Source organism: Pelmatolapia mariae, linkage group LG10_11 (genome assembly GCF_036321145.2).
Source record: "Pelmatolapia mariae isolate MD_Pm_ZW linkage group LG10_11, Pm_UMD_F_2, whole genome shotgun sequence".
In the NCBI taxonomy this organism is placed as follows: domain Eukaryota; kingdom Metazoa; phylum Chordata; class Actinopteri; order Cichliformes; family Cichlidae; genus Pelmatolapia; species Pelmatolapia mariae.
Window position 1 is genome coordinate 15954570 of NC_086236.1, and position 143502 is coordinate 16098071.

The 143502-nt window shown below is 39.5% G+C and overlaps 12 protein-coding genes and 2 non-coding genes across 15 annotated transcripts in view; 11 read left to right on the top strand and 3 right to left on the bottom strand.

Moving 5' to 3' along the window:
- Window positions 1-31900: 31900 nt before the first annotated feature.
- Window positions 31901-35205, top strand: mrps17 (mitochondrial ribosomal protein S17). The gene is made up of 3 exons (XM_063487126.1): window positions 31901-31980; window positions 32279-32421; window positions 34665-35205. Exons 2-3 carry the CDS (start codon window positions 32299-32301, stop codon window positions 34980-34982), a joined length of 441 nt encoding a protein of 146 aa, XP_063343196.1. The 5' UTR covers window positions 31901-31980; window positions 32279-32298; the 3' UTR covers window positions 34983-35205.
- A 1005-nt stretch (window positions 35206-36210) lies between these two features.
- On the top strand, window positions 36211-47525 carry LOC134637460 (protein NipSnap homolog 2-like). The gene is made up of 10 exons (XM_063487891.1): window positions 36211-36382; window positions 37542-37669; window positions 37786-37831; window positions 37954-38048; window positions 39551-39621; window positions 40572-40712; window positions 40855-40886; window positions 41377-41471; window positions 43620-43703; window positions 46158-47525. Exons 1-10 carry the CDS (start codon window positions 36291-36293, stop codon window positions 46220-46222), a joined length of 849 nt encoding a protein of 282 aa, XP_063343961.1. The 5' UTR covers window positions 36211-36290; the 3' UTR covers window positions 46223-47525.
- A 679-nt stretch (window positions 47526-48204) lies between these two features.
- cct6a (chaperonin containing TCP1, subunit 6A (zeta 1)) lies at window positions 48205-53683 on the top strand. Its single transcript, XM_063487816.1, has 13 exons — window positions 48205-48437; window positions 49041-49104; window positions 49782-49916; window positions 50030-50203; window positions 50428-50531; window positions 50618-50888; window positions 51288-51370; window positions 51625-51721; window positions 51829-51976; window positions 52600-52733; window positions 52878-52980; window positions 53147-53219; window positions 53295-53683. The coding sequence occupies exons 1-13, from the start codon at window positions 48301-48303 to the stop codon at window positions 53365-53367; spliced, it is 1596 nt and encodes a 531-aa protein (XP_063343886.1). The 5' UTR covers window positions 48205-48300; the 3' UTR covers window positions 53368-53683.
- LOC134638061 (small nucleolar RNA SNORA22) lies at window positions 51073-51208 on the top strand. The gene has a single exon (XR_010095233.1). It is a non-coding gene; the product is annotated as a small nucleolar RNA SNORA22 (small nucleolar RNA).
- Window positions 52365-52500, top strand: LOC134638062 (small nucleolar RNA SNORA22). Its single transcript, XR_010095234.1, has one exon. It is a non-coding gene; the product is annotated as a small nucleolar RNA SNORA22 (small nucleolar RNA).
- Window positions 53684-54666: 983 nt separating the features above from the next.
- On the top strand, window positions 54667-59077 carry sumf2 (sulfatase modifying factor 2). The gene is made up of 9 exons (XM_063486778.1): window positions 54667-54844; window positions 54933-55080; window positions 55161-55275; window positions 55549-55593; window positions 56368-56518; window positions 56787-56842; window positions 58263-58347; window positions 58537-58678; window positions 58757-59077. Exons 1-9 carry the CDS (start codon window positions 54763-54765, stop codon window positions 58857-58859), a joined length of 927 nt encoding a protein of 308 aa, XP_063342848.1. The 5' UTR covers window positions 54667-54762; the 3' UTR covers window positions 58860-59077.
- A 5981-nt stretch (window positions 59078-65058) lies between these two features.
- bicdl2l (bicaudal-D-related protein 2-like) lies at window positions 65059-71846 on the top strand. The gene is made up of 7 exons (XM_063484672.1): window positions 65059-65066; window positions 65211-65746; window positions 66337-66456; window positions 66550-66714; window positions 67754-67833; window positions 67967-68087; window positions 71493-71846. The coding sequence occupies exons 2-7, from the start codon at window positions 65219-65221 to the stop codon at window positions 71844-71846; spliced, it is 1368 nt and encodes a 455-aa protein (XP_063340742.1). The 5' UTR covers window positions 65059-65066; window positions 65211-65218.
- A 3546-nt stretch (window positions 71847-75392) lies between these two features.
- Window positions 75393-82950, bottom strand: abhd11 (abhydrolase domain containing 11). Its single transcript, XM_063487842.1, has 6 exons — window positions 82696-82950; window positions 81109-81244; window positions 80577-80750; window positions 80193-80363; window positions 79274-79455; window positions 75393-77383 (listed from the first exon to the last, which is right to left on the bottom strand). The coding sequence occupies exons 1-6, from the start codon at window positions 82818-82820 to the stop codon at window positions 77248-77250; spliced, it is 924 nt and encodes a 307-aa protein (XP_063343912.1). The 5' UTR covers window positions 82821-82950; the 3' UTR covers window positions 75393-77247.
- Window positions 82951-84272: 1322 nt separating this feature from the next.
- On the bottom strand, window positions 84273-91088 carry LOC134637078 (claudin-4-like). Of its 2 annotated transcripts, XM_063487413.1 has the most exons (2): window positions 90550-91088; window positions 84273-84306 (listed from the first exon to the last, which is right to left on the bottom strand). In XM_063487413.1, exons 1-2 carry the CDS (start codon window positions 91086-91088, stop codon window positions 84273-84275), a joined length of 573 nt encoding a protein of 190 aa, XP_063343483.1. The 2 variants fall into 2 exon arrangements, with proteins under 2 accessions (XP_063343483.1, XP_063343482.1); XM_063487412.1 differs by lacking the exon at window positions 84273-84306 and having other exon boundaries at window positions 90438-91088.
- A 3491-nt stretch (window positions 91089-94579) lies between these two features.
- Window positions 94580-119152, bottom strand: LOC134637973 (claudin-4-like). The gene is made up of 2 exons (XM_063488573.1): window positions 118672-119152; window positions 94580-95268 (listed from the first exon to the last, which is right to left on the bottom strand). The coding sequence occupies exons 1-2, from the start codon at window positions 119150-119152 to the stop codon at window positions 94580-94582; spliced, it is 1170 nt and encodes a 389-aa protein (XP_063344643.1).
- On the top strand, window positions 113605-116955 carry LOC134637974 (claudin-4-like). Its single transcript, XM_063488575.1, has 2 exons — window positions 113605-114095; window positions 116310-116955. The coding sequence occupies exons 1-2, from the start codon at window positions 113605-113607 to the stop codon at window positions 116953-116955; spliced, it is 1137 nt and encodes a 378-aa protein (XP_063344645.1).
- Window positions 119153-120372: 1220 nt separating the features above from the next.
- LOC134637976 (claudin-like protein ZF-A89) lies at window positions 120373-121005 on the top strand. The gene has a single exon (XM_063488578.1). It carries the CDS (start codon window positions 120373-120375, stop codon window positions 121003-121005), a length of 633 nt encoding a protein of 210 aa, XP_063344648.1.
- A 2095-nt stretch (window positions 121006-123100) lies between these two features.
- On the top strand, window positions 123101-123667 carry LOC134635270 (claudin-4-like). The gene has a single exon (XM_063484673.1). It carries the CDS (start codon window positions 123101-123103, stop codon window positions 123665-123667), a length of 567 nt encoding a protein of 188 aa, XP_063340743.1.
- Window positions 123668-136518: 12851 nt separating this feature from the next.
- LOC134635271 (claudin-4-like) overlaps window positions 136519-143502 on the top strand; it is a 12254-nt gene continuing 5270 nt past the window's right edge. The window contains exons 1-2 of the mRNA XM_063484674.2: window positions 136519-136535; window positions 142256-142819. Coding sequence (XP_063340744.2) covers window positions 136519-136535; window positions 142256-142819 — 581 coding nt within the window. The remainder of the gene's footprint in view (window positions 136536-142255; window positions 142820-143502) is intronic.

The window sequence follows — 143502 nt, forward strand, 5'->3', positions numbered from 1 at the left end:
AAACTGGTCTGTCATTGTTTTGGATGTTCTTCAATGCACTTTGGTGAGCTGGTTGTTTTTGCAAGTTTTATTCCCATCATCGGGTTTCAATTAGTTCAATATCTTGTTTTATAGCACCCAACAACTTGGATTAATTTGCAAGGAGTTATAACTTCACAGAGTCTGAACTTCAGTTTTGTTATTTTAAAACTCAGAAAAAGTCACAGTGGCTCACTTAACATTGCAAATCCAGTGTTCATATTTCACTTAAGGCAGGAAAACCTTTTGTCATGTCATCCTCTTTTCACTTCTCATTTCCTGCCAGCGCAACACTGACTCTTATCTAATTTAGAAAGACAAAAACTTGAGTAACACTTCCTGTATCCAGCAGCTTAATTGTGTGCTCTCTGTATGCTGGCCTTTTTTGTCACTGAAGTCATCACACAATGCAGACTTCAGGAGGTAGGTGGTCCTATCAGATAAAGGCAAAAAAAGTGATCTGGCATTCTTACCTTATTTTTGGCTTCTGCTTCTAAAACTCACACAGTTTAACTTTTGCTGTACCCTGAATAGTCTGTGCTGAGGTTTTCAATTTATTTTTGGCTTGAGGTACCATTTCAAAGAATGCAGATGTTGAGATCCCAAGCAAGACCAAAACAAAGAAGCTAAACAGCAGATACCATCTCCTTGCTTTCCAGTGATTGTGCAGTGGTTCAGCCTGACCTCGAGTGAATGCAAATTACACAACAGTCTGGAACAGCTCTTAAACCAGCGGATGTCTCGTCTAACAAGACGGGAAGAGTTGAGGGGGAACCTCTTCAGATCAGCCGGCTCAAAGCTTAAACAGACAAGACAATGAAAAGGGATCTTGGAGGGATGAGGTCTGGAGCACACGGTTTGAATTAAACCTTTTAATACAGTGCAACACCTCATTAAAAGCTTTAAGTATAACCCTGTTGTCCAGACCTCATGCCTCAGGAGCTGACTGTGAGAAAATAAATACACCTGGGCTTTGAGAAGTTATTTGTCCAAAGTGTGTCATCCTTAATTTACGCGTTCACCTGCTTCAGCACTTTCTTCCAGACAGATGAGGGGGGAGGAAACTAGCATTTGGAAAGTTAAAGCAGCAATATCTTAGAATCACTCAACAAAGCAATGTCTTCTTGATTTATTGTTAAGAAAAAAATGCACTTTTTATGAACATATAAGGCATGTTGACTGCAAGGTCAATGTAGTATTTTCAGAAGGCTGCAAATGAATTTGACCAAGAAAGCCATTTTTAGACTTTAAGTTCTTCAGAATTGAGATGGGAACAGGCTGCAGACATGTTGGTAATGATGCTACACTCATGGTGCTAAGAAATAACTTCTTCAGTCAAGTAAATTTAGCTCTGTAGTAGATTTTTGGACATTGAATACAATGTGCTTTCACTGAGGAAATCGATGGTATAATAATAGAATAATTGTTAGCAGCCAGTTTATATATGCAAAACCTCTCACAGATCTCATAGAACATACAAACAAAGAAAAAAAAGAGCTGTCCATGCATTTCTCTTTTACAAATGCTAAATAAACTTTATGTGACACCTGATCTCCACTGGGTGCCACACACATGCAGTAAAGGGGACCCACCTCCTTGCAGCGAGGGTTTCCACAGAGCCAGGAGAAGGACTCCATGCAGGTATGTGGCCACCGTCCCTCTTGCCATCCTGCTCCAAAATGTCCCGCTCCTCTCCCAACTTGCAGGTTTTATCCCCAGCAAGCCTATCAGGGCTCACTGAGGCCTTCAGAAAGAAGGAGGGAAAATGAGTGTGAGCATAAAAAAGAGGGGGGGGGATGCAAAACAGGACAGTGTGTAATTGGCTAAAGACACACAGAGAGAGATAGACAAGGAAAGAAGGGGATAGGGAGAGAAAACACACTGGATCACCTCATTAAAGCAAATGGGTTGTTCTAACCCCCCAGACTGTTGGGCTGCATTTATTTTGCTCTTTGCTGCCAAGAAAAGAGAGTACGTAGGGTGGGTGGGAGTTTGGGAGAGAGAGCAAGGGAGGTTTGGGATGAATGACTATGAATTTGAAGAAAATGGGGGGTCACTTCTTTGTTTTTCTCCACAAATCATTAAGAAAAGACAGAAGTGTGAGTGTGCCCTGGATTCCACTAGTGTTTCAGGTTAAAATGCAGGAAAACTAGAGTGATTCATTATATATGATAAATCTTTAGTACTCACTAATGAGTACTGTGTTTTTACAAAAAAATAAGTAAACTATAACAATTGCAGTCAGTCTCAGATTGACATCCAGCTATAGATACCAATGATGGACAGAGTTTTTAATATTGTCGTTTGTTGTGTTCATTCAGGTAAATACAAGACCAGGACTGAAGGTTGGCAAGCAGTGATGGATTTGTTAATGTCCTAAGAAATTTTTTTTTACTAATTTACCTGATCATGCAGCCTTCTGCAGGAGAGGAGATGATGCAGAGAGGTGGAGGAGAGACACAAAAAAACAGCAGCCAGGACCACAAAACATTAAAAAAGAGAAGAAAAGCAACATGTAAAAATGCTATGTAGGCATCAAAATGTAAATGTAAACATCATCCTAATCAGAGACGTAACCCTGCCAGTTTGTCATCTTTTGACTTTTCATCCACAAGTCTTTGTCTTTTTTATGTCCCCACTTTGTGTCCAGCGGCCTCAGCTGACACGGAGACACACCAGTCAGGATACCTGGACGTAATCTGTGTTTTTATTTAACCGGGGCTATTACTGGGGTTTTCTCTCCATGTTTGGGCTGGCTGGTCCTGTCTGGCAGGATTGCCGAAACAATTCTTTCTCTGGAGGTAATGGGCCTGGAAACAGATGAAGTAAATGAGCTAATGGCACCTAAAGACTGTAGGACTGAGGATGGGTGAAGCACTTGAGTCTTCTCACATAGACTGTGCTTCTTGTTCTTTGGCAGAAAAATGTGGCTTCATAGTGGATATTAGATCATTTCACTGACCTCTTCTTTACAGCCACAATCAGCTGTAGTCCTATGACCAATGACTCGTGGTCACTCAGGTAAGCAAAGCTGGGTTTCAGGGCTTGAAGAATAACATTTTCATGCAGTGCAAGTTTCCTCTTATGCAGTGGCTGATCTGAAATGTGGCAGATGTTTCTGTCATGTGTTCATATAGACTCATTTGGCTTTGTTATCTTTAAAAACTAGTAAATGGGAGTCTTTTATTTTTATTTCTACATGAGTGTATAGTCTGGCCATTTTTGTCTGTTTCAGAGACAAAGAAGGAGAGAGTCGGTGCTACCTGACCCCCCATAATTGGTCTTAAATTGTAGTTTTATTGCTCCGTTTTCAGACTGGGTATGCTTTGCGTTTAGCTTTGATGGAACTTCATAGTTATGCAGTGAAATAATGTTGGGGTAATAATAATAAAGGTTAATAATGGAGGGAAAATTGAGAATGAAAGCAAAGCGAAAAGTACCTGTGTGTTATGGTCAATGCAGGTGTAAAGCGAAGACTGAGAATAATCATAGAACACACATTTAAAATAAACTATGACTGACTGTTTATTTTTAATCCTACATTACATATATTTTACTCATGTTCATAAATTAGACACTAATACCCCAAATTCTCTGCATCTGCAGTGCAGTGCTCATACATGCAGACTACCTTTTGCTCACCTGCAACCTCGACTATCAGCTTTTTGCTTTAGATCTCTTTGCAAGGAAAGTAAAATTATTCCCTCAGTCAGATGGATCCATCCATCCATCTGGGTTAGTGATATGGAGAAGATGAAACTTTCCTAAGCCAGCTAAACGACATAGTCTCTCCAGTATATGCTGGGTCTACCCCTGGGCCTCCTCTTGGTCAGACGTGCTTGGAACACCTCAGCTGGCTCCTTTTGAAGTGGAAGAGTAGTGTCTGTACTCTCAGCCCCTCCCAAATACCAGAACTTGTCACTCTGTCTGTAAGAAAGAAAACTTTGGAGGAAGCTAATTACTGCCACTCATAACCGGAGCTCATGGCCAAAGGTAAGGGTAAAAACGTTGATCAGCCAGGCAAATGACAGCTTTGGTTTTAAACTCAATGATGAGCGTCCTCATCACTGCTGGTTCTGCACCAATCCATCTGACAATCTCCTGCTCCAGTCTCGCTTTACTTGTGATCTAGACCCTGAGATAAATAAACTCCTCCACTTGGGGCAGAAGCTTGTCTTTGACCCAGAGTGGGCACCACCCTTTTCCAGCTTACAACTATGGCCTCAGACTTTGAGGTGCTAATTCTTCTTCCTGTCCCCTAACACTTCACCACCACCATCCCAGTGCAAGCTGGAGGCCACCACCTGATGAAGTCAATAGAACCACATCATCCACAAAAAGCAGCGATAGAATCCTGAGACTACCAAAGTGGACAGCTTCCTATACCTGGCTACACCTCCAAATTCAATCCATAAAATTTTTTAACAGAATTAGGGCGACCCACTGTGAATGGACTTATTGCTGGCAATAGAGGCCAAGCTCTCACTGTGGATGTACAGGCCTCAAATGGCTTGGAAGAACAGGGCAGATACCCTATATTTCCAAAGTACAGTGCTGTTAACTGCCTGCGACTAACTATAAAATTAAAAGCATTACAAGTTCCTAAAAGTCTCTAAAATAGATGTAGTCAGAGGTATCAGTGTTTTAGACACACATTTTGTTTCACAATGAGGGAAATGAGAGCTAATTATTAATTCTGAGTACAACTTTCCGCTACAGTCAACACAGTCTTCGGGGTGACATAAGCTCGCATCTGCATATGTAAACACAGGGAGAAACATTAGTTCAGCAAGTTCAGTAACACTCAGAGTTACTCCTCGGGGTCTGCATGTTGTCCCAGTGTTTTTTTGGGCTCCTGGCCAAAATCTAAAGCCAAGTCTAGTTTCATTGAGCGTAAAACTGTTAATTCGATCTCATTAGTCCTGTGGTGGATGGGGCAGCACCTAATATCCAGTATGCCTGTACTGACACTGAGCCACGATTTGTAAGAGAAGGACGGAGGAGCACATTTGAAAATTACAGCTGGCTTTCACATCCATAAAGTTAAACAAGTCTTGCACAGAAACAGAGCAATGAACAAAGGAAAACCGTGACACCCATAACAGTATTTCATGTTACAGCACAATGCTGGAAACACTAACAAACCAAAATATAACTCTGCTTTCAGAACGTGTTTCCAAATTTAAGACCTTCTCTTGCTGTTGCAGAGCTCTCCACAAAGTCTCTTATCATAAACGATTAAAAAGGCACGGCTGTATTTCAAGAACAGTCCGACATCCGTAAACATGCACAGACGGTAATGGATAAAAAGTTTTATGCTCTTAGACCAGATCTTTACTTTAGAAGCCAATTGCTCTAATAGATTGTGTAATAGTCTGCCTTTAGTTGTGTGATGCACATGTGGGATAAGGAAACAGTAATGGCCTTGTAAGAGTATGGTAAATGGACCGGTACTTACATAATGCTTTTATACTCTATTTAAGCACTCAAAGCGCTTTCTTACTACAAGCCCATTCATACACACATATCCATCCATCCATCCATCCATCCATTCATTCTCTTCTCATTCACCTTTTTTCTATCCTAATCTTTTTAACCTAACATTCACAGATTTGAGGGTGACTCTGGGTTCAGTATCTTTCCACTTGATACGAAGATGGAACCACCGACCTTCCTATTTATAAGACGATCCGCGCTGCTTCCAGAGCCACAGGCCTTTATTTAGGCAAAATTTAAATAAAGGCGCTCTAAGACATTCTTGGCATATCCTGTGACCTGGATACAGGTCTTCTCTTTTATTAAACTTTAATCGACATCACTGAGCAGAATGAAGCATGCGTCATGCTGCAAGTGGTGCATGAAGGGATGTTAACTTTGTCCTGTTTTATTCTGGAATATTAATTTTAGTCTCTTTTCACCTTTGTCATTTTCACTTATTGTCTTTGTTTGTGTTCCCTCCATCCATCAAGTTTAACTGCTTGTCCAGTTGAAGGTCACCATCCATGCTGTCTTTAACACCTACAGCCAATTTAGAATAGCAGTTAACCGTCAGCAATGTCTTTGGAGCTTTTGAGGAGGCGTAAACATTAAAGTGCCACACAGGCAGATTTGAAGCCTGGGCCTTCTTGATGTGAGGTGACAGTGCTAAATGCTGCACCGCCGTGCAGCCCTGCTTGTGTTACCCCCTTGGTAATTGTCTGTCATGCCCTAATGAGTATCAGTGGTATTCGTAACACATGTTTCCAATTAGTCAATCAGTATACACGCGTGCTGTCTTGCACTCCCCAGTTACCAGATTGTCTTGACCTTGTGTTCATTTTGTCAAACTTTACTGCCTTCCTCGTGTTCTTATTATTTTTCTTGTGTTTATAGTGATTCCCTGTGCATGACCCTTTGCCTTTTTGCCTCCCAATTGTCTGGATTGTTTGACTTTGCCGACTACCTTAAAGTGAACAACTACCACTTGATTTTTTTTGTTGAAAATTCATCCTGCACTTGGTTCCTCTGCCTCTGGATGTTGCATCAATTAACACCCCCCAAGTTACCACAACCTTTGGGATATAACTTGGTTGTGAATCATGTGCATTCTTTTTTGGCATCACAAGGCACGTACCATCTAATTGCATTACACTTAAGAGAATGCTGACATCCCCTCAACAGTTATCTCCAAAGCTGGATAAAAAGCACTAAATAAAATGAATTTTAGGGAGAACTATCCTTTTAACAGTCCTAGGAAAAACATTTAATTGATTATCAGAGTTAGGAGCATTATCTATCAAGTTCTATTGTAGTGTAGTTACAGTGGAAACATGTAGACATGACATCATGTTGTCTGTATTTGGCCAGTCATCCCACAGGAATAAGTAGAAATTACCACTCTCCAAAATTGGCTAAAGAAATACTCGTTCTGCTGCCAACAATCCTTTAAACAAAGTTAAAGTGTTATTCTTCACATGACCGTGGCCATCAGTGGAGTGATGTGTGTACACAGTGTGATTCGTGTAAACCTTGACAGCCATGCTTGCTGCAAACACACTGCAGTCTCTCTCATCCACCTGCTGCCCACTTCCCACATCCATCCACACAACCTGCAGTGCCACGCGTGCTCGACTCTGCCAACTCACAGAAGCATATCAGTGTTACAAATAAAGCAGCTGGCTGAGTCGTGCCTGTTTTGAGTTTACCTAACGTCTACCTAGGGTTTACCTAACGTCTGCTGCCTATATATGGGCGCATGTGGAGTGGAGGAGCGCTAACCCCCCTTCCTTGACCAGACTAGTAATTTACCCCTCTGGGGTGATGGAGGGAAAGAAAGTTGAGTGATGGAGAAGAAAAGGGAGGCAAAGGCAAGCAGAGAAGTTGTAACCCAGATAGAAAGAGCGCGCTCACGTGCATGTGGATTCTTTAGACTTGATAAACTGGCTGCAGAGTTGGTGAATGTCAAGCTGGAGCTTCCCGAGCAGTCCAAGCCAAAGAATTTTACCTGGAAATCTCATATGGCAAGACTGAGCTTTCCAATGAGATTGCAAATGAGCCCAGCCTTACATGCACCCTTCAAAACAAGTGACCGTGGAAGTAATTTATTTTGCTGGTGCTCAAGTGCAGCTAATTGCTTCTGTCTTTGTAAAATGTAACACCGTGAATTGTTAGTCTTAGACAGCAGATGTGTCTTTGTTTGCTTTAGATGTAGCAGCAAAATTTAGCAATTCATCCCAATATTTCCAGATTGGGGTAGTTTAGGCCTTTGTTTGATGTTTAAGCAATAATTCTCAAAACACCTAAAAAATAACTGCAATGTTTAAATTTTGATTCTGAGGCTCTTAAATCTACAAAACTTTTAAGAGGACATTGTTGTCTCAGATTTCTTTTCACAGTAGTAAAAGTGACTCAGTGTAATCTCGCCAAAGATCTTATAGAAAACGAAACTATGCGTTATGCATTCTGGTACCTATGAGTGCACAGGGGCTTGTTTGAATGGTAGTGCTCACTGCTTTCATGGTGTGCTTGCATATTTCTGCTCCATTGAGTAGTTGTATACAGTCATGACAAGCTCTCAGTTCGATCTGGGAAGAGACACAAAACCCTTGGGGTTGTGTCAGGAAAGTCATCTGATATTTTTTTTAAAATCTGGCAAATGAGAAAGCGGCAAAATGTTGCATTATTTTAAAATTTTTGGCAAAAAAATAACATTTTGCAGGGGGGGCATTGGTTACAGTTTTGACACAACTTCAGCAATTCTCTCTGGCATGCTGATATGAACCTCTGTGCCAAATTCAAATTGATGGTGAGGTTTCTTTATGATGCTTTTTGCAGCTTTTGTCTCTTTGTCCTCATGTCTATCTGTTAGCATCTCCATGAGGAAAGTTTAGCCACAGAACAAGCAACATTTGATTAAAGTTTTCATACTCTGGTGATACTGCACGTGATTATCTCCACTTGAACCAACATAGAAAAAGAAACTGGGGCATGCTCTAGTTATTAGTGGTCCCACATGTGTCAGGCCATTTAAACTGATGACCGTAAGCATTTGCTTAAGTGGCTGAATTAAGCCATTGAGACAGAATTACATCATGATAGCATAGGAGCACTTACCATCCCCATAAGAGATTTTTTTCTCCTCCATTTTCACAGACAGACACACAAAGTCGAAAGGAAACGTACGCATAGTTTATTTGTCTGGTTACACAAATAGAGATACCTGAAGTACAAAACAGACGGTGTTTTACATCATAAAATGCAACTGAGGAGTGTCACATCAGATGACTTATGCTGAGCATTGTCGCACATTAACAGCAGGCCCCTTCCCATGACTCACAAAGGACGCCTCGGCACGGAGGGGAGAGGCTTCTCCTCTGGAGGGTTGAAACAACAGCAAATCAAGAGCAGCGCCTTACATAAACAGTGCAGCTCTATAACATATGGAGGGGCTATCCATCAGGAGGCTGAAAGACATGAAGGAAACAGGAATGAGTTTGGAGAAGGAGGCCATGAAAAGAAAACCGTGTGCGTTTGTGTGATCAAGAATCTTTTGATTGTAGCCAAATGTCAAAGTTACACACACTTATAGTGAGGCTGTGAACTCAGCATAAATCAGACGGCAATTTCTCTGTTAAGTCACAGATCAGATTTCAGATACCAGGACGTGAAAATGAGACAGGCTTTTTTTCCTGATAATGTTCTTCTTTTGAGTGGATGGTGTGTATTTGTGTGTGTGTGCTTGTGTGTCACCCTCACTGTCAGATGGTTTGTGTTGAACCTTTGTCAGGCAGACTGATGTAAATGGAATGATGAGGTCAGTGTTTCAGTTCATGCCAGGCGTACTTTGACATGACACATATACACTGATCCGCCACGACATTAAAACCACCTGCCAAATATTGTGCAGGCCCTCCTCGTGCCGCCAAAACAGCTCTGACCTGTCGGGGCGTTGAAATGGGACCTCTGGGGGTTCCTTGAAGTGTTTGGCACTGAGACGTGGGCATTTTCTCTTTTGTGTCCTGTGGATTGCAGCAAGGGGCCTCCATGGATCAGATTTGTTTTACAGCCAGGTCAGCACCTTGGGATCTTTGTCCTGTTCCTTAAGCTGTTGCTTAATAGTTTTGTAATAGTTTACTGGGGGAGGCTGCTGCTAATGTAGTGCAGTACTTTTGCTGTGGGAGAGTGTGCTTAGTCATTCCCCTAAACAGATCAGCTCTTGTGCCAAAGTAACATTCAGATGAATGCCAGGATCCAAAAAAGCTTTCACAGACACTGTTTTTGCTGTTGGTTATCATTGCACATTGACCTTTTTTCCATGTAATAATCCAAGGCCTGTACTGTCATCACGCAAAAGTGACACTTCAGGGATATCAATCTGTCCAGTTGGGAAGCATAAAGCATGCAAGCTTTGATCCAAACTGAAAGCGAGAACATGCATTGTGAAGAGGCAACAACACAAGAGCCCCCAAAAAGAGATTCAATTTAATTCAGTTCAGTTGCACCAGTCACAACAACGGTCACTTGAGGGGGGTTTATACTGTACGATAAAGACCCTACAATCACTCTAACAATCGCTCGACCCTCTATGAGCACTTGGCGAAAGTGAGAAGGAAAAACTCCCTTTTAACAGGAAGAAACCTTCAGCAGAATCAGGCTCAGGAAGGGGCAGCCATCTACCGCAACCAATTGGTCATGAGTGGAAGAAGACAGAAAATCAATGAAGTAGAAATACTTCTGCAGCGACAGCAGCAGGACCCAAATCTGCTCCTTGTTGTAAAGAGGAGCAGGTGGAGCACTGCCAGACCTTAGAGTATGTATTTTTCTGACCACATATCAGAAGCAGACTCTGATAAGGGTAGCATAAGGACCGGGCATCCCTGAGTGGGACACCAGACCTGGCAGTTCTGCCACTGGCGTCCTGTTCTAGTGATAGCAAGTTCACATTGAGCACATGTGACAAACGTGAAGGAGTCTGGAGACACTGCGACAAAAGTGATAATGCCTACAAATCACACAGACCTTTTTTCTTAAGAGACCAGCACAGAAAACAGGAAGAGAGCAAAGCAGGGGATGCTGTTGATGCACTGAACAGCATCTGTTTATTTGATTTACCACAGCCCATTAACACTGCCAGATAGATGAATGGTTCCATTCATCTATGTTATCAGATATAGGGTAAGGGGAGCGAAATGTTAAATAGCAGATTTATTGTTCCTCCATGGAAACATATTGCAGTTAATTTTGTTTCAGCTTCATTACATTTAATCATCTGGACTAAACCTCAACACAAAACGTCTGTTACATGGTGCCAGACTTTTCTCCCTTGCTCCTTAGCTTTAGGTTTTCAGCACAGTCTCCTCATCCTTGTTTCACCTGAAGTTTTGGCAGACGCTCATATAGCAGAGATAGAGCCAATATTAGTACTGTAATTCATGTAGCGTCACCAGGTCCCAGCATGCAATCTGAAGTCATTCAGCTCCCTGAGTTGTTAGAGAAACACCCAATCAGACATCCTGATGATGATGAGTCCATCTCTGTCATCACCACAGTGTCAGGACTGAGGTGACCAGATGGAGGCGATTATAATGGGAAAATCACCTCATTCACATACTGACATCATCAGAGGTCTTTGAATAGACATCAGGCTCATGAACCATCTTAACCAATAAAATAGTGTTTAACACTAGAAAGCAGACGCAAGCCCTCATAGTTCACTTCTGTTATCTTACAGGGTTTTCTTCTCTTGGTCAGAATCTGAGCGATGAGTTTGGTGATGTAACAGTGACGTCTACTTTGGTTTGTTTAGCTCATTCAGTCAGCGACTGTGTCTCTCCTGTGTGTAAGCATGCAAACAGGAGACTGAAGGGGCTTTTTTAATGAAGCATCTGTGGAGTGGTTTGTGTTAGTCTCTCCTTTGGCCCCTTATATTTGCTCAGGTGCTAAAAATGTCCATCAATCTGTAACCACACCACCTGCAAACGTAGCTCTTGGCCCTTTTCCAAGTAAACTGTGGTGCAATGCATAACGACAGTGAGTATAATCGCCCCAGATACAGGAAATTGCTCTCAAATGCACAGGCGTAAGAAGACAAACGTTGACAAGAGGTAGCCAGAAATTACTCATAGGAGAAAGTCTAAGTTGGCACTTTTTCATGATTCTGTATTAATCTTTTTTTGTTTTTACAGGATACGAACAAAAAATATCACGAGAAGGTGAATGGCTCGAACGTGTGAGAGGAAAAACATATGAGTCTAGTTTTGTTTGTAGCCTCTCTGCTCATAATATGCGGTCTGATCTTCATTTAACTCACAGTTATAAAAGAATGCACTTACATTTTCGTGTCTTTTAAGAGCACATCCAGTACTCACTTTAGTGGAAAGGCTTTAAAAATGAACTCTTGAGTCTTGCAATTTAGTGAACCTCTATTAGAAGGAGCATACTTCAAATCAGTGCTTCCTGCAAAACTGTTTCACTTTATCAGGGTTTGTGTTACGTCTTCATAGACCAAACCTCATCTATTCTAATCTGATCATCAGTCCACTGAACATTTCTTCAGATTTGGGAAATGTGTTCTCAACCACTCGTGCAATATAATGCCATTTCACTCCATGCACCACCTGCTGGAGTGTTGATGACCAAGTGATAATATTCATGATACCTACAAAAACAGGGTTGGACAAGGCATCACTGTTCCACCACCTCTGGCACCTTGGTGTTTTGCACTGACCTTTTTTCTTTGCCTTGGTAGGTTTAAAGATTCATGGTTTGGACTAAAATATGCCCACTTTGTCTCTGCAGACTTTGAATGCTCATTTTTATAGAAAGGGGTACCTCAGTACCTCACATGTCTACTTTCACCTCACCACACCACGTAGCCTTTTAAAGGGTCACAAGCACATAGGTTCTCAGTCCATAATTGTAGGTTTACATCACAAGAATTTGTGGATTTGTGTAAATAAAGTCCCATCATGAATATAGCGATCGTGTCATCAGCAGAGGGAGACAAATGGACCCTGAACAGTCTCATGACGAGTCCATTTGTAGCCCCGGTTGTTAAAGTGTGACTAAAACAAAAGAATCTGCTGCTGGAGAAGACAAAAGAAGCAAGACACTCACCGAACCTACAAGGACACAATAACAGACTTAAACATCGACCCAGAAATATTTTTAGTGAGAAGTATTTCTACCTTAAATCCCCTTTTTAATATGAAGCTGTGGCCTAACGGTGAAACCCAGGATACGTAATATGAGACTACACAGATTTCTGTGTTAACATGCTTATTTCAACAAGCTTTTTTTTTTATTATAGCCCGAGGAATACATGTCACCACAACACTCAGGTCATAAGAATAACAGTCATCACATCATAAGTTATTCCTCTCATCATCATCAAGCCATGGTGTGTAACATAGTACTTAAGGTTTGTGGAACAACAGTATTTCATAGTGACCGAAATGTCTGAAAAACAGGATAAAGAGAACCTATCAAACAGTATGATTAGAAAATACAGGTAAACAAACCATCACTAGAATCTGTTTTTATCCTGCATGCATTGAAAATACGCAAAGACTTTTGCAACCAGCTCATGAAGAAAGATCCAGCATATAAGGCAAAACAGAGTTTGAACAGTTCTAACATGTTTGAAAGTCAATATTTGGAACCTTTATTCTTCAACACAGCCTGAACTCTCTGAGGCAAATGTTCCTATAATTTCGTTAAGCAGCCTGCAGGAATCGTTCTCCAGGGTTCTTGAAAGAGATTCAAAGCACTTCTTTGGATGTTGCTGGATTTTGTTTAAAGCTCTGTCAAGATGATCTTCCCACTGGTTAAAAATATTGACTCTGGGGAGGGTAGTAGTCTTCCATTTAATGTTTTTCAATCCAGGATTTCTTTTACTGCATTAGCAGTGTGTTTCAGGTCATTGTCATGATGAAATATTAAGATGCTGACAGTCCAGTGGGTTCTAGATGTTACTACATGATTGATCAAAATGTTGGACACTGTACAATTCATCACTGATATGTGGCATTAGCACTGACTGCAGCTGATAAGCTGTGCATGGCTGTCTGTGTTCACATGCGGTTTTCTATCCTTTTTCACACTTTTTCACGTTTTAATTTATTTACACACACAAACATCATGTAAAGTGCTCCATGTTGAACACATCACATTACTACTTACTGCTTTAAAACTACCTCGTTGTGTTTTTGAGTCGCTTTAACACCATACACACAAGCTACTTTTTTTATAGATAATGGCTTATATGAGGACATCCTGAGAACATTTTTAACTGGGAGCAAAGACTTTTTAAACACACTTTCCACAACCGTTGTGTTTCTTACTGTGCCCTGCATGTGTCAGCTTCTTATCGCTGTGATGAATGCTGCCTAAATACCGCTGCTACAGCGGAGAGGTGGCAGGGCCTGCAGGTCACATGATATTGTACAGCCACACAACATCTTAACATATCACATCTAGTGAACCATGACTGAACACATTCCCTACATGTAGTACAAAAATTATTTACGCACAAGTCATTCACTGTCGTCTTAACTATGGTGAAAATGATATAATCGGACTTTACTCTTGATTAAAACACATTAAAAAAATATGATAAAGAAAAACACTCAAATGTGACTGAAGTGAGAAACTCCTGATGCTGTAGGACTCTCATGGGGGACCACCACAGCTCAAGCCCAGTCTTGGTGGATGGATGTGTTCACACAGGAAGAACGCATGCTACTTCTGTGGTGGCAGTACAGTATGTGTAGCACTGTGCATGCCTACTTTTACAGATAAGTTGAGTGTCGAGGTAACATTTTACTTCTACCTGCAAACTTCAGCGCAGGCCAAGTTATGTTGAACCTGTGTCATTGTTATAGAGCACCTTTGTTAAAGTTCAATGTGCTGCATAGAGAGCAGTGCTACAAAATGACTGTATTTGAATATATTTATGTAAGATAATGTCATATAACTTTTCTGAATTTATTTGACTTTCTACAAAATACCAACTGCCTCAGTATACCAGATATACTTTTTATTGCTTTATGCGTCAGTCAGTAGATTATCTGTCCTTATTTATCCCATCCTTGAAGTCAAGTAGTCTCAAGTATGATTATTCATTTCCTCTGAGAGTATATTTACTGAATCCAAAGGGTCAAAAAAATTATATAAAAAGGCTACTGTTAAAATATGTAGCCTTCATTTAGGTTTAAGGCCAGCACACAAATTCGCCAGAGATTAAAAAAAAGAAAAAGAAAAAAAAGAGTAAAAACAGAGAAACAAAAATAAATAGACAAAGAAAACATCAAAGATTCATGCAGTTAGCTGCATTAGTGCCTGATGTAGCACAAATGTCATCTTAAACACCGAGACCTACATAGAAAATTACCTTGAGACTTCAGTCTGAACCACTCCGGAGGGCCCGGCCCTCACTGTCCCTTAAATGGTTTTAAAAGGGGCCCTTAAATGGTATGTCCTTGAGCCTAACGCTTATAGCTTCCAAAGAGTTCTCTAGTTCAGAATCCAGATCAAGATGAAATCGTAGTGACAATGTCTGAAATCAACTGAAGAAAATACCTTTGCATTAAGCTGCTCCAGTGAAACATGGCTGCAGATCAGTGCTGCTGTTTGGACTCCAAGGATACAAACAATATGTTCAAAGAACAGCTCTTTTTCTGGTTTACTAATTTCTGTACAAACACTGATCCAGAAGTATGAAAAATGAACCTTGGTAGTTTTATACTATAATTAATTAGTAACAGTTGAACAACATTCGTCACAGGTCACTTGAAACCTAACGCACAAAACATAAGCAACTCAGATGCAACTCTCTGGCTTTGCTGGGAAATAAACAACCTGCTGCCTTCATGATCCCAAATTACCTCCCCAAATTCATATAATTATTTGGGAGTATCAAGGCCCAGGTGATAAAAGTCCACCGGCTGTCAGCGTCATCTTGACCCATAGAAGGCGGCGTTTTGTCCACCATGTTGGCTTGGTTGCTCTGGGGTGACTGAAACTCTCTCAACATCGCACATTTCGCACTAAAGTCGAGCTTTCAGTGAGTTTTAGTCATTCTCCAACCACCACACTGCGATAACCACACACACCCGAAACCTTGGCTGATCGTGACCCACACCCGTTTTCACACCTTGGCTCGTGTGATTAGGTGGAGGATTATTAGGGGGTCCATTGTCCCTCTTGGGGGGACACTCCCACAGGTCTTAAATATGGGACTCTCCACCATTTGACCCTAGAACTGAAGAAGCTTCTCGGATGAGAGGTGAAACGTCTTCAAGCAACTTAAAGAAGTCCAGATGCGTTTCTTTCCAGGCTCCTCAGACTACGATGACCTGGATGACTGAGAACCTTCACAGACAACCACACACACACTTTGTCTTAATAACCGCTGTCACATTATTATCTCCACCTAAACACTTCCATCATATTTTTACTGTAGTGGTTTGCACTACACTATGGGTGTCACTGCACTTTCACTGAAATGATACCAAGCTGCAGGAGCACAGACGAAGAGCTATTGCTCCACCATTTGCGTCACCTGACCCAGCCCACTGAAATTGCCTAATTTCTTAGAGGGGTTTATTTCGAAAGTGACGCTGATGCTTTTGGTAGAAGAGTCAAAGGATTTTGCTGTCAGCAAAAGCTGTGCCCGATTTCCATGCCTGCGAAACTCAAAACAACATGTGTTTACTCTGTTCTGTGGCACAACATTTGAAACTGATCCCTGTTTCCACACATGATGAGGTTTTTTTGCATTTGTACGCAGAGTTAAAGCTACAAAATGAATGGATAGATTTGGATATAAGTGAGTGTGATAAGTAGCTTTATAGGATGGTTAAATGAAATACAACACAAATTAAACAAATGTTTTTAAAGGCCTTTGTCCTCATACTGTACGTTTGAGCCACACAGCATCTGACTGTAGAGTGAAAGGATGCTTCTGTGAGCGACCTGTGCGATGACTGCACTCATGCAAACACGGTAATTGCACTGATTCCTGTGAGAGGGGCTGTTTTTGTCTCCTACCATGTTTGGTTTCCCGAAGCATCGGCCAACAAAGTGAGAAAGAAAATGGTATTTTCTCCAAAAATATTAGAGAAACAAATATTGGGTGTCACGATGATGGCATGAATGAGGAAAGATCTGTTAGTCCTGCCAAGACTCAGTGCTGAAGTAAAGATATGGAAATTATACGAATGCGCTGTTAAAACATTTCGTCAGCGCCTGTGTTAATGTTAATTAAACTTGTTTAAGCGTATGTCACTCATACATTGCATCAGCATATAAAATATTTTAATGTTTAACAGTGAACATATTCGTTTAGTAACAGATCTAGCTGGCAGAAGTAGCCAGGCAGTTTTGTCCTTGTACCTGCGATTTGCAAACTTTTTTTTTTTTGCCTTTGGATCAGTCGTGATTAAAGCTGGGTTAAATTGGTGCTCTCCAGTCTAGAGTCATAGCTTGTCCAACGACCGTTATCTCTTCCCACTCTGATACTTGATTGAGAACATAAACATATAAAAACCTTGTCTCCAGTGCAGTGCTGTGTGTACAATGTAAGTTAAATGTGTGCATTGCTGGCGCATGCCAGACCCATGACTGCAAGGCGTCTGATTTTTGAATCGCATCCAAAAGAATTTAACCACTTTGCAGAAAGAGGGAAAGGAGGGGGGAGAAAGGGGGAAAAAGTCAGCGAGTGGAGAGAAAGACATGAGACAACTGGTCTGAGCTGCCACTCAAACCCTGGCAGCAGAATTTATGAGGTCTGCTTGTGGTGCATACCTGCAATATGTCCTCTGCTCCTGACCATACATAGAATCAGGCGCAATCGGACAGCTATGATATAAATATTGAGCTGAGACGTTTTGGCAGCTTGGACTGTGACCTAAATGCTGAAACTATGAACAGTGCTGATGGCTGTTTCTTAGAAGCAAAAAGGGAAAATAAAACTAATGAAGTTAGTGTAATCTTTTTATAGACTATCTGAGCTGTCTGCTCGGCTGGGCCATTAATCATAAACAGTGACAGAATGCCTTCGTTCTTTTAGTTTGACTTTACGCTCGAATTCTGAGATGTTGTTTTGTGGCAGCTCTGATGGGGAGCTGTGGCCATGGACATGCTTTGCTGTTGTTAGTTTTATTGTTTGGTTTCTTCTAGAAGCTTTTGACTTTGTTTCATGGATTAAAAAAAAAAATACTCTGTTGGTTTGGCTAGATTTTATAGATGTATCACATTTACAAACAGCCAATGTTCAGACATATGGGACAAGATCTTGAGCTGTGGCCCAGCTGCCATTTTATTGGGTACACCTTACTAAAACCTACCGTCATTACGGTTAGACGGTCTAGTAAATGAATGCGGGGAACACAGATGGACTGACAAAAACAACAAGGTGACCGGGTGGGTTTTAAACACACAGAGCTAATTCCTTAATTGTACACAGGTGAAACTCTTGTGCACACGCTGAAGCTTGCAAGGGTGGGGAAGAATAATACAAGGGCAGGAAGTAAAAACACAGCATGACACACAGGAAAAGTAATCCTTTAATTAAACTGCATGCAACTGCAAAAAAGAGACAAGAAACAAAAACAGAGGCTACGATCAAACCATCGGTTTTATTTTGTTAGTTTTCTTACTGATTGAATTGAAATGAAAGTAAGCTACATGACCTAAAACTACACTATATAGATGTGTGTGTGTGTGTATATATATATATATATATATACATATATACATATATATATATATATATATATATATATATATATATATATATATATATATAGATATATATATATATATACATATATAAGTGTTGATCCAAACCTCTTTGAATTCAGGTGTTTATAGTGTCATTGGTCCATGTGGAGCCATGCAGTCTGCCTTCACAAACATCACTGAAAGAATGGGTGTTTCTAAAGAGCTCACTTTAATTCAAGTGTGCTTCAGTAATCGCACGCTAACGCTGCAGCCTGAACTTTCTTCTCTCCTAGATTTTCCATGATCAGCTGTAAGTGGTATAAATGCAAAATGGAAGTGTTTAGGAAGCACATGATCTTAGGCACAATGTGACAAATCACATAAAGTTACACAGCATGGTCTCTGAGTGCTGAGATGCATAGTGTGTAAAAGTCACCAAAGCTCTGCTGACTCAATAACTGCATATCTCCAAACCTCCTCTGACATTAGCATCTGGACAAAAACACTTATTAAAAAAGCTTGATGGCCAAACAGCTGACATGGGTGTAATGATTAGGTGCTCCAATACTTTTGTACACATAGTGTATTTGAGTGCCAGCCTTAGTCAGAGCTGTTTGAATCATCCATTGAATACTAAGGAAAGATGCTTCAGTGCTTCCTAAAATAATCTCTTTAACACAGATTGCACTATGCCATCCTTTATGAAAGGAAAAGAAGGATGATACTGTGCCATAATTTAAAGTGAAACACTAACTGAAAATCAGTAAACAGATTAATTATGAACATCCCTCTACTCCTATAAAATCCACTTTTTACTGAGGTGTTATACTTCATGTGAGAAACAAAATAAATAAAGGTTATGAGCTGTAATGCAATCATCAAAAAATTGACCACAACTCAGTTTGCATTTGTTACATGTCTAATAATAATTTGCCTTCAGGCACTTAAAGCCTTGATAAAGGTTATATTACAATTACTGACATGACAACCAATTAATCTCAGTGTTACAATATTTCCAGTTCACTTTACAGGCAAATTCATTCTTATTTATTTAAATTACAAACTTTGTAATAAGGTGCTATTTTTCACTATTGGTTCACTTTTATGTCACTGGCATGAAAGCGATAGATAGACAGGGAAAATATCTAAATGAGCTTTTTGTAGGCCATCTTTGGGACACTGTAGTTACAGCTCAATACCTTTGACAGCAATTACAGCCTCAAGAAATTTTAACATCTAAGATCATCTTAACCTTCCTCAATTTGGATTGCTGCACAGCCATTTTCAGATCTCTCCAGAGATGTTTAATCGGGTTCAAGCCTGTGCTCTAGCTGGGCCACTCAAAGACATTCAGAATGGTCCTGAAGCCACTCCTTTGTTATCTTGTGCTTATTGTTGGCAGATGAACCTTTGCCCCAGTTGAGGCCAGAGCACTCTGGAGCAGGTTATCATCATATCCTAAATATTCTCATAGTTTCTGCTGCCAAAGAACATCCACAAAGCATGACGTTACTGCTGTGCTTCAACTAAAAGGATGGTACTGGCTAGATGATGATCGGTTTCTGGTTTCCTCAAGACATGACGCTTGGCATTCAGGCCAAAGAGTTTAATTGTTGTTCTATAAGTGTCACAATCCTGGGTCTTATGACCCAGTGTTTTGAGTTTTAGTTATTTTGATGTTTATAGTGTATGTTTAAGCTTATTAGGTTTCCTATGTTCATTTGCTTATTAGTTCCCCCTTGTGTTTTCAACCCCTGTGTAGTCTCCCTTGCTCTTCGTGTGTTTCATGTCTGTGTGTCTTATGTTGTCATGTCTGCGTCTCATTATATTTCCTGTTTTATTTTGAAGGGGTCCTGTGTTCCATGTTCAATGTTTTTAGTTTTACTCTCTCCTTGTGACGTCATTATGTTCATGTGTGTCAGCTGGTTTCTCCATGTGTTCCCACTTCCCTCATTATCCTCCTGTGTGTATTTAGTCCGTGTGCTTTCAGTCATTCCTTGTCAGGTAGTCTGCTCATCCATGTCACAACTTCAGGTATCCGTGTCAGTTCACCATGTTTAAGGTTTTTTCATGTTTAGTTTTAGTTCACCCAGTTTAGGTTATGTTAGTTTTACTTCAGTTTGCCTTGCCCTTTCTTTATACCTTTTTTACCAGCCTTATTAAACGGCTCGCTTTTGGTTAACATTCAAGTTCTGTTCCCTGTTCCTTGGAGTCTGCGTTTTGGGTTCTTTTTTCAATTCATACAGTCTGCCCCGCCAGATTGTGACAATAAGAGCAGAGAAATTTATTTCTCATGATATGAGAGTACTTCAGGTGCCTTTTGGTAAACTCCAGATGGGCTGTCATATGAAGCACATGACAGCTCGCCCAGGGTTTGCCACTCTTTTACCTTTTCTTTCAATTTTCCTCTTTAATTCTGGAAACTGTTAGTGTTGAACTGGTAATTAGTACAGCAAATAATAAGTATATATCTACACAGCAGTTTTCACAAGTTTAACCACTGTCCAGCAATATTTATGCAGCTTGATATAACCCAGCTGGTGATACTTGATTAAACACCTAAACTTTTCTGCAGTAATCATTGATCGTGTGGGTCTAATGGTCTGTCTGTGTAAATGTGCTCCATATTTACTCTATGAGTAATTATTTTCACTGTTATTTGTAGAGTAGACAAATCAGCGGAGACTTAAAGCTGTCATTTTTTGTGTGTTCAGAGATAGAGGTTCATTATCTGTGGAGGTCTCCGCAGACATCGAGCCAAAAACATGACCTCACTGTACTGTGGGAAATGTGCTTGGTGTACTACAGCCATCGCTCTTTAATCCACTCATGTTTTTCCTCTGTCAGTGTAAAGATAGAAAATCACGAGGCAGTCAATAGGATTCCTTCGAACTCTTAAAGGCACACTCCCACTAAATTTTAAAAAGTGGCCTGAAACTTTTTAATGTTGGTCTTTTTGCGGAGGAGAAAACTGATCAATTTGGGCAGCTACAGCAGGCGTCTGTTTCCACAGGAACACAAGAGCTCTAAAGCTCTATCTCCATCAAACACACACATTAAATAATTAGATTTTAAAGCATATAGAAGCTGAACTACATATTTCCCTAAAAACAGATATGCAAGAGACTCAAATGGCATATCTGCAGTCCTATGAAAATGCTTTATTATTTGTTTGTTTGTTGGCATATTTGGAGCACTTATGTTTCAGCTCATCAAACAAATTTTGACATTTGACAAAGATAACCTGAATAAATATCAAATGCAGTTTTAAAATGATTATTTCATTTATTAAGGGAAAATCACTATCAAACCTACCTAGCCCTTTGTGAAAAAGTTAAATCATGAATTAACTGTGATTAACCACATTTTTTTGGAAAGCTGACTTCAACTTCACTATCCACACTCAGGCCTGATCACTGACAGACCTGTTGAATCAAGAAATTGCTTAAATAGAACCAGTCTGACAAAGTGAAGTTGTCATGTGTCAATGAGGGGCAGGCAGGAGTAGTAATGAACTAGAAACTAAGAACTCAGAATGGGGGGTCGTAATGGAGCTGCCATTACGACAGGAAACCACACAGCAACATGGGACAGCAGGACAACAGGCAGCGAAAGACAGTGGACTAAATACACAGAGGATAACGAGGCAATGGGAAACAGAAGGGAAACAAGCTGGAGCTAATCGGACATAACAAGACTGGGAGGAAGCAAAACTGAATACACTAAACACAGGACACAAGACTGTCAAAGTAAAACAGGAAACAAGAGACACACACTAAGACACTGACTGACTGAACGCAGGTAGCAGGGGCGTGAGAGACACGACTGGGAAACAGCTGAATAAGTAGGGAGACAGAACTTAATGTACACGAGACACATGACCGACTACACATGAAACATGGACACAGGGGCGGTAAGGAAACAGAACCATGAATAACATTAAATCGAAGAATTATAACTTAAACCAGAAACTACACACACACTGGATCACAGACCCAGTGCCGCGACAGAAGTTAGCTCAAAGATCTCAAAAAACAGCTGAGAAACAAAATGATTGAGCTCTAGCTGTCTGGAAAAGGTTACAAGCCATTTCTGAGGCTTTGGGACTCCAGTGAACCACGGTGAGAGCAATTATCAACAAATGGAGAAAACTTGGAATATTGGTGAACCTTCCCAGGAGTGACCGGCCTACCAAAATTTTTCCAAGAGAGCATCAATGACCCATCTAGAAGGTCACAAAAGAACCCAGAAAAACATCTACAGAACTGGTTTTAAGGGTTCAGAGTTCATTATTCAATAATAAGACAGAGATTGAGCAAAAATGGCATTCATGGGAGTTTTCAAATGAGAAATCCACTGCTGGCCACAAAGAACTCCAAGACCTCTGGGGGAAAACCAGGGCAGATGAGACAAAAGTTTAACTTTTGAAAGGTTGGAGTCACGTTAAATCTGGAATAAAATTAACACAGCATTTCATGAAAAGAACATCAAGCTAATCTTGTTGTTGAGCAACATCCCCAAGTCCTCAAACTTAATTAGAGCTGCTTTCAGCTGCTCTCTTATTTATAAGAGGCCACCACAACAGGCAGCTGCATGTTTGATTTGGCAGATTTTCTTTTCTTTTTTTTTTTAATGATTCCCGTCCTTCCATGCCTCCAAATGGGCCTTTTTGTGTCTTGTCCTAGAATGGAACCACAAGTGTTCGCTTGCAAATGCATAATCCAAAACTGAACTGAACATCTTTACTATCAACTAACATTGGCTTACAGTAATTTGTGGGAAAAGAGTTAGAGCTAGAGTTATGACTTGTAAATACAAACCACATTGCCAGTATGAGATTTTATGGCTGAGGGGTTTACAATAACATACCTGCTTCACATGCTCGGCTATTCTTAGGAGTATGACACAGAGCAGGAACACCTCCTGTGTTTGTGCCACAGGTACTGACATTGCCTACATTAAACCTCAGAGCCCCGTTATCAAATGCAGATAGGTTAGCTTTTTGACGCTCCATTTAAAGAGAGTATCCCCTTACTACAAGCAATGTACAAGGTCAGGGGGCTGGCAGCAGAGACAGGGGGAGGTGATGTCACAAGCCGGAGAATATCTCTAAATCCCCCCTGACTGGAAGTTTAATTTGAAGCACATTAGCCAAACCGATACCATATTGTTACCTATGACCTACTCTAATGTTTAATGTGTGTTTGGAGTACAACATGTGGCACTGAAAATGGCTTGGATGTCCCCAGCGGCAAGGTGACATAGCCCAAGAGCTCAACTCCAACTGTTAAGCATTCAACCACAAAGTCTTTAAAACACGCAATTCACTGATCATAGTTGATTTTTTTAAGCAGTTAATTCATCTTCACAATCACTGTTCCATCCATCCATCCATCCATCCATCCATCCATCCATCCATCCATCCATCCATCCATCCATCCATCCATCAGTTCAGCAGTTGTGCTGGAGCCTATCCCATCAGTCATAGGACAACAGGTGGGTTAATCCCTGTCCGGGCTGCCAGTCTATCACAGGACTAATGCAGAGAAACACCGTCTTTGGACTCTGGGAGGAAGCTGGAGAACCCAGAGAGAATCAATGCAAGCATGGATGGGAGTGATGGGAGCTTTAATCTTAAAAGGCCAAACCGGCCTTTTAAGGCTTTAAAAAAAATCACCAAATATGACAGTCTCAGAACATGACGTAGTGTAAATAAAGCTTCCCCGTAACAGAAAATAGGAACAATTTGCTCCACCTGACTTAAATTCCAAATCAAAGTCATGCATGCACACGTGTCAGCTGCAACAGCTAAAGTTAATAACTCTGATCCTATCGTGACAATTCAACATGTGCGGGGAAAACGTGGATCCTGGAAATCATGTGGATGTTAATTTGACACACGCTGCCCACCTAAACATTGTTGTAAACCAAACACAATGTTTGGTGACACACATGGCAACAAGACTCCTTGATGGCACCACTCTGCCAAACAACAAAAACTTAACAATGGCTCAGGAATATGACAAAAAGCCCAGATTACTGACCCGCCCTACCTACTCCCCTATCTCAGTACAGACAGGCAAGATTCACCTGATGTAGCTGGTGAAGGTCAGATGGACCAAAACTTGCCATTTAATATAGATATGAGATATATAATATAGATATAAGTGAGACTGTGCTGGAGTTGATTTAACTGTTTTGCTAAACAGCCATAAGGTCCGTGGTGTAAATGCAAATCAGTTCTCCTTCACATTTGCTTAAGCAATGTTTGGGAAACCAAGAGGATCTGAAGTCACATTTCTTGTTTTTGGGGCACCAAAACTCTCCTATGAATGCACAATAACAGATAAGAAACTGTGGCATTAGAAACAAATTCTATTAAAATGCTCTTTTTGCCACATGACTGTTTACTGTAGAGATGGAAACAAAGAGCAAAATCCCTTCTCATCATTGGATGTTTTTTTGTTTTTTTGTTACTACTGAATGATTCATGTCTCTCTCCCCGTGGACCCAGAACTTCATGTTGATGTAATAGAATCACGTCTGCCCAGACACAGACGGAGGCCTGTGCACACTAGCATAAACAGAACACAGTCACACATTCGCTTGCATGCAAATTCTGAAATAAACAGACACTTTCAATTATTACTATTAGCCGTGACAACACATGCTGTTAGAGGCAGGGGAGTGAGAACAAACAGTTTGTGCTGCTGTGTATGACAGAAGTTGGGTGTGAAGGAAAAGTGAGCGTGTCATGTGTTGTGACAGTGTCAGCCTGTCACAACACACAACAAAATTCTCACCTCTGACTTAGACGTATCATACATCATCATACATGTGAATCAAGGGGTTGTCACAATTTTTAAGAATCCGTTAATACTAAAATCTTACAACATGGAAACTTTTTACACAAGACGACCTTTTCATTGTAGTATTTCACTCCTAAAACATTGCTACGATCAGCACTAATGTATTTAAAAGTTAGAAAAATCATTGCCGAACAAACAGCAATATCATTTTACCCACAATCCAACAACGTTTTTTCATTTCGGTGCTCAGCAGAATTTAGCAACAGGACCAGCGGATCACAACTTGAAGTATGAAAAGACTGTGGTGCTGTTGGTGTCCCAGGACCATTTTTATCTGATCATTCAGTCAGAGACAAACGCAGCTGAGGGAAATTTGAGATAAATAATTTCTACAGGTCAGAAATATAAATGCTGCATACTGCATGAAGCCTCAGACTGATGGAGCTGTATAATCAAATCTGAAGCATCAAACCAGATCTGAAGAATGTGTTGCTGCTCATCAGTATCTTTGTTTTTTTCCACTGTTCAGTTTGTGATTATTCTTTTCTCTTTGTGAAAACAGGATTTGCCTCAAATTCAGACCTCAGCACCACATGGTAGCATCTAAATCTATCCATTCTCTTCCACTTATCCAATTCAGGGTTGCAGGGGGGCAGCTACTATAGGGTGAAAGGCAGACAACCATTCCTACTCACACCTATGAGCAATTTAGAATCACCAATTGATTTAACCCCGCTAACTGCATGTCTTTGTAATGTGGCAGGAAGCAGGAGTACCTGGAGAGAACATGAAAACTCCAGACAGAAAGACCCCGGCCAGGATATACACTTTTGGCATTTAAGAAAGCTGCACAGCTTCTGTTTTGTTTTGTTTTGTTTAACATTGAATGTAGTCAGGTGCATGAAGAGGACATGATATCGGTGTTTGAGGTTAAACCAACATTGGGATGGTAAAGCAGACTGCCAGAGACAGACCGTCTCTATCTACTCGTCTCCACTTCAGCTCAGATTTTAGCTGCAAACCTGAAGGGGAACACCTTCATGAACGCTACAGTCAGTCCAGCATGAAAACAAACACATTACCCGCCTTTGTGTGACTCACTGCCGCTTTTGCATTGACCACAAATGTTAGCACTGCTAAGCTTTTTCCTGTGTGACATGCCTCACCCTTCCTCATTACTGCACCTTAAACTTTTGACCTGAAACAGAGGTGGAATCAACACATTTAGTTAAAACAAAAAGTGAAAAACCATCCATTTATGTGCTACACTGTAGAGACTACCTGTGTTAGCAGACTTCAAAATATGCCACAAAAAATCACAATTTTGTAGAGATAACTAGCAAGCAGTATGTGGTCTGTGAGACCTTTTCTGTTTAAAGCATTTGGTATTGTAATTTATAGTCATGTTAGTTTCTGACTGGGTAGCCCTTAGTTCTGTGTATGAAATCCTTCCTTTTGGACCACAATATGCTCAAACCGAATGCCCTGGAGTGCTTTAAATGTAAGTGAATGACAGCAGCAAAAGCTCTTTTTAGTTCTTTTAACTCTTCTTGTGTTCCTGTTTGTCTTTACAAGCAAGTTTCACACCATGAATTCCAACAATGAGGAACTGAAGGTGTGCAGAAGGTGTGAGGGTTGGTGAGAGATATAGATGAGGCTCAGGGACAGACTATGGTTTAATGCTTTCCACCTCTTTGGTTATTGCCAGTCAGAAGAGACACATTTATAGGACACTTCATGCAACATTCCTTATTTCAAACTCATCTTCTTAACCCTTTATGTCACTCATATCTCTGACCTTAACCTTAATCATTTAAAATACATCGTATATATAATTAAAAAGTAAACGTAAAGCAGTGTGTCTAGATTTTAGTCTTGGTATGTAAGGATTTTTTTTCCTGTGTGCGGAAAATAATTACTGCTAACTTCAGGGCAGCACTCCCCAGTGACATTATGCAAACTAATGCATCGGGTCATTATGTGCAACTCTAAATGATGCAACTGTTGCCTTCTAGGCCTGGCAGAATAACAATGGCTCCTCATTGTTTCAAATCCAGTTTTATATTTGATTGTTTGTTTGTTTTTTATAACTACATAGTATTGCTCTGATTTCTGTTTTATAACTTTTAACTCAGACCCCTCAGGTGGGCTAAAGCTTCTGTGAACCAGGCTTAAAACAAAGGAGCATTTTTAACTGATTTAAGGCCAAAGCTTTTTTTGTAATAAGTGAATGAGTCTGTCAGCTTTAAAGCCGTTAAAAATTGTTACATCGGTTTTTGTTCTCATTTTTTAAAAATGTTATTAATCTTTTAAAGTAATGTTTTTGAGTTCATAACCTGACTATATGACTATAGCTATAGAAATTAAGCTTCTTCTTCTTTGTCATTACCCAGGCCCTACACTGGGGAAAAGTTCTCTTTCAATTTATGAAAAAGTCCACATATATATCCCACCCTGGGCTTAAAGGATGTTTTGAACTTTTTGTAAACTCAAGAAACAATAAAATACACTACAATACAGATTCTCATTATTTCTGTAGTACACTCACTCAGCTTTAAAACCACCCCATGTCCAGGTCCTAAGGGGTGATCTTAATTCAGTGATAGGCTCAGTCAAAGTCATGAACAAACACCCTGACTAAATGGTCTAATCTATAGAAAAATGTTATATCTAGAGACTAATAACTTACTCAGGAGGATGCTTACATTATTCCAGCATGATAATCTGGAAATATAAAACATGCTGATTAAGAGGGTCACTGTGTTATCACAGAAAACATACATGTGCAATCACACGGTGGGTTTGCTATCGGGCCTCTGTCTTATATCACACCAGCAGAGCTTTCACATGATTCAGAGCTGATAAAGCAACCATGTCAGCTCTCATGTATGAAAACACTGACTGCATTTTAACTTAGTTATGTACGTGATTATCTTTAGGTAAATATTTTAATATGGCCATTGACACCGTGTGATTTTGTCTTGTAGCCTCACCATATGATTCTCACCCAAATATTTAATAGGGGTTTGAACTGTTTTTTTTATAGGTGCACCAAAACACACTTCATGTTCTTTTGATTAATTGTGGTGACACCTTTAATTTGACCTACATGGGTTTAGCCCCATGCAGACAATGAGTTCAGCAGGGAAAAGCATGAAAACAGTTGGTATTATTTGAATTGTCTCAGTGTTCTTGTATGAAGCTGACTAAAGTTGGCTAATGCTGTCATTCTGGCAGAGGTAAACCAATCCTGCACTGCCTTAAATGGGAAACAGAGACCCAGACCTGTGCTTTACTACAACATGGCTCTGATTAAGACCAGATTGGTCTGCCTGCGGTTGGTTCTGAGCTGCAGCCAATGCTCAGGGACGAGGCTGCTAACAATGTGGTATGAATGCATGAATGTTTACCCCCCACCTCCTCGCTCTTTCAGACGCTATATGTGCTTTACCGGTGATGAACAAACACTCACATCAGTGTGGCTGGTTAGTGTGTTGGTCATTTTGCAGACCTTTGACAGTCTATTAAATTACATCTTAATATCAGAAAAAGAAGAGTAGTATGTATTTATAATAAATAAATGCAGCTGTAGTAATGGAAAGGCATCTTTTAGCATGACTCTTCGGGCTTAAATTACAAGAATTAATTACTTTGGTGCTGTATGGTGAAGGTCTTTATCTGTAAGAAAAGCTCTAAAACCTGTGAAAATACAGTTAAATGTCTAAAATTTGTGTCCTCCTTCGCATTTTCCAAAGCAGTCCAGTGGGCCAGATTGGAGTTTTTGCTGGGCTGATTTTGGTCCCCGGGGTCTTATATTTCACACCACTATTTCAGGCTAAAAAAAACTCAATATAAAAAATATAAATGACTATTCATAAGTGATAGTATTCCATTATGAAGATTTTTTGTTATTTCAGGATTTCCAGTTGTTTCAATCAAAAGGTCTTTCTTCCACTGTGTCTTTCTTTACATTACTGTTATAATTTTATTTACTGATTTCTTGCTATCCTGCACTAAGCTGATCCTTGACTAGCAACAACAACAACAACAAAACTATGTGTCTCAAATGTCAAGCTATGATCTGATCACACAAGATGCATTTTAAAACCAAGTGTAAACACACTCGTGAAGGTGGGAAATATTTGATGTTTCATACTGTTGATCGCCTCCTCCCTTTCTCCTTTCACTCTTCCTCTGCAGCCCTGGTTACTCACTGAATCATCAGCACAGCAACACTACCTAACATCTGTCATGTTGTTGCATTAAAACTATCCATCCTTTGCACGACTTCTTATAAAAGTTTCAATTTAGGGGAGGCTGGAGCCTATAAATATAAAAATATTTATTTTGTCTTTTTCCCCATAATTTCAAAGTATATCCTTTTCAGTAAGAATACCCTCTTCTCTTCTCTTCTCTTCGCTTCTCTTCTCGTCTCTTCTCTTCTCTTCTGCTGCCATCTTGTGGTTAAAATTAATATTTTATTTACACTGGAAAAGGGAAACCCACTTCTGTTCAGATGCTTGTATACATTCATTATTAGTAATTTGGGGGGTTTAATTTTTTCTTTGCACTATTATCTAATCCACAGAGTCAGAGTTACATATACAGGATCAACTATATGCATACACCCCCAGTAGTATTTGGTTTTATGTTCCTCAGCAAGTTGAACTTTAACCTGACACTTTTGGTTGACATCAGCAATTATAATTGTGGCTGGATATTTGACCACTCTTCTTGGTTAAATTACTGGAGTTCATTTAAATTACTTGGTTTCCTGACACACATCCACATATTTTCAATATTGTTGAGGTTGGAGCTTTGGGAAGGTCATTTCAGAAGTTTAGTATTAGGCAGCTTTATTTATTCCAAAACCAGTTTTGATGTGTGTTTGAGGTCATTGTCTTGTTGGAACACCTAATTGTATTCAAGTTTCAACTGTTGATTTGAAATAAAGAATTTGGTGCTAGTCCTCCTTCTTCATTATTTCACTCACTTTGTGCAATTTATCAGTACCATTGGCAGCAAAACTACCCCAAAGCATGATGCTATCACCACCATGCTTGACAGCTGCTACAGTGTTCTTTAAAAGCCTCACCTTTACTGCAAACATGCCTCTTGTAATTGTGGCCAAATGTGTCAATGTTTGTCTCATCTGACCAAAAACATTTTTCCAGAGGACATTTGGCTTGTCCATGTGAGCAGCTGCAAATTTCCGCTGAACTCGTGGTGTGGATTTTGGAGCAGGGGCTTCTTTATTGGTCTGCACACTTTCAGTCCATGGTTACTTAAAACTCCCATAACTGTGGACAGTGATGCTGCTGTTCCAGCGGATTCCAGTTCATGGCAGGCTTGAGGCTGTGTGGATCCTGAGTTGTTCCAGAACATTCTAATCAATTTCCTCTGGTCTGATGGTGACAATTTGGATCTTCTTCCAGATCTTGGCAAAGTGGTGGCACATCCAATTAAGTTGCACTTAATGTGAAATTATTTGAATTGATGATCTTGGAATCTGCAGCTATTTGGAAAAAGACACAGGAGACTTCCCCAGATTGTGTAAATCTACAATTCTCCTTATTTCCTATTCACTGGGTCCCTTTGACCTTCCCATTGTTCTGAGTATTGGCCAATCCAATGTGTGCTGTCAAACAAATCCGTTTTATACTGAACGAGAAGCCAATCATAATCACTAATGAGAAGGTAATAGGAATAGGCTTTGTCAAATTAAAAGACACTGTGGAATGTAGAAGATTTAAGTGAGTATGTGTATTATTTGGGCCTCTATGCATACTTTGGACTCTGTGTGGATTAGAGAAAATCCAAAATACATTCAAACTTGTGCACCAAATTCTTTTTTTTTCTTTTAATTTATTAAAGATATATGCTGTGCAATCATTACACTTTGGAAAAAAGAACAGATCAAGGAAATAATTACAAGCCCAGAATTACCATGATGTCCACCCTCATGGTGAGTGGATATAAACTTCTGACCACAATTGCATATCTGTAAACACTTGAATATCACCAAGTTAGACTTGTGGCTCTGCACATAAGAAAAGCAGAAGTGTAGGTAAGAACACATTCAACTGGCTGGCTTGGCTCTAAAATGGTTTAACATTCTTTGATGTTCATAGTTTCCAAGTTTTTAACTCCAGCCACTCTTCTAAACCATGAGCTGCGTAGATTGCATAAAGAAGTAGGTACTGCCCTTCACTAGTGACGTCATATATAGAATATGTCCAATAAATATTTACATCATTATTGTCCAAAAGACAGTGCAGTGTAGTCATCATTTAGCATTCAAGTAAAGGTTATAAATGAATAAAAATTACAACCAACCGAACAGACAAACAGAAGTCAGATTTTAACTTTGATCAAACAGAAAGGAAAGGTAATATAGGCGGTAGCATCCAGTATTTAGCATGTCACTGCAGATTAAGTTGAAAAAAGTGAAAAAAAAACCCACTTCAAGTAAGTAGTATAAATTTAAAATCGATTTTATTCATTAAAAATTGCAAAAATATATGAAAGTAAACACATTCAATCCTAGATGACGTATAATAAAAGTAATTACACATAAATAAAGTAATATGAAATTAAAGCATAAAATTGTGACTAATTGTGAAGGACGTAAATACGGAAGCTTGTTTCCGTAGCTGAAAATAACATTTGTTTGTGTTGAGTTTCTGTCTTGAGCTTAACAACATTTTACGTTAGTTTTTTTTTCCATTTCAAGATATTTGGTCAGAAGTTTGAGTCGATAAATCGAGGTTTTACTTATTAGTGGCAAAGAATATTCGTTTTCCAGTGTCAGAAACAAGCTTCCATACGTACAAGCATACGCTTGTCGTCAGTGTCCCTCGTTACTAGCCGTAGTTTACGTCACGAAACAAGCAGAACTGAACAGCATGGAGGAGCTTGTATGACCTTCTGATGATATTTTCCCGTGGTTATAGTGAGTTAGTTTTGTATTTTCTACTTTCAATGGTATTTCGTATTCTTGCCGAATTACATCAGTTTATTTTAGGACCTTTTTTAAAAAAAATATGAATGTATGTTTAAGTTAATGCTAACATAACAAGGCTAACCGTATAGCGGCTATTTTACGTTGACTCACATTGTTAGTACAGTTGTCGGCTCAGAAGTTTTATCCGGTGAAACTGTAACTGAACGTGTCTTTAGATTGATTACATTTCAGTTGAGGCTCATCAGTATATAATGATGTCAGGGTTGATAATATTTTGTTTCTGCAGGTTGAGTAAAGCTTTGCAGGATGTCAGTCCAGCACGCATCAGTCCATGCCAAATGGATCATCGGCAGAGTCATCGGGACCAAGATGCACAAAACGGCCAAAGTGAGAGTTACCAGGCTGGTGCTGGACCCTTACCTACTCAAGGTGAGCCTTTAGGGGATTAAGCACCTTTTATAAAATAAGAGTCTAAGTGCTTTAAAATAGGCCGGTAAAGCTACAGAGTAAATGAAATACAGAAGGAAACTATTACAGGTTGTTGGAGAAAAGAGTAAAAACAAAAATATTTGAATGGCCTTTTTAAAGATGGTGTCCACAGCTAAAGGTCCTGAAGAGAAAAGAGTCGGATACCTTTAGGGAGAGAATATACCCCAATGCAGGTGTGTAAACGGACAGTTTTAGAATAGAATAGAATAGATAGAATAGAATAGAATAATCCTTTAATTGTCCCACAAGGGGAAATTTGGTTGTATCAGCAGCAAAAACACACATATACAAACAGAGCAGGACACAGAACAGAAGCACAATTTTTACATATTTACATCATGGACAATAGTTACCAGAGCAGAGTACTGTACAGTTAAAGTTTACAGTTTTGCACACCAGATGTGTGTGGGAGTGAGCCAATGCTGTTAATGTTATTTTCATATATAGCGAAGGCTCGTGAATGTCCTAAAAAGGCTTCACATACATGTTCTGGTGACGTTATGCAAGTCAGACTCATTGCATACTATCAGGGGAAATGAGTAGATCACTGGCATTACTCTCGAGTTGGGACTTAGGAGCAATGCTGAGGATCTGAGGCTTTGCTCTATTCACTTCATGGTGTAGTATCTTTTAATTAATTTAAGAAAATGTCAGTGTTTTCAACAAAATTGAGTTTTATATGGCGAAACATTCAATTTTTTTCATTGCTTTAAACATAGAGGTATTTTAGTTTTTAATTATTTATTTTATTTCACAAAGTTCTTTTTTCTCATTTAGCAAAATTTGTTGTACATCTCATTGCACCAGTGTATAATGTTGCTATAATGCAAGCTTCTAAGGAAATTAGAGATTGGATAGATTAGAAGTAATGCTGAAATGCAGTGTAACTTTCTCAGAGATGATTATGTTTCAGATATAAATTCATGTTGTTTTGAGTTGACACAGCGTTTAAAAAAAGATTAAAAGTGGATTAAATAAGATATTAAAATGGTAACACTGATAAAAGTGTGATTTAAGTATACCTCTGTAAAATATCGTTTTGATTAAAATGCTGTGACCATTATGTAAGATTTGTTGTATACAGAGTGTAATTGGTCATGTGACCAGAGTTAAGAGCGTGACAGTGCTAATGTGAGTCAGAACTAGCATGGATGCAGAGGACAGACATAGAGCCCCAAATAACTATTAGTCAGTAACCAAAATTTTACTTGTCATGATATTGTCAGAAATTGCTTCTAATCAAAAGTGCTTGAACGTAAAAACAAGTTTACCAAAAAAGTTTGAAAAGATTATTTTTTTCGGTGCTTTTTAAGAGAGATCACCAAATCCAAAGATTTCAAGCTCAGAGGGAAAGAGCTCTAGAGTGTGCAGGCTAGTTTTGCAAAAGCTCCCTCGTCTTGTTCTCAGCATTACACGATACACAGCCGGCACGTCCTGGTCACATGATCTCAGGGCCCTCCTGGGGACGTACAGATGTAAAAGTTATCTGGTGTACAGTGGTGTTTGTCCATGCAGAGCTCTAAAACTCAAAACCAGAATCTTAAAGTGAACTCCGGAGTTAATGGGGAGCCAGTGCAGCTGGGTTAGCAACAGTGTCACTTAGTCAAAAGCCTCGCAGTGGCACTCTGTACAACCTCTGATCAGTCCCATAAGTCTTTGCTTAGACAAATAAACAATGAATTAAAGTAATCCAAATACAATAAAACAAAGGCATCAATTGACTTTCCTGATTGATGATTTAGCAAAAGTTTCAAGAGAGCTTGAAGTTTTCATGACATTAGACACAATTATGTCCGAGGTACAAACAAGGACTTCTGTTTTTGTTTATTGTCAGCAAGAAAACTGCGAGCCTTGCAATTTATTCTATAGAGACAAGAGGCACACGTGGTGACGGTTATTTGTTTATATTGGGCGTTATTATTATGTTATTTTTATGCCTTTATATGGATGGGAGGTCCACTGTCCCATGTTTCAGTGACTTTTCTGCACATTTCTGCTGAAGGTGACTACCTGATAAACCAAAAAGACCAAATCATCTGCAAAAAGCAGAGACGAGGGCCTCAGGCCACAAAAGTCTTAGCTTTCTGCCACTTGGTTCGAACTAGAAATTCTGGGCATAAAAGTTCAAGCATTTATGAATTTATATTTGAATGACTGTGATATTGTCTCTTCTTCTCCTGTAGTACTACAACAAAAGGAAGACGTACTTTGCCCATGATGCATTGCAACAGTGCACTGTGGGAGATATCGTCCTCCTCAAGGCTCTGCCTGAGCCCAGAAGCAAACACGTGAAGCATGAACTGTCAGAGATCGTGTATAAAGTTGGCCGGGTGGTTGACCCACTAACAGGAAAGAGGGTTGCAGGAACTGAATTTGTGGAGCCTCTAACAGACCTTCCACTTCAAGAGGAGAAAACGCTGTCAGAGAAACTGCAGGAGCTCAACATCTCTGCTGCCCCCAGTGGAGCCGATTCCCCGCCAGCACAAACTCCCACTTCATGACAGAAAACTGTGATTTCATGCAGTAATATCAGCTTACTTGTCACTCTACAATGCTTGTGTTTCAAGTGTTAATGTGGATTTATGTTTATAAACTAAGAATCTTTGCTGTACATGTATGGGTGAAGAGACTAAATATCACTTCCTTGTTACCTGCTCAGGTAGTGGACACCTTTCAGAGGAATTTGCAAAATAAAACAACCGCGCAAAAAACAATGTCATGCAAGGTACTCGTGTCTGTTATCCAGGTTAGGAATATATTATAATCAAAAGGTGAACGCCTGGGCTGGATCATCTAATCGGCCCATCCATGAGGACCCATCCAAGAGAAAAGGAGAGGAGGGATAAAATAAATGCCATTATGGTATTCACTTAAAACTAAGAAAGTAGATATCAGGTGTGTGAATACAAAAAACGTACATTAGACATGTTATTATCAGAGCATGCATGAAGCTTTGACTGCTTCATTTTGCATTTAATATGAGGTACTTTGGAATTTTAAGTGAAGTTGTAATGACGTTTATTGACCCAACAAGGAAAATTATGTTACATCAGCGGGATAAAGAAGAAATAATAGTATAGTTTACAATAAATAATGGTCAGAGTACAATAGGTGCATAGTGAAGGCCTTAAACTGAGATATACATAAAAGTTGTGCACTACCATGGTGATTAAAAAAACCCCAGTAAAAATAAAACTGAGGCTAAAGAAGAATAAAAAGTACAATTGAGATTGTTTAAGAGAATAGTGCAAATTGCATTTATAAATAATATGCACTTTATAATCTGAAAAAAACAAAAACAACAACAACCCAGCAACAACATTTGTATGCAGGGGTGTGTAAAGTGATGATCTGGACATGGTGGGGTGATTCCAGTCAGTGATGGTTCTGTAAGTAGGACTGCTATAATGAATATGCAGTCAGTGAGTCTGGTCTGAGGGGGTTGTATGGGGCTGTCCTTACTGTTTATTGTTACACAAAGGTGCGGTGAATGAAAATGTTAGGGACAAACTGTGTTCACTTTTAAGTAATGGGAATATGCAGGTTATAAATGCAAGCTCAACAAGCTCAGCAGGCGGATTGATCAAAGCCCCCAAAAACTATGAGAACTTCATATAAATCCAACAACAGCGAACTCTGCGTATTTTGTATTGAGCTGTGTTAATATCTGTGCTTTAAATCAGCTCCACAAGTGATTCCGGTACTCTCGGTTCTAACTCGGGGTCACGCTCCCGTGAGTAACGTCAGCTCCTGCGGGAACGGACTGCGGCTGTAGCCTCCAGCAACCTCCACACGGCTTTCGAGGAAAGATGGCGACCAGAGTCCTTCAAACAGTGGGTAGAGGCCTTAAACAGACGAGAAGCGGGCTTCATGCGAGCAGCCCAGTGAACGTCGCCCTCAGGTTAGACTCTTCTATACACAGTTTATCTGTGCAGGTGCATAAATCTTGCTTAAAAGTCATTAAACTTCTGCTCGTGTAACCCAATGACAACGTGCGGGCTGCTAGGCGGCTAAGCTAACGCTAAAGGGAACGTAAGGACGTTCGCTACGTTTACATCTCTGTGCAACGTAGCTAGCATTAGCCATGTAGCTGTAAACCTGCTAACTTTCTGCTAACATTGATTGTTACCCCCACGATTTTTAAAATAAACAGCGAGGCAACTTGTCCTAACAATCGTCAGTGTCTGATTTATAATGCCATGCGTGCTTTTATAGACTTGGGTTGAAGAAATGATTAAAAACTTACCGCCAAGTTACTCTGAGTCTTAAACTGAATTCAACTTCAAGGTCAAAATGCATTGAATTGCTGCACAGCTGTGCTTGTTTTGGTCACTGGACGATTCAGTTTCCTCGCTGCAGCAGCTGAGCGGCCTAAAATAAGCTGTTATTTCCCTTTGAAAGGTAGATATTTGTATAAACCTGACTATAGAGTGACACTAAAATGTGTTTTAATGTCTTTTTTGGTGCATTATGAGGAAAACCGGTGGCCTGTTTCCTGATAAACAAGCTCAGCCGCTACACGTGGTGACTGTTTGCACTTGTAGATCGAGTTCGTTAGCAGAAAATGTGGGAAGGCTGATTAAAGTCAGTGCAGACTAATCTCAGGGTTTTGTGCTCTGTGTAGACCCCTCAGCCTTCTGAGCTGCTGACCTCTGAAATGCATAGGTTGGCTGGGCTAAAAAAAGATTTGCACCTTTTCTTCAGCCGACATTTACTAGTTTACACCTGGGCTCTTGCAGTAAAACTGACCTCATTCACATTAGGAAGCCAGGACACTTTTTACATTGCAGATTTCATAACAATAATAGTAAAGGTATTATAGAATATAGTCCGTCCACATCTGTATTTTTGAGACTTGGACTGATAAAGCAGCAGTTAGAGGTTTAACACGAAACTATATATGTCAGACGTTCACAGAGAAATACAATACAGAATAGAAGGAAACAGGGTTGGATTATTAGGGGAGCTTTGTTGTTGACGGTACTTAAATGCTGCATTGTGTAGCCACAGAAATGTTGATTGTATCCAACTTTTAAAAAAATATTTTAATCCCATCACAGGAGCCTCTCAAATGTTGGTGATGAAAGCTGGTTCAAATCCCTTTTTGTTAGAAAAGTCGTCCCCAGAAAAGATGCTCACTCTCACCTGCTTGCCAAAAAAGAAGACAACAACCTGTATAAAATACAGTGTATGTATTGCTCGCAGTGGGACACAGTTAATGATTACCACAACAGTTAATAAACCCATGAAATCTGTTTGATCATGTTATCTACTCATGCTTTGTTTATTCTTTTTTTGTTGCAGTTCACAATGTCAAACCTGAGTGCCTCGATGCTTACAATGAACTTTGGTATGAGTCTTTGTGTTATCTTAATTCAGATGTCACATCAGAGCACTTTTTTGCAACCAGTATGTCAGATATTTTGCATTTTCACACTTTTTTTTTTTTTTTCTTTTTGTCTGTGTCTTCAGTGAGGATGTCTTGCCTTCCATTCACACTGACCCTGAATACCCCTGTGAGCTTGTAGGCACCTGGAACACATGGTATGGGGAGCAGGATCAGGCAGGTAAGAACATCCACCATACCCGAATTACAATGGACTTTGTATTTGATTGTCAGCGAGGTGAATTATTTGAGCCCATTCAATCTGGTTATTCGTCAAAGCTCAACCTCCTCTTTAGAAGAGGAAACATTAGATTGAAAGCTCGCAGACAACATATTACTACAAGGTAAAAATGAAAACAATGTTGAGGTGAAACATTGAGGTGTGGCAGATTTTTCAAACTATGCCGTTATCTTGGTGTAAAAACAGACATTACTTAAAGGCACTGTGGTTTTTCTCCTCTCTCAGCTTTTCTATTTCAGTTAATTATAGCTGAGACTAAACTGAACTTTTTCCTGGCTGCTCTCCATTTTGTCCAAGTGGTGACATTTGTCGTTCCACAGCTGTGGGCCCTCTCTGGTGTTACAGAGCTGTAATGTTGGCAGTGTTAGGAAAGGTTTTCTGAAAGGTTGCATCAGTACACTTTCAGCATGTGAACACATAGACAGTATATGGTGCTATGTTTCTAGCTTGTCGCTGTCCCTTTTTGGCTCAGTCTTATTGTCATGGTTGTGTTTTGTATTCAGATTTGAACATTTGATCTTTGAATTCAGATTTTTTTTTCCTGCTTTGCAGTTTGATGCTAAATCTTGATCTAGCAGATTAAAGGCATTTAGTTTAATGTGGAAATAAACATTAGAATTGTTTTTTTTATATATTTTCCGAGATACTATATGTATTAAATACACTCAATGGCCACTTTATTAGGTACACCTGTTCAGTTGTTCATTAACTCAAATATTTAATCAGCTAATCATATGTCAACAGCTCGGTGCATTTAGGCATGCAAACATGGTCAAGAAATCCTGCTAAAGTTCAATCTGATGATCTGAAAGGGGAAGAAAGGTGTATTAAATGACTTTGAATGTGGCATACCTGTTGGTGCCACACACGACACACAAAATGTTGATCTACTGGGATTTTCCCACACACCCATCTCTGAGGTTTACAAAGACTGGTCACCAGATTTCAATCCAGTAGAGCACTTTTGGGATGCGGTGGAAAGAGAGTTTCTCATCATAAATGTCTGCAGCAACTATGTGATGCTGTCACTTCAACATGAACCAAAATCCGTGAGGACTGTTCCCAGCACCTTGATGAATTAAAGCAGTTCTGAAGACAAAAAAGGGTCCAACCTGATAATAGCAACATGTATCTAATGAAGTGGCTGGGGAGTGTATGTTAGTGCAATGTTCATTTTTTCACTTCATGAAATTAAGAATTTTTCTTTTTTCTGAGATGTAATTGTAGTGGTAAGATGACATGATGTCCTTTCACATGTATGCACAGAAACTGACTGGAAATTCATGCTGTATAGACTGAATCCCGTCATGCTCCACAATCACAGGTGGTTCATAGGGAGGTCTAACCACAGATGCTATTGTGAAAAACTCTTACCCAAAAAACCCCACAAGATCTATTTAAGAGCTACGTTATCTTTGGCTCTTCTGCTCCTTCTATTCTAGTTCACCTGTGGAGATATCGGGGAGGATACCCGGCTCTCACCGAAGTCATGAACAAACTCAGGCAGAATAAGGTAACGGGTGCTCTGATTAGTTAAGCCTACTGGCCGTTGGTGATCTGTAGGCCAATGTTTCCAGCAGTGCACCCATCTAGCTAGACCCACGTGACATTTTCCTTCCATCTTTATCTTTAATGTTTCCAGTAATCTTTAAAGATTATTTACAGAATAATGCTTTGAAGAAGGAAAGTGTTAATGAACAGATGATTCATGCTGCAGGTTTAATCTTCAGAAATGTGTTTTTTTTTCTTAGTTTTTGGAAAACCCTGCAGATAAAATAAAGTAAGTGGCTTGTAATAATGTGTTCCTCCCACAATGAAGAGCATGAACTGATTGGTCAGATAATTACCAAGAAAATCAACCTGTTTCACATATTTGCGGCTCTGCCCCCTGGTGACAGAATACAGCTACCACATGTAAACAAGAGGCTACAAAACCGTGCATAGGCTTTGTGCACTGGTCCTGCACATCTGTGATGGTCCCTTTATTGCTTTATCAACTGTCCTTTGGCAAACCTCATGACTTTAATTTGCACAATTCCACAAACTTTAATCAGTAAATACACACTACTGTTAATCTGCCCAGACAATTTACTCATCTATTTCTGCATACATTAAGTAGCACATGGCAATTTAGAAGTTTATACACTATATTTAGAACCATAAATGCCATATATATTCTCTGCATATCACTACTCCTCTTATTATACCTTCTCAGAAAAGGTGATTTATATATATATATATATATATATATATATATATATATATATTTTTTTTTTTATGAGTCCAGGTAAAAAGATATTTTCTTTCACTTAAATTGTCTGAATGCACACTAGCTGACTTTCATTGTCTAGATCCTGATCAGACTTAACAGTCGAACAGCATGAATACAAATATATTGGGCAGTTATTTTAGCTGAGTCAGATTTTCTGAGCACTGTGCTTCTTTTATTTGTCATTGCTGTAGAAGTTTATGGAGTACAGGAATGAGAGGGGGAAGATGCTGCTGTCTCGTAGGAACCAGCTGCTGCTGGAGTTCAGTTTCTGGAACGAACCCGTCCCTCGTCCAGGACCCAACATCTATGAGCTCCGATCGTATCAACTCAGGGTAACTCTCTTTTATGAACCACAAAATTAGTCGTCCTCCCTCTGTAAGTCTGGGTTTTTGGGGGAAGCGTTTTTGTTTTTGTTTTTTGTTTTGTATTTTGCGGTACATGTAGTGAACATGATCTTTACCTTCTTTTTCTCAGCCAGGCACAATGATTGAATGGGGAAATTACTGGTAAGCCACAACTTTCCTTTTTCATGTAATATCTGAGCCACCAAATTTGATCAGTTATGGGGGATAACTTTGCGAGCTTTAGTTCCCTTTGTACTAATCTTGTAACTACAATCTAAAAAGTTCCTCACTGCTATTTTGTTGGTTTCACACGTTGCAGGTGAAAATGAGTGGGCGGTACTTTCTGACTACAAAATGTATGCATAACTCCTGAGCTTGACCGCATATAATAATCCATCTTTAACTGCCTGGCCTTCATTTAATATATGTCAATATATTCATCTGTTGAATTGAAGTTGATTTTGAGTGTGAATTTTTTTTGTTAATTTTATAAAACCAAATATGCAGGGATGATTATGACAAGGCTGATGGTTTAAAACTGAAATTTGATGTACTGACTTGAAATGAGGGAGTACTGGTGGATGTTGTGGTGTTTTAATTACTGCTACTCTATTTAGAAGCTGTTTTGTGTAATGTCTTTGGTGCTGTGCAGGGCTCGGGCTATTGAGATTCGCCAGCAGAACCAAGAGGCAGTGGGAGGCTTTTTCTCACAGATTGGAAGTCTGTACACAGTTCACCACTTATGGGGTAAGATGAGTTTCCAGGATCATTCAAGAAAAATGCTGCAGATATTGTCTAGGTCACCTACAAATGCAAATGTATGTACACATTTTTGGTAACCTACTACATAGTGTGGTGTTTAACACATGCCTTTTAGATGTAAAACAGCGGTCCCCAACCCCCGGGCCACAGATCGGTACCGGTCCGTGAGTCGTTTGGTACTGGTCCGCCAGAGTTTAGGCTCGGGTGTGAAATTTATGGTTTTGAGGGTTTTTATCGCTAACTCGGTTTCCCTGGGTCTTTTCCCGTGTTGTAGTTGTGTGTCTTATTTTGAAAGAAATATTTACGCGTTACCATAGCGACCAGAGAGCATTAAGGGGCAGAGAGGAGGATGTTACTCTCAATGTTGTTGGTACATTTCAGGTGGACGCTGCTAATAAAGTTACACAATTACACAGTGAATTCGGGTTTATTATTATATTTACAAATTGCCACAGTTTTTGTCTTGGTCGTATTATTTTATTTTGTTGTATTTAGAGCTGGGCGATAAAACGATAACGATATGTATTGCGAAATAACTTTTTCTCGATAGAAAAAATAAACTATTGCGATAGACCTTGCTCTCTTGAAAAAAAGAAAAGAACAGCCAATCCAAATTAAGTAGCGCAGAGCCGAACCAATCACAGCCGCAGCGTCACGTCAGCTGACTTGTTACGTACAGCACAAGTGCCAAGCCGCACATGTGTAGTTGTTTGGGAAGCAGCCAGCCGGGCTGCCCAGGTAATGGAGGAAATGAGTGTGCCGACTAGAGAAAAATCAACCGAGAGCGTGGGTGACCAGGTTACCGAAGAGAAAACAGATGATGGTTCCAATGCCGGAGAGATTGTCGAACGGAAGGGCCATAGAAGTTCCGTAGTGCGAAGGTATTTCGTAGTGATGTGTCGGTCGCGAACGAAATGGCTCTTAGAGCCGGATTTTTGACGTGAACGACGCGAGCCGGCTCCTTATCGCGAGCCGTGGGGTTTTTTTTTTCTTTCCTTCTCTCACCCTCTCTCTCTCACTTTTTTTCCGCTTCACTCTGCACGTGAGCCTTGTGCTTTGCGCTGGGAAGAGGGGGGAGGGGCGGTAGTTACACTCGCAGTAGCACAGGAACAGAGCGGGAGGGAGATAGAGAGAAAGAGAGCCAGGGACAACAACGTCACATTAAGGTATAGTAATCATCCACAACTATTTTCAGTTGCGGATGATAAAGGATTCAGAAAGTTCAGAAAGCTATACAACAAGGAGAGATTGAAAATTTCCTTTTAGTTCTCAGTTTATTTGATATTGACAAAAGTTAGTCAATTTTGTCTGTTCTTCTGTAAAACAAACTAAGATTTATTTTTAGAATTAATATTTTGTTTCTAAGTGGAATTGGCAATTTAGTAGTCTGTTTTGTTTGTTCTATTTTGAAACTTAAACACTTTAGCGGCTGCCTTTTGTGTAGTTTGCAATATTTGCCTTTATTTATCTGAAAAAGTCTCATGTTCCTTAAGTACATCTACCCTGTTGAACTTATTATGGGAAATAAATATTAAAATCAAGACAAGCTGCTGATTATTTCACATTTTACTTGTGAGCAACGGCACATTTAAATCTTACAAATATAGTTATTTGGCTTATATCGTGATATATATCGTTATCGCCTGAAATGAAAAAAACATATCGTGATATGAAAAAATCTTATATCGCCCAGCTCTAGTTGTATTTATCCGCGACACCTTAAAGGCCAGTCTGTGAAAATATTGTCTGACATTACACCGATCCATTGCGCAACAAAGTTTGGGGACTGCTGATGTAAAAGAGTCCCGGTCCAGGACCAGGAGAGGGGACGAATCCCTTGGAGGGTGCATCCGGCATCAAATCTGTACTAAACCAAATATTTTCCCCTTTGGGAAAATATGGGAGCTGCTGAAAGAAGCTCTCATTTTGCTTGCAGCATTAAGCAGTTTACTTGGTGTTGCTCTTCTTTCTTTCCACTTGACGGTGTGCACCTTTAGGTTCTGGAAGTGAACTTAATGCAAAAGCTGTCAAGTATTTAAATTTTCCTGAACACGATAGTTTGACGTTATGATTCGTCTTTGGTTTAAAAAGCTACAGCTTTTACTCAGTGAGTTTGAATGTGTTTATTTTCAGCTTACAAGGACCTGCAGTCCAGAGAAAATACCAGAAATGCAGCCTGGCAGCGTGACGGCTGGGACGAGGTTGTTTATTACACAGGTTGGTTTCAGTCTGATACTTTTATACTTGAGCAAGTTTTTGTTACTGTAAGTGCTGAGTCTTGTTGTTCTGTTGTGGGCATAAGACATTAAAATCTATTTTATATCTATTATCCATGTTTGTGTCATGTTAACGTTAATAATAATAATGATGATAATAATAATAATAATAATGGATTGCATTTATATAGCGCTTTTCGAGACCCTCAAAGCGCTTTATAATTCCACTATTCATTCACTCTCACATTCACACACTGGTGGAGGTAAGATACAGTTGTAGCCACAGCTGCCCTGGGGCAGACTGACAGAAGTGAGGCTGCTATATCGCGCCATCGGCTCCTCTAGCCATCACCAGTAGGCGGTAGGTGAAGTGTCTTGCCCAAGGACACAACGACCGAGACTGTCCGAGCCGGGGCGCGAACCGGCAACCTTCCGATCACAAGACGAACTGCCAACTCTTGAGCAACGATCGCCCAAAATTAAAATATTGATTTCAAACATTTAAGCTCGGATGAACCCAAGCTGCCAACAGCTTTATTATAAATTGTCGATCAAGAATAGAATAAAACAATGAAGACTAATTACTAATACTGTCAACATATTCTCTTCTCAGGGCTTCAAATACTGGAAGTATTGACTTTTTTTACACACCTTGGTAATAATGAATTTTGAGAACTAAATGGCGTGTTTTAAAAAGATACAATAGTATCTTTCAGAAAAGAAACTGACCTTTTACAAAGTGTCTTTTTTTATAATCGTTTTACTGGGAGAAAAAGCATCATGAGATCAAGGAAAACAGTGAAGGAGACCACATAAGGACATAGGAAAAGAGACTCAGATTGCACTAAAGTGCTTGCAGTGTGTGAGTAGGTGCTGTTGACTTGGCTTTGCAGCGTTGAAACTGCTATAATCTAAAGGTGAATTGCAAAATGCACATCTTTGATACTTCATCCTGTTGTGTCATTGCTGTGGTTGCTGCAGATCATATAAACAAAGACAACTTTGTGATAAATGAGTTTTTTATTTAGCTGCTTTCTGCTCACGTCGTCTCTTCCTGCTGAAGAGATGATCAGTGTGACATCTACCTTTTAATAATGTTTTATGTGAATTAATGTTAACCCTAAATGCTGGCAAAACTGAATTATGTTAAATGTCATTAATGCCAGTGTGTTTCGTAAGCTGCATGAGGTGTAGAAGCATTGTATAATCTTTCTTTAGTGTTTAGAAAATGTAACCTCTTAGCCGGCAATGAAGTCTCCCTGTTAAGAAGCTTCCCAATGAAAAACTGACTATTCACCTACAGCCAAAGTCTACTTGAGGAAGTGGAAACAATAGTGTCAGTGAGTTACTTTTGGTCATTCACTGGACATTTTAGCCACTAAAACTTGTCATGGCTGTAAAAGTTCTTGGGAAAATTAATTGCCCACTTCTGCTCTAAAGTGACCAGCAGGGTCACTGTGTGTTGGTTGTACATAGAGCTTTGCAGACTTTCACCAGTGAGCTGTGTTCCAAATATAGCATAGCATCTTTATTTATAACACACTTTACATCCAACAATGTTGGCCAAAGTGCTACAAAGAGAAAACAAAGAGAAAACAATTTAAATTACATATAAAATATCTTAAAATTAAAAATAATATAATTAATAAGAAAACATATTAAGAGACATCAACAAGTCCTGCTGTGCTGAAAGCCAAGGTAAATAAATATGTTTTAAGACGTGATTTAAAAACAGATAAGGAAGGTGCCTGTCTAACATGTAAAGGCAACTCATTCCACAATTTTGGTGCAAATGCCCGATCCCCTCTGAGCTTACGATTAGTCCTAGGCACACTCAGCAGGAGCTGGTCTGCCGACCTGAGGGGCCGGGAAGGTATGTATGGATGAAAAAGCTCAGAGAGGTACAGAGGGGCAGCATTGGACAAACATTTAAAAACAAATAAAAGCAGCTTAAAATATGTGGAATAAACAGCTGCTCTGAGTTATTCTTGTTTGTGCTTTAGTCCATGCTTTTAGCTTTTAGCTCGTGCTGCAGAGAAGACTGTTCAAGCCTGATTTTCATCACCTTTGGGCTTCGTTCCTTCCTTTTCTTTGGAGAACTGCACACAAGCATGTCTGTAGATTACATATTCATAATTCTTCACTTGTTCATACGTACACAAATAGAAACAAACGTGGCACAATAAATTCTACTTCAGCGTCTCTCTGATGCCTGAATCTATGAAGGATTGATTTAGCAATGGGATTACAAAGACACTCAGCAGTGTTGGTGTAAGGACAACTTACACCAACTCAGGCTTTAATAAAATGAGCTTTTAATGGAATGTTAACATTGAAACTAAACTAAGAACTCTAGCTATAAATTCATGAAACATTAGCAAATTTAAATGAGATAAAGTTGTGTTCCCTGTTGGAAATCTGTTGTTAAGACTGTTGTTTGTTCTTTACCCCACAGTCCCTCTTATTCAGCACATGGAGTCTAGAATAATGATTCCCATGAAGACTTCGCCCTTGAAGTAACTACTAACACCTGAGGAGAATTCTCAGCCGCCACTGCAACTATTACACTGATCTGTCGAGAGTGTAACCAACCATCAAAGTGTGCACTGCCAGGGAAATCGGCTCAACATCAACACAGTCTTGTTTCCTTTCATTTGGTTTCTTTTCTCCCTTTTTTCTGTTTGGATGATGAGGTCAAAATGATTATCACCAAAACTGTACCTGTTACAGCAGCGACTGTGTTACTGACCTATTAATGTGGTGTGCTTTTGATTTGGGGGCACACTCCTCTTCACCTTCTGTCATTTAAAGGGTGTTTGAAATGTCTTGTCTGTCTTTTTGTTTATTTTCTTTTCCTTTCTTTGTTGTTTGTGTGCTGTTCACAGGGCCTGAAAAGTATCTTTTAATGTACAAGAAAATTTCATGATTTCTGAGTCCTGAAACAAAATGATGATTACCAGTGTCTTACAGCAGAAAATAAGAGCTCACAGTAGCTCACTGTCAAAATTACATGGCTTAAAATACATATTGAGTGGTCAGTTTCACAGAGATAAACCTGCAGTTTAAAATTCAGTGTTATAAAATGAGCACTAAAGCTGAAAGGTACAGGTTTTGGTCTTTGTTTCAGAGCCACAGTCTCACTCCAAGTTCATCATGTGTCCACTCCTCTTTTGTTGCATAGCTTTGATACAGCCAACTTGGTGTTTACTCCTTTCAGAATCATTTGACTGGATGAACCAATTCCTGTCAACAATACTGTAATGAGCATGCACACAAGTTGCCAGCTCATTGTTTTTCCTTTTGTCTCACCAGAATCATGAATACTGAATTTGAATTATTTGCCCTGGTGTGTTTTGTTTTTTGTTTTTTTTTTAAACTGACCACAACTCCTGATTCTTCAAATTGTAACATATGACACACGCGGCTCTTCCAGACAGAAGACATGTTTTTGAATCCAGCGGAACTAATCTGTATTTACAGTATATCCTGCTGTACGCTTACTGACAAGTTTGGCCTTTCCCTATATCAAGTAGATAATGTCTGGGTGATTGTATGCTCTGACTAAGATCAATGTTTTCTTTCTTTCTTTCTTTTCTTTTTTTCTTTTTAAATGGGCAGATTGTAGATATACATAGTGGGATTATTGGCCAAACCATAGATACAGACCCTCCTGAATCTGAATGTGCAGGGTCTTCTATTACCTAGCGGGTGTTGATAAACCTGTGAACAGGAGAGGAGTAGTATCTTGTGTGATAAACTGTAAAATGCAGTGCTTTAATAAGATTAGTTGTACATATTTAATTAAACTTCTGATAAAAATTAAGAGCGCTCTTTGTCATGGGTTGTTTGAAATGATAGCACATGAGTTGATTTTTGACTGTCAGACCACAATTTTCTGTTTTCTTCAGCATTAAAAAAAATTTAAATATGCATATTCATTTTGCATGCTGAAGAAAGTGTGATGCTACTATATAAAATGGTAAGGCTTAATAATAACAGTAATCGTTTAAAATAACTCCTGTGTGTGTGTGTGTGTGTGTGCTGTATTTCCAGACATTGGTGTCTAGGGTGTGACTTATGCTGCCTTCATGGTGTGATGGAAATCTTAGTCGTTAATGCTCGGCACTAATGCTGCAAAGTAAGGAGAGGATGGATTCTATCGGAAATTTTAAACATGTTTTTAAATATATATTTTAAATATGTTTCACGCAAAAAGTTATGACTTTTCAGGACATTGTTCACAGTTTCACTGATTTGCTTACCGATATTGCCAGTCGGAAAACAAATGATCTTACTTTGTTGCCTTGAAGGTGTTCTAACCTTTCTTCTGGAGAAGACGAGTCAACCTGACACGATATTTCCATGGGTTTGAAAAATGTAATGACTTTTCTGCACTGATATAAATCATGGTGTGGACCAGTTGTAATAGCTGTAAAAGCGGAATGTCCCAGCGTCGGCTTGTCCCCTAAATGCAGCATGAGAACACGTGTTGGAGCCTTCTGGAAAGCGACTCCCCTTTCGAGAGCTTCCGAGCCCGAGTAGCGTGGACTCCCTACCGGCGAGACTTTTTACTTGTACTTCGCTGGTTGTGCTGCGCTATGGCTGCCGTAAAAGCTCTAAACCCCAAAGCAGAGGTGGCCAGAGCCCAGGCCGCCCTGGCTGTTAACATTAGTGCCGCCCGGGGGCTGCAGGATGTGCTGAGAAGCAACCTGGGACCGAAGGGGACCATGAAAATGTGAGTGCCGCCGGAGCTCTTTGTGCAGCACGCGTGATATGCTAACTCGCTAGCGTTAGCAGCAATTCACCGGTTTAGCATTGCAGCCGATAGCGGTGTGTCGCCACCAAATCTTTGTGCCTGAAAAGTAGAAACCATCCACTCTTTATTACAGAGTATCTGTCCAAAACACACTTAAAATCAATTGAGGCCTGCCATCGCTAAACGGTTAGCGGATTTTCCCGGCACTCGTTGCCCTGCCCAGTCATCGTCATGATCCGCTCTGACAGCCATAAAGCTAACGTTAGCATGCTAGCTTCAGTCGGTTAGCAGATCATGCCAGTTTACGTTAAAGTCGTAGTACTAAGTATAACGTGTCCACAAGTTTAGCCTTAACGCTAACTAAAGATACTGATGAGCGACTGAATAACTCAGCTACAGGTAGAGATTTGTTTGGAGATTTGTAGATGATGTGAGGAAATGGATAAATAAAAGCTAACAGCCATAATCTGCGAGTTCTTCAGCAGGCAAACAATAATAGGGTAAAGTTTGCATTATCATAATATAAGCCGCTAGTAGGTAGGTAACAAATATTAACCCTCTTCTGTCTCTGTGGATCTGCAGGCTGGTGTCTGGTGCAGGAGACATAAAGTTGACCAAAGATGGCAACGTCCTGCTACACGAGATGGTAAGGGACACGATGAGCTGTAAAATGAGGATCTTCTGTCAGTGATCTGTCATATTAGTACTGTACTGCCTATTTCACAGAGAGTGACCACACCCTAAATGTTTGTATATGTCTCTTAAGCCTTTGTTCTCACAATAAAACAAATAGCACAATGAGTTTAACAGCAGCATGTTATCTGACTGAGCTTTAAATATCTGGATAGATGTGTTTTAGGGTTTGGACTTATGATGATGGCACTTTTTCACATTTTTCACACATTAATAATTCTAAATTCTAAAATTTTTTTGGAATTGAGGTACGTTGTAATGGTTTGTTAACCATTACAACGTACCTAAATTCTAAAAAATACATTGAACGCAGAAGTCTTTACCAGCTGATCGGGCCAAACAACCTGCTATCCTCCTAATGCCATCCCAAGTACAGATTAATGGGAGGGTATCTGGTGTAAAATCTGTGCCTATTCAACTTGTAGATCTGTCTGTTGAGGCAACCCCTTTGGGAAACAAGGGAGCAGCTGGAAATACCTTTTTTTTGCCCTTCAAAGCAGACAGTACATTGTAATGCAGTTGAGGATTCATAATAATTAATAATGGATCAGTAGGTTTAGCACTGCTGCCATGAATTACCCATGAATGAGGAATTCCATAATAATTTTTCCCAACCTGTTTCCCTTTCAGCAAATTCAGCACCCTACAGCATCGCTGATTGCCAAGGTTGCCACTGCACAGGATGACATCACAGGAGATGGTACCACCTCCAACGTCCTCATCATTGGTGAACTGCTGAAGCAGGCTGACCTTTACATTTCAGAGGTACAAGATAGTTCACAGTGTGTGTTTGTATTTGGCATGTCAGTCTCTCTAGTGAATGAATTGTTGAGGTATCTTTTTTTTAACCACAACTCCATTTTAATGGCTTGTTGCAGGGTCTTCATCCAAGAATCATTGCCGAGGGCTTTGAGGCAGCAAAAGAGAAATCTTTGGCTGTTCTTGAGGAAGTAAAGGTGACTCGGGAAATGGATAGAGAGACCCTCATTAATGTCGCACGCACCTCCCTCAGGACCAAGGTCCACGCAGAGCTGGCAGACCTGCTCACTGAGGTGAGACATGAGGGAATCGAGCACAAAGCACTGATAGATGTTAGATGTTTTTACCTTATAGCCAATTAGTTAGTTTACTTTGACATTTCAAAGTTGCCACAGACCTAAGGACTTACTTACTCTTGAACCTTTATGGCAGTCTGTAGCTTGTTGTGAGTGCACTTCTCTATTCTCTAATCTTAGCTGTCGCTTATTTAGCTTGTGATCACCTTGTCTGTTTGCAGGCTGTAGTAGATGCTGTGCTCGCCATCGCTAAACCCAATGAGCCCATTGACTTGTATATGGTGGAAATCATGGAGATGAAGCACAAGACCGACTGTGATACACAGTAAGTGTAAATACAGAGGTGGAGAGGGGGATAAGACAAGACTGTGCTTAACTGTGAATTCTAAATGCTGATTTGTTATTTCTTAGGCTGATCAGAGGTCTGGTGTTGGACCATGGCGCCCGGCACCCAGACATGAAGAAGAGGGTGGAGGATGCTTACATACTGACGTGTAACGTCTCTTTGGAGTACGAGAAGACCGAGGTCAACTCTGGCTTCTTCTACAAGAGCGCTGATGAGAGGGAGAAGCTCGTGGCTGCAGAAAGGAAGTTCATCGAGGACCGCGTGCAGAAGATTATCGCCTTGAAAAACAAAGTGTGTCCCAATGGGGACAAGGGCTTTGTCGTCATTAACCAGAAGGTATGCTAGAAAAATGCGGATGTTAACATAGTTCAAAGGCTAAAGTTTAAAAAAGAAAAAGAATTCTGTCAAACTCAGTTCAGTCTGGCTTGTACTACTAAAGATACAGGCTCGTAATTTGACTTTTTGTTTTCATATGAACACTAAGCCTTTTGTCTGAGAATGGCCCAGCCAATCTGGCTACATGCACAGCGAACACCCAAGGATGCTATCATGGCTCCCCCTGGTTTTTGTGTCTGTGCTACAGTAACTCTGATCTGTACCTCTGCATTAGGAGAGTCTCTTCCTCCCCTACATGTATTCAGCGGATCAGGATAATCTTTACATCGCTTACATTTACTGAACTATTTAGTCTAAATTAGAGTCTCAAGCATGTCTTTTTATTTTTTGTGTGTGTAGGGTATTGACCCATTCTCCCTGGACGCCCTAGCCAAAGAGGGCATTGTTGGGTTGCGGAGGGCAAAGAGGAGGAACATGGAGAGGTGAGAAAAATATTTTCAGTGTTATAAATGTTGGTGGTGTTCTACAGTTGAGATGAGCAAAACATTACATTACTTAGATAAAAGTTCATAGAAGATTTTTGAATTGTTTGATTTAACATGCTGAGATGAGCTCATGCTTTATGTTGTGAAATTGGCACAGACACACCTGTACAGGTGCTTTACACTACCAGCTGGTGTCAGTCAGCCATATATTAAGAAGCTGAATTACACTCAGTGTGTCGTTCCTGTGACAGGCTCACCCTCGCTTGCGGTGGCATCGCCATGAACTCAGTTGATGACCTCACACCTGAATGCTTGGGACATGCTGGCCTGGTTTATGAACACACACTGGTGAGACTTTTTTGGGGGGGTCTATTTTTTACCTTTCAGTGCACAAAACTGTGAAATTTAAACTTTTTAAAATTAAAATGATATTAATGCTGCAACCTTGCTTGCAGGGAGAGGAGAAGTACACGTTCATCGAGAAGTGTGGAAACCCTCGCTCAGTTACCCTGCTGGTGAAGGGACCCAACAAACACACCCTCACACAGATCAAAGATGCCGTAAGGGACGGTCTGCGGGCAGTAAAGAACGCTATTGAAGATGGTAAGCGCTGAACATTTCCTCTATGCTTATTTTGCTTTTTAAAATCCTTTTACTAAAAATGTATTATGCAGATGAATTTCTGCAGTTTTGTTCCATCTGAGTTAATTCTGCTGGACGTTCTGCTTGACCATTAGTATGGCTTATAAAATGCTACCTTTTTAAACAAATTAACACTTTTTTAAATGTCTGTGTACAGACAAATCAGCGTTTTTAGAATTCTTTAAGCAGAAATTCATTCTTGAAACAACACTCTGAAGTCCTTTTAGGCTTTTTCCAAATATTGTGTGGACAAACTGTAGGTCAAAATATCCATTTTCTCTTTATGTTGATAACAAGCTGAAATTGAAGGTGGTTAATCTGTCCTTAAGGAAAACAGAACAGGTCTCATTTGCACAGCGAACACCCAGGGATGCTAGTGTGGCTCTCCCTGGTCTCCAGTGTCTGTGCTACAGCGACTCTGATCTTATCCTCTGCATTAGGAGAGTTTAGTCTCTCCTACATGTATTCAGCTGATCAGAACAAACTCCACTAATTGTTTTAAATATTATAGCTGTTCCCTCCCCGAATTTATATGACATATTTGTTTGCTTTCCTAAATAGCTCTTTATTTTCTATGTCTTCAGGTAGTGTAGTCTCCGGTGCAGGTGCCTTTGAGGTTGCTGTGGCAGATGCTCTGGTAAAACACAAGCCCAACGTGAAAGGCAGAGCCCAGCTGGGAGTCCAGGCATTTGCAGATGCTCTCCTAGTCATCCCTAAGGTAAAGAATAATTCATTTTCTCTGTCATTTTCATTAACAGAAACCTTGTTTGTTTCTTGCTGCACTATTATTTGTCACCTTCTTACAATCCATCCTGTATCAAAATTTACTGATGTTTTTAAAATGCCATCTTTCTGTTCTTAGGTTCTGGCCCAGAACTCTGGCTACGACCCACAGGAGACCCTGCTGAAGCTGCAGACAGAGTACAAAGAGTCTGGCCAGCTAGTTGGAGTAGACCTCAGCACAGGTGAGAACCACAGCAGCGATCAGTCAATCCTGAAGTGATTGCGTTTTAAAGTTTAGAGTCAAACTCTATAATTGTTGTATTTAGCTATGTGAAGTTATTAAACGGTAATAATTTGGCAGAATTTAAAACTTTTTTTTTTTTTTACTTTTAACCTTTTGCTTTGCAGGGGAACCAATGGTGGCAGGAGAAGCAGGCGTATGGGACAATTACAGTGTCAAGAAACAGCTTCTTCACTCATGGTGAGACGAAGGAATGTTTTAAATTACCCCGATGTATCGCCCACATGGGTCACTAACACGGGTCTCTGTTCACAGCACGGTGATCGCAAGCAACATCTTGTTGGTGGATGAGATCATGCGAGCTGGAATGTCTTCTCTGAAAGGTTAAGTCACCTAAAGAAGCTGCAGCTGTTATACTCACAGGGATAGTTGTTTACCTAAAGGTTCAGTCAACGTGTTCCCGCTGTAGGCACTTTGAAGCACCCCCAGTCTGATGGACAGCCCGCTGTAAACATCCACGGCATCCATCGCAGCGCCTGTCAGACATCATTGTCATGCTAGTCATGAGGTTCTTTTTGTTTTCCATGGATTTGTCATCGCCTCCCTCTAAAATGATTGGTTTATTTATGAGATTTTGTTAAAAGCACTGACCTCTGCCTCTCAGTTTTGTTTCTACCCATTAAAGGTTTTCCTGGCTCCGTAAAGATGTGGTTGTTTGTCGTTGAAGAATTAATCAAACATAAAAGGGAACATCTGTGTTTTTTCTGCTCTGAGTCCATGAATGCTTTGGAAGCTCATCAGGAAAAATGTGATCTGTAATGCACAACCAGTGTTGTACTGGAGCATAAGAAATTAAGCAGGTCGTCAGCCTCCATCTCCTCTTATCTCTCCCCTTAGCATCCTCTCCTGTCACACTGATCCTCTGCATGTCGTCCTTTGTGTGCTTCCTCTTGCACTTTTCTACTGCTGTAAATAAGCTCTAGTTTCTAAAGAGTTTTCACAACACACCAAATCAAAACACAAACACTTCTGAACTTTCTGTATTCACCTGCCTGCTGACATCAAAATGAAGGCTTCACAATAAATGCATCCCAGCAAAAGACCCCAACGAATAAAATGTCATTGATCCCAAACATTGGGAGATCCCTGAGTTCTTGTAATGTAAAAAAACGTCTATATAATTAAGACATTTTAAATAAAAAGTAAATATGCTTAATAAAGCAGCACTTCTCAAATTCACATTAAAAAATAGCAAATATCAGATATATTAGTGGTTCAGTATAACAGAAGTCAAGTGGACAGTGCAGCGCATTTAAAGTGGCGTAATGTGTACTTGAGGTGCTGGGCTGAAATAGCCTATTAACACCAAAGAGCAGATGTACTCGCGTACTTGAGAATTGAGAAAGGGTTACACAGATGTGCTGCATGGGGAGTAAAAGATAACCTATAACTAATTGAGGAGCTGAATCAGTCAGATAGGGTTGAGTACGATTTATATTACACCAGCGCAGAGCACCGGTGTTTACGTCTTACTCGTAATGTTTTCCAATGTAATACTCTTCCTGTTATTATTATTATTATTAACAATATTAATATTATTCTCAATATTATTAAACTACAACTCTTTGAGTAAGAGGAAGTATCGCGTGAATTTAAAAAAACGGACGGAACCAATTTTGAGGTGCAACGGTGAAATCTGTCCGATAGAAACGACTAAAAAAATTAAATTGAACTTTGAGAAGTTCTCCATTTGAACGTGGTTAAATGTTTAACTTGTATATTTATGTTTAGACGTGATTTCAAACCAGATTTAGCAAAGACGATGGTATCCTGGATGTTTGCTTTGTTTTTACTGACAGGGGCCGGTAAGAGGATTCTTTCTTTCATTTCTGAATTTAACAAAAACATTAACACTTAAATAAATACCCATCGAGGCATGTTTGCTCCTGGCAGCCGCGGAGGAAATGGTGAACATCCCGGGAGGAAAGATGTTAATGGGAACCAGTGCACCCGATGGGAGAGACGGAGAGTCTCCCACCAAGGAGGTCGAGCTTCAGCCTTTTAAAATAGACAGATACCCCGTCACAAACACCGATTTCAGGTAAATAAGATCGTCATTAAAATGAATTAAGGCAGAACTACTGCACTAAAGTCGGTGACTTGTTCATTTATTTGCCACAGAGACTTTGTGAGAGCCCAGAAGTACAAAACTGAAGCCGAGACGTTTGGCTGGAGTTTCGTGTTTCAGGACTTTGTGTCAGAAGAGCTGAAGAGCAAAGTCACTCAGAGAATTGAGGTGCCGGGTTTGATTAATAGATCAGATTACCAGCTAGATTAATGACCTTATTTCACAATTTTAAGCATACATAGTTTCCTGTTTGCAGCCTCTCAGATATGAAGATTTGCTGTTTTTATGTGTCTAACATTAGTGTTGTTCATAATAATTAATGAAACCATTCGTAGGCATCACAGCATTTATAGAGATTCTCCACAATAAATAAAATATATAATGTAGAGCTTCTTACTGTTGTAAACAGCTCCTGACTTATTTCCTCATCTTTTCCATCAGTCTGCTCCGTGGTGGCTGCCTATAGAGCGTGTGTTTTGGAGACAGGTGAGTTGCACATTGTGAGTTTGTTCCTATGTTTTCGACAGTTTTTGTTTACACTCACTTATTACATTTTATTAGGTAAACCATGCGAGTACTGAGTCAGACCCCTATTCCTTAAGCACTGCTGAATTCTTTGTGGCACAGATTCAAGAAGGTGCTGGAAACATTCCTAGATATTTTGGTCCATGTTGACAGGACAGCATCACACAGCTGCTGCAGATCAGCTACAATCCACAATGCAACTCCTCTGTTGCGTCCACATCCCAAATGTGCTTTATCATAAATTGACACTTATCAGACCAGACAGCATTTTTCCAGTCTTCCGTTGTCTAACTTTTGCTTTGGTGAGCCCGACCGAATTGTAGTCTCAGATTCAGTATTCAGAGATGCTTTTCTTTACACATTTGTTGTAACGAGTGGTTATTAGAATTATTGTTGCCTTCCTGTCAGCATTCTGCTTTGACTTCTGGTATAAATGAGGCATTTTCACACAGAGAGCTGCTGTATAATAAATAATAGTAAATCATTCTCTCTAAACCCTAAAATGATTGTGCTGGAAAATCCCAGAACACCAACAGATTGTGAAATCACCTTTCTTCCTCATTCTGATACTCAGTTCGAACTTCAGCAGGTTGTCTTGATCATGAGCCTCTGACATATGATTGGCTGATTAGATATTTATGTTAATGAGCAGGTAGACCTAACAAAGAGTCTAATAAGTTATACCTCTGGGCATGCCTACTTTTTTGCCATGCAAATTGACCCTCTACTGTTCAGCCTTCAGGGCCTGGTTCGGGGATTCGAGATCGTCTGGACTTTCCGGTGGTTCAGGTGAGCTGGAACGACGCCCAGGCCTTCTGCAGCTGGAAAAGCAAGAGACTGCCCACGGAGGAGGAGTGGGAGTGGGCTGCACGTGGAGGGCTGCAAGGTATAATGTTTACTGCTATTATAGTAGAGTTTTTGACTTTCACTTCCAGCTGACAGCATTTAAGTCACCCACAGTGATGTTTCTGCTCAGCAGCTCTTTTGTTATTGTCTCAACAGAGGAACCCAAAACTGCTTTTTTTGGTAGTGTTTCAGATACAGTCAAGTCTTTGTGAAAAATCAGGAAACTAGTTTGAGTAATGGACTTTTTCACAGAACTGAAATATAATTTTATTGTTCATCTAATCTCTTTCCTGGCTGTTATGCTGCAGGTCGGACCTACCCGTGGGGAAACAAGTTCCAGGCCAACAGAACAAACCTGTGGCAGGTCAGCATGCTGCAGTCATGGTTAGGTCATCATTAGGTCATTAGTATTGTTCTCATGGGAGGCTCTGATTAGGTTTTCACTAATATGCTTCTTTAGCCACTGACATTATGTTTTTGTTTTGTTTTTTAAGTAAATGCTTTACCAAATATAAAAATTTAAGCGTAATTGTGATTAAGGTCTCTGTCCATCCATTCTATAAGGTAACTGAATTTAAATCAATTTTATTTGAACCGTATCTGGATCTTATAGTTCTTCTACCCTGCGGAGTTGCAGAGAGAAATAAAACATTTACCCCTTGAGTGGGAGGAAAATCTAAGACTAGAACCTGATGGATATATTGACAGGGACGATTTTATCAGCCAGTGTTATTTGTTAGTAAAGTAAATGTATATTGTATATCTATGAATACAGAAAAAAAAAACCCTCTGTGTTTATGTAAAACAATGTTTTACACTCTCAACTACGTTATACTGAGACACTTTAATTATATTGGATTTTTTTTTAAATTGAGTGATTCTACTTATTTAGGATATGTTTATGTTTGTTGTGTTTAACTTCATTTTTATTTGCTATAACAAAGACATTTCCCACAAAGGGACAATATATCTTATTTGTGTCTTATCTAATTAAACTCAAAACGCATGTCTAACAGGACAGAATAAAGTGCAGACATGTCATAACCTCAGGGTTAAGGTCAGCTTCACTGTGATGATGCAAAGTTCTGCATAGGTCGCATGTTTTGTTACTGAGGACCAAAACATGCGACCATATTTTAAATTTGTGTTGATCCAGAATTGGTGAGATTAATCTTTGTTGCTAAGACCAGTGTTGGTCAAGCTTCTTGAAAATAGTAATTAGTTACTAATTACTGATTACTTCTCCAAGAAAGTAATCCCGTTAACTTTACTGATTACTTCTTTTCAAAAGTAGTTAGTTACTTTATTACTTAAGTTACTTTTAAAAAACATGATACACAACTTGAATACATTATAAATATGTTATAAATACGTTATACGTTATAAAGCTATATAGGATCCGGGGGTTTCTCTGTGAATTCAACATTCACTGGTCGTACTCTCTCCCGCAGTCCATATTATCCATTGTTGATCAACACACGTCTATTGCTGCCACGGACGTCGCACGCTCGTACGTCATTGTCATGAGACACTCTCACAAACAAAATAACGGTTTAGTAACGCAGTAACGTAGCCTGCTTATGGGTAAGTAGCAGTAATCTAATTACTTTTTTGCAATAGTAATCCCTTTACTCATTACTTGAAAAAAGTAATCGGATTACGCGTTACTGCCCATCTGTGGCTAAGACTCATTTAATTCTTCACTTACTTTATTGTGAGACTGGACAAACATGGATTTAAAGTGTAAATGGTATTGTGGTAATTCTAGCTTTCGTGTATTTTAGGGATCTTTCCCAGATGGAGACACTGCAGAGGATGGATACCACGGCATCTCTCCTGTTACAGCATACCCTCCCCAGAATAGCTATGGTAATCTTGTTTTAACACACATGTTATCGGCATGATGAAAGAGCTGATTGGTAGCTAAGATGTTTAAGAGGAATATTAACTGTGCATTAAGACTTTACATTTGTGTTTTGAGCTTTTGGAAACATTTGATTTTTCTTCTCACATTTTTGTGTTGTGAACATTAACATATAATGCCAATTCTTCCTCCAGGACTGTATGACATGATGGGAAATACATGGGAGTGGACATCCACACGCTTTTCAGCAGCGAGGCCGATGTACGTGCTGCGCGGTGCCTCCTGGATCGACACAGTGGACGGTTCAGCTAATCACAAGGCTCGAATCACAACCAGGTGAGTTTCTGAGGTTAAAAAAAAAAAAAAGATCTTGAACTCGATCTCGAATAATGCTTACAACTGTGCGTCCTGCAGGATGGGCAACACTCCCGACTCTGCTTCTGACAACCTTGGATTCAGATGTGCTGCCAGTGATGGACAGAAGGGCAGGAAGAAAAAAGAAAAAGCAGAACTATAGCAACAAACAGGCGGTCAGAAATATGACTCAGAGGACAGCAGTGTGGATTTGAGCCAGCAGTGAACAGTCACTAATAATAAATGTGATGACTTTAAAGTTAACAACAAGATGGAAGCAAAGGACTAAATAAAAATGAGGAAGAAATTCATATTAAACGTGAAGCTAACTATATTTCTCCTGTGGAGAATTTCACAAAGAATAAAGGGAAATCTACCATTATGCAACATTTAATAAAAAATAGTTTTTAAAATGATGAAAAAAGAGTTTATTGCTATTTTCCAATAATTTTTTATTTACCTGTAACAGTAACATCATACCAGATGCTAAACTATTACACCATGCATTTGCTACTTCGCCTTTAGAGGTCGCCACAGGAGATAATCTGCCTCCATCTCACCCTATCCCTCACATCCCTCTAAATCTGTGACTCTCCCTGTGGTGAGAATAAGGCACGGTGGGACCACGGAGTATCATTTAGAGCCATCTTTATTCACATCTCACCACAACACACCACACACACCTGAGTCCCCGTGTTTTAACCCGGCGGGCGTGATTACGGATGCCATGCAGGTGCGTCCGCCCTCCCTGCACGGTACCGCAGACCACGCCCCACCACACTCCCGTCTGGTCTTCCACTTTTCTTCCTGCCTGGCACCTCCATCTTCAACATTCTTTGTCCAATATATCCACTATCCCTCTTTTGTAAATGTCCAAGCCATGTTATCCTTGCCTCTCAAACCTTTGGCTCCCAAGACACTCAACCTGAGCTCTGATGTATACATTTATAATCTTGTCAATTCTGGACACTTCCAACATCAATCTAAAATTCTTCAGCTCTCTCCAAACTACTTCCTTCTTTCTAGGCTGGACTGTTGAAATTCCTCGTTTTGCAACCTTGCAGCATGAGTACTGCGAGATCATGTTTCTCCCCCGTTAGCTTCTCTTCAGTGGATCCCTGTGAATTCCTGAATTTATCCCACATTTATTCTCAAAAGACCTCATTGTACTATATAATCCCCGCGGAGCACTGCTGTTTGTGCTTCCTCTGTGCCCCTCTTTTCTCTTTCTCCTCACTGGTCACAGCACAGCCCATCCCTGAGCTGTTTCTGCTGGAGGTCTCTCCAGTTTAGTCTAGTACTTGCTCATAGTGCTAGTGCTTGATTGTTGGGTTTCTGTCTCTAATATCGTGGGGTTTTTACCTTGTGATATAAAGCTCTGTGAGATGGCTGCTGTTGTGAACTAAATGAGAACGCTTCACAGGCTTAACTAAAGAGACTTGCCTCTGAATATATCCAGTGAAACGAACAAGTGGAGCACTCTTTGCCAGCATTGGTAGTCTTCCTTCCATGTGGTGGGATGTGTCTTTTGTTGAGCGTTTCTATGTGACTGGGTAGTAAATTGGTCCATTTGTTCAGTCTAGGCTTCTCTAATCCTGTCCTTGGCTTTCTGTTTACTTTCCCATAGTGAGGGTCTGACTGATTGGACTCATTCTGCTAAACAGACCAGAAATATTTTGCAAAACTCCAGTTTGGTTAAATACAGTAACAGTATAAAGCCAAGACCTCTGGCTTTGTGATGAAGTGTCTTAGCCCTGACCAAAGAATCAGTTTGAGTCCTGGTTATTCTAATAATCTAATGATATAAAATGGACAAACTGTTATCAAACAACTTGTGCAGAGGTTGTTTTAAGCTGCATTTCTTGAGGAGGAGAGCAAAATTAAGAGGCAGATGTTAGGATGTCTTGTTACCAAATTCTGAATGACTGTGCAGAAAGGTTTGTTTTTTTTAATCTTCCTGGTTAAAAACAGGCTAAATGTCTGTATTAATACCAAAGACCTGGGAGCAATGTTCCCTCTAATTTTTCATGTGTCTGAGCGAACACACAAACTCCCTGAGCGGTCCCTTGGACCACTGTGAGCAACAGCAGACGTGTGCACTGTGGTCACGCCAGCGTCTAATCCATCCAAGTTACACGGTTTATTAAAATAATCAAATTACATTTATGTTAGACTACTTTTAATTAAGTGCTTTAGCCCACTTACAACGAAAATTAAAAAAAAGAAAATCTTGTTCATGACCTGTGTAGTATGTTAACACTATTGGAAGTAAAAATAACTTGAACTCCAATTTTGAAAACACAACTTTCTTTTTTTTTCTTCTTTTTTTATAAAGCTCTGACTTTTTTATGAGTCTGTGGTCTGGGAGAGAGTCCTGTAACTCTGTGTCTGCAAAATACAGTATATAAAGACCAATGTTGGGCAATTAATTATATAGTTCTTCAAAAAAGTAACTGAGTTTGGCAAACAACAAAGTTTTTTGCAGCTATTTACCTAAAAATGCAGCCAAGGCGTTTTTTTTTTAAATAAACATTTCAAACTATTTACAGAACAATCAGGTGTTCTGCATCAAATTTGATGCCACACAAATTATTTGTGCCACTCCAAAAAATAATTTCTGTCCACTATGAGATAAAGGAGAACAACAGCCTGATACCTGCAGGCCTGACAACGCGCGCATCTTAGAGGGAACATTGCCTGGGAGGTCCTTGATTCATTCAGTTGAGGAAAAACAAATGGTGCTGTGCAGTCTGGTATTTGTGCTCCACAAGGCTCCACCCCCTTTATTGAACCTTACCAAAACAGTGAGGCTAACTCCAAAATACAGAACAGAGTTAAATGTATTTCTTTGCTTACTGACTTGTTTTTCTGATTGGAACATAATTACACAAGACAAAACGAAACGTGCAACACCATTGGCATTTTAAAATTGATTCACTGGAAATACAACAGGGACTGCCCTGCAAATGAATGCATATGAATAGCCTCACATTGTCACAGACCACCTCCACAGGTATTGTCTGACGATGCAGCTTCTTGGAATGCGTTATAATGTGAAGCAATTGTGCACAAATGTTTCTGGAGCATGGTGAAGTTTTATTGAATATTTTTGCTTTGATATCAGAGAGCAAAGTCACGGGATTATTTCATACACATACATACATGATATTAAAAAAATAGAATTGAAAAATCTAAATCTGACATGTATCGGGGCACAGGAGGACTTCATTAATAAACATGGTGACAAAACTATCTGTAGCAGCACTGAGAATGAATGTGAAACAAGTATTTCTTTGGGACGTTGCCAAGTTCACTTTGCAGCTTATTATAATTATTATTGAGCTCACAATACCTGATAACTATGTTGACTAATTGAACATTTTAAGCAATATGTATAACAATCTAATACTAGTGTGAGATTTACATTTGTGAATTGAACTGTTTGTAGATATCAACTTCCAACCCAAATATTCCCCCACAATTTGGTTTTTTGGTCTTTGGTTTTTGATGGAGATTTTTACTCAAAACCACATTTCACCTCAAGTATTCACACCCAAACGGTAACAACACCTTTAACACCTACTATGTCTGTCTTAAAAATTTTCTAATTTTCTAAAGCTCAATGAGGATAAAACTGAAATCCTCCTTATTGGCACCAAATCCAACCTTTTGAAGTTGAACCATTTCTCACTCACCATTGATAACTCCACAGTTTTCCCTTCTCCTCAGGTTAAGAGCCTTGGTGTCATCCTAAACATAAATCTCACATCAATAATCTCACCCGTTCTGCCTATTTCCATCTACGCAACATAAACAGATTACGTCCTTCTCTTTCCACCCAGTCTACGTCCATTCTTGTCCACAGTCTCGTTACCTCCCGTATTGACTACTGCAATTCTCTCTTGCATGGTCTCCCCCATAAATCCCTCCATAAGCTTCAACTGGTTCAGAACTCTGCTGCTTATCACCTGAACCCCCTCCTTCCAGCACATCACCCCTGTTCTTCAGGAACTTCACTGGCTCCCACTAAAATTCCGGATAATATACAAATTTCTTCTGCTCACCTTCAAGACCATTCATAACCTTGCACCTCCTTACCTTTCTGACCTGTTAAGCACTATCTCTTCTGCCCACTTACTTCGATCTTCTTCTATCCAGCTCGCTGTGCCCTCTTTCCACCTCACCACCATGGGAAGCAGAGCTTTTAGCTGCTCTGCTCCCAGGCTGTGGAACTCTTTACCCCCGGATATATGAAACATTGGTTCTCTCCTCCAGTTTAAATCTCAACTCAAAACTGTTCAAATGTGCATATTCACTGTGAACCCACTATTTGTTCATTTTATCTTGTGTCTTGAAAGGCACTTTATAAATAAAATTTATTATTATTATTATTATTAATAAATAATAATAAGCTGTTCTTAATTCTTTACTCGTTTGGTTTCTGTTTGTGAGAATTAAGCCACATAAAGAGTTAATTAGAAAGCTTTAAATGTGCTGAGGTGTTTTTGATCTGGAGATCAAAAATGCTAAGCTAAGATAACCAATCGCTAGCTGCAACAGGCTCATAGACGGGACTATATGCAGATGGCCTTACAGCTTCTACAGGAAGCAAGTGGATAAGTAGCAGCCAGGGACTGCTTATCAAATTTACTTGATTAACTAAGTGGGTGTGTGTTAGCTTAATGCTACAATCTTCTTAGGAGTAGATTTCCTAGCAAATTCACCACAAGGTCAGATAATGCAATACTCCGAGATGATACGCAAAAACAAAGTGCTCTCATCTCAGACTCTACAGGCCTCAGTTAGCATGTTAAATGTTAACTGAGGCCTGTTAACATGTTAAGTCTAAGACAGTAAAATAAGAAAAATACTGAGCATACATGGCCTGTTTGGAAGGGTTTCCAACCTTTTCTCTCTAAAAAGAAGATGGGAACACAGCTTAGGTTTGCATTTTTGCATATGAACAAAAGGAAAAATGTCCTTTGAACAGACAAGGTGAAACTGGAGCAGCACATTAGTAGAAACATCTAGTACAAGCTGTCAAGCACAGTGGAGGAGGGGTGATGGTTTGGGCTTGTTTTGCAGCCACAGGACCTAGCCCTCTGTATACCAAAGATTCAAATGTGAGGCCGTCCATCCAACAGCTAAAGCTAGGTTGTATGGTCATGCAACAGGACATTGATCCCAAACACAGCAACAAATCTACACCAGAATGACTGAAAAAGAAAGAAGTGTTGAAGCACCTGATTGAAATGCTGTGGATAATGAAATGCCCACAAACCTCAATGAACTGAAACAACTTTATTAAAAAAGTGAGCCAAAATTCCTCCACATCGTTAGATGTGGTTCTACAGGATTGTAAATAATAGGGTGTATTTAGTTTCTAGCGTGACTGAATGCAGTCCTGTGAAAACTTTCTGTATCACATAGATCTGACTAAAACTCTGAGGCATAAATAAAGTTAAAAAATTCCTAACATTTATTCAGATAGGTATGTGCCTCAGTCTGTCATTCTACTGACTTTGATTAGCCACAATAAGGTAGTTGTATACTACAAAAAAAAGAAAAAGGGTAATTAAGGCAAATTACAAGATTAATTGTGGCACTGATGGGTAAAAAAGCAGAAGCACCTCATTTAAAAACAGTGAAATAGAGATGTCTGATTCTATATTTAAGCGAATGTATTAAAAAAAAGTGGGCCTATCTGGCTGAATATTTAATTTAGCGGTGACCTACTTCTTGCTCAAAACAGCCTTGGCTGAGTGGGAAAAACACAATCAAGAACCACTTCCTCGCTGCAGCTCAGTGAATCGCATAACCATGTGAATTGTAATGGAAACAGCTTTTTTAAATGCACATAACTGATGATGATCATTTTTTTCCTTCAGTCACTTACTGATTCATCTTTGCACAGGCATGTGGGAGGTTTGTCACAGAAACCGTTTTACCTCAGATATCAGGAATGACTCTAACTGGTGTTTTCCCCAAAGTCTTTCAGTACCAAAAATAAATCAGGGACTTATTAGAAGTGTGATTTTTCACAAGCAAACATTCACTTCCGCTGATGCTGTTGTGTAATTTATTTTCACCTCTGTTTACTGGCCTACTCCTAGTAGCTATGTTCTATGTATGTGTGACTTTCTTGATAAAAGAGTTTAAATAAAGTTTCATGCGTCAGGTTTGAATAACTAGATTGTATCAGAAGCCCTCCTCCCATTTGTCTCCCTGCTGCTGTGGTATGTTTGCACGTCATGTTTTTGTAGCGGCAGAAAAAGGAGGAAGAAAGCTCAGACGGGTCACTTGAAGCCACAACCTCCGCTGACATCACATCGTGTCATATCATGCCCCAGTGAAGACGCACACAGTTCAGGTAAAACAAGTTTAATGACATTCTATTTGTCATCCTCACTCCACCTTGTTTTATGGACTTCCTCTTGCTTTCCTGTGTTTGTTTTTACCTGGCGCTTTCTGCAGATGGTTTAACTGAGCCCACTTCTGCCTGTGACTTCTACAGAGCGGGCCATGGATTTCAATCAGCCTTTTTCAGTCCTCAATGAGAAGCTGAGACCTCGAGTCACCACCAGCGAGCAACTCTACTCCTCTCTGACCAGGTTGGAGGGCAGACAGCTGGGCTCGCTCAGGAACAAATATACTTATTACCGAGCAACGGTTTTGCCAAGAGAACCTGAACCAAATGCCACAACAAAGACAGAAGATCCAGAAGAGTCTGTAGACGAGACAGAGCAAGATTACTCTAAAGGAAACACTGCCAGTCTGCTGGCTGGTAAAAACACATGCCTCATTAACGAATTGAATTTGAACGATATCGGCGAAGATGAGCTGGGTGACGACGAAAGCACCTCACAGTCTGACGAGAAAGACAGCATGGGTGAGGTGGCCTCAGAGGAAGCAAGGGACTCTGAAGGGTCAGGATCCAATGAAAATACAAACTCTTTCCAGAGGGACTACCTGGATGGGACCCTACCAGACCTGCTAAACAGTGGCAAGCCGCTCAGCAGACGCAGAACACTGGGACACTACTCAGACACGGTAAGGCCAAGATAGTCTTTTTAATATTCACATGTGTAAAAACCACAAATATTTTAAAGCACCAGCGCTTGAGCTGAGATCTGTTTGAAGAGGATTGTCAAACATGAAACCTGTAAAACAGGGAGGAGGCTGACTGAACTGTTGCTTAGCAGTGTATCAAAAGGTACAAACACACAAAGGGCACAGAGTCCTGCCATGCAAACATAATGAAGTAGAATAAAAACACGTTTGGTGCTCTGCTGTCAGAATGCAGTAAACCTCAGTTTCCAGTGACAATGAATGATTTTGGACACATGTTAACAGCGCTTATTAGTCCTATCTCTGATATCTGTGTGTATGCATATTTCCACGATTGCAATCATGTGTGAAGATGTGAACGTTATCAAACAGTTTAGTGTTGGATGACCTCTCAACTAGTATGACTGGATTTTTTATCTGTTGTTTCACTCGGGAATGTAGATTAGCAGTTTCTGTTCAGATTGTGTAAAAAATGTCATGAATAGGAGTTTTTGGGTGCGGGCTTTGATTTACTTTCACAGCAAGACAAACAAAAAACTTTCTGATGGGATATTAAATTATGGTGTTTGTAGCTTAAAGAAGTACGGCGAGAAGTGGAGCTGTCCCGCAGACGAAGTATCAAGCTGAAGGCCCAGGTGGACAAACTGCAGGAAAGCAGAGAAGGACAGGGCTGGAGTCAACACAAAGATCGGGTACAGTTTACCACAACACAGTACCATGGTATACATCCGCAGAGCTCTGGAGGTTTAAAAAAATTAATTCCTTTCCGTTGATTTTTATTCCAGGTCACAGAGGAAGTTTTGTCTATTCTGAGGCTGCTGCACCCGCTGACAGAGCCAGAGTCCAGCCAGATCGAGCCGTCCGATGGGGAAAACCGCCTGGACGCCGCTCTGGCCCAGCTGCAGAACGTGGCCCGCAAACTGGCAATCAGCCACACCAAACAGGTAAGAGTAAATAAAGCTCGTCAGCACTTCTATTTCTCTGACGTCTTTGTTTGAGCTGGTTTCAGTGGACACGTTACTCAGACGAGTGTTTTTATGCTTACTAGCAGAAGGTCAAAGGTGACAAATGATTGAAATGGAAATTTTAGTTTCAGTGAGCAAAATAATTATTTGATCCCTTGCTGAATTTGTTAGTCAAATCAATTTATAACGTTTATGTAATGTGTGTTTTTGGGATGCTTCTCTGTCTCTCACCATTAAAATGAAATTACTATAAAAATTAGTGATTGCTCATTTCTTTGTACGTGAGCAAACTAAAAAATTCAGCAAGATATCAAATATTTATTTGCCCCATTGTATAACCTTAAACATTAGTGATTATATAGTCTTTAGACCACTGGGCACTCCTGGTATTAACGTGACTTCAAAGAGGCATTAATACATTTTTGTAGTGCTTTTGTTAGTTTTTGGCTAACAATGGGCCTTTTGGGGAGTCAGTAAGCAGGAAATTATAGAGTAAAGGCCATGAATCTTTGTTACATCATTTGTAGAAATCAATACATATTTTTTCATTGTTTGGGAAACAAAATTGTGTATTATACTTAAGAAAATGGGCCACAGTAAATAAAAAAAAAAAAATCCTAACACGAGTAATTTTTCTTTGACTCTGGCTAACACCACAAAAATCTTCTAAGCATTAGCCCCGAGGCTTGTACACAGATACTAATGCTCACGTTGAGGGCATCTCTGTCTCCTCCTGATGAAACATCGTCATTGTTTGCCTCAAAAAAACCACATCATTAATTCCTCCACCCATGTGCTAAGCTCAGGTATGCAGTCGAACAAGTTTACAAGTAACACCATCAGCAAGTCTTTCTGGAGTTTGCTTTATGAGATGTTTACAGAAACTTTCAAGGTGTGAAACTAAGGTAGAGGCCAGATTTCAGCTGATAAGAGAGACTAAAGTTAGTGAGATTAAATGTGGAAAATGTTAGGTAATGGAAAGAAAGATAACGCTGCCATGTTTGCCTGTTTGTCCATCCAGGAGTCCAAACCTGGAGGAAAGGTGGCAGAAGACAGTGCAATTCTCCAGCAGGCGCTGCGGGACAGAGATGAGGCCATAGAAAAGTGAGCACATACACAGTCACACTCCTCTAAAGAGCAAAATAATTGAAATGTAAGAGGGGGGAAAAAAGAGGGAAGCTGACTGTACTGCATCTATTTTTGTGGAGTGTGTCATTCTTTCTGTTCCTCTGTGCAGGAAAAAGGCGATGGAGGCCGAGCTGCTGCGGAGTAAGACAGAGATGATGACGCTGAACAACCACCTGCTGGAAGCTGCACAGAAACGTCTGGAACTGTCACTGGAGCTCGAGGCCTGGAAGGTAAACCTGAGATGAGTTTAATGTTTAACAGAGACAACACATGGGTGTGCTTCTCTGGGCAAACACTCAACTGAGATCTATAATCTGAGCACACTGGGCTTTACTGAGGAAAAGAGAGCTGGTGGGAAGGGGTAAACATAAGACACTCAAAGGAGTGGGGGAAAGTAGGACACACGCACGCACACATACTTTCGCAACCTGGTTTCGTGTTCAGCCAATAAAAACACACAACAGACTGCAATTAAAATTCTCTTGTATTAAATTCAGCACGCCATCACGTGCAGGCGTTAATGCCAGCTGCTGTTCTGGCACTGTTTTGGCTTCTGGCCCACATCTTCATCTTCCGAGCACCTGACTGCTGCAGCGTTAAACTGAAACTACACAGCATGCTCTTTAATGTTGAGAGCAGCAGCATCTGTTTCAGGTGTACCTGAAACCTCAAGTCATTTCACTTAAACTGCATGAAAGATGGAAGACTTATGTTTGCATAGTGTAGAAGAAAAAGTGTGGTTTTAATGCATCACACATCTGTGAGTAATTGAAACAGAACATCGAAACCTTACTGTCACTGTCAGTGTTCATTTCCGATGCATCAGGATAGGATGTGAATCTCATTTATGTGTGTTTCTGGCTTTTTGTAAAATATCAAAAGCCTGTCCATTCATTATATCTTAGATTACTTTGTGTTTAGACCTTCATTAGCCCCATTGTCCTAGAATTTCTTAATTCTTTGCTTTTATTTGTGTAGTTTTAGTGATCCTTTTATCTATATGTCTTTATGCAGTCTGCTAAGTCACACAGTGGGACTCCATTGTTTATTTTGGGTTAATCTTAAAGACCATACAGAAAATGTTTCATGTTACAACCTTTTTACAAGATAAAGATGAACGTGGAATCAACACTGGTATAAAATCACTGTCATCCCTTAAAGCCTTTACACACTGAACAAGCTGTTAAAAACAACAACACACACACCGAACACGTTGCGATTTTGTGACAAATTCGTCCTCAAAAGATGCACTTTGAAAAAACAGAGGTCAACATTAGGCAATGTGGAGCTGGTCTTGATGTTTCTAAACAAGAAAAGGAAGAGCTGTGGTGCTGAAACTGGATCGCGGCTGCTTTCGTACATATTTCAGGATGTCGGTGTGGCAGTTTGAGCTTTGTTGGCAGAGTTGGGATCAAATAATTTCAGGGAGATCATTTGCTTGGAGCAGTCTAGCTGTGTGTCTGAGGTAAAATATTCGATATAATCTATATTCCTTATTGGTGCGCGCTTTGAGGTGCACTCGTAGCCAAATCCAATGGTCTGATTGGTCAGATCTGTTTCATCCCCGTGGGAAAAACAATTGGAAAATTTAAGTTTATGACAAAAATAAATAAATGCCACAAAACTGCCGGTGTGAATGGCTGCTTTAAGAGAAGTGTCCAAAAAATATTTTTAACACACAAATTTTGCACATTCGCTGTTTAAGGAGAGATTATTGGGAAGAACTCAACATGATGTTTGGTGATTAGACTTTGATGACCCCTCATAACAGAGTATAGTGGTATCTGTGTTTAAAAAAAAATAAAATAAAGTTTGAATGATAGAATGACACGAACAGCTCGGAGAAAGATAAATGATTGGACTAGAGCGATGATGTCAGCATTGAGTTTTACAGCGTGGGAAAGAGGAAGTACTGTAAAGCGTAGACTTGTAGCCAAAAACCCAGGAAAGCAGGCAGACGAGTGATTATAGACCTGTCTTATTGAACTTACGCATCACAGTAGAAGACATTTCTGCTGAATGTTGTCCCTCAAGTGACTCGTGACTTAACTTGTTACACCTGAAATCCTACTTGGAGTCGCCCTTGAAGCTCTGAGGGGTTTCTGTCATAGTTCAGGCCTGCTTATGGAACAAAATGACTGGGTTTGCATCAGAAGTTAGTGAGGGCGGTCTCTGCTTATGCAGCCACCCTTAAAAAACCCCCAAAATATTCAAATGGTCCTCAAATCACATCTTTGATTATACATATATATATACGTGTGTGTGTGTGTGTGTGTGTGTGTGTGTGTGTGTGTGTGTGTGTGTGTGTGTGTGTGTGTGTGTGTGTGTGTGTGTGTGTGTGTGTGTGTGTGTGTTGTGTAGTGTAGTGTAGTGTAGTGTAGTGTAGTGTATTGGGGCGATCGTGGCTCAAGAGTTAGGAGTTCGCCTTGTAATCGGAAGGTTGCTGGTTCGAGCCCCGGCTTGGACAGTCTCAGTCGTTGTGTCAAGACACTTCACCCCTTGCCTACTGGTGGGCAAGACACTTCACCCCTTGCCTACTGGTGGTGGTCAGAGGGCCCGGTGGCGCCAGTGTTCGGCAGCCTCGCCTCTGTCAGTGCGCCCCAGGGTGGCTGTTGCTACAATTCACATCACCAGTGTGTGAATGGGTGGATGACTGGATATGTAAAGCGCTTTGGGGTCCTTAGGGACCAGTAAAGCGCTATATAAATACAGGCCATTTACCATTTATATATATGTGTGTGTGTGTATATATATATATATATATATATATATGGAGATGTAAAAACTCATCATGATGAGTATTAGGGGCATCATCAAATTTCCATTAAACTCCAAGTAGATAGTTTGTACCTGCGGGACAAATTCCAGTGTTATTGAGTTCCTGACCAGATATGCCATCTTTGGTTTGGTCGTCTTTGGACTCAACGCTAATATAATATTCAGATTGGTCTAATAGTCATTACGGATAAGGTAAGGTCAAGGAGCAACCATCACTAAAGCTGATGGTTGCTCAGAACAGGACTTCCTTGGAGGAATCTAAAAAGCAATAACAGCAACTCTGGGGGTGATCCAGGGGTGGATAAAGGACAAATTTAATGTAGGTATGTTTTTTGCTTTATTAGACAGATTCACAGTACGCATGCATTATGTGTGAGCACTTATTAGTGGGGTAATTGTGATATAAAAACATGAAAAGCCCTGAATCTGTCTCTATGGCCTTCCCTTAATACATTTCTGTACAGCCTCTTATTCAGTCAGTATACATGCATCGCTCTGAAAGCAGCTGCAGAAAAGGCATGTGTAACACAGATGTCACACTCTAATGTTATAAAACTGGGTCAATCAGCATATTTTCTCACTTTTTTCCTACCTTTGCTTAGAGACCAGTCTGTAGATGTGCTTGAATGATTCTAAAATGACCACAGCTGTGAATGTCAGAGTGAATGGTTAACTGCCTCTATGTGTTAGCACTGTGTCACACTGGCGACTTGTCCAGTGTCTACTTTGCCTGCCACTCTTATAACAGCTGGGATAGGCTCCAGTCTCTCCATGATCCTTATATGGGTACGCAGAAGAAAATGGATGGATGTGCTGTAAAGATGTGCTGACATTGTTTTTTCCTTGACTTACCTCAGGAGGACTTTCAGCTGATCCTCCAACAGCAGGTGAAGAGTCAGCAGCAGGCAGAGCAGAACCAGAAGAAGCCCTCTCGCATGGGCCTCCTGAGGAGGACGAACAGAGCACCCATGCAGCGGCCGACCAACTTCCCTGTGGCTGGAGCCGCCACCCCCGCAAACAGCTCAAACCAAAATCCCACCTCCAAGTCTGCAGCATCTGCTGCTCCGGCTCCCAAAACGCCCCCTACCATTGGCAGAAGTAGCAACTGGAGGGACAAGCTCAGGATGGGCAAGAGCAGTCGTCAAGGAGACCAGGATTTAGCGAGAGGAAGGGAAGAAGACGATGGCTTTCAGGTCGTATCGCTCGACTGAAGTAGTGATGACTTCGAATGACTTCAAACACTTGTTCTGCTGCAAAACTCTGACGTGTAGCTCTTTAGAGTTCCTCCACAGTGAAAAACACGCTGCTTCTCGTTGCCGTTTGAGCCTCACTGCGCCGTTTGAAACTAAAAGACTGTTTTCACATTGATCTCCTTCTCTGCTCTTACTTACAGTCTTAGTTGTTTGGACAGGACGATGTGACAGCTTGTCAGGAAGGCAGCCATGCAGCCATAAACAGCTGAAACAAGTGTGATGCAAAAACGCTCCAGAGAACTGGGTCTGGATTGAATAAAGGGACATCTCTGTTACACTTCTGCAAAGAACAATAATACACATTCTATTGCATATTGCAAATTCTGTTTTAAGGAGTTTTTATAAAGTCACTGAACTTATTCTGTGCAAGAACCATCATGTATTTTTTTTAAATATCTCAACATAACTGGAGGAGATGTTTCAATATTCTTGGGAAACATATTTTGGATCTTGAATCTAGTGCAATTTATGTATGAAACATAATATGAAGACATGTACTTATTAAATACTGTTAATCTTATTCAGTTTTACAAATGCTGTTGTTGTAAATTAATTAAAATCATATTCAGTTCTTATGCTGTATAAAAAGCACTCTTGGTGTCCAGCTTCAGTTTATTTTTAGTCCCTTTAAATAATAAACTTTATATGTGGGTTTTGCTTCAAGGCCTGAAAAGTGAATTAGTGTTTTGAACAGCAAGGGTCCACCCCTCTAGATTTTGAATAAAAAGGCTGTGACTGTAAAAATCTGAGGGACAATTAAATCTCAGCTACCTTTAATATTTCCTGATATTTTTTGGCAGGGGTGGTGGGGGATGGGGTGCTCTGTCACTACTTTTAAGTCTTACCAAGGCAACATGATGCTGATTTGGTAAATTATGGTCTCCTAAACTTAGAATTAATCCATTAGAAATGCACAGAAACAGGCGCCTGTTTGTGGAAGCTGCCATTTTGAATACAGTATCTGAATGGACATTGTCATCCTGCCTAATATATGTGTCACATATGCAGTATGCCAAAAGCAGAGGAAACAAGAACTCGTAGCCATTTGCGGATGCAAATTTTAATTCATGCCTGCACCTTCAAGATATAAAACTTAATATCTATTCTTTATCTTTATCTTTCTGAGAAGGGGAACCTTTCACCAAAGAAATAAAAACATCTTAATAAAATGTCATCCTCTTCCTCCTCCTTACCGCAAGCCTCAGCTCCTGAACTGAAGTCAGGGCTCTAACACATGAGTGTTAAAAAAGTAAGCAGCAATTACCGCGTAGCATTTCCTTAACATTTTACCTTTTTATCTTTGTCATCGGACAGTGAGCTTCTCTGACTCATACCGGACTCCTTTTATAAACTTTTACAGCCTCTTACAGAGTAAGTAGATGGGGACAAACCGAGGTAAACAGCATACTGACAGCCTACACTCACTACAGATGAACAACACTCAGAGTTGTTTGTCCTACAACGGCCACTGGAGTCAGGATTTTGTGCTTGAACTGGGAGAGGTAAGAGAACAAAACTGTGCAAGCTACTGACATTTAATGGTCAGATTTTACACACTGTACCTTTAAGGAAAAACCTACATGATCTGTGATGTAGGTTTAAGTAATTGCCTTCCTTGTTAAGTTATGAATTAACTGTGCTTAACCACATTTTTCAGGTTCAGGTTTACTAGCCACACCCGGGCCTGTTTACTGTCAGACCTGGTGAGTCAAGAAATCACTTAAAGGTCACAAAACAATCCAGAACATGTAAAGAACTGCAGGACTCACATGCCTCAGTTGAGGTCAGCATTAACCCCCAAAAAGTTGATTCTGTTCATCTGGATGTAGATGAACAGAATCAGGTTTTTGGGGATTTACTTACCTGGATGATTCAGAATGCATCAAGATAAGTCAGCATTAAGAAAGAGTATGGGCAAAAACTGCATCCATGACCAAAAAGAACGCAAAGGCTTATCTCACATTTTCCAAGAAGCATCTTAACTTTTTTGGAAAATATTCAGTGGACTGATGAGACAAAAGCTGAACTTTGTGGAAGGTCTGAGTTCCGTTACATATGACATAAAACCACACCACACCAACAATCAGACGTGATGGTGATAGTGTGGTATTGCTGCCCTAGGACCACAACAATTTGCTGTAATTGATGGAACCATGAATTCTGCTCTCTACCAGAAAGTCCTAAATGAGAATGTCCGAACATCAGGACGTGCCCTGAAGCTCAATTTGGTTATGCAGCAGTACAACGATCCGAAACACATCAGCAAGTCCACCTTTGAATGGCTCAAAAAAAACCCCAAAAAACCTGCAAAATGAAAGTTTTGAATTGATTCAAGTCTGGACGTGAATCAGATTGAGATGTTTTGGCATCACCTTAAACTTCCATAATCGAAAACCTTCCGAACACTTACCCTATTTTTCGGACCATACAGCGCACCACATTATAAGGCGCACTGTCAATGAACGGGTCTGTTTTCATACATAAGGCGCATTAAGCAAAAGAACAGTCAGATAAGTCAAACTTTACTCAACTCATTCTTCTTGCTTCCTCCACTTCCGTACCATTGATTCATTAATGCTGAATTCTCTCGCACCTGCTCTATTCCCATGTTGTTGCAGTATATTAATGACTAACCTCGTATTGTGGATGGATTATCTCAGTTGTTCTCCTGACTGAAGTTTGGTCCGTTTACAGGATCCTGCCATGCGATTGCATTTGTCCCTGACCATCGGGAACCCTCACGTTAACTTTTATAGAGTGAAAAAAACTTAGCGTTCATCCTTCAGCTTCATTGTGTTTATGTTATGCTAACATAGCTGTGTTGCTAGCGATCACGTAGCACATCATTATATACCAGCTAGCCCAACTTCAGTAACCCTACCAACGTCACTGCTGTTTAGTTTTCTGTCTTTATTTATGTTGGAAGTGATAGCGGAGCTGTACTTTAAAATTTTTCAGAAATCTCTCACTCAGAACATGCTATGTCATGTTTAGGTAGAAACTAGCGAGCTAATTTCCTGCTAACTTCTAACTCTGTTAAATTTAATAAATTCTATTTTCATGGATGCCTGGATGTTAAACTTAATTCTTACGTCTAGTAAAGCAGCAACGCTGATCATTTTATTAAAAATGAAAGAATTTAGACAGTTTTTAACTCTCAGTGATGCTGCAGTGTTCGTTTGACTGTGGGACCTGAAGCGGACGGAGATTTGGACCTGGATTTAAGGCGCGGAAAATACGGTAAGTGTGACAAGAATTGGGAAGGGGACAAATACTGTTTCACAGCGCTGTATGAACATGTACTGCCCCTTGATTTCTCAGTGAAGTTATTATCAAGTTGCAAAACGCCAAGACAGCAACAGTGAACTGGCTCAGCTTTGAGGCTCAACACAAACCTTTGAGCAACATCCATCATTTACAGTCTATACTTCTGTTCATTGTCAGCATGTTTGCTTTTTGCAATATGAAAAAGAAAGAAAAACGGCCAACTGTTTTTTACTGGTAATTTTATTGTATAATATATTTTCAACAATATATATTCCACATATATATGCATCTTCCACACATTTAAAATTTATATACATATATGTCATTATCTAGAATGAATGCCATCATAATGGCAACATATTCAACAAACAGGGATGTATATAGCACAGTAAAGTCACACCTGATGACGAGAGAGAGAAGGCATGCTCAAAGTGAAACTCTATACAATCCTGAACAGATGGTTACAGTCTTCAAACAACTCGTAATGTTACTGAATAACTTGACAATATTTTTTTATACTGTTGCTGATGGAGAGCTCTGCTTTGTCATCCACTCATCCCACTGCAACAGTCCAGAAGCTTTAGCAAGATCTGCATTTAAGTGGAAGTGCTAACCAACTATTAATATTGTGCAACAAGACAAAATCTGTCTTGTGGGTTAAAAGAGGAAGAAAGGGTGAGTCTCTACTAGCTGAAGCTTCACAAAAAAAACAACTAACTACTTAAGAAGAGTTTCACTCAACTTAATTCTGACCATTTAAACCTTTTTAAATGCCCGTAATGACAATAAAAGAACATAAAACACTGACTCTGGTAAACATCTAAGTGCTTGAACTTTTCTTGTGAGAAAATTCACACAGAACTGGCAACCCAGCTGCCAATCTAAACTCTACTAGATTATTATTGAAGAATAAAAGTTGTTTTTTTTAATAAAGTTTTACAGAAATGTAAAAGGAGCTCTGGATAAAAGAGGCACATATACAAATTAACAACACCCTGCTTATTCACACAATGGCAGTTTCACTACTATTACGATCACATAACAAGGTACAGTTGTACCTCGTTGCAGCATATATTTGTGAGATACCCATACGCGCCTTATTTGTAGAGATAAATGAGATACAGACTGGTAAAACATTGTTTCATCAAAACACTATTTGGACTGACCACACACAAAGACACGACGACGTTACCGAGGCTTATCCCCAGACAGACAAAACAATAGCATAAGTGTGTAATAAGTAGTATATCCAGTTGTAACCTGAGACACTCAGGAAACAGTGCGATAATACTGTATGTGTGGTTTCTGCTCACCTTTCATAGATGCATGAGTTGGCCTAAAAAACACAACCATCGCTCTCCGTGACCTTGAGTTTTGCAAAATGCAACTGACCTGTAAATCCTCGTGTCCGACACACAGCAGATACACAAACGAAGAGACGCGTTCTGCACCAAAAGCTGAATATATCACTATTATCAACAGTAAAATAAATTCCTATGACAAACCAACTGACCACATAAATCCTGCACCACGTCCTCTGCGCCAAGCTCGAACTTCCTGATACATTTTTTGCTTAACACATTCATCACTTCTAAGATTTACAGTATTTGTTTCATTGCAGTGCCGTCACGACTTTCTACACTTCAGCGGTCCCAGATTGTCCTCGGCCTAAAGCCACTGGAAACAAACGAAGCACTGTGCAAATGAGAATTTCTTTGGATTAGTATACCGCCTCCAAAAACTGCCCCATTATGTTAAACTGGAGATTCTTTTGTTTCTATTATCTAAAAATCAACAAAAAAACAAACACACATATAGAAACCAGCCAATCTAATAACACTACCTGTCTGGCAGAGAGGCTAAACAAAATAAAAGTTCACCTACAGTACATTACACTAAGTGCTATATTGTTAAAAGGTATTATCTGACTGTTGTATAAGGGTGAGTTTGGTCCAGTGTTGGCAAATACAAGCATCGTTAATAGTTACACTTGCTCCTGCTGAAGCTGCTGATTCGGCACCCTCAGTTTTTGACGAGCAGATGCTCACGGTGTCGAGCATAAAAAAAGTTCAGAGGCGTACGCTGCAGGCAGCTAGGACTGAAGGAAGGAGATGATGGAGCTGATGAAATCTAAGGGTTTGTCTGCGTGAATCCAGTGGCTGGCATCTGGGATGTACTGGATATCTGCGTTGGGGAACAGCCTCTGGATTTCTGGGTAATCGTCGGAACTGGATCAGGAGTGAACACGAGGAGGAGGAGGAAGAGGAGGGTGTTATAAGGAAGACAGGCGGTGGTAAAAGTCATGAATATGCAACTGAAAAAGTGCTAAAGGCATATAAATGAAACCTGTTAATCACTGGTATTTGGGTTCGTGTTTTGGGGTTATATATTGTTAAATGGTATGTTTATTTTACACTATACAGTCTTTTTATTTCATGTATATTTACATATAAAATACATATATAAATATATATAAGAATTTATATGAGTCACAATGGATTTCTAAGTCCTGCTCGTGGCTCTGGGGTAAACCTCTCTTTGGTTTTAGAAATATTATAATTCATCATGGCATAGACTCAACAAGTGCTTGAAACTTTAAGTACAGTACAGTGAACTCATTGTCATGTTCAAGAAACCTGTGTCAGATAATCTGAGCTTTGTGACATGATGCATTACCCTGCTGGAAGCAGCCATCAGAACATGGATACATTGTGGTTATAAAAGGATGAACGTGGACAGCAACAATACTCTGGTGGGCTGTGACATGTGCAAGAAATAATCCCCCACACCATTACACCGCCGGCAACCAGGGAGAATGGATCCATGCTTTCATGTTGTTACGCCAAATTCTGAACCTACCATCCGAATGGCAGACCAGGCAACGTTTTTTCAAATCATCTGTTGCCCAACTTTGGTGAGCCTGTGTGAATTACAGCCTATCCGCTATAAAGTTTGATATGTTAAACAATGCGAGATATTCTTCTGCATAACTTAGTTGTAAAAACTGGTTGTTTGAGTTACTGTTGCCTTACTATCAGCTCAAAGCAGTCTAGTCATTCTCCTCTGTATATAAAAGGACAGTTTTAATATATTTGAATATTTTTTGGTGTGATGTGCTTACTTCTAAGCTAAAGTCTTTCTGCTGCTCGCTTCACACAGCAGATGGATCCACATTTAGACTTTTTTTTTCATTCTGGATGCCTTTCCTGAAGCAAACCCTCTCAGACATTAAGTGTTATTTTATTTGTCTAAAATCCATTACTGTGCCTTCTTCTGTCTGAATAATTACGACAACATTTTGCATTCCAGTTGTTTAAACCTGAGTTCATTAGTATTTTCTTGAGCCACACATGTGCTCACAGCCAGTGGCTATCAAGTTCACTTACCTGTTACACATTATGCATGTTAGCTAGTATAGCCAAAGTCCTTTTAATACTAAGTCTCATCACTCTGCAGTCACTCTCAGGCACTTACTTTGAAGTAATATCTGAATTAGTTTAATTATTTAAATTTAAATTTAATGGTCACCCGTACATTAAAACTGCATTTGCAACATTAGAATTAATAGTTAAACTGGATAAAAAAACAATAAAAAGTTATAAAAGCTCTCTTCTCTCTGGAAGTTGTATTTCTGCAAACGTCTTTGCTGTTGCAGAAAGTTCAACGTCTCTTATGTCTCATGTACAGCTTAAGGCTAAAGGAGATATAATAAACAGAAACACTCAACAGAGCAGGAGAAAAGAAAAAAAACTTTCTGTCATTCAGTCTGTGGACTCTTGTTGTGATCATTGAGAGATTAATCCAGCATATAATAGATGTCGCATTACCTTTACACACAGTGCAAAACTGTTAAAGTTTAGGTATTTACGATAAGCTCAAGGTAACCTGTATCATTTTTAATTGGATTGTTTACATTTTTGTAATCAGAGAAACTGACTAAATGGTCAGTCCAAGCATCCCAGAATGATTTCGTGTCCACTTGCATTTGTTTTGTTAAACATTTTCCTATTTTCATAAATATACAAAATCTAGATACTTTAGCTTTAAATGAACCATTATATGAACCATTTTCAGGAAATATTTTACCTGTTCCAAAAAGTTCACAATCTGTTTTATACCTGATATAAGCAGAGCTAGCTCCACCCAAAAACAGAGTAGGTCCCTCATAGCCGGTGTCAAAGTTGGGGAAACTCATGATGTCATCAAGGTGCGCTGAGATGGCCTCCAAGTTGACTCTCCAGGCGTAGTGTCCGTTCTGCTCCACCAGGTTAGTGAGAAGGAACTGACGCACCGAATGTTCCTGCATGAGGAAACAGCAGTTTATTGAATAACGAGCTTAACTGTTAACTGCATAAACATCTTTTTGCGAAGGGGCTGGCATGTAGTGAATCTACATAGATTTATTGAAATGTATTAACATTTAACAGATGTAAATTATTAGTTTATACTTTTAAGGAAAACAGCTTTCCTCTTTTACTTTACTCACATTCCTCACTAACATCCTTTTCTTAAGAAGAAAAGCTCTTAAAAACCTTCTGGAGCCTTCTTGCTCAACATTAACACAAACAAAGAACTAGGCCTGCCTCTGTGACTAGAACACAGTATACTGGTCTTATGTCATCATAATCAATGCCATTATTGTGTCTCTCCAAGACTCTAAAATGGTAAGTGGCTTTGTTATGGAACAATGCTGACCTCAAGTGGTCCAGCAGATCAGCTATTACAGATTTAATATCTATACAAAAACCCTTAACAAAACAGATAAATGACACTTCTGACAAACTAACAATCGTTTTTGGGGAAAAGGTTGGTTTTATTGGTTTATTTATTTAAACTACTGAGTGGTATCATATCAAAAAGCACTCACAATGAAGATAATTACCTACAACTAGTCTAGGTGGGAAAAACAAACAAAACATTTAGTAAATGAAATAAAATAATAACACAGACTTAGAAAAAAACATCTCTGAATACTAACATAATAATAGAAATGCAATACCATTTAATAACAACAATATAAGAAATTAAATTATAGACCTTCACTAAACTGCGCAGTTGATCCTCAGCCATCCGCCTTGCAGTGGAACGAGGGATGTCTGTGGAGATCTTCATCTCCTGCATTGCTTGGATGTAATACCGGAAGTTGGTCCGTGTGCTGCTTTGAGCAGGACTGATGTCAACGACCACCAGCCTCTCCACTAAAGCAGGCTACAGAGACAGACAGACTGAGGTAAACAAGCAGGACAATGGAAGTAAAAAATGCCACTGTGGGAAAACCAGTAAGAAAATGGAAATTAATGGGACAGGACGATTATTAAGTTCATAGTTCATAGGAATGTACAGTGAAAAAGGTCAGGTGACATCCAGCGAGGGAATTGTACCCTCATGATAAATTCATGGTGACATTTTGTGACCGCTGACCTGCGTCAGAGCGGTCGTCATGGCCGTTTTCCCACCCATGCTGTGGCCGATCAGGATGCACTTGTCGATATGGAGCTGGGCGAGGAGGTGTTTCAAATCATTCGCCATCGCCTCGTAGGTCAGCACGGGGTTGTGAGGGCTGTTGCCGTGGTTACGGGCATCTACTGTCAGCACCTAACTGGACAAAGGACAGTTAGGACACTTGGACTGGAGAAGAGGAGGCGACAGAGCGGACACGCAGAATCAACTCTTATGTCAGCTGTGTCTGTCTTGGGCCCAGCACAAACAAAGAATGTGTTGTGAACACGAGTTTCATCGAGAAAACACATGAGAGATTATCTGTCAGGGCAATTTCGCAACAGCACAGACTGCTGAGAAGTTGTATCAAATTACACACAACACACTGTCAACTGTACGTTCCCACACCTGCTTTTGTATGAAGACTATTAACAGGGTGCTGAAAGTGAACACATAAGTGGGAATGTTTTTGATGTAAAAACTGACAGGTCTGTTGTCTTCATCAGTGCATTACCTTTCTGCCTGTGCGCTGCACCAAGGACTTCGCTATTGAGTGGAAGTTAGATTTACTGCCAAAGAGGCCGTGCAGAAACACCAGGGGAGTGCTCTCTCCCTTCCCATCGAAGACGTCGTAGGTCAAGTTGACAGGACTGAGGAGGGTGGGAAAGAAAAAAACATTCATGTTTATTAGAAAGAACCTCTATGGTTCCAGCTGTGCTAAGAATTGTGTTACTATTTATACAGGAACTGCAATAAATCCAACAAATAAAACTCTTATTCAACTTTTAGGGAGTAGAAATGCTTAAAGTCACTTACAGGGCATTTTTCTTCTCTAATATTAAATCCCATTCAAACTGCCCTGTTAAAATAATTTATTTGATGGGAATTATTTTCCTGTCACCTACTGGTACGACACAGGCAACCACACACAAGTACAAATAAATTTAATACATTTACTCTTACATGCAAACATAGGATATCAATGTTAAACGTGTTCTTATTTCTTTCACTGTGACTTTAAATTGTTGTCATTACAATGTTAATAAGGGGAAGATGACTAATTACATGACAACCTGTACAAAGAGTTAATAGATTAAAACACTGACAGAAAACTGCGAGAAAAATAATACATGCAGGTTTTAATAGGACAATGAGACAAGGTGTTTGTGAGTTATTCCATCACTGACTCATCCTGTGATTGTTTGCTTGATTATTAATTTATTCAGTCTATAAAACATGAAAACGACACACTTTAAAGCCCCTCAGTGCCAGGCGACAGCTTTAATACATTTATTTCGTTAAACAGGAAGTCATCGTCCAGAGATAATCCATTCACAACGACATAAATCAAAGATAGGCACTAAACATTTTAAGTCGACGAGCTGGAAACAGCAAATATTTGTCATGCTTGCTAGGAAAATATCACACAGTTAAAGCTAATTAAGCTGAGGTTTTCAATGTGTTTTTATTTATTTTTATATCGAAAATATATCTGAAATGGAAATTTACCATATCTGCAGGCAGCTGCCTGTTAACCGGGCACACCTTGCTTAAATAATAATAAACCTCTTAGTACCTCTCAATATTCATATAATATTAAAGTAATTAAGGTAAAATCATTAGTATGTATGTAAATAAGTAACTAAACAAAGGTAAGATTAAGGGCTTATTACAACGATGTTAGCATTTATTTTAATCAGGCTTAGCATGACTGCTAAACTGCTGGCAATTCAGAAGGTATGTAGCATATAATAATCGAACTAGATAACAGCAAAGACTGTTTAATTTATCCCGACAATATAACATATAAAATAATAAAAGTTCAGATCTAAAATCCTGTTTGTGGTTGTGATGATAGTTGAGCTGCCCGTTATCCATGCAGCTAACATCTGAATGTCATTTACGTAAAACTGTGAAAGTAACGTTTAAAGACAAAAATTATATGACATGGCCAGAGATTCCTTTGGTTATATAACTGTTTTAAACGGTTTTTATTTTTTATTTTATAGCAGAAACACCGGGCTGTCATATCTACCCAGAACCATGTCACAGACGTGACAGGCAGAGGGCATCTGTTAGCCGGGAAAGCTAGCACGGATACCTGGATGAGCTGGCTGACCGGACCGCGGCAGCCACCCCGCATACATCCTGCTGTCCGGGGAGTAAACGACACAGCGGCCGGCCGCTCAGCAGTCCTCTCTGAAGCAGGCGACACAAAGCACTCATGGCAGCATATGCTCCGTTACCAGGTAGTCGAAAAACAGCATGTGCGTCTCCACACGGCTACAGTGACAGCTGATGAGTATGTGAGCGGGCATGCACAGAGCGGCCGGAGGTTGAAACTACAGGGAGAGGGCCTGGCTGTGCTGTGCGTAATGACGTAGGACGTAGCGGTTCTTTTCCCTGAAAGTAGACTATCAGGCTTATAAGCATGAGAAGCGCTATTTAGTTACTTTTCACATTCTACCATGTACAGTATTTTGGGGGGTCTGTTTTGACCCAGGCCAAGAACACATGTACAACATTATAAATTATTGTTATTAATATTATTATTGTTGTTGTTGTTGTTGTTGTTGTTTTTATTTTATTTTATTTTTATTTTGGTGTATTTTTGTTCACTTTAGGAAAAGTCATACAACTTTAGGCTAAAAGATTGATATTTAGGGTATTTATACTTCTCTCAAATTTCATGATGGGTCTAATTTGACCTGAGCAGTATGTAAAAAGTTCAGAAAAGCAAAACTAACAAACATGAGGAATAGTCTTTCAGCAAACTACAACAATGTTCAAACATTTTCCAGTTAAGCAAACAAAAAAAGAAAGAAAAAAAAACCGATTTAAAGAGACACTCTTCAAAAAGTACATGGACGAGGAAGTCTTGCCCGATAAAGTCCTATAAATGGTATGTTATATGAATGCTGATAAATGTGAATGTTTGGGTATATGAAGGTGTATGATTGCTGTATATGTGTGACTATACGTATATGTGTGAGTCTATACATAATTTAATAAACCTGGGACAAATATTGTGTAGTATGCACTGTGGGTAAATGACTGTGTGTGTGTGAGTAGGTACATATATGTATAGCTATAGGTGACTGTATGTATATACAATGCTTAACAAATTTACTAAACCATCTGAAAGCCAAAAATTATACTGTTATTTATCAGGCAAATAAACTGATTTCACCTTTTTTTTTTACCCAAATTTCAGCCCACTGAACTTCTGACTTCTGAGAAGTCAGAAAATAATCAAGCGTCCTAAAATATTTTTTTACATTCAGGAATCCTATAAAATAATCAAAATAAAAAAAAAATAATGGGCTTTACTATTTTTTCAGATTTTTTTGTAAAACAGTACTTTGGAAAGTTTTTGGAAAACAACAAAAATTATATTTCAGAATTAAATGGAAAATCCATCCATCCATCCATCCTTCCGCTTATCTGGGGCCAAGTCGCGGGGGCAGCAGCCAAAGCAGAGAAGCCCAGACCTCCCTTTCCCCAGCCACCTCCTCCAACTTGTCCAGGGGAACACCAAGGCGTTCCCAGGCCAGCTGAGAGATATAATCTCTCTAGTGTGTCCTGGGTCTGCTCCGGGGCCTCCTCCCGGTGGGACATGCCCGGAACACCTCACCCAGGAGGCGCCAGGGGGCATCCTTGTCAGATGCCCGAACCACCTCAACTGGCTCCTTTCGATGAGGAGAAGCAGCATCTCTACTCTGAGCCCCTCCCAGATGGCTAAGCTTCTCATCCTATCTCTAAGGGAGAGGACAGCCACCCTTCGGAGGAAGCCCATTTCTGCCACTTGTATCCGCAATCTCGTTCTTTCAGTCCCTCCCCACAGCTCATGACCATAGGAGAGGGTAGGGACGTAGATCGACTGGTAAATTGAGAGCTTCGCTTTTACACTCAACTCTCTCTTCACCACAACAGGTTGACCAGAAATTAAATAGAAAAAACATTAAATTACAGAAAAGCAAACCACTAATGCAAAAATCGACACACATATACAAACGTTGCGTCGTTAAGCCACTAGGTGACGCCAGAGTTCATACTTTGGGCTACAGCGGCTCATCGCCAACTCAATGATTTTCTTGAAGAATTGCTTAAAATCCAATCTGTGAGTGCAAATCCTTTAGTAACTCAACAAATCATTGTTGACTTGTTGTAACTCAACAAGTCATTGTTGAGTTACATTGTTTTAGGACGAACATTTACTGAAGACAAGTAAATCTGTTGAGATCAAAGAGGTGACTTTCTTGTTTGTGGACATATCTCTCACCAGACTGCTCCAACATCATGTGTGACTTTATATTGTTGTGATAGTCAATGAGATGGATCGTAAGAATGTTTTCGCCAGAGCCAAAAGAACAGTTTGTGGGTTTTTTAGTTCTGAAAGTTATTGGATCTTTGGTTTGGGTCTTTGATTTGTGTCATATTGTCTTTGTCGTGTCCTGCTTTCTCAATCTGGTTTAGTTTTTCATTAGTGAAGTTAGGTTTTGTCTTTATGCGTCTACATCATGTTCAGGAACACAAAAACAAACCACGAGAGCTCTTAGAGCCTGGCTGCATCTATAAACATTGATTGCTATGGGAGCTGTGTCTTGTGGGATAAAGCATGCTGCCAGCTGTCGCCGTAGTGATGGTGTGAGAGCGAGGCCCTGGGAGAGCATGTGGTGCACCCCGAGGGAGAGAAGAAAAGGGAAGTGGCAGACGTGCATCTTTTCACCATTGTCATGACACTGTGTTTTCACACAGAAAAAATGGAAAACAACCAAACTTAGGGTAATAATTACTAAATGAATAGTTAAAGCATTTTCCTTTATTCTCAACTTCTTTCTTCATAGTTCCTGCACATAAACACATAAAGGTTATATAACTAGTGACATTTCTTTGTTCTACTTTTTCAGCTGTCACAGAAACGATGAAATGGAAACATTCAGTCTTGTGATGGAAGTAAATGTAAGAGTACTTCCCTACTTTGATAACCAAATGAATGATTTTAATCTTTGGCAAGCATGTCACTTCACTTCCCACATGGCACAATGTGTTTTCTATTTTCCGATCCCGGAGCAGAAAACCTAGACAACTAATGTTCTAAAGAGTTATTAGTTAAAACAATAGTTCTCTTACTGCTTAAATTGTGATATTACATTCGGCAAGTGTTTTATTGACAAAAAGGTAATAAAATAGAAATAGTTGAAACATTTAGCTCCTGGAAGACTTTTTAGCTGGTTTCCATAAGCTGAATTTCATCAAACGCATGAGTGAGGTGTGCTGTCTAGGTCACAGAGCAACCTTTAAAATGTTTAAAATTGCAGGATGGGGCTTTAGCGCAGGGAAACAAACCTGCTAAGAATTTCTGTGACACGTTGCTGATGTGAAGCAACCTATAATGTCTTTTTTGGAACTTAATGTTACACTTAACGCCAAACAAATCAGTAATGGTATCAATCTGTCAGGAACCCAAATGCAGGACACAAAACAGATAGGAGTTGACTCAAAAGCTGTTGAAGCAGTCCAAGAAATTCAAAGTCCAAAAAGTAAAAGGCAAACTGACTCGTGAGCAAACAAAGAACATAAAGTGCAGGTTTACAAAAACTGAGGCAAGGTAGACGACAGCACATACAAGATGAGATCATAAGAGGGCAGTGCAGTGAACTATCTGGCCTGTAAGAAAATGGATAGGTGGACATACTATGAGCTATTTCGAAGAATCGGGAACAGGTGTGTACTGAGAAACTGGAGAAACTATAAACAAGAAATATGAAAAGACAAGTGAGCACAAAAATAAGAGAGGAAGCGATTAAAAGCAGAGACAAATGCACGTAAACTTGACATAGATAAGATACAAGGTGGAAGGGTATGAAAACAAGACAAGAGATTACAAAAAATCAACACTAACAAAAAGCCATGAAATAAGTTGCTATTTTAGTCTTTTACTACAATGATTCACAGGATGCATGACAAATATAAAAGGTTTATTAACTCCCAAAGTCATAAAAGTTAAAATCCAGATAAGGGAACTATCTTGATGGCTTTGGAGAGGAAAGGAATGGTAATATATAACATCCGGACAATCACTCATTGCTGTCAACATCTAGGATCAAAGTCTCTCTCATTCGAGCAGCAAAACATTCAACAGACAGCAAAAGCTCAACTAGAACATTTGATAAGGATGGGGACTCCTGTCAAGATCTTGCCTTCATCTCTGGGACACAATTATATATGCAGATTATACTTTATCTGCTTCGTGCAACTTTACATTCCATCTAATAAGAGGTTAAAGAACCTGAGCCTTTTTTTTTTCAGAGATTTTGTTTGAGTTCCCAGTTGGACCTTATGATTATTGTTCTGTTTGTAAGAAATTGACTACCTGTCAGTTTCATGTGTCTCTGCTGTAAAGGGAACCTGACATTCAATTATGTAAGCAGTGATATTAGCTGACGGAAAAAACAATGGCACATCCTCTTTGTATTTGTTGTCACAATATCGAATGACTCCATCTTCTCTCTCTTCTCTTTTTTTGCCCTGTCATACTTCTCTATTTCTTATTTCTCATTTTTTTATACATTAAACCTTTAGAGTATATAAAATAGGTTTAGGTATTATCTTAAAAAACAAAACAAACCTACATGTGAAAAACAACAACTTTCAATCCACTTGTTTTTAAAGCTTTCTTTACGTGTGGAAATAGATGGATAAATAGATAAATAGATTGAATAGAAAAAAGTGTGAAGGCATGGATTTAGCATCATAGGCTATGTAGGATTTTTTGGTGCCTGAAGTCACCATATGTGTATGCAAGGATGGTCATAAGGCATCAGCCAGCACAGCGCCCTATGATATCTCTGAGTGAAAAAAGACTGAATGAGAAGTGGAAGCCGTGGACTGCTTTCCACAGACACTAACACCTGCCAATTTGTGCTAGTTAACATACAAATAATAGCATGATTTCATTCACCAAAATTAGAAAAAGAAACTATGAATGGGGTGTTACTTAAATTATTTACAGAATCCATATATAAATCACATAAGCCACATTATATCAGACAGATTGCATTTAAAACGGTCTAAAAAGTGACAACCTGTCAGATTCAATTTAACGATTAGATCTAACAAAATTGAAGCGCAGCAGACCTCTGTTCTTACGAAGTTGTGTCAGAGGTAGGAGTGGTTTGAGAACAGTTCTGCATTGTTGAATTTTGAGCGCCAACATGGGGTTCTGTGCCATGTAGATAGACAAAGGTGGCAAACATCCAGACCACAAATATTGCCGAACTTTAAGCCCTAATATAGAGCAAATGAAAGAGATTTCACATGATTAGCATGCACTAATTCTGATGAGATGCTTCTACTTGCCTAATAAATGACATTCTTACATTGACTGTTATCAGATAATTAGTGAAACATCTTTGGAAAAAAAAACGACAATTCTCTGACACAAGGGATTGTCGTCTGTGTAATGCAGTCAATAAGATACGCTGACATTCATTGCCGAGCTGAAAATATAAGGTAAACTGGTTTTAATCAGAGTCAGATGTTTTCTTTTTTAAGCCTGGATTTTGATACTGAAATTGAAATGTTGATTTATTATCTTGTTTTATCAAAAAAGAAAGATTATCACTTATTAGCAGAATTGTTGCAGATATTTTTTCTCCTCTTTTCTCCTTCTTTTTTCTTCTGAAAAATCCAGTTATTGACCCAGCTCATATCCTTTAAGATTAACGGACCGGTATAAAGAACACATGTGTGTGGCTTGTGAGTAAAAACTGGAGAACTGTTAACTGTTAAAGTACGTTTGTTCCTTTTATTTCAGATATAGAATGTGTAAAAACTATGAAACGTGACTTAGTGGTTCAAAGATGTGATGCATTTACTGATCCTCCAGCATTTACTGACGCTGAACAAAAGAAAAATAATATGTGAAATTAAAATGCAAAGAAACGCTGAAATTGCATTAATTGCACTGACACATTCAGTAAAAAACTTTATTGTGTGTATTCTTTGAAGCTACACAGAGTGAACAGCCACTGCTATTCACAGTGTTCTACTTTAAATAAAAAGACAGTTTAAAAGTTAAAACCAGGCTCAGCACCAATATCCTACTGTGTAAAGGTCACAGGCCAGGTGCCTGTATTTTATTCTGTCTTTCTGTTCCTCTCTGAACCCTGCCACACCCAAGTGTTACAAAGGTCTCCTAATAAACCAAAAGAGAGATCCAACACAGCTGCTGGCTAAACAAAGTAACCGAACGGAAACCAAACCTGATCTTCAGCCATCGTTTGCTTTGGTGGCACATGCTTTGTGATCTGTCCCCTATATATATATATATATATATATATATATATATATATATATATATATATATATATATATATATATATATATATGTATATATATATATAAATATATATAAATATATATATATTTATACATATATATATTTATATATATATAAATATATATATATATTTATATATATATATATATATTTATATATATTTCTAAAATAAAGGAGTCAAGGTTTTTGCTTTAGCAAAGAAGAATTTTATTGAAACTATTATTATTGTTGTTTTGTTAATTTTCAACACATTTGAATTTACAATGGCAATATAGAACAGCAAATTAAGCATGTACACATATTTGAACAATTTCACTCACTTAAGAAATGATAAACTTACTTTTAAAAGATGTAGACACACACACACACACACACACACACACACACACACACACACACACACACACACACACACACACACACACACACACACACACACACAGAAACTGCACAAACCAACCAAGCAAATAACAAAACCAACCAGTATCTGTGAAATACAAACACATATGTACTTTGCAAACTGCTGTGGTGTTACAAACATAAATATACTTTAAAGAGGACCTTTGGTTACATACTTTTTAAAAGGGTCTAAACATGGGATCCTTGGAGCATCACGCACACATAAATATACACTAAAGAGGTCCTTGGTTATATGCTTGACAAAAAAGGGACCAAACATGGATTATAATCTATTCAAAAATTTAAAAAAAATCACTGAGAAAAATTTGTGACTAACGCACATAATCAACTTCCAGAAACTAAAAAAATAAAAGAAAGGAGCATAGTTTAGAACATATTTGAATATTTGAACATTTTGAAATAAATTTTAAACACATGAATATACAGACATTTGAAATAAAGTTATCCTCACATGAAAAACTCTTTTCTATTTCCGCACACAGTGAAACTGTGAAAAGGAAGACCAAGTTTCACCTGGGGCAGTATTGGATCTATCTGTAGTTTCAGTCTCAGCAGAAACTCTCTTAAGCAAATATTACAGGTCATGCAAAACACACGCACACACGAACACACTGAACAATCACACCAACCAAATGCATGTAAAATGAGAGCTGACTCTTCCTGGTCATTGTCAGCGAAATGACAGATCACATTTTAACAGCAGGTTTCAGTGAAACACAACACCACGCAACAAGCCAAGAGCTAATAAGAGGACGACACACAGGTGTTTTCAAATTCACATAATGCCAACAATTTAGTAGAAATATTTTCCCAGTTAAAAATCTTAAAAGAATAAAGTTATTTGTTTAAGCTCCCATGTTCAAGCTCTGAAAATCAAAGTCTATTTTTTAAGCAAGACAAAAGGATGTGAATAAACATATCAGCTAAAAGCAAAGCAAAAGATTAATATTTGTACAGCATCTTCATCTCGGAGTCTTTCAGTCGGATTCACGCTGTGGTTTCAGGTAACAAAAAGTAACACGCATACAGACAAAAACTCACACACAAAAATAATTTTCCTTTCATCCTTCAGCATTAATTCAGACGTAGTCTTTCTTGTCATATCCTGTACCTGCACTAATGCTGCGTGGGGCCGAGTACCCCATCCTGGGTGGCAGATATTTCTTTTCTTTTGGTGGGCAGCTACTGCACAACATCGCCCCTCCGATCAGAAACAGTCCGGCTGACGCCCAGCCTATGTAGAGCGACGCCCCTAGCTCCATCTTCTGAGAAGTGAGCAGAGTAGGGTTGTAGAAATTCATGATGATAACATTGGCAGTCCAAGAAACAGGGATGAGAACCAAGAGGCCACCGAGGATGAAGAAGACTCCAGCAATGATCATCACTTTGGCTTTGCTTCCTTCGTCTTCAATGCAGTTGGTGCACTTGGCGCCGACTATGGAGATCATGACGCCCAGCACTCCGAGTATAATGGCAACAACCATCATTGCTCTGGATGCCTGCAGATCCTGAGACAAGGCCAACATCGAGTCGTAGACCTTGCACTGCATCTGACCTGTGCTCTGGACAACACAGCTCATCCACAAACCCTCCTGGATGATCTGAGCAGTGACGATGTTAGCGCCGATGAAGGCAGTCACCCTCCACATTGGTAGGGCACATGATAATATGGCTATAAGAAAACCAATGACTCCAAAGGCAATGCCCACGATCTCCATACCCATTGACATGTTCGCTCTCGTGTGTGGTGACAGAATGAAATCCAAAAAGCAAGTCCACAGTGTCCAACAAACTGAGTCCTTCAGGTGAGTCTTTGGTGAAAAGGATTCTGCTTTACTGTCAGCTGTTTGTTGAAGCGTGAGCAGCTGTATGAAGGTGTGACATATCTTTAGGATGCTGCTACAGAAACAAGATATCTTTATACCTCGAGAGAACAAGGAGGAGTCCTCTGGTGTTGATGTCAGCGAGAGGCTGTCTTCACATACACACAGAACAAATACACACATGTGAACATACAGTGGAGGAGGGGAGCTTGAGGCAGAGCAAGAGAGCAGTGATGTGATGGAGGCAAGGTGTGGCTGTGGTTTGTGGGGGATGGGCAAAGGTAGTTCTCTCTTAAATTCCAAGAACTATGTAAAACATTTCACCTGTTTTCTCCCAGGAACCGATTTCACCATCATGTGGGTGGACTCACACATCCCTTCATACACGTCACTACCAAGCACTTAACTGCACAATCTTATACACAAACACATCACACTTCATACATCAAGTTACTTTTGCAAAATGCTCAGTCTTTTGTACAAACCACTGTCGTTGTTGTACATTTCTATAGCACTGTCTTGTGTCTGTATCGTTCTGTTCTGTCTGGTGTTACACTGCCTTTGTTTTTTTTTGTTTTTGTTGCAATTTTTGCACACTTGCACTTAATCTACTCCTGTGTTGATTGTCTGTTATATGTTATATGTAGCACCATGGTCATGGAGGAACGTTGTTCTGTTTCACTGTGTATTGTACGGCTGCACATGGTTGGAATGACAATAAAGCCACTTGACTTGACTTGATGTGGGTGATTAAACTGTGACTGTACAATGTAAAAATGAAGAAGACACCAAAATGAGGCACTTGACCTTCTAATTCACTGCATATGAATAAATGAAAAAAAAAAAAGAGCATAAAAAGTTACTGGCTAACTGTAAATGCTACTTTGCATTAAGTGATTAACATTAAGGGGCAAAAAAAAATTCCTTTGACCTCAGGCTACTTCAAAAGCTTTGTTGTGAATCAGAAACTTAACCATGGTGAAAAATAACCCTCAGGTAATTATTTTGTTGCTCCCTGGTTCCATTCATTTAGACTTTTAACGACAGTCAGGATTTAGTGTCTGGAAAACAATCCCAGAGCTCTTCTGAGAACCGGAATAACTGCATCAAGAACAAATATGAAGAGAGAGAAAACATAACAGTGCTGTTGTCTGACACCCTAAGCATACAGAGAGAGCGTGACCTTCTCAGTATCGGTTAGACTCTGACCAATCATTTCCCTGAAACACACACATGTCCACCCAAGAAAAAGCGAGCTACAAAATTGAGAATACTACATTTCTCCCTATCACTTTGTAATTCAGCAAACAACTTATAAAATGAATTCTGAAAAAGTATTATTTAAAAAACAAAAAATGATAATGACATTAACCCCCTTATGATTGAAATTTTAGCTGACCCCAAACTTTTGAGTGGAACTATGTGCTGTAATGTGATCTATATGGGTTTTAATGCAGGTTAGGAAAGTAGACTCACTACATTTTTTTAAGAATTTTTAATTTTTGGAAATGATTTTCTAATAACCTGCAAAAAAGAGAGATTTTATTACATATGTAAAAACACAGTTCACATAATAATTTATCCTGGTTATGGAAACTAAAACTTTTCTTTCAAATGCACAGCTCGAGATAACAAGCTCAGTGACTTAATGTTTCTGCTGTACACACAACTGCATGTCAACAATATGCTGTCATAAACCAAAATAGGGCTCAAACATATAAAAACAAGACTGAAAAACATAAGGGAGCCTGTTTGCAGTTTCATCATGAACATCGGGATCAGATGTTTATGTATTACATCATCTATTCATGAATGAAAACTGCTATTATAACACCTGTGTTACCAAAAACAAACGCATAAGCATAAGTAGAAGCAGCTGTTTGTTGCCCCGGTAATTTAAGATAAAGATCTCCACCAAACAAATAGAAGAATACATGCTGATGGTGTTTCTATTACTGCATTACACCTTAGATGAACCACATTTACTCTCCTCACAAGCTTGCAGATTTAGATTAACGCTGGTATTTTATTTAATACTTTTTTTAGTGGGAATAGATTTTTTTTTTTTTTATCTATGGCCTTTATGTCTCATTACCAAGGAGTTTCAGTAGTTCCAATAAAAGCATTTCCTGGATGTTGAAAGTTTACTCAGTGCGCAGATGAGCAGAGTCAGTCATGTGCTGTAATGGCGCAGCACAGGCCGGCTGCTCACATGCTAAAGGTCAGGATAATTTGACTATTCAAACCAGGAAAAAGTTGGTATCCGTGAAGGCACTGAATCAGACAGCAAACAGAAGGGACATTTTCCCAAATGACATCAGATTTCATGCGTGAGTTTCAGGAGAGACTCTGATGAATGTGTAATGAACTTGGTACATTTATTTATGTGACCTGTTGTGCTTTACTTAAAAAATGTTGTTAAAATGTTGTCCAGTGGATTACGTATTACTCGTAGTTTCTTCTTCTTTCTACAGAATTTAGAAACCTGTTTACATGCACTCTTGTAGAACATTAATCAATCAATGTTAAACCAGTAGTTACTTGTAATTACTTTATTAACCTAAAGTATTTTAATCAAGTCAGATTCCAAAATAAAACTTTTGTATTTATGGAGTCAAATGCATTATAAAAGTTGTATCAAAAATCAGATAATATTAAGATTTTTTGTCAAACACACAAAGGTGAATACATAGAAATAAAGGACATTAAGTAAAGTACAATACATGAACGTTTGCAAGATTTAAAAATGGAAGGTAATACAGAAACATCTAATGATAAAATATGGAAGAATGAACAAATAAAATTACTTACATTCTAATAAATCATACATTTGCCACCATTTTGACCTTCCTTTGAAGCCGAGTGTGAGCTCCACTTTGCTCAGCTGCATGCTGTTTCACATCTGTGACTCAGCATGTCTGTTTTGTAAGAACGTCAAAAAAAATCATCACATGAAACTTATTCCAGTTACGGTGTCTGTCTGCTTTGAATCTATGATAGTTTGTATATACAAAGTCATCAGTACATTGATCATTAGAAAAACGACTGTCCACAACAGACACTAAAGTTATGAATGTTATATTATGAATAAATATATATATCATTTTTTTCTCTGCAAGTGTTTCTTCACTATGCTGTGATAAAGAATCACATCCTTTGCCATATCTGATCATGATCATGATCACAATTTCAATCTGCTCAGTTAGACTAAATATAGAGAATATGTAAACATTGTCCTAAAGAAACTGCAAATTCAGTGTCAAGACTATATAGACATTCTTGTCATCCTAAATATCGATAGAATTCCGTACACCATACATTTGTATCTGTTTAACTACATTTTTATAAAAATAGCATACAATCCCCTCCAATCCTCTTTAGTTTTTGTCCTTTTCCACTCACACATAGTCCCTTCTAGTATAGGAGCTTTGAGCTGCTGACATCGGAGCGGCTGAGTATGCTGCACGACTCTGGGGCTGTATGTTATACTTCAGTGGTTTGTCTTCCTTTGGAGGGCAACTGCAGCAGAGGATAGCGCCCCCAGTCACCAGCAGGGCTGAGGCAGCCCATCCCACATACAGTGATGCCCCGATCTCCATCTTCTGCCCAGCAGGGATGATTGGACTGTAGAACTCAACGACAATGGTGTTTGCTGACCAGGAAACAGGCACTAGTTGAGCCAGACCTGCTATGATGAACGCCACTCCAGAAGAGATCATCACCTTGGCTTTAACCCCATCCTCCTCGATACAGTTGGTGCACTTGGCTCCCACCATGGCAATTAGGAGAGCAATCAACCCCACTAGGATGGCAACAACTGTGAGTGCCCTGGCAGCCTGGAGGTCCTGAGGTAAAGCCAGCATCGAGTCGTAGATTTTACATTGCATCTGACCCGTGCTCTGGACCACACAACTCATCCACAGACCCTCCCAGTACACCTGAGCAGTGACGATGTTGGCGCCAATAAAGGCCGAGACCCTCCACATTGGAAGGGCACAGCTGGTCACAGTGAGAGCCCACCCCAACACTGCCAAGGTGATGCCGGCCAGCTCAAGTCCAAAAGATGCCATGGTGCAACCACGCAGTCCTTTTTTATATTTTCTCTCCCTTTGTTTTAAGACAAGATAAAGTTTTTTCTCCCTTCTTATTTTCTTAAGTTCCTTTTCCTTGTGTTTGCTTCAGTGACTATCTCAAGCCTTTGTTATTTGGTCCTTTAATTTCCTCTTTTCTGCACCTCTCTCCAAAAGGTACGCCCTTTTCTGAAGCTGTAGCCACTGTAGCTCCTGCTGAATCCACTCAGTGTACTTTCTTCTGCACCATGTATTTGTCCGTTCTTGAGCAGCCGTTGACCCTTATCAGTGTACCTTTTTATTATAAACTGGTGTGACCCACCTAGGGGATGACATCACTCGTCAAACTAAGCCAATCAGGTGAGTCCTGTGCATTGGCCTCATTTATCGCCTGGGTGTGTTGGCACTCGTTTGTGTGCTTTTTCAAATGAAGAGTGTTTTCATGGTTTAACCTTTTGCCCCTGGTAGCTCTAGGTGTGCCTGTTTTATTGCTGTTAATAGATAATGAGTGGCCAGGACAGACCTTGTTATGCAGTTGATAAGTGACCACACAGGACCGCATGCTTTCTAAAAGATTTGTATGTAAGCGTTAGCGTACATAAAGTGTGTGTGTACACAGAGTGGGAGAGACAGAGGAATAAAAAGAATCTGCACAGATTATTATATTTGACTTGATGTTATTTTTTTTTTCCATTTCGCGTTTTCTGTGTCACATTTTTATAGCCGCAGCTGACACACATTATTACAGTTTTAATACCAGTAACGTGTACCACAGTAGTTCCCTCAGGGTTAGAAATTCATAACTAGTTTCGCAGTAAAACTGAGTTAATGTCAAACTAGAAGCGGAAAGAATACACTATATAGCTGCGTTACTATGCCTTGTGTGAACCTAATAGGTTGCTGTAAATTCTACTACTTAATGCTAGTCAGTTTCTACCCACAAGTTAATACTAGTACTATACATAGAAAAAAATTGTCCGGCTGTAATTACATTCACAGTAATTAAAGTTACAGAAACATTTTTTTAAAGGACACGATTTATACAGTGCCAAATCACAACATCAGTTGCCTCAAGGCACTTTATTGTGTATGGGAGCCAATGAAGGGAAGCCAGAATAGGAGAAATATGCTCTCTCTTTCTAGTCCCTGTCAGTACTCTTGCTGCAGCATTTTGGTTTAACTGAAGGCTTACAGTAGTTATTGTAAATGTAATTAATGTTTATTTACTGTAATCTAATTTGCAGTAATTTTTTTTACTGCATGTGTATGTACAGTATTTGCAGCATATATTCATTTATAGTATTTTATTTTTCTATTTTATTTTACTGTATTTTTAATTATTGCACTGTTAATGTGTTTATTTTGTAATGTTGCAGGATTAACATAGTTTGTCAAAACTGTCAAGACAGTTGAGCACTGTTAATCACATCTAACCCCCATCCCCTCAAAAAATTAGTTGTGAATGCCTTTAAAAAAATGAATTTTAATTGTTGAAAGCATAAATTACAAGTGTATATATACTTTAACCATTATGGTCAAAACTAAAAGGCAACAAAAATGCCAAACCAGAAACGACGAAAACACAATGTGTTAATTCATGAGGTGCACTTGAATTGATGTTGTATTTGAAGAGAGGAAAAAAAGCAGTGGTACAAAATAAGCTAAAAATCTATCTGGCCCATCTGACATGCAACTGGTATGTTTGATGCTGGAGTGTTTGGTCTGATTTTAATCGGGTGGTTGCTCGGTAACGCGACGTGTAATGAAAGTTTTGTGGCTATAGGTTTGAATATTGTACATAAGGTGTGGTTGGTGCATAAAGCCACAAATGGATCATTTTAGCATCTTGGTATGTGGTTGCTAGGCAATGTGGTGACGTCCTAATATCCTATATAGATAAAAACCTTCAGGGGCCGAAGATATATCTATGTGCCGGTTTTGCTTGCTGACCTGATTTTGTAAAAAGAGGTCATGAGCAAACATAGGCTTATATTTATAGCTTATATCTGTCTTAATATCTACAGTTATCTCATCATTAACTAAGCTAAAGTGAAAAAATGATGATGGGATAGTATGTATAAACAAAGTTTGCTGTAGTTATACAAATCATCCTGAGGGGAACATGAATATCTTGACTACATTCATCATAATCCATCCAATAACTAGCAAATCAAAGTCACCATACTGAAAGACAGCAGATAAAGTTCTAACATAAACCGTCTGTACTAAGTAAACTTGTTATTCACTGGGACACACAAACCTAGGTAAATGAATAAAGTCATCTTCAGATAGAAGTGATTTGTTAAAGCAGATAGACACTGCAGCACAGAAAAATCTTTAACTTACATCAGCTCTGATCAGAGAGCTAATAATTAGCAGAATTATGAGGAACTCTTTTTCTTAATGTGTTACCTTCAACAAGTTTTTAACAGTAACATCACACATAACACATACGGTTCACATGTAAGCACAGTGTCTCTCTTTTTATTCGGGTTAGGATACTACACTATAGTATGCTGTGCTTTTAAGTGGAGTGAGGCAGACAGACTGAGGTAAATTCCTTCTGAGTCGTGCTTAACGTAAAATAAGGATTTCTCTAATCTTTGATGACCCAGAAAAACTACATAATGAGGAAGAAGACTTCTTTACAACAAGACCTAATGGACTCTTAATAAGAGTCACTGACCCGTGTCTCGATACCTTTGTCAAACTCATTGCTGATATCCCCATTGCAGAGTGGCGGAGTCAAAGTCCGGGCTCAAATCAGATCGAGATGCTTTGACATGACCTTTAATGCCATTCATGCTTGAAAACCCTTCAATGTGGCTAAATGAAAACTATTACGCACAGAAGAGTGAGAAAAAATTCCTGCATGGCCATGCGAACGATTCATTTTCAGTCAGCACAGATACTTAATTGTAGTTCTTACTCCCAAGGGTGGCACAGCTAATTATTTATTTTAGAAGGAAAATTCTGTTTTCACACAGGGCAAGGAAGGTTTAGATAGCTTTCACCCCTTAATAAATGACATCACCATTTAAAAACTGTATTTTCTATTTACACAGGCTATCTTTCCCTAATGTTAAAATGTGTTTGACGATTCGAAACATTTAAGTGTGACAAAAACATGAAAATAAGGACTTGTACAATCACCCCCCAAAAGTACAGAGCAGTAAAGTATGGTGAAGAGACCTACTGTATTCTTAGTATCAGTCACTGAGTCTGTATTTCTATGAAAGTGTCTCAATACTTTTATCTACCTGATCACACTTTGTCTTGCATACGTGTACACTTTATCAAACTCAGTAATATTTGTCAAACACTCCCGGTCAAAAAAAAGGTAACCCAGAAACCACGATAAGATAAAGCCTAATAAAAGGCAATTATTAAGATAATGTTGTATTTGGGAAGGAAACAATACAGTGAACCAACAACTCAAATCTGATTGTCAATTGTATGTCTTTATTTGCGTGTTTAAACAAGAAATATATGATAGTGCAGTTATTATTCTTGCTTCCTTCCTTTCTTTGCTTTTGCTCCAAATCGCTCCTTTGTGTACACCAGCCACTAGGCAAATTTGTGGCATCATTGTAGCTGCTAATAATGCATGATAGTAGTCTGACATTAAGCAAACTTGCCTGAACAATCCACCAAACTAGAGACCATCTGCAGCTTCTGGAGCATCAGCTGGCTTTAAAATTAATTTGTGCAGGTTAATGAATGCATCTTACTCACTTTTGCTGCTTTCTCACTGATACCATTATAATCGAAATACTCAAACATTTGTGGTGGCTACTGTTATAGTCTCTACAACTTGCATTTGCTGTGGCAATTTTTGACAGGTCCCAGCTGAAGGATAAAAGAGAAATGAATATATTTCAATAATATATTTCATGTTGTCATTTTTATACTTAGCTTCATTATCTGGGCTACTGTCAGTAATGTTTTAGCATTAGCTAAAATACACAACCATCAACAGTGAAGAGCCAAAAGAAGCAAATGATTAGGAACACTGGACAATGACTGCTGGCATTAGATCAAGGAAGGAGTGAAAAAAGTTCATGATTGATCATAGGACCAGTATCTCATTTGCTTTATGGTGAGACCTTTGTTTTATTTTGAGTATCATATCTGACCCTGAACTTTAAGTTAATTTCAGCTTTATTATTAGTACGAACAACTTGCAACTTGCAAGAAACTGAGTAAAACAATCAGTTTTCAAGAAACTTGTTTCATCAGCCAGTGAAAATGCTAGCTCAGTAACCTTGATTGATCACTAGAGATGTGTTAGTTGGAAAGATACAACATTTCTCCACCACTAAATGTGATCTATGATAGTAACTCATGTGATAGGTCAAGTGGTATTGATTTCAGGCAACAGTAATGCAATGGTATAAAGCAAAACTGTGTATCTAGGAATTTTCTTCCTCAGGGGTGGTTAGCCATTTAGGTATAAGCAGCGTATGTCATGGTCCTGCAGCCCCGGGCAGTATGTGACTTACTCTAAATATTCTTGCATCACAAGTTTTCTTTGGGTTTGGCAGACATAAAGTAAGTTGCATAAAAGGAGAGTTGATGTTGTCATGGTCCTGGGTGGGTGATCCAATGTTTTGTGTTTTATTAATTAATGCTTTCATTATTATTTATAATTTCTAGTCTCTTGGTTTCTGTGCATTCCCTGTGGTTCCACGTTTAGTTACTCTTGTCTCCATGTCTCGGAGTCTAGTCTTGTCTTTCTTTTCATGCCCCCAGTCTCAGTGTTAAACTCATGTGTCTTGTCTGCATCTACTTCCTGTTTTATTTTGATAGCCCATGTCCCGTGTTCGGTATACTGAGTTTTGCTTCCACTTTGTCTCATTATGTGTGATTATTCCCAGCTGTGCTCTCCTCCTGTGTCTCATTCCCTCGTCATCCCTCTGTGTATTTAAGTCCTATATCTTCCTCTGTTTGTTGCTGGTTCATCTGTTTCATCCTCTGCATTTTGTTTGTTCCAGGTTCCATTGCCCTTGTCTCTGATTTTTATGTTTCATGTTCAGGCTCTCGTCTCAGGTTCTTAGTTTCTTTATACTTTCTTTATGCTTCTAGTTTTTCCGAGTTTAAGTTTTTGTTAGTTATTCTCCCGTTGCCTTTGTTTTTTTGCAGCCCAAAATAAAGGCTCGCTCTCTCAACGCCATCTGCCTCGACAGACACTACAGCGTAGTTCTAATTTAATCACACATTCAAACCATTTGGTGAATAATAAGCAGTCAGTGACCATCTGGTAACCCCTTGTGGCTACTAAAATAATAATAATAGTAAAGTATATATTTTTTTGGTGTAGAAGGAGGGTTAAAAACATTTTTTTTTCTTTGACATTTAGCTTAATTTACTCTAATTCATTGAGAACTCTCTTGCGAGTGCACTAAGCAGTATCGCTAAAGCCAATTACTGCACATTAGAATTAGTTATAAAAATGAATTTGTTTTTTGAACATAAAAGTATCTAAATGTCTTCCTGGAGATTGGTAAAGATATTAGTTAATATATGAAGCTTTAAATACACATGGAGTAGTTTTAGATCAGGGGTCGGCAACCCTGGGCACGCGAAGGGTTAACTGATGGCACGACCATAGCTGGACTGGCTATCGGGCATACCGGGCATTTGCCCGGTGGGCCGATGGTGATTTTTCGTTTTTATGGGCCGAAGATTTTTTAAAAACATTTTTTACGGTATAAACAATGAAAGGTGGTGGTTTGGCCAGATGCTGACAGACATGTAAAAATAACTCAGTTGTTTGGTGGCGGCTATGGCAGAGCTTCCACTGAGGCCAGCGGGTGGATGAGGGAAAGGGGAGGCAGGAGGAGGAGAGACCTGAGGCAGCCGCCGGTCCGAGTGTCAGGTGAACTGAACTTCAGGTAAGAAGTTATGACCTGCAGTCTGTCTGGGTCAGATATAAACCAAGTTTAGGTGGAGTTTATTTTTGTTGTGCTGAGTTTTTACCGTCAGTTACAATAACTCGCATAGCTAGCATGACGGAGTTTCTATACAGCTGGGTGGGTGCTATGATGTTACTGATAGTGAACTTTATTTTATTCATAAGGTTAGTTAGTAGAGTTGCCAACTGTCCCGTAAAAAAACGGAATCATCCCACATTCAGAGAAAATATTATGCGTTTTGTATTGAGATGAAAAGGAACACAGTTTGTCCCGTACTTCAGCTACAATGGAAAAAGACACAAAGCTGGAGTTATTCTGTGTCTTTACGCTGTCAGCTGCCTCTTCTTCTCTCATTCAATCATGAAACTGATCAATGATCAGCTGATCGGCTTTTCTCTCTTGTTTGTTTATCGCCGACTTTGCACCAGAAAGAGGAAACGGAGGTCGCGCTAAACAACAGCAGCATGTTTAAGCTTGATCAGCTGTTGTTAGAATTTATTTAATATTAATTTCTAGTATCAGCTGATGTTTGCTGGAGCCACAGCTGTAAAAGCTGCTGGTCATGATATCGGATTGGATACGTGGTGAGAGGGAAACATGAAGATGAATCATCAGAGCTGAACAGGTGATGGAGAAACAGGTTTACCTTTTCGGTGACACGAATGAGTTGAAGGGAAGTTATGAACTGTTTCTGAGAGACAAATAACACCAGGATCCTTTTTTACGTAGCTGACAGCTGGTAACTGTGCAGGGGCGGGTCTAGGAAAGTTTTGCCAGGGGGCCAGGTAGGGCATTAAAAGGGAAAGGGGGGCACAAAGAAATACTTTTCTTTCTTATTCTCACTTAAAAACTCTCACTTTTAATAAATAATTACCTGGATCTTACAACCAAAGTTTTTATCTGATGTACCACGTATAGAAATCATACATATACCAACAAGACAGTGTACATCACTGTCACAACAGTGTTTGTTTTCATTCAAAGGCTTTATGGCTTTTCCTATAATACCTGGTGGGCCGGTCTCTGGTCAAAATGCCCGGGCCGATTTTTTGTCCCAGTCCATCCCTGGGCACGACACGCAGTGAATTAATCTGAGAGGGTGCATTAAAAAATAAATGGCTGGGCCAGCGGTGCACATCGCAAATTAGCTCGCATAGACACATTAGTTGTGCCGCTTCTTAATGACGTTATCTTAGCTAACAACCCCAACTACCAGATTCAACTTGTAATTGGCTAAAAATCACTTAGCTTACTGGTGAGAGGGACGTTGCTAGCTGTCAGTTTTTTCAAGCGATGTTGAAATTTCCACATTCTGACACCTCAAATGCTTCAGGAGCTTTCCGCTCAGTGCAGCTACTGTTTTTTTTTTGCCTGTCCCATTTGGCTCTTTTGCCATCAGAATTATTGTCTAAAGGCGAAGAAAGATGCCCAACGGATTTACTTTACCAAATTGACCATCCCAGCCTTGCCGTAATGGTCTATTTGATTCACCTTTTATTGTTTATTTTATTTTCACTTGCTGAATACGGGACAGACTTGACTGGGGGAAAGAAAGGGGAGAAAGAAAGAGGGAAAGAAAAACAGCGGAGAAGAGGGACGGGGAAAAAGGGCAAAAAACAAAAACCAACAGAATAAGCAGACAAAAAATACATATATCGATCACCGGGAGCACCTGTTGAGAAAGAAAAAAGAAAACAAGCAGAAGAAAACGAGAGTAATAGAATAAACAACATCACAATGATATATGGGAATATGACAGTAAATACTAAATATTAAACATTATTGTGCAACACGTAAGATCGACAGCGCACAGTGTGCTTTGAGGTAGGAGCCAAAAAGGGTGTAGTTTGTGTGTGTGATCACCCGTATGTACACCTGTGAGCATGAACGCGCTTGTTTTTAAAAGGTTCCTTCATGATCTGCTAGAGGGTGTGGGGGGCCACTGCCCCGTCCTCCAGGGCATGAAGCAGGTATGGAGGAGATCAAGACTCCAGACATCCAGAGGCCCCCAGAACACAAGAGACCAAGGAAGACCAACAGAGGGGCAGCCGCGCCACTGTCCCAGAAAGAGCTGAGGAGAGTCCCAGATGAGGGGTCACTCAGCAGCCGCGGAGCAGAAGCCAGGGGGGGTTGCAGTGACGTGCCCGTGAGCTCCGCCGGCAGCCAGCTGTGCCTGAGTGACCGAGCCCCAGGCCGAGAGGCCGAGGGCACCCCACCCCCGAAGTGGCCCGAGCGAGCCCCAGGCTCCAGGCCCCGATAAGCAGCCACCAAGGAGTGAGCCGGTGTGTACCTGGACGCCCATCCCCAGACACAAAGAACCACCAACGCACCGATGTCTGAGGGCGTCCGCCACCGGCAGGGGAAGTGGTGGGGGGAGATAGGCCTTCAAACCTTGGAGGGCCTGAGATGTCCCCAGAGAGGTGGCGTTTGATACCCAACCTGACATATAGACACAGACATACAGGCGCACACAGATACAAACATCCATTCCCACCCTCATGCTCTCATAAGCAATTACTCCACACTCAACCAACGTGAAGACAGACATAAAGAGACGCTGTACACACAATCACACTCCCCAAGCGTACTCTAACGGTGTGTTCACACCGAACGCGATAGAGGCGGCCAGAGCGTCAGGTTTACATGTAAAGTCAATGGAAAGAGCGCAATGACACGCGATTACGCGTCCGGCGAAAATTCGGAAGCAGATTTGCGTCGCGAAAACGCCAAAACGCGTGAAACGCGCATCAGTGTACCGCGTCTGGCGCATTTGACTCGCGAAAAAAATCACGCACGTGAGTTTTTGTGTTGCATTTTGTGCATACGCGTGTTTCGCCTCTACCGCTCAGTTGGGAAAATCTGAACTCCAGCGTCAAATCGCGCCGCGACAACCAATCAGGAGCCTGGCAGATCCAGCCAAAGCCCTTCATTGTTCAATGGAGGGAAGGCTAATCAACACCGTAGCAAACAACCCGGAGCTGTACGACACCAGCTGCTTTGTGTACCGAGACAGGAATATAAAGGACCGAGCTTGGAGGAAGAAATGTGAGGAGATCGGGCAACCTGGTAAGTTCATTCATTTCTCTTTTTACATTTTTCACTGACCCGGGGAAGCCACTGCTATTTTCCCACTGATGTACAAATACCGTTCTGCTTTTATGCATGTTGTCATATAGGAATATATGTTATTGTTTATTAATAAACAGCACACAGTGGTCCCGCTCATCCATCACTGCTTCGCTTTTTCGCTGATTTTTATTTTTTTTTTATTTTTGCACAGTACAGCATTGCATTCTACAGCCTGATTGACAAATCTCCTCCGTGTCGTGTCTCCTGCGCTTGTCAAATTCATCATGTTTTGTTTTGATAACCATCACATCCAATAGATAAAACAACACAAAAACACCCATAACTATGACCTTCATTCGGAAATAGACACCTGCACCGCGAGGGAAAAAGGCGCATGAAAGTGGCAGGCAGACGAAGACAAAACACGGCATAATAATACTTTTACGTTTTGCAATCTACAAAGGTTTGCACTTTGAGAATCAACTTGTGAGAACTGTGAGTAATGTGCATGTGTGTGGGGAAAAAAGTGTATAAAGTGCGTGGCGAGGGACTAGTTATTCTGACAACCCCTGCTGCAATAAATGAGGGACCACTGTATATACTTTCTCTATGACTATTGTTTAAAACCTGTTAACATTTAATATTGTCTTGATAGAACCAGCTGATTCTGCAGCAGAGCATCCCCTGTTGCTTCTCTTTGCTCCCCAGTCCCTGAGCTCCTGCTGCTGCACCCACAGGTATGCAATTGTAGCATCAGATGTACAGCACGCACTGATAGCTTTTTACTCGGTGGGATTCCCTTGTGATCACTTTACTAAATATCTACAACCAATCTGATTATATCCTGTTTTTTTTTTCTTTTCAATGTTGAAATTAAAATCTAGTAGCAGCCTTCTCATTTCTTTGTGTTTTGTGCTGTTTTACAGGCCCAGAGAGGAGGACAGCTCAGAGGCAGATGAGGGACGGGTCCCAGGACGGTCCATCGGCGGTGGAGCTGGCCATCCTGGAGTCCCTGAAGAGGCCACGCCAGTCTCCAATGGAACATTTCCTCCTCAGCCTTGTTCCTGCTCTGGAGAGCAGCTGGGTCCTTTTTATTCCTGTCTCTCTGTAAATACTTATATTTTATATATTTATGTTTAATGTTTTTCTGTTTGAGAATTTTAATATTATTTCAAATAAATTTTTATAATGACTAATGTCTCAGTTCTACTACACAGCAAATGTTGGCACACGACTTGACACATGTAGAATTTATTTCATATTATACTAATGACAAAATATACTAATACAGTGGGATGCAAAAGTTTGGGCAACCTTGATAATAGCCAGTATTTTCCTGTATAAATCGTTAGTTGTTACAATAAAAATGTCAGTTAAATATATCGTATAGGAGACACACACAGTGATATTTGAGAAGTGAAAAGAAGTTTACTGGAATTACAAAAAGTGTGCAATAATTGTTTAAACAAAATCAAGCAGGTGCATAAATTTGGGCACCACAAAAAAAGAAATGAAATAAATATTTAGTGTATATCAATGGAATCCCTCTGTGATGGACCGCCAGTCTCCAGGTGAAGGCACAGCCATGAAGTCGTCCACTACACAGTCCCAGATGGCCGTCGCTACCTGGGGGGTGATCTGGCACACCGTGGACACACCGACTCTGAAACTGAACGCGATGGCCTGAAGGAGTACCCGGTGGCAAGGAACCTGGACAAAACTGTTCAAAATTAGTATTATGTGTACTGCAGTTACAAAATACAATATTCAAATTCCAAAATACTTTTGTGTTGTCAGATTTAAATTACAAAACATAAATCTTACATAAAACATTTTGTAATTATAAGGATAATTACATAATATATATTAGATATAATATAAAACAGTTGTGTTTTGTTTTAACTTTAACATATCATAATTTGATTGGTAGCAACTTTTACCACTACAGTGAGCCAATCACTCATAATTCCTAGACATGTGAATCAGGTAGGAATGAAGTAAGACATTAATAGAAATAAAGAGTTGTATGTTGAGATGTAGCCCTTTCTTTGCTTAAATCATTGTTAATATTTTTGAAAAATTAACCTGTGATAAGACAGCATATCAAGATAGAATATGCTAGATAGAACCATATAACTAAAGATGAACCAAATTGTTCATAATTTTATCTAGCTGTCAGATTTAAGAAAGGCTGGTGACCCCTGTTATAGAGTCTGACAGCTGCGAGGATTACATACAAATATTCAACTATACCAGAATTAAACCAGGTCTAAATAAAAAAAAAAAGGAGTGAGTATCACTACAAAGATTAATCCACAGTGGTCCTCATACCAGTTTGATATCAGCAAACACCGAGAGCATACACTGATAGACACCACAGCCATGCTATCATTCAAACACTGATAACAGCATAAATCGAATTAAATCGGGACTTGATGAGACCGTTCGAGTATCACTAGAAATATTATACACAGTCATCTCCGTACTACAGTTTGCTATCAGTAAACACCTACGGCATTCACTGTTAGCATAGCACATCTATGTTAGCAGTAAGGCTGGGCCATATCATACCGTTCACAGTAATACCGGTATAATGTTGGGCAATGATAAGAAAATGAAATATCGCGATAGAATATGGATAAAAACACGCATGCGCAGTGCCTTTGTTTTCATAGGCACATGGAGGAAAAAGCACGGCAGCGATGGAGATGAGAAAGGCGAAAGCAGATCGTTGAGTGAAACGGATGAACCAGAATTGGTTTGTAAAAATGCTGCAACATCAGTGATGTGGAACTGGTTTAGCTTTTGTCCGTCAGATACACAACAAAGCACTATTTTTGGTAGTGCATGCTAGCGGGCCGTAGTTATTACCATGTTGTTTGGAAAATACGGCACACTTAAAATCAATCCTTCGATTTTTCTGAAAATCGACAGTATCCCTTATAATCCCATTTGCCTTATGTATGAATTCTGGTTGTGTTTACTGACCTCGAAACAATTTTATGTGGTACACGGCGCTCGAAAATCTGTCAAATGTTTCAGTACGACTTTGCTAAGCTACGAACCCGCACCGCTTGATGGATTGTCGGAGCATTACGGCTATCGTAGGTAGGAGCCTCGCGGAGTGATACGTACTGTGCTTCAACATAATATTACCGTATTGGTTGCATTTGCACTGTTAAATTTTTATATAACTTTAATGCACATAAAAAACAGCTGCTTGTTTAAGTGAAAATACATTGATGTTCTTTTTTTTTTGCACTAATAAAGTTGTGGAGTTGTAAAGTATTTTGTCTAGTGTCAATTATATCGTCAGTTATATCGTTATCGCAAATTTTCAAATGTATATCATGATAAATATTTTTGGTCATATCGCCCTGCTCTAGTTAGCAGTGTATAAACGGATGGTTTAGCATATATTAGCACAGGTATCAATAAAGGACTACCTAACCTCAGGCAGATGGACAGGGGCTCTGCAGGTGGGATTGAGCGCCTGTAGTTGGTGTATAGGCGGGCGATTCTGGGACCGACGCGGGACAGCAGGTCCTCAAACTGGGCAAGTGAAAGACAGTGATATCGCTGTCATCGCCGTCATCCAGGCGCAGCTCCTGGAGCAAGTGGTGAAACTCACCAAACTGCTCACGCCTCTGGAGGACCGGACCCAGGTACGGCGAGGACGTCCTTAACGCCGCTGCTCTGCTCTCCACAGTAAATAGAGAAGGGAGACTCTCTCTTCAAGCGCTAGCTCGACAGCTGCCATCTAGCAAAGATACCGTCTGGCACAACTTCCTCCCACATCCCTCACACATTTCCGGTTCACGCGCGTCAAAATATGCAATTTTGAGGCGCGATAGATTTCTGTTGGACACGCGTCGAGGTGCGAATGTGCACGAGTCAAATTAGGGGCATTTGGGGCGTTTTCGCTCGCGTCTATCGCATTCGGTGTGAACACACGAACCGGGTCTAGGTACCCTTGCCCCTGGAGGGGGAAACTGCACCCAGACCCAGGTGGTGTTGCCCTTTTCCCTGCGGTGGGGAGAAGCAGACCGCCCCGACTCCGCAGCAGCAGGGAGGCCCCACATTCCAGACCCCAGTCAGATGGCCAACTCCTCCTCCTAGCCCCCCCGCTCCAGCAGGCCGCAGAGACCGGGGGTGTGAGAAGACTCCAAACAGTGCAGCTACTGTTAATATAGAGCGTTATTAAATTTATTGCTAATGCAATTATATGGCACATTGACTTCTGAGGAAATTTTAGATGGCACTCGCCATCAAAAAGGTTGCCTACCCCTGTTTTAGATAATAAATCCATGGTTATGCCTTACAAAGGATTACACGACCTACAAAGGCCTCAAATACCTTGTTCCTTGTAAGTATAATTAATGTAAGTCAGTTGTATCTGTGATTCAGTTATGAGGATGACCTTTTTCTTAAAAAAAACAAAGCAAAACAAAAATCACATATAAAACCAAACAGGAGATTTATTAAATTATAAATCTAATTTTGGTGTGACAGTAATGTTTTTACATTCTTCTCTGCTAACTTGTTTCTGTTGAATAAATTGTAAATACTAGTAATACCCCTGCTTGTGCCTTTGTGGGAAATAGAGAGATCATATCAATACTGTACCTGCGTTGTATTACTAATTAAACTCAGTACACTACAACTTCAAGTGCTATGTGTTCAACAGGATAAGAGATGCAAAACAAAAACTTGAAGCATGAATGCTGACTCAAGTGTTTTGATCAGCCAGTTATGCAACCCAGTTCCTGGAACTGCCTGTTGAGAATCATTCACCAAGAAGCAACAGGAAGACTATGACTACTGGAAAGTTTAGATATTATTTTGCCATAAAATGGTCTCAGAGAGCTGGATCTCAATTGAAAATAATTTGAATATGTTATTGAGAATAGTCTATGATTATTAATAGTGATATTTTGGAATATAATTTTCACTGAAGCAGATTTACATTGTGTGGATAATTTCAGTGGATTGTTTTGTCAGCTGATGAATTAGTTTCAGTTTACAGAGGGATTACCCATTTTTGTGTTTTCCAGCTCTCTCTGTGTGTGTGTTTGATATCCTTCATCATATCTAAAAGGGGGTGTAAACAGGGATTTCATGTGTAAACAGCAACTGTATCATTTGGTTAACTACCAGAGGAAATCCAGATAGTATATCTGTATGAGTATCAAACCACTGCCAACACAAGGAGCATAGTAATCCGAATACAGAAAACACGAGAAGCACTTTTTCCTCTTTCACCTACAGTAACACTTAAAATGTTAGTCAGTTTTCAAATAATAGATAAAAACTTTATATTTACCATATTTAACTGAGTATTTATCTCTTTCCAGATTACAGATTGAACTGTCTGCAGCTCTACTTCATATAAAACATGTTTTTTTTCAATGCCATTTCTTCATCCACTCTTTTTGCTTCCAAGCAGCCAGATTTCTTTGAATGCTTTAAAATGGCCTTGATCAAAAGTTCTCTGGACTTTCCCAAGGTCTTTCTCAAGTTTTCCTTTGGAAAGTGTTTACTTTTTCACTCATTTTCAACAACAAAAACATTTCAGTAATGTTTTTTTGTTTGTTTGTAAAGCCACTTAATATCGACAAATGAATCATTCAAGGATAAAAACAGGCCCCTAACTCAAATAAGAACCAAATTTACATTGAAAAGATTTACATCCCCAAAGACCTATTAACTGGAAATTTGGCTTATGTTAGCATGAGGAAATGAGAAAATTGGACAAGTGGTTAACAAAAAAAGAAGTTACAGTATCTGAAAGTCATTTCTTCAGTCATGAAAGCAGAAAAATGTCAGATTGTGATCAATCACGCAGTACTACTTGGACAGCGTCTGATTGACAGCAGCTTCATTTTTAAGCACAACAGCGATTCCAAACACACTATTAGTTATGTTTTGGCCTCTCCAGAGCTTGAATGGGAAGAAAAGTCTGCCAACATTGAGAGCTTTGAATGTCCTTCATGAAGCCTGGAAAATTATTCTTGAAGACTAAAGAATTTAAAATAAACTTTTCCCAAGAGAGTTCAGGCTGTGCTAAAGAATGAAGGTGGACATACTAAATAGTGACTTTCAAGCTAGATAGAACTGTACAAACACGGTTTTTGCTTCATTTACTTTATTTTTACTGTTTGTATGTTTAGGAAATTTAAAACATTTCTTTTTTCGAATATACTGATTTTTCAAGTTTCCAGCAAACTGCCAATCCTATTTCATTTCAAACAGTCCAGTGCACAGAGAGATGGTGATTTCCACAGGCAGCCTTTGTTGTCTGTTCCTCTGCTCTAGAAGCAGAACGTTGGTTACAAAGCCATAAATGCTTTAAAGGAGGGTGGAGCCTTTCATTTAATGGGTGCCTAGAGAGTTTTGGTCACATACGAAATGGAATTAAAGGATGATTGAGCACAGGTGATAGCACACTTTTACAATTTTCCAGACATATATCTCTTAGTACATGTACTGCATCACAAAAAAAAGGGTTAAAGTTGATATTATTTTCTGTAAATGCAAAGTTTAAAATTAATAGGCTGCTTCTACTAACTGCAACCTCAGTTTCTGGTTACGCAGAAAAAGAGTTCACATCACCAACTGCATACATGCGTGTGCACATGCAATACATGCACAAGCACAAAAATAGACACTGCTGTCACCTATTGGGCACGATGGGGAATGACAGATAAAAGGGGAGACAGCAGACAAAACAGAGTTTATCATTCTCCTTTGATTTCGATCCTTTGATTTGCTGCAATAGCTGCAAAATCCAGACATGCCAAATATGTTGTACATCAGCTCACTGACTACTCTTTGATGCCTTCATCCACTCACCCTAAATGAGCTTCATACACAACAAAAGCTCTTTTCTTGTAACCTTCAGCAAACAAAAAGCTCTTGTATGTTCACATTTACAATTGGCCTTCAGTCTGAGCTTCAGAACACTCACAGAGCTTCTCTCACCTCCAACCTCAGCCTTCGGTTTGCATGCCTTCTTAATATTTTTCCCACTTCATAAATCACATATTTATTTGAAGAATAAAGTTTGGACGCTGTGTAAAATGCAAATAAAAACATACTGAAATGATTTGTAAATCTCATAAACCCCCAAATCACAATAGAATATAAAAAACATATCAGTTGTTTAAGGAAATGCACTATTTTAGGAAAAATATTTTCTGATTTTGAAGCAACATATCTCACTTTGTAGCATTGCCTCTTCTTTTAACAGCAGTGTGTAAACATCTGGAAATAAGGTAAGCACCTGCTGAACTTTTTGGGAGAGCACAGCGTTCCCATCTTTGTCTGATGTAGGACTAACCGTTCATTCATTCTGGGTCTTCTTTTCATTTCGTGATGCTCCACATATTTTTAACTGGTAAAACGTCTGGACTGTGTGTTGTTGTTTTTTTTCAAAGAAGTGCACGTAGTCAGTTCAAAACTCTTCTACTATGAAGCCATTTTGCTGTAATAGATGCAATATGTGTTTTAGAATTGTCTTTGTTAAATATGCAAGACCTTTTCTGAAAAAGATGCCACCTGAAAGCTACTATATCCAAAGGCACTGCCATACCTTCAGAGATCCTGGCTTTTAAACTGAGAGCTGTTGACAAGCTGGATGATCCTCTTTTCCTTTTGACATGTTTTCCATGTTCTATAGAGAATAAAATAGGAGTTTGGGAGATTTGCAAATCACATTATCTGTTTTATTGACATTTTAGACAGTGTCCAAACATGTTCAGAAATAAGATTGTATATTATTTTTTCTTTCTCCAGGAACAGAAAACAGAAGTGACAGGACAACAGGTGTGTCTTGTGAATTGTTTGTGGAAGCATAGGTTGATTAGATATCACACACAAGAATGTTATAGGATAATATAAGTTCGGCAGTATTGAGCTACTGGGAGAGGCAACAATCTCACAATTTATAAAGCAAACAGAGTAGAAGAGTGACATCCGGAGCTGGTTCATCTCATGTTTTTCTTCATGCTGACTGTGACACACTACGTGCACTTCTTTGAAAAAAAAAAAAAAACCACACACCAGTAATTCATGAATTTGGTGAAGAGTAAATGCTTATAAGATTTACACTACTACACTTACATGTTATTTTTGCTACTTTTTCATTCGACTTCAAACAGAAATGTAGAGCAGTTAGGTGTACTTTGTACTTTTGATTTCAATTTATGATTTAATTATTTTACTGTTCTTTATTTACTTAAATCGGAACCTTTGTTTTTTACACTGGATGCAGTTATCTAATAAAATAGGTCAGGGATTCCCGAAGCGTGGGCTGGGGCCCCCTGGTGGGCTGCGAAGGTACTGCAGGTGGGCCATAGTAGTAAGAGAGTTTAAATTTACTCACAAGTACGTACAGGTACATATTTCTATAAATATATTCTTTTATATAAAAAGCAAATTAAAACTGGTAATAGGAGGTGGGCAGTTTGTGATATTAATTGTTACTCCGACTTGCATATTAGGATAGTATTGGCATTTTATAGTAAACAGTTTGTGTTATTTATGATTTCTTAAAAAACAAATTATAAGGAAATATATCACTCTCTCTTTGGGACTTTGGGAAAAGCAGATGAAGATAATTTCCTGTCAAAGATTATTAATACTCATATCAGATTAAAAACGATCATTATTGTTTTTAGGGGCATAGTCAAAGCCTAATCAAGCAAATGATTGTACTCTTAACTTCATTTTTAATATCGAAATCAATTAAAGTATTCAAATTAACTTTAAGTGAAAGGATAATATTCCCCTCATTCCTGAGCTGTGTCCATCCCCCTCAACCTCATGACATGCTGTAAAGTGAAAGATACAGTTCCAGAGAGTCTTTTGCAAGGCCATTTATGTGCATTCACTTGAGAGAGCACTCCAGCGGGATGCCATCCATTATCAGCGCAGGTGTAACACAACAAAAACACTGAGCACATGACCATTTTTGGTTAGTCGGAAGTTTTGGTCAGAGGTGTTGTCATTTCAGACTGACTGAGTCACCAGACATTCAGGACATCACTCCACCCACCTGCTCACCTGTTCAGGTGAAACTTTATATTTAGGGAGTGGACCTGAAGAGCAGGTGCTGATGACGGTTTGCTGTTTCTCCATTGTCCCTCCTCCATCAGGCATTTGTACCTGCTCCACTCTAAATCCTCACCCATTTAGCAAACTCGTCTGACCGGCAGAAAACTCGACTTCATCGCAAGGAAGAAGCAAATATTCAACAGCCTGTCTCACTCCACAGTGAGAACTGCGATACCCACTCAGAGCTTTATCAGCAACCTCTGAAAAGAGAAAGGACTTTAATTTGAAGCAGCTTGAAGAACAAATCTGACCAAAATGGTGTCTGCTGGCTTCCAAATGCTGGGTGCAGCCTTGGGGATTATTGGCTGGATTGGAGTCATCATTGTGTGCGCGCTTCCCATGTGGAGGGTCACTGCTTTTATTGGCAGCAACATTGTCACCTCACAGATCATCTGGGAAGGTATCTGGATGAGCTGTGTGGTCCAGAGCACAGGCCAGATGCAATGCAAGGTCTACGACTCCATGCTCGCCCTCACCGGAGACCTCCAGGGTGCTCGGGCCCTGACTATCATTTCCATTGTGGTAGGCGTCATGGCTATTCTGCTTGCTGTAGCTGGAGGAAGATGCACCAACTGTGTGGAGGATGAAAAGCAAAAAGATAAAGTGGCTGTCGCAGCTGGTGTTATGTTCATCATCGCTGCGGTCCTCTGCCTTGTCCCTGTCTGCTGGACAGCCAACACTATTATCCAGGAGTTCTACAGCCCTCTTCTGAACGCGGCCCAGAAGAGAGAGCTGGGTGCCTCGCTGTATATCGGATGGGGTGCTTCCGCTTTGATGCTTATCGGAGGGGGATTACTCTGTGCCAGCTGCCCCAAAAAAGAAAAATTACCCTACAATGCAAGGTACACAGCTGCCACTAGGTCTGATGCCTCAGCACCAATATCTGGGAAAGGCTACGTCTGAAATATTTACTGGGACAGATGCACCAGAGTTTATGGGTTGTGTGTGTTGGTAATTCAGGTTACTTTATGAAACGTGACTCCTCATGAGAGTGTTGGAGTGTTTTGAGATGATGTTAACACCAAGAAAGGAACCACACCCAAGTCTACATAGTCTACAGCTGTGTGTGTGTGTTTGTGTCAAAAGTACTATGTTGTGTAAGTACTAACAAGTCTAGTATATCCATATGCTTATGTATCTTTTTAAAATGTTCACTTTTGCGCCTGTTCTTGTAGATTGTTTTTCAGAACTATGTATACAAAATTCTTAATGCACCACTTCTACTGTAAATAAATATTTTTACTGTTTACAAATCTGAGAATACGTGTTACTGTTTTTTGTTTCCACTCAATGTTTGTGTTCAACAGGATCCATTCAGTGGTCACCCATAATCACATTTAAAGGAAATTCTAACATTAAAAACAGTGTATTTACAGTATCCATACTGTATTTATTGTGCGTTTGACAGATTTTAAATGTATATTAATTGTAACATACATGCTCATTATGTACCACTGCATAATCAAAACAAGGATGTTTAAAAAACAAACGTCACAGTATGTAAGAAGCAACCATTCTCTGACTTTCTGGTTGAACAGGTTTGGGTGTGGCAAGAATAATACTGGCTGGAAACCGGCCTGTCTGGTTAAACTGTGAACCTACAGACAAAGATATTTGGACTTTGAATGTAGTTACAGGACCAAGTTTTATTTGTTAGGGGAGTAAATATTTAAAAAGAAACAAAGTCTTGTAGTAAGCAAACATTTCTGGAGTGTAAAACAATCCACTGTATGTAAATGGACTAGTTCTTATATAGCGCTATTTCTACTCTATCTGAGCATTCAAAGCACTTTATACAACTAACTCATTCACGTTTTGTAAGTGCTTACTATATAACATTCATAGACATTCACGCTCCGATGGCTGTATCTTGCCCAAGGATATTTGGCATGCAGACTGGAGGAGCCTGGGATTGAACCACCAACCATCTGGTTAGTAGCTGACCTGCTCTACCACCTGAGCTACAGTCACCCCTTAATTTATGTCTGTGAAGGTCTGTGAAGGTTTTCAGTCATCCAGGTCATCGTAGTCTAAGGGGCTTGGAAAGAAAAGCGTCTGGACTTCTTTAAGTTGCTTGAAGACATAGAAGAGCCACCTCCATGGGACAAGACTCGGCGGTCCATCTGCATCTAAAGGACAAAGGTCACTCCTTCGAGGATGCCAATGTTCACATTCTGGACAGAGAAAACAGATGGTTTGAAAGAGGAGTGAAAGAAGCCATCATTGTTCACTGTGAGCGACCATCTTTGAACAGAGGCGGTGGTTTTCGACACCAACTGTCATCCAGTTTTGAGATCCCTTCCCAGATGCCTTAACGCCCACTCACATCCTGGGCCATCTGACCACAGGAAATCACATGAAAGGGTGGCGCCAGGTTTCAAAATTAGCGCACCCGAAACCTTGGCTGATTGTGACCTACACCCACTTTCCCACCTTGGCTCATGTGATTAGGTAGAGGATCATCAGGGGGTCCATTGTCCCTCTTGGGGGGATACTCCCACAGGGCTTAAATCTGGGACTCTCCACCATTTGACCCCAGAACTGAAGAAGCTTCTTGTACGAGTGTGCGAGTTTGTTTTTGCTCAGAGACTGACCTTACCTTTGTGTGCATGCACGTTTGTAGGTGTGTGTGTATGTGTGAGAGAGAGAGTTGAAGTCTTGAACGACTGAATAAAGCTTGTTTGTGTGGGGACAATGAAGGAAGCTAGAGAATAAGGGCTGTGGATATCAGGTCTCCAGTTTCCCCCTTTGTCTGAGGACACAGAAACTCCACCCTGAAACACAGCAGCAAGCAGCTATCTTCTCACAGTTAGACCCAGGAACATTAGACCATAGCAAATCCATCATCAGGCAGGTGTATCTGCAGCACATACAAGACTGGAGTGTGGTTAAATTTTCTGTGGCGCCAACTTTTTCTTTTTCTTATTTCTTGAATTTTGTGTAGAAATCTGTTGCAGCAGCATTTTCATGGCTTCTCAGGGCCTCCAGATCTTGGGTGTTTTACTGGCCTTCTTTGGTTGGCTGGGCGCCATCATCACCTGCGGTTTGCCCATGTGGAGAGTCACCGCTTTCGTGGGGGCGAATATCGTCACCGCCCAGGTGATCTGGGAAGGCTTGTGGATGAGCTGCGTGGTCCAGAGCACGGGGCAAATGCAGTGTAAGATGTACGACTCCATGCTGGCTCTGCCTCAGGACCTGCAGGCTGCTAGGGCCATGGTGATCATCTCTGTGATTGTTGGGATATTCGGCATCCTCATGGCTGTGATTGGAGGAAAATGCACCAACTGCATGGAGGATGACGTGGCCAAAGCTAAAACCTGCATCGTGGCTGGAGTGATATTCATAATAACTGCCTTGCTGATCTTGATTCCTGTATCGTGGTCGGCTCATGCAGTAATCAGCGACTTTTATAACCCCCTATTGGTTGAGGCTCAAAGAAGGGAGCTTGGATCTTCACTTTACATAGGCTGGTGCTCTGCTGGGGTGCTGCTGCTGGGAGGTGGTCTTCTCTGCAGCAGCTGTCCCCCAAAAGTTGGTGGCAGACCCTACATACCTGCCAAATTCACACCTGTAAGAAGCGTATCTTCAAATGTTGACTATGTTTAAGTGTCTCAGCTACAATGCTAATAAAAAGACACAACAGTGTACTCGAACAATTCTGAAGGCTGAAGGCAGTAAAAAAAAAAAAAAAACAGATCACATTTTACTACATTTAATAGGTTTCATACATGTCTTGATCATATCTTGATTCTTTTTTTTTAGTATATTTTAGGTTACTGAATGAATGTCAATGCTATTTTTAGATGAAATGTGTATTTTTCACAAATAAATGTTTTGCATGAATACCACCAAGTTTGTCATATATATTTTGTAAGTTGCATGTGAAGAGAAACTGACTTGATTGTATGCAGAATTTTTTAAAGCTCCCACTAATAATGGATAATGAGCCTTCAATTGCCTGGAAATTTGAACCTTTTGAAGTGGGAGTGTTTATTTGAACCTTACTGAACCTTGTGACAAATGAAAGAAAAAAAGTTGTATTGTTCACAGTTTAGCTCAAAAACATGAGTGAGTTAGGGTTTGAAAAAAAAATCCCACTGATGATGTAGAGGTCTGAAAAACTTGTGCATCAAATGTGACACACTTGGTGTTACAGGGTTTAAGTACCAAAAAGATAAAGCTTTGTTCATGCAGCTCCTCCTCCTTTCCTGGAACTCAGAGTACAGACACATTGTAACCCAAACTGGAACTATAAGCTACTTCTTAGTAACCTCTAATGACAAAGCGTTCAAGAATTCAAGGGAGTAGACTCCTAGGAAATTGGCCGTGTACTGGCCTTGTTCAAAGACAGGAATTTACAGTTTCTGTCTTCAGTAAAATGGACAGTCTGTTGTTCAGATTCGTGTTACTAAGGGAACCTCTTTTCCCCTCTAAAGAATGGATATTTACACTTTGCCCAGTAAGAGGACATCTGCCAAGTCTTGGAAAGACGATATATCCTAAACCACCTTAATGGGTTTTTTTGTTCCCTGATTTTCAGTTGAAACCAGTGAGGACAACACAAATACAACATCACTGTGATTTATAAACACTGTTCCTGGACCAGTTTTGGCCTCTTGGGAGATAGCAAGAGGATAAAGTAAAAGTAGCAGTACCATCAAATTTAAAAACAGCCCCCCCCCCCCAAAAAAAAAAAAGATTGGCAAAGTGGTGTATACATTCAAAAGTAAAAGCAATGCAGAATTTATCTGAATTTTAATATTTTGGGGAAATTCAATATATTATCACAAGTTGTGTTTTAAAACCAAGTCTGAATTGTAAAAACAACTACCAGAGTGGTTGATCTGCTGATGGTGGTGGGGAATCAGATCCCAAAACATCTTACTGAATTAAGCAGAATAACTACAATTAAAAAATTACATGTGGCAATAAACAGTTTATTGGTTAAAATCACTTAAAGAACTTTAATATAGGAGTTAGAAAAAAAAACAGCATACCAATCCTGCAGTAATCTAACATCACACACACTTTGACATCTCATATCTTTGACAGACAAAAGACCATAGTGTTAGTCACACATGCACTGAGCATACACTGTGATAAGAAACAGGTTTGTACTCTTTGTAAAAGAGGTCATGCTCATCCACTTCTCATGTAATGCAATGTAATCTTAGACAAATTCCTTGCCGGGTGTTGTTGATTTAGGTGCAGAGTACTTTGCACCACTGTAGCGGTCGTCTCCTGATGGGCACTGACAACAGAGAAGTGAACCACCAATCAGTAGTAACCCTGCCGCGCCCCAGCCCACATACAAACAGGCACCCAGCTCTCTCCTCTGAGCATCTGGAACCATGGGGTTGTAAAAGTCCTTTACGATGGTATTGGCAGGCAGAGATACAGTCACAAGACACAGAGCCCCACTCAGGATGAAGAAAAAGCCAGCAGAGATGGCGACTCTAGCTTTTGCCATTTTGTCCCCAACACAGGTGGTGCATTTACCTCCAACCACAGAAAGCAGCAGGCCAAACAAAGAAAACAGGATGGAGATGACGATCATGGCTCGAGCTGCCTGGAGGTCTGGAGGCAGGGCCAACAGGGAATCGTAGACCTTGCACTGCATCTGGCCAGTGCTTTGCACCACACAGCTCATCCAGAGTCCTTCCCAGATGGTTTGAGCCACAACAATGTTATTTCCAATGAAAGCAGATACCTTCCACAAGGGCAGCATGCAGATCAGTATGTTTCCAATCCATCCAAGCACAGCCAGCCCAACACCCAGAATCTGCAACCCTAAAGAAGCCATAACAGCTTTTTTTCCTTTTTTTAGACTAGTCAGTTCTTTGCAGGGTTTCCAAATAAAAGTCCACTCTCAGCAGAAGTTTTATATGACCTACAAATCCCCCCAGAATACAGCCCTCCTCTGGGTGGGCTCTGGCTCCATTGCATCAATCATGCTTCCTTTGAGGTTTTCTTGACAACAAAGAGGCCCACTTGTCCCCAAACAGAGCCCAGAGAAAGAAAAGAAGCTTTAACAGTGCAAATCAAGGGGGAAATTTTTTATTTTTTTAAAAAAAAAATTAATTTTAAATATATGGAATGATGCACAAACCCAACCACACCATGTTGGGTTTAATAAAAAAAAATTCAAATGTATGAGCAGCGACTCTAAAGCAGGGTAAACATTTCTATTGCCTCTGGAGGAAGAAAGTAAGAAATCCCACAAGCATAAAAAAGTAGTAAGTTTGATTTGGTTAAAAAAATTTTTTTTTTAACCAAATTAAACTTACTGAACACACAAACTATTAAAACCTATTACCTGATAAGATAGGCTCATTAAAACAGAATCCAACCATACCAGGAGGATCACAGGCTGAGAAACAACCAACGTGGTGCATGTCTAATTTAATACTGTTTGTTTCTTTTGTTTTTTTCCCAAACCAATGCCTCGCACCTAATTACCACAGGTGGACTCACTCAGTTTGATTGCTGCACTGGTAAAAGAAAATGAAATCAGGCGTAAAACCAAAAGCAATCATTATGATCTCATAATGTTACATGAGATACTAAAGTCAATATTAAAACGCAATCTTTAAAATCACTCTTCTTCTCATTGTTACGTTCTTGGCAAAACTGCTACTTTAGTCTGAGTGAATTCATAGCCTCACAAAAAAACACCCACAAAAAATAATGAAAAAGACATTAATTTAGGTGGAAGATTTTTATTCTAAACATTCTTTTCGTTTCAGTTTTCACAGCACTTTTGCAAACATTCATCCATGTTCTTATTGGCTTATCCATTTCATGGTTGGAGGGGATCTGGAACATACGCCAGCTATCACTGGGCAGGTCAGTCCTAATGACCACAGGTGTTTTCACTTTGAACACTTCTGAATAACCAATCAGGAGAAACCACGAGCCTCCCATGTGGATATAAAAGCTGCAGTTGAGGCCTGCAGTCATGTGTCTCGTTGTGTTTCCAGTTGATTCTTCCTCACAGCTCCTTGTTGCCCCAAAAGAGACATTATGGCATCTGCAGGACTTCAGATCTTGGGCATCATTTTGGCAGTGATTGGCTTTTTTGGAGACATAATTACCTGTGCTCTGCCATTGTGGAAGGTGTCTGCTTTCATTGGAAACAACATTGTGACAGCACAGGTTTTCTGGGAGGGCCTCTGGATGAACTGTGTGATGCAGAGCACTGGCCAGATGCAGTGCAAGGTCTATGATTCCATGCTCGCTCTTCCTCAAGACCTGCAAGCAGCCCGTGCTCTGGTTGTGATCTCCATCTTGGTCACCCTAATGGGACTCCTGCTTGCCATCGCAGGCGGAAAGTGCACCAACTGCATTGAAGAGGAGACTGCCAAGAGTAAGGTGGCCATTGCTGCGGGGGTGGTGTTCATTGTTGGTGGCATCCTGTGCCTCATCCCTGTATCCTGGTCTGCTAATGAGGTCATCAGGAACTTCTACAACCCTATTATGTCTGACGGACAGAGGAGAGAGCTTGGAGCATCGCTGTTCATTGGCTGGGCTTCATCTGGACTCCTGATCATTGGAGGTGCACTCCTTTGTTGTCAGTGCAAGCAGCCTAAGGATGGTGGATACTCTGTGAAATACTCCGCTCCACGCTCTGCAACAGGTGGTGGAGCATATGTTTAAATGTCTGCAAGAGGTTGGGATGGCTGTAGACTGTCACCCTCAAGAGAAATGGACTAGGCTGTTTTTATGGACTAAATATTTAGGCTGTTTTTTACTTTGCTTTAAATAAAACTCTTTTCACTAACTTGACTGTGGTTGCCTTTTATATTTTTTATTTTTTTAAAAAATAAGACAAATGTTCTCAGATGGTTTGGTCCCGAATGCTAATTGTGTTATTCCCCTCTAGTTCTCTACTCCCTATAGAGAACTAGAGGGCATTTTTAAACTTTACTCCAGTGGAGGGTTTCAATGAGTAAAAGCTAAAAGTGTCACGATCCTGGGTCTTTTGACCCAGCGTCTTGGAGTTTTAGGTTATGGTTATGTTTAAGCCCTCTAGGTTTTCAGTTCATTTTTCATCATGCCTAGGTTGTTATAGTTCTGTTATTAGATTCCCCTTGTGTCTTCCAACCCCTGTTTAGTCTCCCTTGCCCTTCATGTGTTTCATGTCTGTTTTGTCAAGTTCATGTAGTCATGTCTGTGTTTCATTATGTTTCCTATTTTATTTTCTAAGAGGTTCTGTGTTGTTTTACTCTTTCCCTATGGCATTGTCATGTTGTGTCTACTGTGCCTTTCTGTCCCTATGTTCTGTCTCCTCGGTTGCTGTTAAGTTTGCATGTCTAGAGTTCAGTCAGTGTTTCCTGTTTTACTTTGAAGGTCCGTGTCTCATGTCAGTGTTTCTAGTTTCGCTTCCCTTGTCTCATCCAGCCTGATTACTCCCAGCTGTACTCTCCTTCTGTCTCATTCCCTCGTTATCCCCCAGTATCTTTAAGCCCTGTGTTTCTCTTTGTCAGTGTCGTAGTCTCCCTCATGGCTGTGTTTCCCTGTGTGTTATCCATGTCCCAGTTTAGTTTTGTTACATTTCTTCGTGCCATTCTGCAATAAAGCAGCTTTTTGAGTTTAATTCCTGTATGGTGAGTTTTGCATTTGGGTCCTTCTCCTGCCTGCACACAGCTGAAACATGACAAAAAGGCTGCTTTTGTAGAAAGCACTTTCTAGCAAACATGGTAGTTTAAACTTTAAAAACTCCAGCTCACAACTAAAACGCAAACTGTGAGAATTTAAAATGCAACTAACCGCATGCAAATTGGCTTGCAGAATGTAACAGAGGAAATTGTATGCACAGTGTTAAAATGTTTAAACTAAAAGGCAACAAAAATGCCAAACCAGAAGCAGCGAAAATGCACTATAAATTCATGAGATGCACTTGAATTGATATCATATTTGAAGGGGGGGGCAGCAGTACGAAGTAAGCTAAAAATCTATCTGGCCCGTCTGACATGCAACTGGTGTTTGATGCTGCAGTGTTTGGTCTGATTTTAATTGCTGGTTGGTAGGTAACATGTCGCGTGATGAAAGTTTTGTGGCTATAGGTTTGAATATTGTGCATAAGGTGTGATTGGTGCATAAAGTCCCAAATGGATCATTTTACCTTTTGGTATGGTTGCTAGGCGACGTCCTATCTGATATAGATTTAAAAAAAAAATAAAAAATTCTTCAGGGGCCTATGATGTATCTATGTGCCAATTCTGCTTGCTGACTTGATTTTGTAAAAAGAGGTCATGAGCTAACATAGGCTTTGTTTATTTAGTAAGATTAAAACATTTAAGTGCCAAGGAATAAATATTCATAAAAATGCATCAGTAATTTCATACTGGTCTAATTTTTCATGCATAATAATAATATGTAAAAGTACGTTAAAATACAAAAAAGTATACCTCATGAAATCTGCAGTCTTTATATTGCTGGTTTAAATGAGCTGGTTATTCTTTGGAGTGACAAAGCAAGTTTTTATACACGATTGCTTCTGTTAACGGCCTTCTCCTACTAGTTTTTCAGGTCAAGCAGGAATCAAGACAAACAGGAAACTTGTCACAGAACACCGAGTCCCCTCCCTGTTGCCTTTCCCATACCTGAGGAGCAAAACAACAAAGCAAAACCCAACCAGCAGCATTTACATACAACAGAAAGCTGGAAGTAAAAATGATCTTAAACTCAACAGGAGGTTGATTTTGATGTTTTTTTTTAACTTTAAATACAGACTTTATTTCCTGAAAACATGAAGACTCAGATCGTTGGTGTGTGTTTGGCAATCCTCGGTTTTCTTGGCACCATCCTCATCTGTGCGCTGCCCATGTGGAAGGTGTCGGCATTCATACAGTCAAACATCATCACTGCTCAGGTGTTTTGGGAAGGCTTATGGATGAACTGTGTGTTCCAGAGCACGGGTCAGTCACAATGCAAAAACTATGACTCGGTTTTGGCTTTACCACAAGAGCTGCAAGCCTCCAGGGCTCTGATCTGCGTGTCTATTGGCGTCAGCGTGGTGGCCATCGGGCTCACAGTGGTTGGAGCTCGATGCACTTCTTTCTTTGATTATGACCAATTGACCAAATCCAATGCCGGCATTGCAGGAGGTGTGGTGTTTATTATAGCAGGGATCGTGTGTATTATTCCAGTCACCTGGTCAGCTTACAGCATCATCACAGGGTTTTATAATCCTGTGGCCACAACAGGAAGTCAAGGAGAGCTGGGAGCTTCTATATATTTGGGATGGGTATCTGGAGCACTCCTCGTCATTGGAGGAATTACTTTGTGCACCACCTATAGATGCTGTAGAGGATGAGAGAACATGCTGTAGAACATCCTATACATGCTGCAGTTAATAGTTCACAAGACAATGTGTTCACTCTCAAAGACTTTTTTGTTTTGGGCTTTGAACTTGTATTTTCATCATTTTTGTCAACCTGTAATTGCACTATATTGAAATTTTACAACAAATCTTAACGAAATGTGACACATTAAAATAGTAAATTGCATGTATAATTATGTATTTTAATATTTTTAAAGAGCTACAAGGAAAATGAAGTCTGTTTGAGCTACTCTTGGATTGTATGTATGTTGCATATGATATTACAAAATGTTTACTGAAAAAATGTCCGATATGCTGTGTAGAGCACATTTTAAAAATTTAAATGAATAGTATTTGTTTAAGGCTCATAATCTTACGCAATATTTGTATTATTGCATGTGTGAAAAAATCTTATACTTTAATAAAAATTATACTTTCAGTGTATTTCAGTGATAGTTTTAGTGGAGTTAAAAAAAATGAAGTAAACCAGTCAGCTACAGAAAAATAAGCTATAACCGTTTATTAAAAAATTGGGTAAAAATAGGTATGAATTCAGTGGTAGACTTTATAACATTTTTTAACTATGTGTTGTCCATTGTTTGTGCATGTTGTACTCTGTAAATGGAAAAGAAACCCCTTTGTGTATTTGTATCTTAACAAAAATAAAAATTCACTGTATATTTGTACTTTGGATGACAATTTAATTGTTTTTTGTCTTTTTATTGTTATTTTCTAAAACTGCTGATTGCACTTAGGACTGTTCGATATGACAATATATATCGGATGACGATATGAAAACATCTATGGTTTCATATTATACGCTATCGTTTGTTATGGTGTCGCAAAATAAACTGTTTACGGCAATATTTTTTCATTGTTTTGATGGAAACCTGTAGTGGCTACATTAATTTCTTAAAGTTCTCTTTTTCTCTTATATTTAAAATAACCACACTACAGACGGAGAAGCGACTGTTTTTATGCATTGGTTTGTTAGCAAAAACAGTGGTAAACCCAGTGTGTAGCTCCGCTGTCCGCTTGTTTATTTTCCACATGAACCTTTCACAATAAAGCTGAAGATCCTGTTGAGATTCTTCAAAATAAACTGAAATGATGACAAAATACATTATTCTCAAACATCAAATTTCAGAATATGCATCAAACAAATGACCTCAAATAAAATCATGAAGTAACTATAAATGGTGCTTACAGTCGCCACGTGGATGCAGGCAAAGAGAATACCGGCATGGGCAGTGAAGATGAAGCAGAACCAGGTAGCTCCAAACAGTGTTGCCAACTTAGCGACTTTGTCGCTATATTTAGCGAGTTTTCAGACCCCCTAGCGACTTTTTTTTGCTAAAAAAAGACGTGAAAGCGCGTATCGCTTTTACTCTCAACAAGCAGCGGGTGCTGTAACGCAGTCAGTTCTTCTTTTACTCTTTTACTCTTATGCTGTTTTGTGGATCACAAGGTTTAAAACTACTTATAAACACACACACACAAAGTAACTCCACCAGAGTGCCTATTTCGGGTCACTTTTGCCGGTCCAAGCCTGGGTAAAGGAGCAGGGTTGGAATTGTGACATTAAAAAACAATAATTGCTAAAAGAAATTTAATTTGTAGTTCTAAATAAACTCTAAATGCATTTAGGACGTTTTTTACTCACTTTATGTCTCTTCCACGATGTTATTTCTCTCTCCAACAACATAGGTTACAATTATATTAGCATGACCAATTATGCAAATTAGGTGATGACGTCATTTAGCGACTTCTAGCGACTTTTAGGACAACCAATAGCGATTTTCCTTAGTGAGGAGTTGGCAACACTGGCTCCAAACAGAAGGCACACAGTGTGATACTCACAAAGAAAATGGCAGCTGCATTGGTCAAAACACTCGACTCCAGGTAAACTACGCCCAGCTGAAAACACTTCACGAAAGTCGAGTTGCCCGAGATTCACAGAATTTACAGAAAATGTAAAATTTTTGCTATGTATATCGTTGTCGGGACGATAAATGTCTCATATCGGGAAATGAGATTTTGGTCATATCGCACAGCCCTAATTGCACTTTCTTCATGAAAGTATCTCAGAGGCTCAGTGCTCAATGTCAACCCTTTCTGTGAGTGTAAAAGCCTGAAAACCTGACTGTGTAGCCCAGAGGTGTTTGAATATTAGTTTTATGCATACTTTCACAAACAGCTCAGAAGCTGCCTCTTTTCAAATGATGTATTAATATCATTATTGAGCTCATTATAACAGTTTAAGAAAGCATCTTTCTCTCTACTTGAAATTAAAGGAGGTGAGAGTCAGTTGAATTTCTTTTTCTTTTTTTGGAGTTGCAGTGGATGATTAGGACTTGCTTCGTCTGGTTCATTGCTTCAGAGCTATATTTCTTAAATGGGTTAGCAGGACTGGCGGCAGGCTGAAGTGGGGGCTGGTGCTGTGGCTTTTTGTTGGTGTTTTCAGAGTGTTTTGCATGTGAACTGCCACATGCAAAATATGTGAGAAATCTTTTGTGGGATCAAGTGTTGTGACTGCAAAGTTGTCAAGTTTATGCATGTCACATAATGCCCCCCACCTTTTGCACTAGAACAGCTAGGAGAGGTGGCATTGGTGGAGGGCATGGACCTACCTCAGAGCACCAAGCCAATTGACAGAAACTCAGCGATTCTCTTTGAGTAAGCTCTTGACTTCTCCTTCTTTCCTAAATTAAAAAAATCTCACACTGACCACTTCCTGCCATCCCTCCTCTTTGAAACATCAGTAATGCTTTGTGATGGTGACAGGTAGGGGGGGTTGAGTAGGGTTGTAGGGTACAATTTGTATGAGCGAGATGCAATGCAAAGTCAACGTCTTACAGCATTTCTCGATATGTATTCAGTGAATATTTGCCCTCCACACAATGAACAGAAAATGTACCAGATCTTAAAATGTGGATTTGGTGTTGAGTAGTATTTGGTTTGGTTGGGTTGACCACTCATTGCTTCAGCCCCTTTATGTGCCGCAGAGTCCACAGACAAGAAACAGAAGCCCAACTCGCTCCTAATTTATTTTTTTTAAAAAAAAGTGTTACACAAAATGAGACCATTTACTATTGCAATTAAACTGGCTAACCATCAAGCAGGGGATCTTTGGAAATAAAAATCAGATCAGACACCTTATTACAGTATGTTTAACTGAAGCCAAAGCAAAAACATTTTATTCATATTCATATCATTAATATTTTCCAAGTTTCAGGCCAACTAGCTTTAAGCATGAACATCATGGAATATATTGTAGTTTCAACAACAGAACTGCACCAGTATATCTATTACATAGAGCAACATAAAAGAAGAATTGGTACTGTGAATGTTTTATCTTTTATTTTTTTAATAATTTACTGAAGAAAACATTAAAAAGTGCACATTGGGTAATCTTTCAAGATGTAGAATATGAAAAGTCTAATTTTTGCTTACATTTTGATGCAAGCTTCTCCTCCTAGCCACAATACTTTTATTTGAAAAGAATTTTAATATAGTCATTTGTTAACTCTTGCTATTGTATCTTATGGGTGTGAAATGGAGAAAAACGAATGGTGTTTACATGTTGTCATATTAATGAAGCAACATTAGTTTTCCAAAATTTTGTGGTATGGATTAAAGGGATCAAATTATTATAAATTATTTTCTTTTTGGATATTTAAAACAGGTCTGCTTTCCCCCTCATGATATTTAAATTTTTCTCACTCTACCCCTGATATATTCTGCATGTACACAATATTTACATGCACCACCCACAGATACTAAACAAGAGGAGAAATAAGTACTGGAACAGACAGTGTTATCCACCAAATACAAAACAGTGCTGTAGTTGACAGAGTACAATAATGTCTTCACTGATAGAATTCAGCTGTTTCGGGCATTGATTGAAGTGCAACATTAATTATGTATTATTACCTTAACCTTCACATCATATGAAAAATGCGGCAAATAGAGCTGTAAAGTAAATGGCTTTAGCATCTAGACCACAAATCATCAGTTCTGCAATAATATTGTCATGATGCAAGTGTATCTGGTATTTTTCTGCTTGAATCCTGTGGTTTACTGTGTCCGCCCATGTGGGTGGAGCTCTGGGTCCTCACCTATTTCTCTCACCTGTAATCCATCAACAGCACTCAGCAGCTGACTCATAAGGCCAGCGCTGTCCTGTCAGTTTGTCAGCTACCTCACAGCCTTCTTGCTGTTTGCGGGAGTGTTTTGTTGTTCCTTGGTTTGCATGTACCCTCATTTTCTTTTGTTGCTAGTTCTCCTGCCTCTGATTAACCTCACCTATGTTTAATCTCATAAACAGTGGCTGCACCTGGTAAGAATCTCCAAACCTGCTCGCAAACCCCTTCTTGGAAATGCCACTACTCACGGGACTCGCCTTTCGTCACTCCTGGATTCTCGGAATTACCAGGTTGAAACCTCACCTTTTACCAGTGTTGGGCAAGTTACTTTGAAAAAGTAATTAATGAGTTAATAGTTACTTCTTCAAAAAAGTAACTGAGTTAGTAACTGAGTTACAAGATTCTAAAAGTAATTAGATACTTGAAAAGTAACTATTGCGTTACTTTAAGAAAAATGTCTAACCCTCTGGGGTCCAGGGTATAATTGGCCATTTTTAACTACTTTTGATGTTTCCTCTACATTTCACCCGTAAAAACTATTTACTTTTCCTTGTTTTGTATAATTCTTTTCAGCACAACCTCACGTGTCTGAATTTACAGTTATGTTTTCATTTTGACATACTGTATTAACACAATTGATCTAAAATCAGACAAAAAACATAAAATCTGAATAGAAAAATCTATATTTTTTACTTTAATAACCACAAACATATTTATTGAATCATTTTTCATAACTTTAAATGCAAATATAAATTGTCAGCTTTAAAATCATATGCACAAGTTTTGCAAACAACAAAGTTATTTGCAGCCATTTACATTTTACCATAAAAAAACAAAACAAAAAACATTTCAAACTGTTTACATAACAATCAGGTGTTCTCCACTCAATAAGATGCCACACAAATTATTTGTGCCACTCCAAAAAAGATTTCTGTCCACTATAACAGAGAACATCACAGCCTGATACCTGCAGGTCTGACAGCAGGAGGTGTATCACTCATCCTGTTTTCTACCTGGAGACAGCAGTCACCTCATTGTTCTGATACACAACACAAAACTATCCACGACACTACACACTAACTACACAAGACAACACATTAACTACACACTCCAAACACGCTAAACGTCACAAAACTCACTCTCTCTCTTTTTCTGCTGTCTTTCTTTCTCTCTCTCTCACCGTCACTCCTAAAACTTCCCCCTCTTCCCTAAACAACCATATCTCATGTCGCCATATCATTTTTTGATTGGTCGACATGGTGCATTTTTCCATCAAAACGAACGGGCTGTTTTTTGTTTTATTTTTTTTATTTTTTGGTCATAAGCAGAGAGTGCTTGCTAGCGCTGTCCTTAGACAGTAAACGTGACTAAACTATTGAGGAACAAACGCCACATATATATTGTTTATCATGACTCTGGTTTTATGTGGCCTATCAGCGCAATTTAAAAACTGGTATATATCACCTTGTTGCTTTGTCATCTTAAAGTGGTCATGTGATTGGCTTACCATGACTACTTTATTCTTCCTCAGTCAAACAGCAGCGCTCCTGCGATTGTTTTGCCCCCTAGCTACAGGTGTTGTGCCAAAAAATTATTGCCGTCCGCGGGAGCGCGCGCAGCTGCTTAAAGCTGTAGCGCCCAGATTACTTACAGCTACTTTCGTTCGCTCTTGTTAGTAATGGTGTAACGATAGAAATAGTAATTAGTTAGATTACTCGTTACTGAAAAAAGTAATGCTTTTACTTGTAACGCTGTTATTCCCATCACTGCCTTTTACACACTCCTCCATTCAGCCCCACTCTCACTCTACTACTCTCCCCGAAGCCTCTCACCTCCTACCTGCAAATAACCCCAACATGAATGATCTCACACTCACTTCAGTCATCTGGAACACAGCTCTGCACCTAACCACCTCTGTTTCAGTGCCTCGATGTCTGAGACCCTTGCTACATCCCCCTCGTTGTCTTTTGTACGTATTTCCTGTGCACAATAAAACCTGGTTAAATATGAACTTGTTTTGTCCATTCAGTCTACTTCAGACTGAAGGCTTCTGGCTTTTGATAATTATTTTTCTACGATGTTAGATTATATTTACTAATGTCTTTTGGCAGTCATTGTCTAATTTAACTACACATGTTGTCCAAACGTGTGCTCCTGTAGTCATGTAAAGAGGAAAAATAAATGAATACATTTTATTTGAAAGCGCCTTTCAGAACACTCAAGGACATTGTACACAGCAGAATAATAAAAGCAACATAAAAGCAAGCAGTTTACACAGTCATAAAAGCATAAGACATAAAACAAATTTAAAATGGCAGAGTGGAGAGTTTATGTGGGATGACCATTGTATTTTAACAAGCCAAAAAATATACATTATATTTCTACTTTTTTCATGCATTTTTGAGGCTCAACACTCAACATTAACAATTTACATTTACAGACAGGTTTAAACCTCTCCATCTTGGGGGACAACATTTAAATATCTTGAGCTCATTGTCTTAACCTTTAAAGCTAAAGCCAGCAGCTTTCTCTCTACTTACACAGCACTGTCAGCTTGCTTCTTTTGGTACTGTGCAGGTAGACTACAAATATTTAAAATATATTAGCAGATTGTTATTGCATGAAATGAGAAACACACTAAGGATTAATATTTACAAATTTCGCCTTCGCGCACACATCCTCAAATGTAATCTGAATTCAAGTGCCTGCCTAAAGCTGGGACATCTGGATTTTATTTTATTTTTTTAAATAAAGCGGGCCTTTTTCTAACTAAACGTAACAGCTCATCACCCCTCTACTGAAAAACAAAGATTAAACAATTAAAGGCATGGACTCATGTCATCTCAACATTTAAAATGCTTATTGTCACTCCAATTACGAAAACACAGTCATTTGAAATACCTCAACATAAGGCACCAATACAATATGTAATAATGTAACTAAAAAAATTAACAGCAACTAAAAAAGTTTGAAAAGATGACAAATAAATAGCACACAACAATATAAAGCACAATGCAAAATACATTAAAAACAGTGCAGTGCAACAAGACGTAGTCATGTGAGATTTCACTCTGAGTTAGTGGGTCTATATTTTACTTAAAGAAACAGTCAAATAGAGAAAGAACAAAGAACAAAATCAGCATCTAAGCAAGAAACCTTCTCACATAATCCATCAAACTGATTAATATTAGAAATAACAATGGACATAAAAGGGAGACTGTTATTTATGTTTTTACCACTCAGTAAATCTAAACAAGTTCACCAAGCTTTAATTTTATTCCCACTGTACGTCACCATGTTTTCCTTCACTACTGTTAACTGCACATTTTTCTACCTGTGTCTGTGTGGGTTCTCTCCAGGTACTCCAGCTGTCTCCACTCCCCCCATTTAATTTTAATGTCCTTGTATTTAAAAATTATTATGAGTCACAAAATTTTCAACCAGTTTACAGGTACTTTAGTGTGAACATAATCCCCATATGGGTGTGGTTAGTCTTATGGGTAATCTACAAATGTTGACCACAAACCTTTCTAAACACAGTCAGCTTATTTCGACATGAGTTACCCAATCTGCCATCTTGCAACCCTGTGCAATTCATAGCATGGTCGCAAACTAAGAGGTAATATTCAATATTCAGCTGTGGGTAAGGTACTAACTGGGCAGGCACAGCTTGTTAGAATCAGAAAAAACAATTAATTTAGGTCACAAATATATGGCACATGTAAGCATCCAGTAGCAGTTTTACAGAGGAAGTCATGATAATCTGATGTAGAACTGTAAGCAGTGCAACAATATTTTAATGTTACGTTCTTTAGCATTCTTGTCTTAACCTGTATTAGGCTTACATCTATTCAAGGGATAAAGGTATTAGCTGATTTCAGAGAAGTATTTGTCCACCACTAAAAACAATCATGTGTTACAGTCCAGGTCATATGGTTGAAACAGTGTGTGCTGTCGATAATATTTACAATTATAACCATTTAATTTGTTTAATATTTAATTGTTTTCACTTTATTAATATTGTAAATATATTAATCAGAGCAAGCGCAAACAGCAATGCGATAATATCAAATAAGAGCTCAAGAGCTCAAAATGAAAAATGGGCTGCTATTGAAAATTCCCCTGCCTGAGATCCATCCTGATTATTTTCAGGATAGGTTCCAAAGTCACTGTCATCACACCTCTGTTCTCTCCGTCTTTCAGCCATTTCTTTGAACGCCATTGTGCAGGCTATGAAACACATAAGCCACAGTAAGTTGAAAGAGATGAAAAAGGTTTTGTTGCCACTGGTATTGTTTGACTCCTTTTCATTGGAACAAAATTCACTGAGCAGATTAGGTGGCTTGGTGATCCATATAGTTTTTCCACCTCTTCATCTAGCATTTCAAATATAAAGCAACACAGCTAACAGTTACCTGATCCAGTCTTAACTTTGCAAATTAAGAGAAATGGAGATTGGGAGAAATAAGGCCTCCCTTTTTCAACACGATTAGTATTTCTGCCATGACATTTTTGATCAACTGAAAGTTTTTAAAAGAGCTTGATACAAAAGAATGAAAATAGTCATGCCTTGAATTAACAAAAGCATGAACTAGTTTCTAGCATCGCTCAGTAATCAGACGAAAGAAATCAGTGCTACATATTTGTTTTAACATGTGGATTGGAGGACGTATCCTGGTCAAAAATGACTCCAATATCACAGTGTTAGTGGAGGGCAAAATAATGGCATCCAAAAAACATGGTGTCTAACCATATACTTGGTGACTTAGATACGTTTACTTAGATATGTTTTTTGCATTTTGAAGATCAAGTACAGTCATTCAGTTTTACCTGGTAATAACTAATATTCATCCACATATAAAAACACAGAAACCTACATGAGGATCATCCTTCCACATAAGAAAGGGAGTTTTTTTTCAATTCCACTTGATTTCTATAGCACTAAATCAAAACAACAGTTGCATCAAGGTCCTTTAAATTGTAGATTTGAAGACATTCAATACAACCATTAAAATGAAAATAAGCACCAGGAACAAACTCACACAGCACAAAACACAGGAGACAGAAAAAAGGCACAAAAAAGGCAGACATCAATATTTAATAACACAAAGGAAACAAAAAGAAATAAGCATAACCACAGAAACACATGTAAAACAGACACCATGGCAATTATTTAAACAATTATTTAAACACCAAACATTAGAAGAGCAAGAGACATCACAGACTTTTTGAATGCAACACACATAAGGTTACATGTAAAAGAGTAAGACTTCACCTAATGCGGTCATCTGAGATCCACCATGCTCATTACAGGTCATAGGCTCCCACCTAGTGGCATCAACTGAATATGACATTCATATGCTGCTGGTGCAGCAAATAACACTGATTAACAAATAATCAACTGAACACAAAATATATCTCAATATTATTCATGAGCCATTTTGAATTCCTAAAGAATTCATCAAAAAGTAAACAGCTTGAATTTGTCTTTTCCCTGCTCCAAAATAAAAACACTCAAAGTACAGTAATTCATAGTAAATTGTGTTTTTTGTTTTTGCTTGTGTTTTTAACAGCACTTTTCTACTCTGAGCACCCTTTACTTTGCTTAAGTGCTTTCTAGCTATGATTCAAACTGACAGATGGGTCAGCGATCAATTTGGGGCTAGTGTCTTGCCCAAGGATATCTGGAGCTGCTAGGGACTGAACCACCAACCTTCCAGTTAGTAGATAACCTGGTGCCACCTGAGCTACAGCCATGTGGTAGAGCTATTCTTTTGCTACTGTGTATCACATTAATAACAATTCACCAAGTCACTAATCTCAGGGCACTTCGTAATGTGAAGACTTTAAAACATTAAAGAGGTAATTCTAAATATTATCTCTGAGAAAGCACTTGGCACGTGCTTGGAAAAAGCTTTAGAAAGTTATTATCAGGATGTGCCAAATGAAGCCCTTGAAGTGTCTTTGGAGAAGACCCTGAACCCCATCTTTCTCCCAATGGCAGGTGAACACCTCGTTATGGAACTACCATGCAAGGTGGTGCATGAGTGTTTGTTTGAATGGGTGAATAAGAAAGTCAATATAAAGTGCTTTTTAGAACCTGGTTATGGGTACAAAAAAAGAATAATTCTTCATAAAAATCAACCATAAAAAATCATCTGGTTCTGACCACGGCCTTTTTTTCTGCCCATCTTTCTTTTATTGGGAAGCGTTAAAACAATGTTAGCATATTTAGCAAAGCCACACAAAATTTTAAGGCCTTGAAAGTATAGGGTGATTGTTTAAATGTACATATGCTTCATATGCTTTGGGGGGGCAAAAGTTGCACCATGACACAGATTAACAGAACAAACATGGGTACCTTGGATGACATCTGTTTTGTGATAATTCACTGGAGGAAACTTCAAAAGGTACAGCTTGGATAAACTTTCAGTGGTCATATGAAATAACCGATTGGTCAAAACAAGTTATAAGATCTATTTTTTAAAATTCTAACATCAGGTTTGTCATGATTCCATGAGTCTTTTTCTATTAGTTTTTTTTTTATACACTCACAAATGTAGCTTACGCCTGTTAAACGGAGAAACAACATAGATGTGCACATGAATTTTGTAATAATTGCATGCTCTATCTATAAATCAACCAATCAATAAATTTTAAGTCTTAAATTTTAAGTCTTAAGTCTTTAAGTTTTTCCGAGCAAGAAAATTGTCATAGAAATTTGTTTTAAGCCTGAACAGTGCATACTCCGCCTTCTTATTATAAATTAAACTTTAGTTGGCATATTTTCTGACGTTACTCTCTACATAATTTTCCAATTGTTTATCCAAATGATTAATCTGTTTTTCCAAAGTCTGTTTTGCTTTTTTATTTTACTTTCTTTCGCCTTCTTGGAACTATATCCCAGACATTTGCCTCTAATGAAGGCTTTAGGGCGTTCCATACAGTAGCCAATCTCTCTGTGGTCCCAATATTTACATCCAAGAGAAAGTTAATATCATCTTTTAATATTGCCACGAATTGTTCATCTCGTAGAAGACTTGGGTTTAGTCTTCACCTGCCCCGATTATGTTTCTCACCTTGTAAGTCTATATTTAATTCTACTGAAGCATGATCTGATATTACGATTATACCTATTTCACAGTTCACAACCAAATCAACAATCAGACACGATTATAAAAAATAATCAACTACACACTTTATATATATATATAAAGTGTGTACCCATATGAGAAAAGTATACTTTTCTCAGACAGACACTTTTCTCACAGTTCAAACCTTTGTAAAAAAATAAGTCCAATATTATAGAATGAAACCAAAGGCAACCACAGATGCCTTTGACGGTGCAAAACATTTTGTCGACATCGTTGTGTTTGTTGGGGAGAAGATTCACATTGCTAGCGATCAAAGATTTATGTAAATTTAACAAGCTGAACGCATCTGTACTGTACAGGAGGCAGGGACCACTGTATTCCCTTTCCGAAGGATGCACAAGTCTCCAGATGTTGACCAGCCCAGTTTTCTCTTTAAAGATGACTGCTGCAGATTTATTTTTTGCACTAGGGCCTAGACTTGTACCACTCCTATCCATATACTGAAATGGAACCTGATTAAAATCTCCTCCCAGCACAATCTGGCCATCTAATCCTATGAATATATATATTGTCTTAAATACCTGAGTCTACTGTACAATATATCAAAGCATCTCGGTGCAAGTGTAACCACAACATTGACTGTTCCCTCACTGTAAACACCTTCTCGGAACAATATAAACTCAACAAAGAAAGAAGAAAAAGAAAAAAAAGACACCCCCCCCCCCCCAAAAAAAAAAAAAAAAAAAAATCAAAAAACAAAACAAAACATGGCAGTGTAAAAGCCTTCCAGGCCGTGAAGTCTTATCTGTCTTATTCTCGTCATTCACCATCTTCTCAATGTTCTCACAAATTAAGTTTTTCGCCTCCTGTGCGTCTGTAAAGCTTAGCCATTTTCCCTTCCATTTGAATCGAAGCGTTGCCAGGTGGGCTAATGTGTGTTTCACCTGATGTTGCCACAAAACTTTCATCATCGGGTGGAACATTTTGCGTTGTGACACACGCTCCTTGGTCATATACTCAAAAAACGATAATCTGCAGTCCTCCCATAGTATCCCCTTCTTCTTTTTAGCCGTTGCTAGCACTTTTTCTCGGGTTGTATATCTGAGAAATCTCACCAATATGATGAGTGGAGGTTGGATTTGGGCGAGGTCCCATGCTTCTATGACATTGTTCAATCTCGTCTTCACTTCCAGTCAGTCCCAAACCATCTGAGAGTATTTTCTGTACATAATCAGACAGATCACGCCCGGCCTCTCTTCTTTCTTTTAATCTGACCAGTCTAATGTTCTTTCAACGGGCCTTGTTTTCTTGGTCATCAATCTGGGCACAGAGTTGCTCGACTTTATTAATTAGCTTGCCATTAGCTTTAGCCAAGGCGGACACTTGGTCCTCCACATCTGAGATGTCACTTTCAGCTTCTGTTAGCCTCGTTTGGACGGCAGCTACAGAATTTTCGAGTTCTGTAGTGTCAGTTTAAATCAACTTCACATCAGCTGAAACCCCATTTAGCATCACTCTGATCTTAGCAATCTCAGCAAACAAGCCCTCTATATTGCTTTTCCGACCTTCTTCTTGGCTAGCAAGTCTGGCAAAGTTAGCTTCTCCGATGGCAACAGTTGGCAGGTGCGACTGCACAGTTCGTTTTTTTTTTGTTGACTGGATGCCATATTTCGTCCCAAATTTACTTCAGATCTTGCCAGTTTGATTAGAGTGTTCACCAACGTCGAGTGGTATCGTAGTAGGAGTTGTTTCAGAGTTTAATTTTCATTAAATTGTTGGCTAGGATTCAGAGCTCCTCTACGACGCGGCCATTCCCGGTACCTCATCACGTGGCACTCGACATCATACAGTTTATGCATTTATTACTTCTAGGTTGGACTACTGTAATTCATTATTATCAGGATGTCCACAAAAACTCCCTGAAAATCCTTCAGTTAATCCAAAATGCTGCAGCAAGAGTACTGACAGGGATTAGAAAGAGAGAACATATTTCTCCTGTATTGGCTTCCCTTCATTGGCTTCCTGTTAAATCCAGAATTGAAATCCTGCTCCTCACGTACAAGGCCTTAAATAATCAGGTCCCATCTTAATGTCTTTATAGCACCATATCACCCTATTAGAGCACTTCGCTCTCGCACTGCAGGCTTACTTGTTGTTCCTAGAGCATTTCAAAGTAGAATGGGAGGGAGAGCCTTCAGTTTTCAGGCCCCTCTTCTGTGGAATCAGGTTCCAGTTTTGATTCGGGAGACAGACACTATCTCTACTTTTAAGATTTGGCTTCAAACTTTCCATTTTGCTAAAGCATATAGTTAGGGCTGGATCAGGTGACCCTGAATCCTCCCTTAGTTATGCTGCAATAGGTGTAGGCTGCTGGGGGACTCCCATGATTCATTGAGTATGTATGTATATGTTAATAGACCTCTCTGCATTTAATCATACCTGTTATTAATCTCTGGCTCTCTTCCACAGCATGTGTTTGATCCTGTTTTCCTTCTCTCACCCCAACCGGTCGCAGCAGATGGCCGCCCCTCCCTGAGCCTGGTTCTGAGGAGGTTTCTTCCTGTTAAAAGGGAGTTTTTCCTTCCCACTGTCGTCAAAGGGCTTGCTCATAGGTGATTGTTGGGTTTTTCTCTTTATGTATTATTGTAGGGTCTACCTTACAATATAAAGCACCCTGAGGCAACTGTTGTTGTGATTTGGCGCTGTATAAATAAAATTTCATTGAACTGAATTCTGACAAGGGACAAAGGGTGACTGAGACAATAATAATAATAATAATAATAATAGTAATAATACATTTTATTCATTGGCACCTTTAAAGACACTCATGGTCACCTCACATTAGTACAACAAAAAAATAATATAAAATTAAAAAAATATATATTCACAGTAGCATGTCAGGAAAGTCTAAGCAGCTGGGGGACACAGCAAGAACAAATTAGACATAGTGGGAGAGAGGAAGCAAAACTGAACATAATGCACACAAAACGGGGGACTATCAAAAAGAAACAGGAAGCACTGACACTGAGACAGAGACTAAGATAGACAAACCTGACGAAGACTAAAGGTAAGCAGACTCACAAAGAGACACATACATGTGAATAAACTAAGTACAAGGGAAATGACAGAGAAGGAAGGGAACACAGAGACTGGAGAAACTTAACTAAAGCGGAGGCACTGGCAAAAAAACATGGGAAGTACAGACTACAGAGACAGAACTTTGAAACACATTCAGAAAGAGAAAGAAACACAGAGCCAAAACCGACTACAAAACAAAGGACGTGGAATAGAGGAGAGGCATGATCACAGAAACCCAAAAACTAGATCTGAGCTTACCTCTCATTCATAGTTTGTCTAAGGGCCACTCATAGTTGTTGGCTGTTTCTGCCTCAGCCTTTTCATAGCACACTATGTTGATAATTGATCAGAGATTATAACTGAGCTATTGTTTGAAGTTTTGAATTCTTTCCTTCCTGTCACGTGCGCCCAAGTGGTGTCTGCACTACTTTTCCCTGTGTCGGCCTGCCGGCCATGACACAAAACAGGAACCAGAGCTCATATAATATAACAAAAAATAAAACTCAACAAATATTGCCATATTAAGTGTTGTAAAATGTGGCATATTGGAACAATTTGGAGGACTGTTCTTTGTTTTTATTATTATATGCCTGAATTTGTGTGGTTGATTTTTAATGCATATGATATAGGCCACACCCATGTCATATTGGACGTTTTAGTGTAGCCCATCTGCCAGCTATTTGCAGTTGAGTACCAGGGAAAGTTGACTGTTGTGTTTGGGGAGAGATATGAACAACTTGTCCCAAATTAGACAAAGGTAGAGAGATCACAAAACAACAGAGAAGTTGGATACTGATCCTGTAATCCTGGAGTATTAGGGCCACATTAAGCGAAAAAAAAAAAAAAGGTTGATTATTTTGAGAATAAAGGTGACATTTCGAGATTAACGTGGAAAATGTATTTTGAGGTAAAAAAGTCTAAATGTGGAGATTACCTTTTTGTCTCATGACAAACTGCGATGACTTAGTAAAGCAAATTGATCTCGTGATACAACATACAACTTCTTTATTGCATGAGAGGGTAACCAGCCTGTGTTTGTGTGCTAACAGAGAAATCATTTCCTTCTTTTTACTTAAACTGATTCTGAAATACAATTTCATTAACTCAGAGGACATAGCAACCACAGCAGGCTCCCATTTGTCCACATTTCAACTTTTTTTTCTCAAAATACAATTTCTTCTTTTTCTCAAAATAAAATTACAGTTTTAATTTTTACATTTTGACACTGAGAATCTATCTAATATGAAAAGGATGACACTGGAAGTGGGTAGAGCAGTAATAAAATAGAGTGCAACATGGGACCATGGTCTTTTGGTTGTGGAAGTTGGTTGGAGCATGCCTGAGGTTTACTTGATGCCCCTCTTAGTCAGGGCACAGATTGAACAAGCAGCCACATAATCCCTGACATCTACCTCCAGTGAACCCCACCAGAAGTATCGTTTGATGAATGAGGTGATTCTACTCACTCCGGGGTGGCAGGTGAATCTGGTGGTGTGGGCCTATTGGATGAAGGAGTGGCTGTTGGAACATACCACCGGTTGGAGGAACTGGTACCAGGGTGGGGTTATCCTGAATGGCTTGTTGAATGATCTCTTCTAGGTCCCAGGTGAAGGAATCCACCTTGCACATGGATGGGAGAATGTTTTCTGGCTAGGGTTAGCTTGTGTTGGTGGAGAACTGGTGAGAAAGTGCATCTGGTTTTAGATTTCTGGAACCTGGATTATAGGAGCTTACCTTGTGGGCCCGAACTCTGGGATAGGAACTAAAACAAGTGCAGATGTAAATAACTCCTTGAGGTTAGTGAATGCAGCCCAGGCTTCTGTGGACCAGACAAAAAGTATCTTGATAAAGGTGAGGTGAATGAGTGGTTCAGCTACCTGGCTGTAGTTACGAATAAAATGGCGGTGGAAGTCAGTGAAACCGGAGAAGCACTGAATATGTTTCTTGGATGTAGGTTGTCAATTATTCCACCACTGCTTGGATCTTTGCTGGGTTAGTCTTCAGGTGCCCTAATGTCAAAATGTAGCCTAGAAGAGCAAACATCTATTTTTCCGCTTTTACGTAAAGTCCTTTTTTTCAGGAGCCACTGTAGCACACTGTCAACATAGATCTGGTGTTCCTCCAGGGACTTAATAAAAAGGCAATATCTTATCCAGGTATACAAATACAAACAGGTTCAATAAGTCCCTTAGTACATCATCAATAAGTGCTTGAAAAACTGCAAGTGCATTTGTGTGACCGAAAGGCATTACCAAATATTCAAAATGTCGTAGTGGAGAGTTAAATGCAGTTTTCCACTCATTTCCTCCTCTCATGCGCACCAAGTGGTAATCGTCACGTCCAATTTTGTGATCATATTGGCCAAACTAATTACTTGAGAGAATTAGGTGGACAGGTTTAGATTGATGGGTTATCATGGTGAACATATGACTGTTAAATCCTCAGTTCTTTGATCTTTGGGCTGAAGGAAGGACAACACTCGGTGTATAAATGCTCAATCAACAATCATTTTATTCCATACAATTCTCATTATTCCAAACAACACTTTTGCGCATTAGCCATCCGGAGGGGAGATGAGCGTGGGAGGGTGTCCGCCTGATCTCTAAGTGTCTGAGCGTTTCTCACATTCTTATAGCTTCAGCCCCCCTCCAAAGTCATAAAGACTAAACATCCACATTCTTTCTCTCTCTCACTGAGCCTAAGCTATGACCTTGGCTTCCTGTGCAGTATGTTCTGTTCTTTTCTAATCAGACAAATAAGGCCATGACTCTCTGAAATTTCTTATAACTCAGCAGTATCATGCATCATAAAACAATATCATTTATTCACAATAAATCAGCAATCTAATGTAATACAAATGAGTTTAATAACTGTAATAGTTATCACCTTCTTCTAAGTCAGGAGAATAATGCAAACTACAACTACATAATAATTTCACAATCTTTAACTAGGGGTATAACGTGGCATAAGATAATATAATAATCTCACACTGTTCATTGCGATGGCAGAGTTGGGTGATTCTAATGGTGTTAGCGGAAGGGCAAGTTTCTTAACTAATTCCATATCAAAGAGGTTTTGCTCGGTGCCTGAGTCAGTGAGTGCCTTAAGTGTAAAGGAAGCCTGATTAAAACAAATAGTGACTGGTAATAGCAAGCAAGGCTTAAACATAGTCATGGAGCCGCCCACCTGTATCCCTGAAACTGCCGGTGGGTGGAGTCTTTTTTGGGCCAAATGGGACAGATTGCAAAGAAGTAATCTGGGTGACAGTAATGTGCATGGCAATGTCAGCTAGCAAGTGAGGAAGCCACAGTCAACTTGTCTTTTAAGTTTAAAAAACAACATTTAAACTACTTCCTTCTCAGTTGTTTCTCATCGATATATTACTGCAGCTCTCAGACCACATGATCCCTCCTTTCTAAAGAGATTGACAGAGCTTTGTCATGGTGAAACACAGCTTGTTAGTTTGTTTTTGAGCACCGTTGGCTTTGTTTTTTTTTATTTAAAAAACAAACAAACAGGAAAAACATGTATTCTCATTCAAAAGGAGATAATAATCTGAACAGGTAATGATAAAGAAACAAATTTTAAAGAGAGCATCCAGTGACTAATATGAGCCTCATAAGCTGTGATATCTCCTGGTGCTGGCGTCATTCTGAAGTCATGCGTTCTTCCACAAAACTTTACATTAACATCTGCTGTGATTAAATTAATATTAGTATTAATATTATAAATAGATGAAAAAATAGATTATAGATATATTATGATCTATTTCGGTGATATTGAAGGAGTTTAGATTCTGTAATCTGTGGTGAAGTCACAAAGTTTTCAATAAATAAAGAATTAATAATGTAACTATGATTGAAACATCAGTGGCATTTTTTCCAATGTTGATTACTTGATAAGATTCTGTTTACTTAATTAATGTCTAATACTTATATTTTTCAAAAAGGTACAAATATACAGGATTATCTGTGTGACTTTGTTTGTCCTTATATGTGAATTTTTATGCATCTCCGAGACACTGGGTTTCCTTTAGAAATCAATTTCAGCTCAGAGAACACATTCGACAATCTGTCATCGCCTTTAACGACATGATTAGTGAGTGAGGAAGCTACAGTCAAGTTATTCTCTGATCATAACAACCACCTAAAAACCACTTCCTCCTCAGCTCTTTTCTCACAGGTAAATTACAGCAACTCTCAAGAACACGCTAGTTTTCCTCTTTGAAGAGATCAAGAAAGCTTCATAATGAAGCATGGTGAAAGACAGCTTCTGGGTTTGGTTTTAGCTATTATCGGTTTCTTGGGGAGCTTCATCATCTGTGCTCTCCCTACATGGATTTTCACTAGCTGGAATACCGCAAAGGGTTTGTGGAAGTCCTGTGTGTTTGACTACTACCAGACAACACAAATGCAGTGCAAAACTTATGATTCTCTGCACGATTTACCAATGGACTTTCAGGCTGCCAGAGTGCTCATCGTCATCGCCATCATTGTCGGGATCTTTGGGATCATGGTTGGTGTTGTTGGGGGCAACTGTACCACCTTGATGTCGAATAAAAGGAAAAACAGTGAAGAGGCTATAGCTTCTGGAATTGTCTTCATCACAGCAGGATGCTTTGTGTTTATGCCAGTCTGCAAGGTCACCATCAACATCACTATGACCCGCATGTTGTCAAACTCTGTGTCGATGGGGGCCTCACTTTACATCGGCTGGGCTGCTTCCGGGCTGCTATTACTGGGAGGAGGCCTCCTCTGCTGCTCATGTTACTGCAGGAAAAAGATTGACCTTAAGGTTGAATACCCCAAACCTTGCCTCTGTGTAATACCGTACAATAAACAATAACAAAGTGTGAAAAGTGATTAAAATCGGCAGAAATGTTTTCAGCACGAGTTTGTAAGTAGTTTTTATATTTTTTCGTCAAAATACATTGTAGGAAAATGTGTGCAGTATTAGGATTTTTGCTTGTGGATATATAATTTGCTGTTACACTATAAGTTGCACACATTTTTTGTTTTGTTTTATGCATACATGCATGTGTAAGCATGTCTAATTTAACTGCCGGAAAACCTACTGTGGTTTTAGGCCTTCACTGAATCAGCACTGATATTTTCATTCACTGCTTGTTTTTTCTTTTGTGTGTGAGATCACTTTTAAAAAAAAAAATCTCATTTGGTGGGTTTTTGAAATGCAAACTCCATTTTAAAAGGACTAATGATTTAGTGTGTGGCAATAGGAACAAAATATGATGAATAGTAATGTGGCCTTAATAGTCCTTCGTATGAGACAGAGGGGATATTATTTTTGGTAATTGGTGTGGGGATGGGGAGGAACAGCAACAACAACAAACCAAAGGACTGTAGAGCACCAGACCAGCTGGTTGGTGCTGGTTTGATGGACGCACCTAGGACTTGGAGTGAAAGTAGTTGAGAGTTCCAGTGTAGCTTGTTCAAAAGTGAAAACTCACCACTAATGCAAGGACTATTAAGGTGTGTGGAAATGCTTTTTAAGA

Bases quoted from the DNA above. Each gene is read 5' to 3' on its own strand.
- LOC134635270 (XM_063484673.1), top strand. From the start codon at position 123,101: ATGAAGACTCAGATCGTTGGTGTGTGTTTGGCAATCCTCGGTTTTCTT.
- LOC134637976 (XM_063488578.1), top strand. From the start codon at position 120,373: ATGGCATCTGCAGGACTTCAGATCTTGGGCATCATTTTGGCAGTGATT.
- mrps17 (XM_063487126.1), top strand. From the start codon at position 32,299: ATGTCAGTCCAGCACGCATCAGTCCATGCCAAATGGATCATCGGCAGA. The intron at 32,422-34,664 runs GTGAGCCTTTAG...CTTCTCCTGTAG, and splicing joins TGGACCCTTACCTACTCAAG to TACTACAACAAAAGGAAGAC.
- sumf2 (XM_063486778.1), top strand. From the start codon at position 54,763: ATGTTTAGACGTGATTTCAAACCAGATTTAGCAAAGACGATGGTATCC. The intron at 56,519-56,786 runs GTATAATGTTTA...GTTATGCTGCAG, and splicing joins TGCACGTGGAGGGCTGCAAG to GTCGGACCTACCCGTGGGGA. The intron at 56,843-58,262 runs GTCAGCATGCTG...CGTGTATTTTAG, and splicing joins ACAGAACAAACCTGTGGCAG to GGATCTTTCCCAGATGGAGA.
- cct6a (XM_063487816.1), top strand. From the start codon at position 48,301: ATGGCTGCCGTAAAAGCTCTAAACCCCAAAGCAGAGGTGGCCAGAGCC. The intron at 48,438-49,040 runs GTGAGTGCCGCC...GTGGATCTGCAG, and splicing joins CCGAAGGGGACCATGAAAAT to GCTGGTGTCTGGTGCAGGAG. The intron at 49,105-49,781 runs GTAAGGGACACG...TTTCCCTTTCAG, and splicing joins ACGTCCTGCTACACGAGATG to CAAATTCAGCACCCTACAGC.
- LOC134637974 (XM_063488575.1), top strand. From the start codon at position 113,605: ATGGTGTCTGCTGGCTTCCAAATGCTGGGTGCAGCCTTGGGGATTATT. The intron at 114,096-116,309 runs GTATATCGGATG...CTGTTGCAGCAG, and splicing joins AGAGAGCTGGGTGCCTCGCT to CATTTTCATGGCTTCTCAGG.
- LOC134637078 (XM_063487412.1), bottom strand. From the start codon at position 91,088: ATGTCAATGGGTATGGAGATCGTGGGCATTGCCTTTGGAGTCATTGGT.
- abhd11 (XM_063487842.1), bottom strand. From the start codon at position 82,820: ATGAGTGCTTTGTGTCGCCTGCTTCAGAGAGGACTGCTGAGCGGCCGG. The intron at 80,751-81,108 runs GTAATGCACTGA...TTGTCCAGTTAG, and splicing joins TGCAGCGCACAGGCAGAAAG to GTGCTGACAGTAGATGCCCG. The intron at 77,384-79,273 runs GTATAAAACAGA...CTCCTGATCCAG, and splicing joins GCTAGCTCTGCTTATATCAG to TTCCGACGATTACCCAGAAA.
- bicdl2l (XM_063484672.1), top strand. From the start codon at position 65,219: ATGGATTTCAATCAGCCTTTTTCAGTCCTCAATGAGAAGCTGAGACCT. The intron at 66,457-66,549 runs GTACAGTTTACC...TTTTTATTCCAG, and splicing joins GGAGTCAACACAAAGATCGG to GTCACAGAGGAAGTTTTGTC. The intron at 68,088-71,492 runs GTAAACCTGAGA...GACTTACCTCAG, and splicing joins TGGAGCTCGAGGCCTGGAAG to GAGGACTTTCAGCTGATCCT.
- LOC134637973 (XM_063488573.1), bottom strand. From the start codon at position 119,152: ATGGCTTCTTTAGGGTTGCAGATTCTGGGTGTTGGGCTGGCTGTGCTT. The intron at 95,269-118,671 runs GTGCCTGTTTGT...AATATAAAAAAG, and splicing joins TGCTCAGAGGAGAGAGCTGG to GACTGCGTGGTTGCACCATG.
- LOC134637460 (XM_063487891.1), top strand. From the start codon at position 36,291: ATGGCGACCAGAGTCCTTCAAACAGTGGGTAGAGGCCTTAAACAGACG. The intron at 41,472-43,619 runs GTAAGATGAGTT...GTTTATTTTCAG, and splicing joins CACAGTTCACCACTTATGGG to CTTACAAGGACCTGCAGTCC. The intron at 43,704-46,157 runs GTTGGTTTCAGT...TTTACCCCACAG, and splicing joins CGAGGTTGTTTATTACACAG to TCCCTCTTATTCAGCACATG.